Source organism: Hevea brasiliensis, chromosome 4, assembly GCF_030052815.1.
Source record: "Hevea brasiliensis isolate MT/VB/25A 57/8 chromosome 4, ASM3005281v1, whole genome shotgun sequence".
Lineage (NCBI taxonomy): Eukaryota > Viridiplantae > Streptophyta > Magnoliopsida > Malpighiales > Euphorbiaceae > Hevea > Hevea brasiliensis.
This window is the reverse complement of record NC_079496.1, coordinates 37,162,330-37,306,508: the sequence shown is the minus strand read 5'-3', so window position 1 is coordinate 37,306,508 and position 144,179 is coordinate 37,162,330. Positions and strand designations below refer to the sequence as shown.

The 144,179-nt window shown below is 34.7% G+C and overlaps 1 protein-coding gene across 2 annotated transcripts; it reads right to left on the bottom strand.

The window, feature by feature from the left end:
• Window positions 1–41,043: 41,043 nt before the first annotated feature.
• LOC110654310 (protein RGF1 INDUCIBLE TRANSCRIPTION FACTOR 1) lies at window positions 41,044–44,623 on the bottom strand. Of its 2 annotated transcripts, none has more exons than XM_021810244.2 (4): window positions 44,175–44,623; window positions 42,439–42,513; window positions 42,199–42,339; window positions 41,044–41,709 (listed from the first exon to the last, which is right to left on the bottom strand). In XM_021810244.2, exons 1-4 carry the CDS (start codon window positions 44,460–44,462, stop codon window positions 41,377–41,379), a joined length of 837 nt encoding a protein of 278 aa, XP_021665936.2. In that variant the 5' UTR covers window positions 44,463–44,623; the 3' UTR covers window positions 41,044–41,376. The 2 variants fall into 2 exon arrangements, with proteins under 2 accessions (XP_021665936.2, XP_058000747.1); XM_058144764.1 differs by having other exon boundaries at window positions 44,150–44,421.
• Between the last annotated feature and the right edge of the window lie 99,556 nt (window positions 44,624–144,179).

The window sequence follows — 144,179 nt, the reverse complement described above, 5'->3', positions numbered from 1 at the left end:
TATGTGTTAATATTTCAATTGATTTAATTTACAAAATTGTGATTATGTCAATGTGTAAATTATTATTTTCTTTAAGTTGTGCACCACTGAGTCTTTGGCTCAGTGATAGCTTGTTTATGTTGTCACAGGTAAAGAGACAGATAAAGCAGCAGAGTAGGCTGTTTGTGACTTAGAGTGGTCAGCTTTTTGGAGTCATTACCGGGTATATAAATTGTACCCTTGTAGATTTTCGCCTAATGTATATGTATCTATGTATATGTACATAACAGACTTAAGCAGTTGTATAAAGATTTTGGAATTTTATTTTTGATTAGTGTAAATATTTGTGATGTAAACCTGTTATTTCATATTAATGAAATGCTTAAGTTTCTTTTTGAATATTTTTTTAAATAATAAATTGCTTGAAATTGTGTTCATTGAGAATGGATTGTGAGTTGTAAATGGAGTTGTGGTTTAAATATCTATTAGGAGTGTTTTTACTAGGTTTTTGAAGAACTGTTGTGACACTCCTTACCCGTCTACAGTATGGCTGAGCAAGATATGTCACACAGTGTACCGGAACACAATATTTTATCTCAATTATTTTTATCCTTTCTTAATTTATTTCTTTTTGGTTATGAAATGCAATTTGTGAAATTTGTCTCATTTAAATCATTTATTGAAATTATAAATTCATTTGAGTTCCGAAAATTTTATAGAAAATCTGGCAGAGTACAGATTAAAAATAGAGAAAATAGTTCTTCAGAACCAGTGAAAAACACTTCCAATACATTTCCCAACATTCTCAAACTCCATTATATCAACACAATCTCAATATTTCTCAACTATTTTTTCAAAATTCTTCTATTTGTCATTCATTTATTTCACATGATAATCATGTACAAATCATAAACAAATACTCAATTTTTATTTATAAACACAAATTATAAATATTTGCATTAATACCAAAATATATTACATGAGTTTCAACTATACATAAGAAAAAAAAAAAAGTTTAATTACAAAATACAAACAGTACAAAATACCAAAATGGGACCTAGTGTCCTACCAATGCACTGTAGTCTGTGAGGTGACACGGACACTATGTAGATCTGTATACAAGTCTCACCCAGTCTGTGGTCTACTGGGCTCTCTATCAGTCTCTCCAGAACCTACACGTGGCAAAAAGCAACACGCTAAGCAATACGGCTTAGTGGTGCCAATAATAAAATAAAAAGAACTAAAAAGAAAATAAATATGCAGTATATATGCTTATTTCTCATACAGACAATTTATTTGTAATATTATTCATATGGCGTTGTTTATATTAATTATTTACTTAAATTTATCCATTTCCATTTTGCTTGCCCAAGTAACCTGTACTGGATGACTGGACTAGATAAATGGGTAAACTGGCACTGGGTACCAAGTACCTCGGGCCGTCACACCATCGGTCATAATGTGTCTCCAGGTGTGCAACAGAACAGCTAATAAGCTGTAATAAACATTGGGTACAAAGCCAAGTATCACACTGATATCAGAATGGCTAAAAGCCATAAAATCACAGAATGGCATAATGCCATGTGCAATACTGCTAACTGAACCCTATTGGCATGCCAACCTATCCAAACCAATCTTACTAGGTGTACTAGGGCACATTACAAAGTTATTAATTGAATTTTCATGTTTTACATGTAAGGTTACTATTCATTTTAGTATTTAGGTCAAATTATTGACTTTCCAATGCATAATAGTTACATAAGTCATAATCACATAAATTTACCACATTTTGGTTCCCAAAAGTGTTGGCATTAGTTGCCAATCCATACTTCTAACCAATAGAGAATAAATCAAAATTTCAGTTTTTGGGTGCTAGAGTTCACTGTTCCATTAAGCCATTCTACAGTAAGAATTTGGCCAAGTGTTCTTAATCAAAGTTGTTCTTTATTGTGTCTAGTTACATTTAACTTTTTGAATCACCCCATTTGGAGTTTTCTAACTCAAGTTATGGCTATTTCACCATAACTAGTCTGATCGCCTTTACCCAGAATTTCTGGGCAATTTTTGGTTTTGCCAAAATTTGGTAGTTCAAATTTGGCTAGCAACTTCATTTAGTTAAGTCCAGAATTTGAGTTTGTATTCTACATGAAAGTTGTTCTAAATTGTCTCAGCTTTCCATTGATATAAATTTCATGTAACACCCTCACTGTAGCAATTATGTACATTCTACTGTTCCGGAGACCGTTGTCGGTCCGGACAGCTAGAATGTCTGGAAAAATATTTAGGCTAGAGTGAGGAGTCATAAATAACTCAAATATTAATAATAAAAATTTAGAAAAAATTTTAGAAATAAAATACAACCAAGTTAAATGAGCCGGTGCCCTAGCGATGGGTAACCCAGTGGAAAGTTGCGGTTCTCGCAACTAGGAGCCCTAGACCCGGGAGAAAATTCATAAAATAATTTTTGAGACTCCAGAGAAGAGTCATTGAGGTTTCTATGGCATTAAAATGCCAAGGAAATGCTTAGAAAAATTTTTCAATCGGTACAGACAATTTTAGCCCGTTAAGCCAAACGGAGAGCATTTTGGTCATTTCGCCTTCAGAGGTGATTTTTGGCCATCCTGTCTAGTTAAGTAAATAATTATTATGACACAAAATGTGAATAAATATTGCTAAAAATTAAATTAAAATTGAGTAGAAAAGAAAAGAAAAAGAAAATGGAATTAAATTAGATTTATGACATAGGATGACATCATTAAAAAGCTTCCCACCAATTAGAAATTGACAAGCCAATTAAAATGAGATAAATACAACTAAATGAAGAAAAAAACAAACACAATTTCTACAATTCTCTTCCCATTTCAGCCGTAACCCATTTTCCCTTTCACCCAAACCACCATTAAAGCTCCCTTAAGCTTCATTTCCCACTTCAATTCACCTCAAAACCTTATCCTCCCTTCACTAAAAATTATACTCGCACCAAGGAGAAGTGTTTGGCAGCCAAGAAAGAGTAAGAAAGTAAAGAAAAATTAAAGTCTTAGTTGGCTTGGATTTGAGCTACAAGAGGTTAGTGTTTATTTATGCATATTTCTCTCTTTATTCCATGTTAGGGACTTAAAATGAGTATGAAATTGTAAGTCAAATGAAATAAAACTTATGTGTATGTACACCATGGAATTTGGCAGCTCTAAGTAAGGGATAATGTTGATGTTTTTGATGGATTTAAAATGGCTTAGAAATGGTGTTGATGTGTAGACATAAATTTGAAATGGATTAGTATGCCTAATTGACATGTGTTGCGTGAACCTTGAATTTGAGCTAGGGTTTTGGACACAAAAACTTGGATCTTTTTCATGTGTTGGTGAATGAAAGTTTAAATGGTCAATTAGTGACCATTTGGCTGTGTATGATGAAGAATTGAAGTGAGTTGTAGCTTGGGATTTGAGTTTGGCTAGGCTGCCCTTGGTGACCTGCAGGGCTGGGCATGAGTCCAGCAGGTTTGGGCAGCAATAACTTGAATTGTAGAGGTTCAATTGATGCAAGGACAATTGGGAATAAAACTAGACACATAATGGCACAACTTTGGTGAAGAAATCATGCCCAGAAAACCAAACCAAGTAGACCAAAAGTTTGCCCTAATCCGGGTGACTTACATTCTGCCTGGGCAAAATGACCAAATGAACAGTAATTATTCATTTGGTCATAACTCAGTGTAGAAAGGTCCAATTGATCTGAAATTTTACCAGAAGATAGTGAGACATAGCTCTAAAACTTTAATGAAGAACACAAATCCAAATTCTGATCATAACCTAGTCAAATTGCCAACCAAACTTAGGTCACCAAATCTGGCAGAACCAAATTGCCCAGAAAATCTGGGTACAGGTCACTCCGGCCAGTTATGGTAAAATGACCATAACTTGAGCTACAAAACTCCAAATGGAGTGATTTAAAAAAGGAAATTCAACTAGACAAAATAAGGAACAACTTTCATGTTGAACATTTTTCCAAATTTCCACTGCAAAGATGACTAATGAAACAGTAAACCTAGGGCATGAAATCTGAAAATTTTGAATAACATAAGATAAGCTTTGAAATGGTATTGGAAATCAATACCAACAAAAATAAAATGCAAAATGTGGTATCTTGGTGAACTTAGGTTCAATAAATTTATTATGTATTAAAAAGTCAACAATTTGAGTGAATAGTAATGTGAATAGTAATACAAAGACACAAAGTATAATAACTAAATTGGTAGAGGAAATTAAGGTATGAAATTTGGAATCCATGAAACATTCATGGATTACTTGGAATAGAAATAGTAATTTACCTAAATGACTTAATAAACATTTAAGTTATGTGAGTATATGATTAAGATTTGTATTCCCCTTACTAGTAGGTCTAATAAAACATAAGTAATACCACTTGAATATGAAATGAAATTAAACTAGATGGATTGTTGAGTATAAATAGGATGAGGTTTATATTAGGATTTATGTTTCCATTACAAATAAGATAATAACACCTTGTATGAGTTATGAATTCATATAAATATTGTAATGAATAAATGAATCACATGAAAATATGAATGGAACATTAGTTTTCTTTATACGGGAAAGGAAGAACGTTATGAGTACAATGGTATATGAACACCATTGTTATGAATTATGATCAATATGAATGATGTAAGGAATGTATGAGTATTATGATGAATGTATAAATTATGAAATTTATCATGAAATAATAAACTCATAAAACACAATATATTAATATTTAATGATATTATGTGCCCTTGTATTGCCTAGACATGTGTGTCAGATTGGATAGTTTGGCATGCCAATAGGGTATTGTTTTAGCAGTACTGCGAAAGACTTTATGCCTGTATTCATGGCTTTGTGCCCGTATTCATGGCTTTATGCCCGCATTCATGGCATTATGCCCGCATTCATGGCATTATGCCAACATTCATGGCTTTTATGCCCGATTATGTGTTATCATGGCTTTTTAGCCATACTGACTACATACGTGGTTGACGTTCTGCGTCCCATGGTATGACGGCCCGAGGCACCGCGGTGTCCAGTGCCAACGACCCGTTATCCAGTTTAGTCAGTCTATCATAGGTTACTTGGGCAGTGAAATTTATTGAAATAAGTTAAGAATATTAGTAATAAAAAAAATATTATAAATTAAATAAATAAGTAAGATGACCTAAAATAAATTAAAATAGTTATTTATTAGAAAGAATCGAAATGAACTGGACCGATATCAAAATTTACTTATTATGAAATAATCTGGGACAACTTAAAAAGTATTGAGAAAATGCTAAAAGATTAGCAAAGAAAATTATAACATAAATAAATATTGCAAATGTGACTTATATAATAATATAAGCATAAATTTATTATTTTCAGATCATTTTTCTTTGTACATTATTACTGTACATTGGCGAAATAAACACTTTCAAAGAAGACTAAATTAGGATAAAACATATTAAATTTTAGAAACCGCATGTGAAGTATAAATAAATCTTAATTATTTGAATTATGTTTTATTTCTATCTTTATTTGTATATTATTTCCTTGTTATATTATTGCACCACTAAGCAGCAATGCTTAGCGCGATGGAATTGTTTCCTCGCGCAGGTACTGAAGTTAAAGCCCAGCGAATACTAAACAGAGATTTTAGAGTTCTGATCTGCAGAGCGTTCAAGATTGTCACCTCCTCAGCAATGCATGTAGATAGGGCTCACATTAAGCATATCATGTATTTTGTGTATGTTATTTATTTCTTATATTGTAATATAAATTAGCAAATTGTAATTAATTTGTATATCATGTAAATTAAGGATTTATTTAATTATTGCAAATGATGTAAATTAATGCAAATTTGAGAATTTTGCTATAAGAATGGAGCATGAATGAATTTGTACAAATGAGTATAGATTTGAATTACATAATAATTTTTCAAATGATGATATGAGTATGGAAATGATTATGAAATTAAAATGTATAGATGAGATTTGAAATATGAGAAAACTATGAGAATGATTGATGAAATAATTATGATTAGCATGGATGAGAATTTTTTATTTTAAAATATTGTTGAATTTCAAACAGGTGAATATTGAAATACGCCAAACGATAATAAAATAGGGGAAACTCCACTGGTTTCTCCGTCGAAAAATAATTAATATTAAATTAAACGAGTTCAAAATTATTAAAAAAATAAAGTAAGATAAGTTAGGGTGCTTCGGCACCGATTGTAGCACACCTTGCTCGGTTACACTGTAGTCGGGTGAGGGGTGTTACATTTCAGGTCAATTGGACCTTTCTACACTGAGTTATGACCAAATGAATGAACACTGTTTATTTGGTCATTTTGCCCAGGCAGAATTGGTGCTACCTAGATTTTGTCAATTTTTTAGAGCATCCTAAGTTTTTTTTCTGGATAGGCTTCCTCCATCTAAGTTGTTCCATTATGTGTCTAATTTCATGTCCAATTTTCCTTGCACCAATTGAACCTACACAACTCAAATTATTGCTGCCCAAACTTGCTAGACTCATATCCAGACCTGCAGGGCACATTGGACAGCATACCTAACCTCAAATTCCCTTGGCCACCATTCACTCAATTTCCTACTCAAACATGACCAAATGGTCACTAATTGACCATTACAACTTCTTTTCATCAATACATAAACAAAATCCCAATTTTGGTGCCCAAACCCTAACTCCAACAACTACAATTCTTCATATGCATACAATCCATGAATTAAAACACCAAAATCATGTTCAATGGCAGCCATACACAACTATTATACAATCAATTTAACAAAACCCTAAGGTACCCTAAGACTGCCAAAATTTCATGGGGCAAGTTCATACATCTTTAATTCATTTTTCATCAAATTTTCAACTTAACTCAACTTAGATTCATGCTTAGAAAAGAGTGGAAGCAAGAAAATTGGCACTAACCTTGACTTAGTCACTTTCCAAGACTTCAAAACTTCACTTCTTCCTTTCTTTTTGCTGTCCAAAGCTTGCTCTAAGTATGAGGATGAGTTTTTGTGAAGGGAACCTAGGGTTTTGGGGTGGTTTTGTGGGTTAACCAAAGCTTGGTGGAGCTTTGGTGGTGGAAGGGAGAGGGAGCTGGTTCTGCTAGGAGAAGAAGGAAAGAAAACTGATTTGTTTTTCTTTAATTTCTGCCCATTTACTCATTTTAAATTGTTTAAAGACATGTGTCACAATGTGATTGGGTGGTAGTATAATAATGACATCATAATGATGTCAAAATTCCAAATTTCCTTCATTTTCTTTCCTTTTCTTTTCTACTCATTTTCAATTAAATTTTTAGTAATATTTATTCACATTTTATGTCATAATAATTATTTACTCAATTGGACAAGTCGGCCAAAAATCATCTCTCAAGACAAAATGACCAAAATGCCCTCCATTTGGCTTATCGAGCCAAAATCGTCTGTACCGATCTAAAAATTTTTCTAAACATTTTCTTGGCATTCTAATGCTATCAAAACCTCAATGACTCTTCTCTGGAGTCCCAAAAATTTTTTCATGAATTTTTCCCTGGGTTTAGGGCTTTTAGCTGTGAAGACAGCAACTTCCCTTCAGGTTACCCATCGATAGGGCACTGGCTCATTTAACTTGGTTGTATTATATTTCTAAATTTTTTTCTAAATTTTTCTTATTAATATTTGAGTTATCTATGACTCCTCACTCTAGTCTAAATATTTTTCCAGACGTTCTATGTAACACCCCTCACCCGACTACAGGGTAGCTGAGCAAGGCGTGCTACATTCGGTGCCGGAGCACCCTATTTTATCTTACTTTATTATTTTAATAATTTGATCTCGTTATATTTTAATATCAATTATTTTTTCAAAGAGAAACCAGTGGAGTTTCCCCTATTTTATCATCAGTTGACGTATTTCACTATTCAACTACTTCAAATTTTCAATAATATTTTACAATAAAAATATCATTCATGCTCATCATATTCATCTCAAATTCAATTATTGTAATTCACATACTCATTTGTTGTAACAGCTCTATTTGCATAGCCTGGTATATTTCACTGTTTCGGTGACCGGAGTCGGTCTGGACAATTAAGGGGATTAGAACCATACTTAAGACAACTAGATAAACCATAAACACAAATAATTTGTAATGTCCAATTAGTTAACTATAAACAAGAAAAATAGAACATAAGAAGTTAAACGAGCCGAGAGTCACAGCGATGGGTGACCTTCTCGGAAACGATTGCGAAGTCATTTTAAACTCAAATTTCAAACCATAAAATGTGACGCCGTTGTCCTTAGGACCCTCATAAATATAGTGGAAAAGAGAAAATCACGAAAAAGAACTATTAAGCCAATCAAATAATTAGGTTAGGGAGCCAGAAGAAATATGGAATTAATTGCAAACCGAGATGAACCGGCGAGGGGCAATTTGGTCAATTGACCCCGAGAGCTGACTCCTGACCTAACTGTCAAATAAAATCGAAGAAAAGAAAACTCCGGGATCGAGAATTAAATTAAAGAACTAATAAAAAAAATTGAAAATAGAAAAGTCAAAAAGGTGATGACATCATGCATAACCTCATGCATGATGCCATAAAGAATATAATTAATTTATTTATTTATTTACATTTTTGGTCTTCCATAAGACTTAAAAATTCATAAAAAAGGAAATAAAATCATTTCTTCTTCTTCAAAAAACGTCCTCATCTCTCTCTCACTTTTCTCTCCCAAGGTTCCTCCATTAACAAGCTTTTAAAGCTTGAAAAACTTAGTTCTTCCCCACAAATTTCAACCCTAAACCCTAAAAAGCTTCTAAGTTACCCTAGAAAAGAAGATTAAAGAAGAATAGGAGGGAAGAAAGTGGAAGAATTGAAGCTTTGGGAATACTTCCTTAAAGGTTAGTCATGAATCCTCTCAATTCTCCTTATATTCATGAATTTGCACTTGAAATGAACTAGTATTGATGAAAATAAAATAAAAACAACATATCTAAGAATATAATGAAATTCAACCAGCTTAGAGGTAACTTGAAATTGATGGATTTTGATACAATTAAAAGGGTAGGCAAGCTTGATTGAAGGTGTAGTTCAGGTTTATATAATTTAATTGCATGAAATGAGCTTAACATGGAAATTAGGATTTTGGACATTAGGGTTTAGAGACCAAAAATGTGAAGAAGTTCTAAATGATGTCTTTGACATAGTTTAATGAAAGAAATGGCCATTTGTGACCTAATAAAGTGTGTTAAAAGTGTTTGAATCAAAGCCAAATTCGGATTGGGTATGCACCATGACCAAAAGTCAATTTTGAGGGACCAAAAATGGAAATTTACAAGTCCAATGGATATGGGACCAATTGGGGATGAAAATACGCACTAAATGACACAATTCTCATTTAGGAAGCATGCCCAACATGTGACTAAAACCTAGTGAACAAATTGACTAAAGTTGAAAAATTGCAGGCTGCCCTGCACAAACTGACTAAATGAATAGTATTTGTTCATTTGGTCATAACTCGAGCTAGGTAGGTCAAAATGACCTGAAATTTTACCAGTGGTTAAATGGAATATAGACCTAAAACATTAATGAAGAACACCAATCCAAATTATGCCATTAACCCAATCAAATTACTGAGCAAAGTTGGTGACCTGAACCTGCAAAACTGCAGATTACCATATGAACAGTAAAGTTTCAATGGCTATAACTCTCTCTAGAAAACTCTGATTTAGGTGATTCCTGAACCGATGGAAACCTAAGGCATAGTAGAACATTTCATATGAAGAAACTTAGACCAAATTATGGACCTAACTTGATCAAATTTCTGAACGAAGTTGGAATCAATAATCTGCCAAAACAAAATTTTGCAGCATGAATAGTAAACGTAATTTGTATATAACTTGAGCTAAAAAAACTCCAATTGGAGTGATTCAAAAAGGATGATAAACTTAAGACAATAAGGAACATTTTCTATGAAGGAAGTTTTGCCAAATTTCAACAGTAAAATGACCAATGGAACAGTGCAACCTAGACACCAAAAACTGAAAATTGACAATTTTGCCTAAAAGACTTAAGTGTTGAGAAAATGAACAAAACTAACAAGTTTGGTGACCAAAATGTGGTATGTGGGTGAAGTTGGAATTCCCATACCTATTAAGCCTTAGAAAGTCAACAATTTGACTTGAATAGTGTAGTGAATAGTAACCCGAAACACAAAAATTTCAAGAACATCGAGTTTAGCACATTAAAGCTAGGAAAAAGTGAAGTTAAATTTATTTTTGGATTTTTGCTAAGTTATGGTACTGAAACACTGTGAAACTATGTGTTTCAGCTGAAAAAGACTTGGAAGCTCTGAGAGACTGAGTCAAGGCTTAGAGGCGACTCACGTCAGGTCTGTGCACAATAATTCTTGTTTAAATATTTTATTCTTGAAATTTTGACTTCTGTGTTAATTATGTATTGTGTTACCATTTTCTGATCGCAAATATGACTTTGGGAATTGATTAAATTTCTCATAAAATATTTGATTAAATTGTTTTGAATTGATTTTGTGTTCACACTGTGACACCCCTTACCCGACTACAGTGTAGCCGAGCAAGTTATGCCACTCAGTGTGCCGGAGCACTCTATTTTATCTTAATTCATTTTTATCGTAGTTTTGAATATAACTTGTGAATTATAATTCATTTATTGAAATTGTAATTTATTTGAGGTTTCGAAAATTTTAAAGAAAATCCGGCGGAGTACCGGCTAAAAATGGAGAAAACAGTTCTTCGGAACCTGTGAAAAACACTTCCAATATTCATATATTCGTATTCAATTACTCTCAAACTCCAATAATCATCATCTCAACATTTGTCAACCATTCATTTCTCAATTTCAATTCTCAATCATTCATCTCGTTTGATATTCATGTAACAATCACAGATCAATATTCACTTTTCCATTTACAAACACAAATTTGCATTATTTACATGAAAATCAAAATACATTACATAAGTTTCATTACATATGAGAAAATCAAAATTTATTACAGAATGCCAAAATGACACCTAGTGTCCTACCAATGCACTGCAGGTGGTGAGGTGACACGGACACTATGCAGAGCTGCAGGATGGACTTACCCAATCTGTGGTCTACCGGGCCCTCTGTCCAAATCTTTCGCACTCTACGCTGCAAAGCGACGCGCTAAGCATAAAGCTTAGTGGTGCCAATAATACAAGAAAATATAATATATGCAAATAAAAATAATAATTTCCTTGCTATTGTGTTCATAAGAATTGACTAATTACTAACTTATTGTTTAGTTGAGGGCTAATCATGTTTTATGATATTAACTTCTTCATGCATTTCGTTAATTATTTTCTTCATGATCTTGAGCTTCTTTGTATTTTTGTAATCATTCCTGATACTTAATTTTCGTATTTTTTTAAATAATCAGTTCAATCACAGTTATACTTTTCCATGCCCAAGTAACCTATACTGGACGACTGGACTGGATAACGGGTCGTTGGCACCGACACCGCGCGTTTCGCCGTCATACCATGGGACGCAGAACGTCAACCACGTATGCAGTCAGTATGGCTAAAAAGCCATGATATCACATAATCGGCATAAAAGCCATGAATACGAGCATAAAAGCCATGGATACGGGCATAAAGCCATGAATACAGGCATAAAGCCTTTCCTTTCGCAGTACTGCTAAAACAATACCCTATTGGCATGCCAAACTATCCAAACCAATCACATTAGGCCTACTAGGGCATTTTGCATTTTTAAGTTTCACAATTTTTGAATTTCAAGTTTTCATGTCACTATTCATTTCATTAGTCAACTAAAATATTGACTTTTGCATAAACAATAGGTACATTGGTTTTAATACTCCCAACATACCACATTTTGTATTCAAAACTTGTTAGTTTTGGTCACTTTCTCAAAGATTAGGTCATTTTGGCAAAATTGCCAATTTTTGGTTTTGGTGTCACAATTCACCTCATTGGTCAACAAAAATGTTGACTTTTGGATAGAAAATAGGTGTATTGGTTTTAACACCCCAAACATACCACATTTTGTATTTCAAACTTGTTGGTATTGGTTGCCAATACCATTTTTAAGCTTAATGCTAATTGAGCAAAATTTCCGGTTTTCATGCTTCATCTTTACTGTTCCATTTGTTATTTTTACAGTAGGAATTTGAGGAAATGGTAAACATGAAAGTTGTTCCTTATTTTGTCTAGTTGAATTTCCTTTTTTGAATCACTCCATTTGGAGTTTTGTAGCTCAAGTTATGGCCAAAATAAGTTTACTGTTCAAGTGCACTGTTCATGCTGAGATTTTGGGTCTGGCAGATTTTTGGTCCAACTTTGGTCAGTAATTTGATCAAGTTAAGTTCATAATTTGGTCTAACTTTCTTCATATGAAATGTTCTACTATGCCTTAGGTTTCCATCGGTTCAAGAATCGCCTAAATCTGAGTTTTCTAGAGAGAGTTATAGCCATCCAAATATTACTGCTCAAATCAAAATCTGCAGAGTTGCAGGTTTGAACAGTGACTGTGACTGCCATTTGGGTTAGGTTCTGGTCATAATTTGGGGTAGGTTTCTTCATGAAAGTTGTTTTTCTATGTCTTAACTTGTTTCTGTAAAAATTTCAGGTCAATTGACCAAATCTACAGTGAGTTATGGCCAAATGAACAGTTACTATTCATTTGGTCATTCTGCAGGGGCTGTTTGCAGGGTATCCGGATTGGGGCCAAGTTTTGGTCCTCTTGCTTTGGTCTTTTGGGCATGGTTTCTTTAGCAAAAATGTGCCATTATAAGCCTAGTTTCATGTCCAATTGGCCAAACACCAATTGAACCTACAAAGCAAAAGTTATGGCAGTCCAATTGGACTGAAATCTCAGCCACCATGCTGCTGTCTTTAGGCAGCCTACCATTCCCCTTTCCCATGCCATTTTTCAGTCCAATTTATGGTCAACATACCTCAAATGGTCACTAATTGACCCTTCTAATGTTCACTTACCACTTCATAAGCCAAAACCAAATTTCACTCTCCAAAACCCTAGTTCCCATTATGAGTTTTCACCACAAACCTTAATTAACTACTAGTTCATTATCCTTATATTCACATACTTTAAACCTAATCTTTAGTTCACTTTAAGTCCATCAAAAACACTCAATCCTACTCCTTCCTTAAGGCAGTCGAAATCCATGGGCTACATACACTTAGCTTTTATTCATTTGGTTCACAAATTCATACTTATTTTTAAGTCATTAACATAGAATAATAGAGATATAAGTGGAATTAGGCACTAACCTTTTTGAAACCAACCTTGAGCTTGTTATTCTTCAAGATTTCCCCTAGAATCATAATAATCATAATCAATTATAACTTCACTTTCCTAAATTAAATATCCAATAAAAATTCAACAGCATTTCCCCTTAAATTGGACTAAACTCCTATCATAAATCTTAAATCCACAACCACCCATTAATACCCAATCTGGTAGCTTGTGCATTCAAATTTATATATAATGATCTAACCGTTAGATAAATCCCAAATTTTAACCATATATTCTAGACATCCCTATACAATATCAGTAAAAATTTTAGCATCAAATAATCTCTATATCATGAGATATCAAAACATTCATTCAACCCTTCAAAATCTGAATTGTTGCAGAAATCAGTCTTACTCAGACAGCTCATGCAAAACAATTTATATCTCATAAACCACAAGTCTAAAATTCACCAAATTTTAACCCAGCAGCCTCAACATCCCAAATATCATTTGTACCAAATTTCATAATTTTATAAGCATCCTAACTATTTATTTTTCTCAAATTTCAGTAGCCAAAATTCAGAATTCAACCTATAGACAGCCTGTGTTCAACAATATATTTCTCCAAATCCAACCGTTGAACAATCACCAAATTTTAACCATAACTTCCACACATATATACCTCAAACATATCCAAAAATCAGCCATAGATGTTGAGCCAAACTCACCTGGACGGAAGAGAAACATGCTGCCCTGCTGAACCCCTTTTTCTGCTACTGTTCATCTCCTCTCCTTCTTCCTTTCTTTCTTTCTTTTCATTTTCTCTCTCTTTCTCTCTTATTCCAGCCCGTATGAAGAAGGAAACTGCTGGTTTCCTTTGTTTTTTATCTCATTTTAAGTCATTTTTATCTCTTTTTATTGGTTTGTCAAATGGTGATTGGAGGGGGGCTTTTAAATGACTTCACTATATGTCATAATTAAGCATTTTCCTTCATTTTCTTTTCTTCTTTTCTCTACTCATTTTCAATTCAATTTTTAGCAATATTTATTCATATTTTAGATCATTATAATTATTTACTTAACTGGACAAGTCGGCCAAAAATCACCTCTGAAGGCGAAATGACCAAAATGCCCTCCGTTTGGCTTAACGGGTCAAAATTGTCTGTACTGATTGAAAAAATTTTCTAATTATCTTCTTGGCATTCTAATGCCATAGGAACCTCAATGACCCTTCTCTGGAGTCCCAAAAATTATTTTATGAAATTTTTCCCGGGTCTAGGGCTCCTAGTTGCGAGAACCGCAACTTACCTCCGGTTACCCATCGCTTGGGTACCCGCTCATTTGACTTGGTTGTATTTTATTTCTAAAATTTTTCCAAAATTTTTCTTATTAATATTTGAGTTAATTATGGTTCTTTACCTTAGTTTAAATATTTTTCCGGACGTTCTAGCTGTCCGGACCGACACTGGTCACCGGAACAGTAGACTGTGCAGAATTGCTACAGTGAGGGTGTTACACACACTTAGCATGACAGTGCCTTATTATTCCTCCTCCATTTATGGGGTGAGTCGATTATTTTCCTCCCTCTCTGGTTTACCTGTTGAGGTTGTAGATTGGATGAGTACTCATTAGCTAGCTAGCTACCTCCCTCATTGATTTAGATTAGTGGGGTTGTAGATTGCTTTGTCGTGGTGTACAACACGGCATTGATCGGAAATTTTGTGTCATGGCTTAAGTTGTGTATGATTTAGCAACACTGTGTTTATTGAACTATTTGACCAAATTGTGTTATTATGAATTTTAGTAACCTGTGAAATGTGATTGAGAAATATTTAAATTGTGATTTGATAATAAATGATTTATGTATTATATTTTAAATTTTTATTGTGCACCACTGAGTATTTTTATACTCAACAATAGCTTATTTTGCTGTCGCAGATAAGAGCAAAGAGAAAGCAGCAGAGTGAGCTGCGGGATTGACAAGAACTCTTGATCATTTTTGTACGAGTATTGTTTTATACCCTTGTAATTATTTTGATGTAAATACTGTAATATCATAAGTATCAATGTAAAGTGAGCAGTTGTATAATAAATTGTAATAATATTATTTTTGGATTTTGTATCTGTAAAGTTAAATTGTGTATACAATATTGATGGAATGATATGAAATAGTTTGTTTTGAAAATTTTGAGATGTATTGACTTGAGAATATTTGGAGGTTGGGAGTTAGGAAAAATTCATTGGAAGTGCTTTTTACAGGTTTTGAAGAACGGTTTTCTCCAAATATAAACAGAACTCTGTCAAAATTTTTATAAAATTTGCGGTAAAAATTTAAATGAACAAAATTTTTACTAGTTTATAAACTTTGAATAAATGATTTTAATTCCTACCAAAATGCTCACCACTTCCAAAATGCAAGAAAATAGTTTGAAAATCCCTTGTAGTGTACTTAATGAATTATCAGTAGGTGAAGTTTGGTAGTTCATTAGGTATTCTACGAGATCATGTTATGCCTTACAGAGGGGTAAGGTGTGATATGTTTTAGTGGTATCAGAGCATGGTCTTGCAATGAATTTTGACTATTTATGTGAACATTTCTTTGATAAGTACAACTGCTCAAGTGTCTTTAATTGATACATATGACATATTTACATTGTGAATATGCACTAACGAAGGTCAAACTCCTTGTGTTTGATCTCAGAAAGTAGAAATTTTGGGAAAACAGAATGGAAGAAGGAGATCATTCTGTGGAACAGTCTGTTGAGGCTGAGGTTCAAGGGGAAGCTCCAGTACTCCAGAACGTGAGTGGGTCAGCTACTTCAGCTCCTACTCTAGCACCGTAGTTCCCTGCTCAGTTTGTACAGCAGATGGCTGCGTTTTTTTAGCAAATGGCGGGAAATGTGCCACCCCAAGTTCAGATGCAAGTACCTGTAGCACAACCACAACCCTCAACTCGACAATATGAAAAATTGATGAAATTTGGGGCCACCGAGTTCAAGGGCACTGTGGATCCACTGGAGGCAGAACAGTGGTTGGAAAGTATGGAACGAGTTTTCAGAAAGCTGCAGTGTACCGAAGAATTAAAATTTGATTATTCAGTATCTCTTCTGCAAGGGTGGAAGACCATCCCCCACAGCCTAGTTGAGCCACATGTGCTGACATGGACAGACTTCCTAAGGGAATTCAGGAAGAAATGGGTTCTTGATGCGTATGTAGATATGAAATTGTAAGAATTCTTGAGTTTGAAACAGGGGGATAGAACTATAGCAGAGTATGAGAGAGACTTCTCAAGGCTAAGCCACTATGCTGGAAGTTTAGTCTCCACCCCTAGAGACAGATGTAAGAGGTTTGAGTCCGGATTAAGGCCAAATTTGAGGATGCAAGTTGTGGGTTTCCGCCATCATCAGAATTTCTCTGAGTTGATCTCACAGGCCCTGGAATTAGAAAAGATAGAATTAGAAGGGGCAGTGAAGAAGGGTACATAAGAGAAAGAGAAGATTGAAAATACTACTGGACAAGCACCTGATAGTGGTTCTGGGAAGAGGAAACAGTTTGGTGGATCCAACTCTCACAGATCTGGCAGAGGCAGATTCTCTGGCCAAAGACCACCCCGGTCTGGTCAGCAGACCCAGCAAGCACCCCGAGGAGCTCTATCAGTACGAAAGTGTGAAACTTGTGGTAGAACACACAGTGGGGTGTGTTTCAAGGCCACTGGTGCATGTTTTAACTGTGGAGGGAGCAGACATTTCGCTAAGGATTGTACTAGTTCGCACCGGTCTGGACCTTTTGCTACATCTGAGGGATTAGCCCAAGTCTCTGCACCTAGAGGATTACAGCCAGCTGCTAGAGGTAGAGGTAGAGGTAGAGGTAGGGGTCCTGGTAATTCTCCTGGAAGTCAAAGCACTGTTAACCAGCCAGTATCCAGTGGCGCACCAGTCAGAGTGTATACCATGCATCAGAGGGAGGAAGCTGAAACATCAGACGTAGTAGCTGGTATTTTCTTCATCCTTAACCAAGATGTACATGTGTTATTTGATCCTGGCTCCACACATTCGTATGTTAGTACTAGTGTGATGTGTTCTACTGCTATTCAGTGTGTACCAATGGATTATGATGTGCTAGTAACTAGTCCACTAGGCCAGAAGGTCAGGGTCAATAAATTATATAGGGATTGTCCTTTGGTGATCTAAGGACACACCTTTCTGTCTGATTTAATTGAAATGCCCTTCAGAGATTATGACATTATCTTGGGCATGGATTGGTTAGCCAGGCATCATGCGATGATTGACTATAGACTGAAGACAGTCACTTTTGGTCTTCCTCAGTATGGTGATGTAGTAATACATGGGGAGAGGCAGCTATTGCCTTCAAACATCATTTCAGCTGCACTGGCCAGAAAAATGATTAGGAAAGGGTGTGAGGCGTACTTGGCACATGTGATAGACACCCAAGTGGATAGTCTAGCTCTGAAGGACATCCCCACTGTATGTGACTTTCCGGATGTGTTTCCTGATGAATTGCCAGGATTACCTCCAGAAAGAGAAGTGCAGTTTGAAATTGATGTTATGCCTAGTGTGGACCCAATCTCCATAGCGCCATACAGAATGGCACCAGTAGAACTAAAAGAATTGAAAGTGCAGTTGCAAGAATTGCTTGACAAGGGCTTTATCCACCCTAGTGTGTTATCTTGGGGAGCACCAGTGTTGTTTGTAAAGAAGAAAGATGGCACTCTCCACTTGTGTATTGATTATCGGTAGTTGAATAAGGTGACAATAAAGAATAGATACCCATTGCCCCGTATTGATGACTTGTTTGATCAGTTAAGGGGTGCAACTGTGTTCTCCAAGATTGACCTGAGATTAGGTTATTATCAGCTGAAAGTACAAGAGCAGAGTATTGCTAAAACTGCCTTTAGAACCCGCTATGGCCATTATGAGTTTTTGGTTATGCCATTCGGGTTAACTAATGCTCCGGCTGCTTTTATGGATCTGATGAACACTATCTTCAGACTATACCTCGACCAGTTTGTTGTGGTATTTATATATGATATATTGGTCTATTCGAGGAATGCAGAAGAGCATGATAGACATCTGCGGATTATACTGCAGACTTTGAGAGAGAAACAACTATATGTCAAATTGTCGAAGTGTGAATTTTGGTTGAAGGAAATATCTTTCTTGGGGCATGTACTATCAGAAGAGGGCATCAAGGTAGATCCAAGTAAGATAGAAGCTGTCCCTAATTGGAGGCCACCCAGAAATGTCACAGAGGTTCGCAGTTTTCTGAGTTTAGTTGGATACTACCGTCGATTTGTGAAGGGATTTTCCATGTTGGCATCTCCATTGACTAAGCTACTCCGAAAAGATGTAAAATTTCAGTGGACGGATAAATGCTAACAGAGTTTTGATGAATTGAAAAGATGTTTGACTGAAGCTCCAGTCCTGACTTTACTTACACCGGGTAAAGAATACACTGTTTACAGCGATGCTTCTCACAATGGGTTAGGCTGTGTATTGATGCAATATCGAAATGTCATTACCTATGCATCATGCCAGCTAAAACCGCATAAGAGGAATTATCTGACACATGACTTGGAGATTGCAGCTATTGTGTTTGCTCTTAAGATCTGGAGACATTATTTGTGTGGAGAGAAGTGCTACATCTACACAAATCATAAGAGTTTGAAGTATTTGGGCACCCAGAAAGAGTTGAATTTGAGACAGAGGAGATGGTTAGAGTTGATAAAAGACTATGATTTTCTGATAGACTATCAGCCAGGGAAAGCTAATGTTGTGGCTGACGCCCTAAGTCACAAAACTATGGCAAGTCTACGGGTTACTCCTTTGTCTTTGGTACATGAGTTAAGATCATTACATGCCAGCTTAGAGATTAATGATGATGGCCAGACAGCAGTTGCATGGCATGTACAGCCAGTGTTGATTGATAAGATCAGAATGGCTGCTCAGAATGATCAAAAGTATCAGAGACTGTTGGAAAAAGTCCAGCAGGGCAAGAAACCAGAATTCTTAATAAGAGATGATGGTCTATTGCTACACCAGGGCAGAATGTGTGTTCCTAATGATGTTGATTTGAGGCAGATCATTTTTAAGGAAGCACATGAGTCTCCTTTTACCATGCATCCTGGTGGTACAAAAATGTATAGAGGGCTAAAGGAGCATTACTGGTGGATGGGTTTAAAAAGGGATGTGGCAAAGTTTGTATCCAAATGCCTAACTTGTCAGCAAGTAAAGGCAGAGCATCAAGTATCCACTGGGTTGTTACATCCACTACCAATGCCAGAATGGAAATGGGAAAGAATAACAATGGATTTTGTGATGGGACTTCCGAGGACACAGAAGAGTCACGATGCAGTTTGGGTTATTGTTGACAGACTGACTAAATCTGCTCATTTTCTGCCAGTTCGAATGGATTACAGTTTAGAAAGATTGGCCAAGTTGTACATTGATAAGATTGTGAGACTGCATGGAGTGCCAGTATCCATCGTATCAGACAGAGATCCTAGGTTCACTTCTAGATTCTGGGGTAGTCTTTAGAGAGCCCTAGGAACTAGATTGAACTTCAGTACTGCATTCCACCCACAGACAGATGGCCAGTCTGAGAGGTTAATTCAGATCTTGGAGGACATGCTACGGGCTTGTGTGATTGAGTTTGAGGGCAGTTGGGATACACACTTGCCTTTGATTGAGTTTGCTTACAACAACAGCTACCAATCAAGCATTGGGATGCCTCCATATGAAGCTTTATATGGTAGAAAATGTAGAAACCCATTGTGTTGGGATGACGTGGGTGAAAGAAAGATGATTGGACCCGAAATTGTGCAGCAAACTGAGGAAAAGATCAGAGTGATCAGAGATCGACTTAAGACTGCATCAGACCATCAGAAGTCCTACATTGATCTGAAGAGAAGGGATATTGAGTATGCAGTGGGTGAGAAAGTTTTTCTCAAAATTTCTCCTTAGAAGAGAATTATGAGATTCGGCAAAAAGGGGAAACTGAGTCCTCGTTTCATTGGACCATATGAGGTTCTGGAAAGAGTGGGTCCTTTGGCATATCGGTTGGCATTACCTCCAGAGTTGGAGAAGATACATAATGTCTTTCATGTGTCTATGTTGAGGAGGTATCGATCAGACCCATCTCATGTGCTACCAGTGGAAGAAATTGAAGTAAATCCAGACCTCACCTATGAAGAAGAACCCATAGAGATTCTGGCTTATGAGGTGAAGCAGCTACGGAATAAACAGATACCATTGGTAACAGTGCTGTGGAACCATCATTTGGGCCAGGAGGCTACTTGAGAACAAGAGGAGGACATGAGGAGACAACACCCACAGCTGTTCAGAGATTGATACCAGGTAAAATTTCAAGATGAAATTTATTTTAAGGGGGGGAGAATTGTAACACCCCTATTTGCATAGCCTGGTATATTTTACTGTTCCGGTGACCGGAGTCGATCCGAACAATTAAGGGGATTATAACCATACTTAAGACAACTAAATAAATCATAAACACAAATAATTAGTAATATCTAATTAGTTAAGTATAAATAAGAAAAACAGAACATAAGAAGTTAAACGAGCCGAGAGTCACAGCGATGGGTGACCTTCTCGGGAACGACTGCGAAGTCATTTTAAACTCAAATTTCGAACCGTAAAATGTGACGCCGCTGTCCTTAGGATTCTTATAAACATAGTGGAAAAGAGAAAATCATGAAAAGAACTGTTAAGCCAGTCAAATAATTAGGTCAGGGAGCCGAAAGAAATATGGAATTAATTGCAAACTGGGATGAACCGATGAGGGGCAATTTGGTCAATTGACCCTAAGAGCTGACTCCTAACCTAACTGTCAAATGAAATTGGAGAAAAGAAAACTTTAGGATTGAGAATTAAATTAAAGAACTAATAAAAAAAATGGAAAATGAAAAAGTCAAAAAGGTGATGACATCATGCATGATGCCATAAAGAATATAATTAATTAATTTATTTATTTACATTTTTGGTCTTCCATAAGACATAAAAATTCATAAAAAAAGAAATAAAATCATTTCTTCTTCTTCAAAAAAGTCCTCATCTCTCTCTCACTTTTCTCTCCCAAGGTTCCTCCATTAACAAGCTTTTAAAGCTTGAAAAACTTAGTTCTTCCCCACAAATTTCAACCCTAAACCCTAAAAAGCTTCTAAGTTACCCTAGAAAAGAAGATTAAAGAAGAATAGGAGGAAAGAAAGTGGAAGAATTGAAGCTTTGGGAATGCTTCCTTAAAGGTTAGTCAAGAATCATCTCAATTCTCCTTATATTCATGAATTTGCACTTGAAATGAACTAGTATTGATGAAAATAAAATAAAAACAACATATTTAGGAATATAATAAAATTCATTCAGCTTAGAGGTAGCTTGAAATTGATGGATTTTGATACAATTAAAAGGGTAGGCAAGCTTGATTGAAGGTGTAGTTGAGGTTTATATAGTTTAATTGCATGAAATGAGCTTAACATGGAAATTAGGGTTTTGGACATTAGGGTTTAGAGACCAAAAATGTGAAGAAGTGCTAAATGATGTCTTTGACATAGTTTAAGGAAAGAAATGTCCATTTGTGACCTAATTAAATGTGTTAGAAGTGTTTGAATCAAAGCCAAATTCAGATTGGGTATGCACCATGACCAAAAGTCAACTTTGAGGGACCAAAAATGGAATTTTACAAGTCCAATGGATATGGGACCAATTGGGGATGAAAATAGGCACTAAATGACACAATTTTCATTTAGCAAGCATGCCCAAAAAGTGACTAAAACCTAATGAACAAATTGACTAAAGTTGAAAAATTGCAGGCTGACCTGCATAAACTGACCAAATGAATAGTGTTTGTTCATTTGGTCATAACTTGAGCTAGGCAGGTCAAAATGACCTGAAATATTACCAGTGGTTAGATGGAATACAGACCTAAAACTTTCATGAAGAACATCAACCCAAATTATGCCATTAACCTAATCAAATTACTGAGCAAAGTTGGTGATCTGAACCTGTAGAACTGCAGATTACCATATGAACAGTAAAGTTTCAATGGCTATAACTCTCTCTCGAAAACTCCGACTTAGGTGATTTCTGAACCGATGGAAACCTAAGGCATAGTAGAACATTTCATATGAAGAAAATTAGACCAATTTATGGACCTAACTTGATCAAATTGCTAAACAAAACTGGAATTAATAATCTGCCAAAACAAAATTCTGCAGCATGAACAGTAAACATAATTTGTATATAACTTGAGCTACAAAACTCCAATTGGAGTGATTCAAAAGGAGAATAAACTTAGGACAATAAGTAACATTTTCTATGAAGGAAGTTTTGCCAAATTCCAACAGTAAAATGGCCAATGGAACAGTGCAACCTAGACACCAAAAACTGAAAATTGACAATTTTGCTTAAAAGACTAACAAGTTTGGTGACCAAAATGTGGTATGTGGGTGAAGTTGGAATTCCCATACCTATTAAGCCTTAAAAAGTCAACAATTTGACTTGAATAGTGTAGTGAATAGTAACCCGAAACACAAAGATTTCAAGAACGTCGAGTTTAGCACATTAGAGCTAGGAAAAAGTGAAGTTAAATTTATTTTTGGATTTATGCTAAGTTATGGTACTGAAACACTGTGAAACTGTGTGTTGTAGCTGAAAAAGACTTGGAAGATCTGAGAGACTAAGTCAAGGCCTAGAGGCGACTCACATCAGGTCTGTGCACAATAATTCTTGTTTAAATATTTTATTTTTAAAAATTTGACTTCTGTGTTAATTATGTATTGTGTTGCCATTTTCTGATCGCAAATATGACTTTGGGAATTGATTGGATTTCTCACAAATTATTTGATTAAATTGTTTCGAATTGATTTTGTGTTCACACTTAGCATGACAGTGCCTTATTATTCCTCCTCCATTTATGGGGTGAGATCGATTATTTTCCTCCCTCTCTGGTTTACCTGTTGAGGTTGTAGATCGGATGAGTACTCATTAGCTAGCTAGCTACCTCCCTCATTGATTTAGATTAGTGGGGTTGTAGATTGCTTTGTCGTGGTGTACAACACGGCATTGATCGAAAATTTTGTGTCATGGCTTAAGTTGTGTATGATTTAGCAACACTGTGTTTATTGAACTATTTGACCAAATTGTGTTATTATGAATTTTAGTAACCTGTGAAATGTGACTGAGAAATATTTAAATTGTGATTTGATAATGAATGATTTATATATTATATTTTAAATTTTTATTATGCACCACTGAGTATTTTTATACTCAGCGATAGCTTATTTTGCTGTCACAAATAAGAGCAAAGAGAAAGCAGCAGAGTGAGCTGCGGGATTGACAAGAACTCTTGATCATTTTTGTACGGGTATTGTTTTATACCCTTGTAATTATTTTGATGTAAATACTGTAATTACATAAGTATCAATGTAAAGTGAGCAGTTGTATAATAAATTATAATAATATTATTTTTGGATTTTATCTCTGTAAAGTTAAATTGTGCATACAATATTGATGGAATGATATGAAATAGTTTATTTTGAAAATTTTGAGATGTATTGACTTGATAATAGTTGGAGGTTGGGAGTTAGGAAAAATTCATTGGAAGTTCTTTTTACAGGTTTTGAAGAATGGTTTTCTCCAAATATAAACGGAACTCTGTCAAAATTTTTATAAAATTTGCGATAAAAATTTAAATGGACAAAATTTTTACTAGTTTATAAGCTTTGAATAAATGATTTTAATTCCTACCAAAATGCTCACCACTTCCAAAATGCAAGAAAATAGTTTTAAAATCCCTTGTAGTGTACTTAATGAATTATCGGTAGGTGAAGTTCGGTAGTTCATTAGGTATTCTACGAGATCATGTTATGCCTTACAGAGGGGTAAGGTGTGACATTTGTACAAATCTATTCATACTCAATTCATATGTAAACATTCTCAAATTACATAAGCAAAATTTTCAAATTTCCTTAATTTACATAATTTATAAAATAATTACATAATTTCATAATTTACATGATCTACAAATTAATTACAGTTCCATAATCTATATTTCAACATATAATTCATAGTTTACATTACAAATAATAACTAATTATAATGTACAAAATACATAATATGATCTATATAGACCCTATCTACATACATTGTTGAGGAGGTGACAACCTTGTACACTTCTAACACTTCCGCAGATCTGGACTCTAAATTCTCCAGTCTAATGTCCATTGGGTTTTTACCTTCAGTACCTGTGCGAGGAAACAAATCCATCGCGCTAAGCATTGTTGCTTATTGGTGCAATAATATGAAAAGAAATAATGTATACAAATAAAAATAATTGGAGCATATTTTCTATACATAAAAATTTTACTGGGTTCATATGAAATTTGCCATACAGTATATTTTTCGTCATTTATGTTGCTCTCTAGAATCTCTTTTATCATAAGTTTACAATAATCATTTATATAATGTACAAATAAATTTAAATATTTAGTTTATGTTTATTTTATTATGGAGGATGCATTTCTAATAATTACTTACGTTATGCTTATTTTGCTAGTCTTTCATTTACTCTCTTAATATTTTCTATGTGTTATGGATCATTTCGTAATAATTAAATTCTTAATACTAGTTTAATACTTTTTGAATTTTTCTCACTGATTTATTTAGTTTCTAATATTTTTAACTTATTTCAATAATTTTTTTTTTCTGCTTAGGTAACCTATGACAGGCTGACTAAACTGGATAACGGGTCGTTGACACTGGACATTGCGGTGCCTCGGGCCGTCATACCATGGGACGCAGAACAGCCATGATAACACATAATCGAGCATAAAAACCATGAATGTTGGCTAAAAGCCATGAATGCGGGCATATAGCCATGAATACAGGCATAAAGTCTTTCGCAATACTGCTAAACAATACCCTATTGGCATGCCAATCTATCGAATCTGACACACATGTCTAGGCAATACAAGGGCACATAATATCATTAAATATTAATATATTGTGTTTTATGACTTTATTATTTTATGACAAATTTCATAATTTATACATTCATCAAAATATTCATACATTCCTTACATTATTCATATTGATCACAATTCACATTCAAAACATCTTTCCTTTCTCTCTTGATGGGAACCTAAATCCCAAATGACATTTTTATAACATTTATTCATTCAACAATCTATTCATGTAAAGTACATTACATACTTCAAGTTGTATTGCTAATATATTATGAACTCCATTGGTGTTGGGAGTATAAGTCTCAACAATCCATCTAGGTTAATTTCATTTCATATTCAAGTGGTATCATTCATGTTTTATTAGACCTACTAGTAATCGGAATATAAATCTTAATTATATATTCACATAACTTAAATGTTCATTAAGTCATTTAGGTAAATTACTATTTCTATTCCAAGTAATCCATGAACATTTCATGGATTCTAAATTTCATACCTTAATTTCCTCTACCAATTTAGTTCTTACACTTTGTGTCTTTGTATTACTATTCACATTACTATTCACTCAAATTGTTGACTTTTTAATACATAATAAATTTATTGAACCTAAGTTCTCCAAGATACCACATTTTGCATTTTATTTTTGTTGGTATTGATTTCCAATACCATTTCAAAGCTTATATTATGTTATTCAAAATTTTCAGATTTCATACCCTAAGTTTACTGTTCCATTGGTCATTTGTACAGTAGGAATTTGATAAAATTGTCTTCATGAAAGTTGTTTCTTATTGTTTCTAGTTACATTTATGTTTTTGAATCACTCCATTTGGAGTTTTGTAACTCAAGTTATGGTCATTTTACCATAACTGGCCGGATTAGACAGAATCCAGAATTCTGCACAAAACTTATTCTAGCAGATTTGGTGACCTAAGTTTGGTTGGCAATTTGAATTGGTTAGGTTCAGAATTTGAGTTTGTGTTCTTCATAAAAGTTGTATGGCTATATCTCAACTTTCTACTGGTAAAATTTGAGATCCATTGAACTTTTCTACACTAAGTTAGGACCATTTGAACAAATACTGTTCATTTGGTCATTTTCCAGAGATAGCATGTTGGTCACCAGGACTAGGGTAATTTTTAAGTCAACTTTGTTTGGTTTTCTGGGTAGGGTTTGTTCACCAAAGTTGTGCCATTATGTGTCTAGTTTCATGTCCAATTAGCCTTGCACCAATTGAACCTATACAACTCTATTTATGGCTGCCCAAACCTGCTAGACTCACAACCAGTCCTACAGGTCACCAAGGGCAGCATGCCTAAGTTCAACTCCAACATCCTTATTCACTTCAATTCCTCCTCACACACATTCAAATGGTCACTAATTGACCATTATAATGTTAACATACCATTACATGAGCAAACTCTAATGTTGTTCAAGTGTCCACATTTTCAAGGTTCATTCATGCATCACACTTGCATTTCACTTACTTTTACATGTTCAAGCACTCATCTCATGCTATGGGCAGCTCATAAACACTTTGTTTCAAGTAATTTCATCAAACCCTAACTACCCCTAAGCTGCCAAAATTATAGGGATGAACACACATAAGTTTTATTTTGTTTTTCTTACATTTTCTACTTATTTCATGCCAATAAACATGAATTAAATCAAAGGGGTAGGAGATTAGACACTAACCTCTATTGCTCACTCTTCCAAGTCTCCAAAACTTCTTTCTTCCTTATTCTTTTTGTTGGCTAGAGGTTTTTGAAGTTACAAAATCAGTTTTTAGTGAAACAAAGTTGTGGTTTCAAGGTGAGATGAGGTGGGATTTAAAGCTTGCTTTAAACTTCCATGGAGGTTGGGTTTTGGGAAGTGGGTGACGCCTGGTTTGGGTGAGGAAGAGCATATGGCTTTTGTTTATTTTTACCTCCTTTTATCTCATTTTAATTGGTTTTTAATAGCTTGTTCAAATGTGATTGGTCAGAGCACTTTTAATGACATCATGATGATGTCATAATTGACATTTTATCTCATTTTTCTTTCCTTTCTTCTCTACTCATTTTCAGATTAATTTTTAGTAATATTTATTCATATTTTAGATCATAATAATTATTTACTTAACTGTACAAGTCCGCCAAAAATCATCTCTGAAGACGAAATGACCAAAATGCCCTCTGTTTGGCTTAACATACTAAAATTGTCTGTACCGATTGAAAAAATTTTCTAAATCTTTTCTTGGCATTCTAATGCCATAGAAACCTCAATGACTCTTCTCTGGAATCCCAAAAATTATTTCATGAATTTTCCCCCGGGTCTGGGGTCGATAACTGTCTTTACCGATACTTTCCTGTACGGTCACCCATCACTAGGGCACCATCTCATTTAACTTGGTTGTATTTTATTTCTAAAATTTTTCCTAAATTTTCCTTATTAATATTTGAGTTATTTATGATTCTTCTCTCTAGTCTAAATATTTTTCTAGATGTTTTAGCTATCCGAACCGACACCGGTCACCAGAATAGTAGAATGTACAGAATTGCTACAGTGAGGGTGTTACATTCTAGTTGTCCGGACCGACACCGGTCACCTGAACAGTATAATGTACGGAATTGCTACAGTGAGAGTGTTACAACTCTTCCCCTCTAATTTAAATTTTGTTCTCGAAATTTACCTGATGTGAACAGTTAAGGGAACTGTTGCCTCATCGTCTCTTCACTTTCCCAAGTTGCCTCATCGGTGTTGTGGTGCCTCCAAAGCACTTTCACCAGTGGAATCTGCTTATTCCTCAACTCTTTTACTTCCCAAGCTAGGATCCGTATGGGTTCTTCTTCATATGTCAAGTCCGGTTGTACTTCAACTTTTTCCATGGAAATGACATGTGAAGGATCTAAGCGGTATCTTCTCAGCATGGATACATGAAACACATTGTGAATCTTATCCAGCTCTGGTGGTAAAGCTAGCCTATAGGCCACTGGTCTCACACATTCAATGATTTCATATGGGCCAATGAACCTAGGGCTTAACTTACCTTTTCTTCCAAACCTTAGTACCTTCTTCCATGGTGACACCTTAAGGAACACTTTGTCGCCAACTGCATATTCTATTCCTTTTCTCTTCAGGTCGGCATAGGATTTCTGTCTATCAGAGGCAACCTTCAAATTAGCTTTGATTAACTTTACTTTCTCCTCAGTCTGTTTCACTAGGTCTAGCCCTACCAATTTATCTTTGCCCAATTCAGTCCAACACACTGGGGTTCTACATTTTCTCCCATACAATGCTTCATACGGGGCCATTTGGATGCTAGCTTGGTAGCTATTGTTGTATGCAAATTCTGCCAGTGGGAGATATCTAACCCAACTTCCCTCAAACTCGATGACACAACTCCTCAGCATATCCTCAAGGACCTACCATATATTTCATATTATTATTATCATTTCAGTTCAATATTTGTATTAATTCAATTGGTTTTAATGTTTACCTGAATTACACTTTCTAATTGCCCATCCGTCTCAGGATGGAAAGCTGTGCTAAAGTGGAGTTATGTACCCAAGGAAAGTGGAATTCCATACAGTCTAACTATCTCACTGATATACAATTCTGCTAACTTCTCCAGTGAGTAGTCAGTCCTAACTAGCAGAAAGTGTGCTGACTTCGTCAATCTATCCACTATCACCCATACTGCGTCATGCTTCTTTTGGGTGAGAGGTAAACCACTTACAAAATCCATGGTGACCCGATCCCATTTCTATTTAGGTATGCGTATAGGCTGTAGCAAACCCGATGAAACTTGATGTTCTACTTTGACTTGCTAACATGTCAAGCATTTAGTCACATAGTTAGCTATGTCATTCTTCATACTAGGCCACCAATAATAAACTTCAGGTCATGATACATTTTTGTACTTCCTGGGTGCATAGCATAAATACTGGTGTGTGCCTCTTTTAGAATATTGGCTTTCAATTCCCCATCATCTGGTACACACACTCTTCCTTTATAGTACAGACACCCATATTCTTTCACCTCATAATCAGTTGCCTTCCCTTCTAAAATTTTGCTCATAGTAGCCATTAACTTCTCATCTACCTTCTGCCCATCTAAAATCTGCTGTAGCAGGTTTGGCCTCACTTGTAACTCAACCAAAATAGCTCCATCTCAAGCCAAGGATAGACGGGCATTCAATGATCTCAAAGTTGTGATGGATTTTCTGCTCAAAGCATCAGCAACTACATTTGCCTTCCCAGGATGGTAGTCAATCACACAATCATAGTCCTTCAGGAACTCAATCCATCGCCTCTATTTAAGGTTGAGCTCCTTCTGGGTTGGCAAATATTTTAGACTTTTATGGTCTGTGTAAATGTAGCACTTTTCACCATACAAGTAGTGCCCCCATATCTTTAGTGTGAAGATAATTGCTGCAAGTTCTAAATCATGGGTAGGGTAGTGCTGTTCATGTGGCCTTAGCTGCCTGGAAGCATAGGCGACCACCTTCCCCTCTTGCATCAATACACACCTTAACCCATTATGCGAGGCATCACTGTAGACCATAAAGTCTTTTCCCGACACTAGCTGTGTTAACACTGGTGCCTCTGTGAACATAGCCTTCAACTTCTCAAAACTGGCCTGACACTTGTCATTCCAGTCAAATCTGACATTCTTGTGTAACAACTTGGTCATTGGAGCAGCTATTAAAGAAAATCCCTTCATAAATCTTCTATAATACCCAGCTAGCCCCAAGAAACTTCTGACCTCAGTTGTATTTCTGGGAGGCTTTCATTCCATCACTGCTTCTATTTTCTTGGGATCCACTCTAATCTTATCAACTGACACTATGTGTCCAAGGAATGTAATCTCATTCAACCAGAAGTCACACTTGGACAACTTAGCATATAGCTTCTTTTCTTTCAGGGTTTGCAGAACAATCCTCAAATGTTCATCATGTTCTTCCCTGGTCTTGGAATACACCAAAATATCATCAATAAAGACCACAATGAACCGATCTAGGTATGGATGGAAGATACGGTTCATAAGTTCCATGAATGTTGCTGGTGCATTTGTTAGACCAAAGGGCATCACCAGGAACTCATAATGCCCATACCGGGTCCTGAATGCAATCTTTGGCACATTTGCATCCTTCACCCTCAACTGATGATACCTTGATCTGAGATCAATTTTAGAAAATACCCTGCTCCCTTTAACTGATCAAATAGATCATCAATTCTAGGCAACGGATATTTGTTCTTCATAGTCACTTTATTCAACTGCCGATAATCAATGCATAACCTCAAAGTTCCATCCTTTTTTCTTTAGAAACAGCACTAGAGCTCCCCATGGTGACACACTGGGGTGTATGAACCCCTTATCTAGTAACTCCTGCAACTAGATTTTCAGCTCCTTTAACTCAGTAAGTGCCATCCTATAAGGAGCAATAGAGATTGGTGTTGTACCCAGTAGTACTTCAATAGCAAATTCGACTTCCCTTTCTGATGGTAAACTAGGCAATTCTTCAGGGAACACATCTGGGAAGTCTCTTATTGTGGGTATGTCACACAGATCTAGCTTAGCCTGTAGTATCCACCACATGTTCTAGGTAGGCTTCACACCCTTTTCTCATCAGTTTTCTTGCAACTGTGGCTGAGATGACATTGGACAAAAAATCTATCCTTTCCCCCATAACTGTAATGTCATTACCTTTAGAAGTTTTTAGGGAAATCCTCTTCAATTTACAATCAACCATTGCCTAATGACGTGACAACTAGTCCATTCCCAAAATCACGTCAAACTCATGGAAAGGCAATTCAATCAGGTCTGCCAAGAATTCATACCCCTTAATCCTTAACGGGCAACCTTTGTACACCTTGTTCACCACCACACTGTGGCCCAATGGATTAGTGATCAGAATATCTTGGTCACTGTAACACCCCTTACCCGACTACAGTGTAGCCGAGCAAGGTGTGCTACATTCGATGCCGGAGCACCCTAACTTATCTTACTTTATTTCTTTAAAAATTTTGTTCTCGTTATATTTAATATCGATTATTTTTTGACGGAGAAACTAACGGAGTTTTCCCTACTTTATTATTGTTTGACGTGTTTTACTATTCACCTATTTGAAAATTTCAATAATATTTTACAATAAAAATCTCATTAATTATTCTCATTATTCACATCTCATTCATATATCTCAATTTCATATTCATTTCCATGCATTTCCATTCATGCACAATTTATATATATAAGTTCTCAAGTTTCATTAATTTACATGATTTACAGACTAATTACATAAATTCATAATTTACATGATCTACAAATTAATTACAGTTCCATAATCTATATTTTAACATACAATTCATAGTTTAAATTACAAATAATAACTAATTATAATGTACAAAATACATAATATGATCTATATGGGCCCTATCTACATGCATTGCTAAGGAGGTGACAACCTTGAACACTCTGCAGATCAGAACTCCAAAATCTCTGTTTGGTATTTGCTGGGCTTTAACTTTAGTACCTGTGCGAGGAAACAAATCCATCACGCTAAGCATTGCTGCTTAGTGGTGCAATAATATAACAAGGAAATAATATAACAAGTAAAAATAATTGGAGCATATTTTCTATACTCAAGAATTTTACTGGGTTCATATGAAATTTTCCATACAATACATTTTTTTTGTCATTTATGTAGTACATTTTTTTTGTCATTTATGTTGCTCTCTAGAATCACTTCTTTCATAAGTTTACAATAATCATTTATATAATGTACAAATAAATTTAAAATTTATACTTAAACTTATATTCTTATGAAAATCACATTTGTAATGTTATTTAAGTTATAATTCTTCTACTAGTCTTTTTGTCACTTCATTGATACTTTCTAAGTTGTTTAAAATTTTTAGAACTAGTTTAATTTACTTCAAATCATTCTAAGAAACAAATTTTTGGAGCTAATCTAATTTATTTTAGAACTTTTTCTCATTTATTTAGTTTCTAGCATTTTTAATTGCTAATATTCATAACTTATTTTAATAAATTAGACTGCCCAAGTAACCTACGACAGGCTGACTAAACTGGATAACGGGTCGTTAGCACTGGACATCGCTGTGCCTCGGGCCATCATACCATGTGACACAGAACGTCAACCACGTATGCAGTCAATATGGCTAAAAAGCCATGATAACACATAATCGGGCATAAAAGCCATGAATGTTGGCATAAAGCCATGAATGCGGGCATAAAGCCATGAATACAGGCATAAAGCCTTTCGCAGTACTGCTAAAACAATACCCTATTGGCATGCCAAACTATCCAATCTGACACACATGTCTAGGCAATACAAGGGCACATAATATCATTAAATATTAATATATTGTGTTTTATGACTTCATTATTTCATAATAATTTTCAATTATAATGTATACATTCATTTAATCATATATATGATTACAATTTACATCAATTATCCTTTTATATCATTATGCTCAAAGTACTTTTCCTTTCTATAATAATGAGAACTAATGTCTCATTCATACATTAATATGGTTTATTTATTCATTCATTATGTTATTCATATTGATCACAATTTTAAACAATGGTTCACATGTACCATTGTATTCAAAACATTTTTCCTTTCTCTCTTGAGTGGAACTTAAATCCCAAATGGCACTTTTATCTCATTTATACATTCAACAATCCATTCATGTAAAGAACATTTCATACTTTAAGTTGTTTTGCTAATATATTATGAATTCCACTGGTGTTGGGAGTACAAATCTCAATTACCTATTCCAAGTAATCCATGAACGTTTCATGGATTCCAAATTTCATGCCTTAATTTTCTCTACTAATTTAGTTCTTACACTTTATGCCTTTGTATTACTATTCACCTTACTATTCACTCAAATTGTTGACTTTTTTATACATAATAAATTTATTGAATCTAAATTCACCAAGATACCACATTTTGCATTCTAAAGTTGTTGGTATTAGTTGCCAATACCATTTCAAAGCTTATCTTATGTTATTCAAAATTTTCAGATTTCATACCCTAGGTTTACTGTTTCATTGGTCATTTGTACAGTAGGAATTTGACAAAATTGTCTACATGAAAGTTGTTTCTTATTTTTCTAGTTACATATCTTTTTTTGAATCACTCCATTTGGAGTTTTGTAGCTCAAGTTATGGTTTTACCATAACTGGCCGGATTGAGCAATTTGGTTATGTCAGATTTGGTAACCTAAATTTGGTTGGCAATTTGACTAGACTATGGTCAGAATTTGGATTGGTGTTCTTCATGAAAGTTGTAGGGCTATGTCTCAGATTTCTTTTGGTAAAATTTTAGATTAATTGAACTTTTTTACACTGAGTTATGACTATTTGAACAAACGCTGTTCATTTAGTCATTTTCTAGGGACAGCATGTTAGTCACCCAGATTAGGGTAATTTTTAGGTCAATTAGGTTTGGGTTTCTGGGTAGGGTTTCTTCACCAAAGTTGTGCCATTATGTGTCTAGTTTCATGTCCAATTGGCCTTGCACCAATTGAACCTATACAACTCCATTTATGGCTACCCAAACCTGCTGGATTTACAACCAGTCCTGCAAGTCACCAAGGGCAGCATGCCTAAACTCAACTCCATTATCCTTACTCACTTCAATTCCTCCTCACACACATTCAAATGGTCACTAATTAACTATTACAAGGTTAATATACCATTTCATAAGCAAAACTCCAATTTTTTCACAAACCCTAATTCCCAAGTGTCCATTTCATGCTTTTCATGTCATCTAACACATCCAATACACATAGTTCAACATCTAACTCAAGTTATCTCATCACAAACCACTTCTAAACAATTCAAGTCATACAAATCAACAAATCTCATCCTTCTCCCATGGCTACAAATTTTCATACATACTTCAATATAATTGTTTTGTTCACTTTTACAACAAATTCACATTTAATTTGTCTTCCTAACAAGGATTAAAAAGATAGGGAAGTGAGTATAGGCACTAACCTTGTTGGAGCTACTCCCAAGCTTGCCGAAACTTTTCTTTTTCCTCTTCAAATTGCTGTCCAATGCTTGCTCTTGTAGTAGGGACAATTTTTCATGAAGAGAAGCTAGGGTTTAGAGGTGATTTGGTGGGTTAGCTCAAGCTTGATCAAGCTTCCATGGAGTTTTCTTTCCTCTCTCTCTCTCTCTCTCTCTCTCTATGTTTTTTGACTATCCAAAGGTTGAAGATGCAGATTGTTTGTCAATTTTTGTCTAATTTATCTCCTTTTAATTGGCTTATTGAGTTTTGATTGGTGGAGACCTAACTAATGACATCATGTGATGTCATATTTTCTATTTTCTTTCATTTTCTTTTCTTTTCCTTTCTACTCATTTTCACTTTAATTTTTAGCAATATTTATTCATATTTTAGATCAAAATAATTATTTACTTGACTGGACAAATCGGCCAAAAATCATCTCTGAAGACGAAATGACCAAAATGCCCTCCGCTTAGCTTATCGAGTCAAAATCATCTGTACCGATCTAAAAATTTTTCTAAACCTTTTCTTGGCATTCTAATGCCATAGAAATCTCAATGACTCTTCTTTGGAGTCCCAATAATTATTTCATGAATTTTCTCCTGAGTCTGGATCGGTAACTGTCTTTACCGATACTTCCCTGTACGACCACCCATTGCTAGGGCACCGGCTCATTTAACTTAGTTGTATTTTATTTCTAAAATTTTTGCTACATTTTTCTTGTTAATATTTGAGTTAATTATAGTTCCTCACTTTAGTTTAAATATTTTTCCAGACATTCTAGCTATCCGGACCGACACCGGCCACCGAAACAGTAGAATGTACGGAATGGTTACAATGAGGGTGTTACAGTCAATCTCCCCTACTAGTATCCTCCTTTCTATGAGTAGGTTGATACAGATATATGAATGAGTGGATCCTGGATCCACCAATGCATGCACAAATGTGTTGTAGAGGGAGAATGTACCCCTGATAACATCCGGGGCATCTTGCTCCTCCTGAGCTCTCATGGCATAAGCTTTGGCAGGTGCTATAGCCTCTAGCCTCTCGGTTGGCTCAGATGCAGGTCTCTGTGATGGACCAGCTACCTCAGATTTACCGGGCCTTCTACTCCTTTAAGGTGCAGGGGCAGGCCTATCTACTTGTGCTAGAACAGCTGTAGCAGTTCTGTATGGACAGTTCCTTAACTAATGCTCTGTAGACCCGCACCTTAAGCAGGCACGCATCACTCTCCAACACTCCTTCTTATGCCACTTCAGGCAGTGTGGACAAGCAGAAGATGTTGGGGCTGGTCCCCTGAACACCATCCTTGGAGAGCTGCCCACTGATGGTGTGGACTGGCCTCTCCTAGGTGTGAACTATGGCCTAGGCCCCTGGGACTGACCCTGACCTTAAGGCTAACCTAAACTCTGAGCAGGTGGGCCTCTGAACTTCTTCCCAGGTGCAGGAGATGAACTAGACTGACCTGGGCCCCTCTTCTGTTGTCTCTCTCTCCTGATCTGCTCACTTATTCTGACTTTCTCAACTTTTACTGCAGCTTCGACTAACTTGGTGAAGTCTATGATTCCCAAGGCAGTGATCATTATCTTGATGTTGTCATTCAGCCTCTCTTCAAATATTCTACACTTTTCGGCCTCATTAGGGATTATTTCCCTTCCATAGCAGCTCAATCTGACAAATTCTCTTTCATACTCTGCCACTGTCAGCTGTCTCTGCCTCAGGTTAATGAATTCTCTTCTTCTCTCTTCCAGATATACACTACCTACATACTTCTTTCTGAATTCAACCAGGAAGAACTCCTAGGTTATTTGTTCTGGCTACACTTCACTGGACACTGTATCCTACCATTGATATGCATCATCTTGCAGTAGAGATACAGCAACTTCTAGGTTTTGCTCTGGGGTGCAGTGGAGTTGTTTTAAAACTCTTCTTGTTCTGTCCAACCAGTTCTCAGCTGCAACAGAATCATCTTCTCTCTTACCAAGAAAATCCACTGCTCCAAATTTCCTGAGTTTCTCCAAATGAGATTTTTGCTATGGAGGTGGTGGTGGTGGTAACCCTGCCATTTGTTTGAAAAATTCAACCATTTGCTGAAACATGGCCTGTGGAGGCTGTGCAGGCTCTGCTGGTGATAGTGGAGCAGGTTCTCTGCTACCCTCAGTCTCAACTGCTGTAGGTGGAGCATGACTCTTCACTTCCTTCTCAACTATCCTCTGAGACATGGGGTCCATATCCTAATCAAAATAAGAAAAATAAACAGATCTGCATTAGTGTCACCTCGACTCTTACAAATGCAATGCATAGTATGAACTCGATTTAGACCCAAAAACGCCTAAACCGTGCTCCGATGCCACTAAATGTGATACTCCTTATCCGTCTACTGTATAACCAAGCAAGATATGCCACATAGTGTACCGGAACACAATATTTTATCTCAATTATTTTTATCCTTTCTTAATTTATTTCTTTTTGGTTATGAAGTGCAATTGGTGAAATTTGTCTCATTTAAATCATTTATTGAAATTATAAATTCATTTGAGTTTCAAAAATTTTATAGAAAATCCGGCAGTGTACCGGTTAAAAATAGAGAAAACAGTTCTTTGGAACCTGTGAAAAACACTTCCAATACATTTTCCATCATTCTCAAACTCCATTATATCAACATAATCTCAATATTTCTCAACTATTTTTCAAAAATTCTTCTATTTGTCATTCATTCATTTCACATGCTAATCATATACAAATCATAAATAAATACTCAATTTTCATTTATAAACACAAATTACAAATATTTACATTAATACCAAAATATATTACATGAGTTTCAACTATACATGAGAAAATAAAAGTTTAATTACAAAATACAAATAGTACAAAATACCAAAATGGGACCTAGTGTCCTACCAATGTACTGTAGTCTGTGAGGTGACACAGACACTATGTAGATCTGTATACAAGTCTCACCTAGTCTGTGGTCTACTGGGCTCTCTGTCAGTCTCTCTAGAACCTACGCGCAATAAAAAGTAACGCGCTAAGCAATACAGCTTATTGGTGCTAATAATAAAATAAAAAGAACTAAAAAGAAAATAAATATGCAGTGTATATGCTTATTTCTCATACAGACAATTTATTTGTAATATTATTCATATGGCGTTGTTTATATTAGTTATTTACTTAAATTTATCCATTTCCATTTTGGTTGCCCAAGTAACCTATACTGGATAACTGGACTGGATAAACGGGTAAACTGGCACTGGGTACCAAGTACCTCGGGCCGTCACACCATCCGTCACAATGTGTCTCCTGGTGTGCAACAGAACAGCTAATAAGCTGTAATAAATATTGGACATATGGCCAAGTATCACACTGATATCAAAAAGGCTAAAAGCCATAAAATCACAGAATGGCATAATGCCATGTGCAGTACTGCTAACTGAAATCTATTGGCATGCCAACCTATCCAAACCAATCTTACTAGGTGTACTAGGGCACATTACAAAGTTATTTATTGAATTTTCATGTTTTACATGTAAGGTTACTATTCATTTTAGTATTTAGGTCAAATTATTGACTTTCCAATGCATAATAGTTACATAAGTCCTAATCACATAAATTTACTACATTTTGGTTCCCAAAAGTGTTGGCATTAGTTGCCAATCCATACTTCTAACCAATGGAGAATAAATCAAAATTTCAGTTTTTGGGTGCTAGAGTTCACTGTTCCATTAAGCCATTCTACAGTGAGAATTTGGCCAAGTGTTCTTAATCAAAGTTGTTCTTTATTGTGTCTAGTTACATTTCACTTTTTGAATCACCCCATTTGGAGTTTTCTAGCTCAAGTTATGGCTATTTCATCATAACTGGTCTGATTGCCTTTACCCAAAATTTTTGGGCAATTTTTGGTTCTGCCAGATTTGGTAGTTCAACTTTAGCTAGCAATTTCATTAAGTCCAGAATTTGAGTTTGTGTTCTACATGAAAGTTGTTCTAAATTGTCTCAGCTTTCCATTGATATAAATTTCAGGTCAATTGGACCTTTCTACACTGAGTTATGACCAAATGAATGAACACTGTTCATTTGGTCATTTTGCCCAGGCAGAATTGGTGCTACCCGGATTTGGTCAATTTTTTAGGGCGTCCTAAGTTTGTTTCTGGATAGGTTTCCTTTATCAAAGTTGTGCCATTATGTGTCTAATTTCATGTCCAATTTGCCTTGCACCAATTGAACCTACACAACTCAAATTATAGCTGCCCAAACTTGCTAGACTCACATCCAGACCTGCACGGCACATTGGACAGCATACCTAACCTCAAATTCCCTTGGCCACCATTCACTCAATTTCCTACTCAAACATGACCAAATGGTCACTAATTGACCATTACAACTTCTTTTCATCAATACGTAAACAAAATCCCAATTTTGGTGCCCAAACCCTAACTCCAACAACTATAATTCTTCATATACATACAATCCATGAATTAAAACACCAAAATCATGTTCAATGGCAACCATACACAACTATTATACAATCAAATTGATAAAACCCTAAGGTACCCTAAGGCTTCCGAAATTTCATGGGGCAAGTTCATACATCTTTAATTCTTTTTTCATCAAATTTTCAACTTAACTCAACTTATATTGATGCTTAGAAAAGAGTGGAAGCAAGAAAATTGGCACTAACCTTGACTTAGTCACTTTTCAAGACTTCAAAACTTCACTTTCTTCCTTTCTTTTTGCTGTCCAAAGCTTGCTCTAGGTGTGAGGATGAGTTTTTATAAAGGAAAGCTAGGGTTTTGGAGTGGTTTGGTGGGTTAACCAAAGCTTGGTGGAGCTTTGGTGATGGAAGGGAGAGGGAGTTGGTTCGGCTGGGAGAAGAAGGAAAGAAAACTAATTTGTTTTTCTTTAATTTTTTGCCCATTTACTCATTTTAAATGGTTTAAAGACATGTGTCACAATGTGATTGGGTGGGAGTATAATAATGACATCATAATGATGTCAAAATTCCAAATTTTCTTCATTTTCTTTCCTTTTCTTTTCTACTCATTTTCAATTAAATTTTTAGCAATATTTATTCATATTTTATGTCATAATAATTATTTACTCAACTGGACAAGTCGGTCAAAAATCATCTCTGAAGACAAAATGACTAAAATACCCTCCGTTTGGCTTAATGAGCCAAAATTGTCTGTACCGATCTAAAAATTTTTCTAAACATTTTCTTGGCATTCTAATGCTATCGAAATCTCAATGACTCTTCTTTGGAGTTCCAAAAATTATTTCATGAATTTTCCTTGGGTTTAGGGCTTCTAACTATGAAGATAGCATCTTCCCTTCGGGTTACCCATCGATAGGGCACCAGCTCATTTAACTTTGTTGTATTATATTTCTAAATTTTTTTCAAAATTTTTCTTATTAATATTTGAGTTATTTATAACTCCTCACTCTAGTCTAAATATTTTTCCAAACGTTCTAGCTGTCTGAACCGACACCGATCACCTGAACAGTAGAATGTACATATTTGCTACAGTGAGGGTGTTACAACTATTTTCTCAAATTATAGACGGCACACTGTCAAAATTTTTATAAAATTTTTAAAATTCCGAATTAATAAAAAATTTGGCTCGTGACATACACCTTAATTAAAGGCTTTTAATAAGTATTCAAAATTACCTTATAATTTAAAATGAATAGAAATTGGTTTAAAATCCCTTGTAGTATATTTAATGGGTTATCGGTAGGCGAAGTTTGGTAATTCATTACGTATACTACGGGATCATGTTATGCCTTACAGAGTGATAAGGTGTGACATCAAACTTTCAAGGGGTGTTTTAAATATTGGAATTGGCCAAGGGCATTCCTTTGTTCATTACAACTAACCAAATCTTTAAAAATGCATCACCAGTCTCTTCAAAGGCAATTTTAAGGGTTTCAGGACTCGACGCCTTCTTCACATATCTTTGATCAGCCTAAGATTTAAACCCAAGGAACAATATGACCAAGGGATGTCCAATATATAGAAATTGGCATGGAATCCCATCTCCTTATATGGAATCGACCAAGGGACTCCTTAATGCCTTGCCGATCACTCTAGGTTGCATCCTACTGTCCATGGCTCTGAGCTTTAAAAAACTAGACTCCTGTTTCTATAAACCCTTATCTTATGGCAAGCTATGGTCTAAAAGCATCCTTTAAGATGGAAATGAAACAAGAGCCTATTTCCTACTCTAGGATTCAGCTAAGGATACTCCAGGATATTGCACTCAGCTTATCAGGATTCATATGTTCTATTGTAGTCAGTTTCGAATCTTGCTGCAATCCTTTTATTAAATTGCATTCCATAATATTCTTTGGTTAATTTTAAGCCAAGTTTAAACAGTAACTGAAAATTTATATATATATATACACCAAACTGAAGAAAATGAATTACCGATTCGATTAATCTCTTTTTTGAATACATTTTATCAATTATTAGTTAGCGGATCAATTTTTTGAGTTTTGTTTGCACACCCCTAAAAAATTCCTTCACCCAATAGCAAATACTGAAGTCAAATATATTCAACATGACAATAGACTAATAGGTACATTGTTATTCATTTGCAAGAGTCCCATAAAAAATATTGTATTTTGAATCGAGTAAAATAATTCATCTAAAGCAAATAAAGTTAAACATTTGAAAAAAATTTGAATAATATAAGAGAAAGATTTGCATGGTCTCTATGCGTAGACAAAGAAAAGAGAAGTTAAAAGAATACATCGTTATCTCCCTAAATCAGTACATAACATACCACACAAAAGAAAAAGCAAATAATAACACGTGTGCAAGTTCCATTACATCATACAAAACTAGTGGAGTCAAGAGCTTACCTTTCAAGTAGTCTCTCTATACAACCACTTAAGGTCGGAAATGGAAATGCCAAATGAAAATTAGGATCATAACAAAAAGAAACCGCGACTGATGCTAATGGTGCCGATAATACAAATTAAACTTTTGATACATGTATTATTATATAATATTAATAAGTTAACTCGAGATTTTCTTTCTTAATGCGAATTTGTCTGAACATTAATCAAGAGAGAGGAGACCTATGAGGAGCACCCTTTCTTTTGCTGCTTAATGAAAGCACAAACTGTGGGAGGAAGCCACTTCCTTTCTTCTTCCTTTTTGCGACCTCAGATTCCTTGGAAATTCTAGAATTGCCCATGGTGTCATTGGAGCATGATGAGCCTTTGAATTGCACGTCTTCTAGAATGGAGCAACTCGGGGTAATGTGGCTATCATCATCATTGATCTCAGAGCTATCCATTCTCAATCCTTCTAATTGTGAAAATGCAAACTCGGATTCATCAATTCTGTATAGAATGGCATAGAGATCCTCCTCTTGTGCCACCAAGTGATCAACCTGTGTTTCCAAATGGAAAAATCAATATTGGTTATCATGTTTATTACAATTAATCAAATAATATATGTCAAGTTTGAGAGCTTAATACTGGCAAGATGTCAAGAAATTTTAGACCTTTCACTTGGAAGATAGCTAAAATCAACACAAAAACCAAGCTGTATGACAAAGAAAAATAATGCAATTTTTCCCTCTTTTTTTTTTTTTTTTTTTTTTTGATTGGGTTCCAACTATAATTTGAACATGCAAGTACTCCGAGCCATAGCTCAAGGGTAAGAATGCAATAATTCAAACAAACAGGGACATACAATTAGAAAGAGAGACAAAGAGCTGTTAACATCACATTAAACTAGGAATTTTATATGACAATGCAAATGAATAAAGAAAGTGCTCATGGAGAAAGTTTTTCCTAGAATTGCAACAAAAAATGACATTTACAGGTCAAGGACCAAAACTCATTAAAACAACCACTCAAAAGAAGTTGAAATGGACCTTGCATGAGAGAGAACAGAAGTGGAATGGCTCTTGGAGAATCCTGTCACAAGTGAAGCATACGTTGGCAGATCCCTTACAAGGCCTTGACTGTGGCCTCTGATTCAAGAATATCACTTTAGCACTGTTTATAGTATAGGGCTGCCAAACAAACAACAACCACATGATAATCTAATGCAATAAAAAGATTAGATAAATTATCGTAACAATGCTTATTCAGTTGCTTAATTATCTCAATACCTGAATATAAGAACAATCAACAAGCTTCTCAAGATCTCCCAGTCTAACAACATCATGATAAACGTATCTTCTCACCTGTCACATTAGATCAGAAAGCTCAATAGATCCATCCAAAGCTTCTGAACAAGAAATATTTAGCCAGTAATAGCAATCGGTTACGCCTATTGAATAGAATTTACCGTATCAAGTAAATTACATACAAAACAAAGCAAATTCCTGGCAAGAGTACATGTGAATTACAACTTGAATGGGATAGATGACTACAATTACTTCAAGAAAGTGAAGTTAAAATTTAACCCTACCAGGTTGAGATTTAGGTGAAAGTTAAGCAACCAATCTCTCATCAAAGGGGAAAAAAACAATAAATGAACTGGGCAGAGAATAAATTATGAAATTGAAGTTTCTTTCTTTTTTCTTTTTTCTTTTTTTTTCTCTTTTTTGAAATAATGAAATATAAAATGAATAACGAAGAAAATATGGTCAAACTTTCACTTTCATTGAAAGCAACAGGTGAGGAACCTTTGCTGGGAACTGGATAGAAAAGAAATCTTCCATATATGGGTAACAAACCAAATCCAAAAGGTGGGAATCAGGGGAGACATGACAATCCTTTTATAGAATATCATATACGTTTAAAATAAATTATATGATAAAAAGAAAATTTTATATAAAAGAGATACACATGAGAGTCTTGAATTCAAAATTCTTATGGGAAGAAGCATATAAAGGAAAAAGAAACTCCCAAAAAAAAAATTTGAACCTTTTGTTTAGATTAAAAGAAGAAACATTTACATATCCTCTCAATGTATATAAGATATGGGGAAAAAAAGAAAAAGGAGCAAGAAAAAGGAAATTATGAGAACCTAGAACAAAGAATTTCATAAATTGTTGAAAGAATTCAGTCTTTTTCAAGAAACAAGAATGGGGTGGAAGGAACTCAACAGAAGTATTCTAATTTCCCATTCAAAATTATCAGCATATGGGCTTCAGAGATTTTTCTCCAAAGAGGATTATAAATGATTTGGATTAAGATCACGCAGAAGCAGAAGCAAATCAACAGTAATTATGACAGGAACTGTTAGGGGTATGGGAACTGTTGAAAATGGGCAAATTTAAGGGAAAAACCGTTGCCAATTATATTAAAGAAAAGAAAAACCATTTGTGGAGTACTTTAGAAAGAAATTCTGCATCAAAACCAAGGAACTGTAGAGATTTCCACAGCAAATTCTTAGTAGATACAATAAAATTCACTATTACCCCCAAAAAAAGGGACGAAAGAAAATCCATAAAGCCACCAGAGAAGTAAAGACTGCACATTACTTGGAATGATTTTCAAAGACCTACCAAGGAATTAAGAGAGACAAGCAATAAAAGGTAGTATCAAAAGAAAACCCAAAGAAAAATAGCTGAAAGAAAACGACTTGTACTGTTCAAAACTCGACATGAATCACATAGGTGCAATTGATTGTGTGAGGAAAGAAGAAGAAAAAGGAAGCCACCAACAAACAAAAATTGAAGGGGAAAAGATTAGACGAAAGAAAGAAAATACATTGGGCTGTAAAATTCAAAGAAATTAAAAATACCCATCAAGAATTAAGGATAAGAAGCTGCAAAAAGGCATAGAAGAGAAGAAACAACCTTAAGAAAGTCCAAGAAAAAAGGGAAAGAAAAGATCAAAACGCATAGAAAACTTATTCAATTTGAAGTTTACATGCATTTGTAAGTGGGTTGTAAACCTGAAGGAGAGGATGAGAACGATGAGTAGGGAGGCAGTGAGGGCAGATACTAAGGCAACAGAGCAAACAAAAGATGTTCTTCTCATTCTTTCTGCGATTCTCATGGACCCCACAATCACCAAAGAATGTCTCCGCCATCAATCCCTCTAGCCATGCAGGCTTAATGGTATTACTACTCATGATCAACGCATCACCACCAGCAGCACTACCGCCACCACCATCACTACCTCCACCACCTCCATTTCTATCACCTCTTGATGATGTGTTGTGCCTATTCTCTCTGGCCATTTCTAATAGGTCTCTTGTCTTTCTTGGAACTTGTAATTGTATGTATGAGAGTATTGGTGAAAAACTAAAGAGCCTAGATTAAGAGAGAGAGAGAAAGATGCTTCAAATGCTTGAAGGAAAAAGAAAATCCCTACACACATAAAAGCTTTTTGCTTGTAATATATGCCAACGTGTATGTATACCTCTATTTAATTCAGGTTGTTCAAGAATTGTTGTCGTCTTTTAGAATGAGAGGGAATCTGTCCTTTTCAGAGGAAATGAAGCAAAACCCAAAAAATGATTTAACAAGAAAATAACAGAGAGAGAGAGATTGTAATTTGTCTCAAAGCCCAAATAAATTGTAATTTACCCCGTTTATTGGTATGATTAGCAAAGCCTTGGAATTTACTCTTAAAATGATTTATATATAGGCACATAATCTTATTGAAATTGTGATGAGAAGGGCTACATAAAAGGGATTTGGTTTACCAAAAGCATTTTAGAGAAAAATGGTATTAGAATTTTTATTTTTTATGTTATGGGATAAATACTTAATTTAAGATAGAATGATAAATAATAAATTCTTGGGTTAATTTATCTCAACGATTATAAGTTGTCTCGATTATGTATATTTAATTTTTTTCAATTCAAACTTCAACTTAATTTTCCAATTGATCAATAATTACTTGTAAAGATTTAATGTCATCATTATTATAATCTCCTTTTAAATTCATTTTGATACTTATGATGCATCAAATATTGATAAATTTATTAGTGATTAAAAGAAAGAGTGAGTGAATGAAGCACTCCACATAATTAAATAACTAGAATTTTAACGTATTTTCTTTTCTGGAAACTAAAAATTCAGTTTAATTGATTTTTTTATTAATTTTTAAATTTAAAAATTAAATAGGTAAAAAAATTTAATACTTTTTAATTTAATTAAAAAAATTATTTTAAAATAAATATAAATTATGCCAAAAAATTTTATCTATTTGAAATCTAAAATTTTACAAGAATTCAATTCAATTGATTTTTTTTTTAGCCAATTCTCATGAAATTCATTTTTTTTTTGAAAAAAATATTTTATTGTCAAAAAAATAAAAAAATATATAATTTTGTGTGATTTTCAGTTAATTTTTTTTTACAAATGATTTTTCCATATGAAATTAATAGATATGATGGTATGAAAATTGAAATAAATTATTTTCTTATAAACAATTTTTTTAAAACAAAGCTGTTATGAGTGTCAAAAAGAATTTTAAAAAGTGTTAATTTAAAAAAGTGTTGATGATAGTAATAAGATTGAATTCTCATGTTTTGCTGTGAATAAATAAAATATGAAATTAAACCTTCTATAAAGCTAAATAAAATTTAAATTAATTATTGTAATTGAAAAAAAAGTAAAATTAAAAATAAAACAAAAAGATTTGAATTTTTTTAATTAGACTTTAATTTTAAAATTTATAAATTTTGAATTCTATAATAATAAAATAATTCTAACACTTTGTTACAATTCTAGTCTCAAATTTGCTGGAGAATTCAACGTACTGTCAATATGGTAATGGCATATTTGACCTCTTTTATGAAAATTAGTTTATAAATATTATATTTTTATAAGTTAATTAAAATTTATAAATATATAAAATTTTAAGTAATTAAATATTTAATTAAAATATTTATAAATAATTAATAAATAGTTTTGTATATATAGATGCTGAATAATGTATAACTATTAATTTAATTTATATAATTTTTATTAAATGAAAAAAGTATAATTAAATAATTATTTGTAATTATTAAGATAAAATTAAAAAAAAGAAAAAGCAAGTTACGCGATTTCATTAGAGATGGGACGTCTGAGTTATATATATAATTAAATTTAAAAGAGAGAGAGAGAGAGAGAGAGAGAGAGAGGTATACGATCAATGATGGAGATTGGTGTAAATGGCGGGAAGGCAGCCCACCAATCAGTACCATGCTTTCAGCTTGAGTGGCCCGATAGACTTTTTCCCAACATAGACGCCCAGTCACAGCCCCCTTTCATCTTTAGTCTAAGCCTCCCATAATTTTCTCTTCTGTAGAAAAAAAAAATATATATATATATATAATGGTTTTTTATTTTTTTTATTAAGACTTAATTTATAATTTTAATTAAATAATTTTAAATTTAAACCTAAAAATTTATATAAACCTAATATCTAACAGAACTAAATGGTAAAACATATGCAAATAGTTAATTTCAATTAATTTAAAATTAAAATTTAATTGTTGTTGTATTTTTTTTAATTAAAGATATGAATTCATTGATTAGCCAAAAAAGATGATAGAGAATAAACATAATTAACCTGCATCATGGGATTGCACAGAAACAATAAGTCATAAAATGTTTTCTGTGCAAGACAATGAGCAGTCTCATTGCATGATCTTCTAACAAAAACAAAAGAGATTTGCTCTAAGGATTAGCAGTTACAGAAGCATCATTAATAATCCCTTGGATCTCCAAGTTTGTTGCAGCTCCATTGAGTTCTTGAATAACCATTAGAGCATCCCCTTCAACTATAATCTTCCAAAAGCCCTCACTCTAACGGAGAAGAAGAGCTTCCCTCACCATTTGAGAATTTTTGAATTAGTTTGCTCCTTAAACACTCGACATTTCTAGCTCCTTGTGAGTCTCTAGTGAATGAGCAGAAGCATGAAAAACACAAGTTTATACTATTGAATTCAAAAATTTTCACCTATGGTCACATGCATCATGCAAGATTTATTTTTACCTATTTGATTTCAATGATAAACAATATATTAAAACACTTTTAATATGTTTTTGGATCTGTATTTGCTATTTAAGATTTTAAAATTAATCAGATTAATTTTAAAACCCTAGATTAAATCAAGAACAAATACACTAACCTCTTAATGCACTGCAGTGTATTTGTGCCTTTCATATGCGTCTTCAGGACACCAGATGTTGTCCCTCTAGCTTGTCCACACCAAGAACACCTATGGCAGCCCTTGAACAGCTTCTAAAACTTTTTCTATTATTTAGAAAATCAAGTTCTGCCTTTTAAGATATTAAAGATGTAAACAGGACAGTAGAAACAATTTCTAGTATTTTTAATTCAATAGATTGTTTGTTAATCTCTTGGAAAGATGAGAGAAGAAGATGAAGAAGAGAGAAACCTTCTTGGGTGGTGGCACCAAAGAAAGAGGCTGCTGGTTGTGTTATTTTCTTTTTATAACAACACTTATATGGCTATGTCAACACATTAAACCCTTGCCACATGTCACCCTCTGATTGGTTCTAGGTTTAATTGACTCAATCACATTGTGCCAAGTGTCAAACCTATATTTAATCTTAATTTTAATAATCTTACATGATTAAAAGACATTTGGCAAGCTCATGTGTAATGCCATGTGTCACCATCTCATGGTGCCACATGTCACCCTGTGAAATGACAAAAATGCCCCTGTGTCTTAATTTTGAGTTCTCAACCCAAAATAATTATTTCTCTTCTTCTAATCAATTTATATCAAATATAAATTAATTAATTAATCTCTATTAATTAATTTCTTATTAATTAAATTCATATTTAAACACTTTAAATATAAATTTAACTTATACTGTACATCCAATAACCTAGAATTGGTTTCAAGTCATGCTAGAGACTTTGCAATCTAATTGCAAACCAAACCTATTTAATTAATCAATTAAAATCTTTAATTAATTAATTAAATCATATTTAATTAGGTGATAACTTATGTATGTGTGTGACTTACTAGGCTCATCACTAATTGGCAATGAGATATGATATCAACTCTTAATATCATCAGAATTCTTTCTTACCATAAATGATTTCTCTAAATCATTTCATGCACCTCATAGATCATGGCTAATACTTAGCATAGCTTGCCATGGTCACCCAATTAGTAAAAAGATTTACCTTAAATGAACCTATAATCATATGTTACCATGCACTAGAATCTCTCTGTTACAAAATCCCAACTCAAGATGGAGTCATGGTTCATGTCAAACTCTATTTGCTATGAATATTATGTTCTCTTTTAATTCCAGTTCTTGATTAAAAAGATTTTCTCATCAGAAACTCTTTTCTGAATAAATCTATCTGTCCTAGCCAGAAACTTGAAACATCAAGAACAATTAAATGAACATAGGATTTTATCTCTATTTACTTAGAGGAGCAAATTCTATCTTGATCAACACCTACCTCCATATATAACTAGTAGAAGCCAACACATGCCCATATACCCATACACAGTACAAGTATGAAAGCAGTATCAAACTCAAACTACCTATATACAAGATAACTGTGCTATCTCAGGTCTAAAGATTATATGCACTGATATGATTTATGACAAAACATTGACAAGAGTAAACTCTATGTGCTTGTCATAAGTGTTGCTGGTTCGGCCTACTTATCATGTATAAGTGCCTATCATGTTTGTTATATGGCATAAGACTCACCATTCCATCTTATTTATATCTCATATAAATAACTTAGGAACAAACATAAATACAATCTTTCTAGATAAGTCATGTCCTTATTATGAAGTATCCTCGATTGTGAACCTATTTATGATACTTTGTACTAGAAATACTGTCACTCATATTCTTAACAACTTAAGAATAGAATTTCTAACAAAATATCAATGGACATTTTCTATTACACATAAATATATTATGTAAAAGGAAAAGTAGAAATGCGCTTTATTAATAAAAATATGTACAAGATACATACTAAATGATATACTTTAGGGCATACTACTAACAATTTCCCACTAGCACTAGAGCCATTCATTACAATATCTTAGACCCATCTTCTCAATATGTCGGTCTAGTTGAGTCTGTGACATAGGCATAGTGAATGGATCAGTTGAATTTTCAGCTGATGCTATTTTCTGTATGGCTACATCGCCTCGTCCAACTATTTCTCTGATAATGTGGTAGTGCCTTTCTATGTGTTTGGATTTTTGGTGAGACCTTGGTTCCTTAGCCTGTATGACTGCTCCATTGTTATCATAGTGTAGTGGAACTGCTGACTCAATGGAATGAACTACTGTAAGTTCTGTCACGAACTTCTTTATCCAAACAGCTTCCTTTGCAGCATCTGCAATATACTCAGCCTCGGTAGTGGAATCTGCAGTCGTGCTCTGTTTGGAACTCTTCCAACTGACTGCACCTCCATTACAAATGAACACATATCCAGAGGTAGACTTTCTATCATCAATATCTGATTGGAAATTAGAATCAGTATAACCATCTAATTGCAAGTCTCCACCTCCATAGATCAAGAATAAATCCTTAGTTCTTCTCAAATACTTAAAGATATTCTTGACAGCTATCCAGTGTTCCAAACCTGGATTGGATTGATACTTGCTAATAGCATATGTGATATCCGGCCTAATACACAACATTGCATACATTAAACTTTCAATAGCCGAAGCATATGGAATCCTGGCCATCTTATCTCATTCTTCAGGTGTCTTTGAAGACATTTCTTTAGAAAGATGGATACCATGTCTCACTGATAACAATCTTATCTTGGAATCAAGCATGTTAAACCTCTTTAACACCTTTTCCAAGTATAGACTTTGGGATAAACTAATTATTCTTTTCGCTCTATCTCTATAGATGCGAATCCCAATAATATAGGTTGCCTCCCCTAAGTCTTTCATGGAGAATGTATTTGACAACCATACCTTTACAGTTGTCAACATACCTGTGTCATTACCCATCAACAGTATGTCATCCACATATAAGACAAGGAAAGTGATAGCACTGTCACTAACCTTCTTATATACACATGGCTCATCCTCATTTTTGATAAAACCAAAGGATTTAATGGCTTTATCAAAATGGATGTTTCAACTCCTTGAAGCTTGCTTCAACTCATAAATGGATCGCTTTAGCTTGCATACCTTGGAACCATCTTGGGATTCAAAACCCCTAAGTTGTTCCATTAAAATATTTTCTTCAATGTATCCATTGAGAAAAGCTGTTTTGACATCCATCTGCCAAATCTCATAATCATAGTATGCGGCTATTGCTAATAGAATCCTAATTGATTTAAGCATGGCAATAGGCAAGAAAGTCTCCTCATAGTCGATTTCTTACCTTTGGCGAAACCCTTTCACTACTAGCCTTGCCTTATAGGTCTCTACCTTTCCATCAGAACCAATTTTCTTCTTGAAAATCCATTTGTTCCCTATAGGTACAATACCTTCAGGTGGGTTAACAAGATCCCAAACTTGATTCTTATATATGGAATCAATTTCGAATTTCATAGCATCAATCCATTTTGAAGAGTCTATATCTGATATAGCTTTTTCATAGGTAAGTGGATCATCTCCATGATCTACTTCTTCATGAGTAGACAACTCTTGTTCTTCTTCATGAAGGAAACCATATCTCACTGGTGGGTGAGATACCCTGGTTGTTCTATGAGGAATAGCTATAGATGTTTCATCAATGGGTGTAGGTTGACTTGATGGATCTATATCCATCTGATCTGTTGGTTGGTAAGAATTCTCCAATTCCAACTCTATTTGCCTTCCTTTGCCTCCTTCTTGAACAAACTATTGTTCAAGAAATGTGGCATCTCTACTTATCACAACCTTTTGTGAATTAGGCAAATAAAAATAATATCCAAAACTATCTTTTGAATATCCAACAAATCGACCTTTTTCTGAACTGGTTTCAATTTATCAGTGTTCAGCTTTTTAACATAAGCTGGACAACCCCAAATCTTAACATGCTTAAGACTTGGTTTTCTTCCATGCCATATCTCATAAGGTGTGGAAGAAACTGATTTTGATGGAATCCTATTCAGAATATACAAAGCTGATTCTAATGCAAATCCTCAAAAGGAGATTGGCATATCAGTATAGCTCATCATACTACGTAACATATCCAATAGGGTACGATTTCTCCTTTCAGATACACCATTCAGCTGTGGCGTTCCTAGAGGAGTCAGCTGGGAAATAATGTCATGCTCTCTCAAGTATTCATCAAATTCAGTACTCAAATATTCACCTCCACGATCTGATCGAAGAGCTTTAATACTCTTTCCTGTTTGATTTTCTACTTCAGATTTAAATTCTTTGAACTTTTCAAAGGATTCATGTTTATATTTCATCAAATACAAATACCCAAACCTTGATTTATCATCAGTAAAGGTAATAAAATAATGAAAACTGCCTCTTGCCATTTCCTTAAATGGACCACATACATCACTATGTATTAGCTCTAAAATATTTTCAGCCCTTAGCCCTTGTCCAATAAAGGGTGATCTAGTTATTTTGCCTTGAAGGCAAGATTCACAAGTTGGAGTAGGCTCAGAGCCTAATGAGGATAAAATCCCTATTTTCTCTAGTTTTGCAATCCTATCTTCTACAGCATGACATAACCTTAAGTGCCAAATATGTTTTGAACTTGAGTTAGTTTTCACCATGGCATTGCATTCATTTAGATCACTTGCATTCATTTTGTGTTTGTCATTATTATCCAAATAATAAAGACCATCATTCATATAACCCGAACCAAAATATTTATTTTCAAAATAAATATTGCAAACATCATCTGTGAATTGAAATTCATAGCCATTTCTAGTCAAACTAGATATAGAAATGATATTCTTAAAAGCATCAGGTACATATAAAATATTATCCAAACACAAAACATGTCCAAACATGTAAAAAGATTTAGATCCTATGGCTAAAGTTTCAACAGTTGAGCCATTGCTAATCCAGAGTCTAACATCTCGAGAATGCAAGCTGCTACTATTTGCTAGTTCCTGCATATCATTAGAAATGTGAGAACTGGCACCAGTATCTAAAATCCAAGCTATAGATGAACTATGAGCATCATCAGAATCTAAATAACAAGATATGGACACACCTTCTGAAGGTGTATCCTTCTTGTCCTTCAGAGAAGCAAGATACTTAGGGCAGTTCCTTTTCCAGTGCCCATCCTTCTGGCAGTGGAAACACTTTCCTTTACCTCCATCAGCTTTAGTCTTCCCTTTCTGTTTAGCTATTTTCTTAGAAGGACTAGGAATCTGAGGTTTATTTTTCTTATTGCCCTTCTTCTTATTGGACTTTCCAACAGAAGAAGATGCAATCAAAGCAACCTCTTTTCCTTTATTACCCGGCATATTCTTTTGGGCAATAACTAGCATGTTGAGTAAACCAGCTAAGGTGCATTCCAGTTTAGTTATATGGAAATTTGTCACAAAATTTCTAAAAGACTCAGGAAGGGACTGAAGGATCAAATCCATCTGGAGTTGGAAATCCATATTGAAATCAAGATGTTCCAACTGCTCAATCAGCCAAATTATCTTATGGACATGATCCCCAACATTTTGTCCCTCAGACATCCTCATGCGGAACAACTGCTTAGATATCTTATACCTAGCGTTCCTACTGTGCTCACCATACAACTCTTGTAGGTGAAGGAGGATCTCACTTGCACTCTGCATGTTCTCATGCTGCTTCTGTAACTCATTACTCATGGAAGCAAGTATGTAACACTTAGCTCTCATATCATGCTCCTTCCACTTGTCCAAAGTTTCATGTTCCTCTGGAGTGGCCTCTGGAGGTAAGGGAGCAGGAACATTTGAATCTAGAACATATCCTATATGTTCAAGGTTCAGGACAAGTTTCAAATTTCTTAGCCAATCAGAGAGATTAGGTCCTATCAACCTATTGTGATAAAGTATGCTTGCAAGGATATTAGATGGTGGTGGTTGTTCTGTGCTCATTATTATCAGAAAATTAACTACAGAAAATAACCAGATTAATTAGTAAATGTATCAAGTAATTAACCAAAATGATTATGGTCTTTTAATCAAATTGGTCCTCCCACTAACTTAGCGAATCCTACACTTCTAAAGTAGAAAACAAAAATCCTAGTTGGATGGATTTCTAGTGGGTGATTGAATTCTTATAATTCTATTGATCATCCTCAGGTACATCCATTATTGGAATTACAATAAACTATAAGTGAGCAACTCCTTGCCCATCACATCTCAAGTGAGGTTCAATCCTTTACCTAGCCCCTAATGCTCAAAATCTCAGGTACATCCATTATTGACTTATCTTGCATTAGTTAAGTTGATCCCATTGAGCCAGTAATTATACAAATAATTTTAATGTACTCAGGTACATCCAATATTAGCCACCAAACCATTTACATATTTACAACATCTCATGCTTAACAATTATTTTTAAGAAAATCTCTTAAATTAATTGCATCTCATGCAAGTATTTAAAATTTCTTAAAATAATTGCCTCAATGGAGGGCCTATGTTATAATTACTTTAATTATAGCATTTCCAACTTGATCATTTGTTTGGAAGATTTTATGGTCATCCTAATTACTATTAAGGTCTCACTTTGCACATTGTCCATTTAGCATGCATATATCATATAATTACATATATTCCCATACATCTCATGCATTCATGGATAAGCAGTAAATATGGTATGATCATCATGGACTTTCTAAGGGATTCAATTCTGAGCCACCAAGAATTGAATCAGGGCATTCCTAGGTGCATTTCATTCATTCATTTTACAAGAGTTGCTGAAGGAGTACATAATTAACACTTGATCTTGAATTCCTTCCACTGGTCCCACCAATGCTCTTGACCTCCTTGAACTTCTTGCAATCCAATATTACATAGTAATCCTTGGCATACCAAGGCGAATTTACAAGAACTTAAATAAATGAAATTACAACTCAAAAATTATTACAAACTTAATAATACATGCCCAAAATAAATTAAAATAAATTAATTAATTTACAATCTCAAAGAAACATAAAAGAAATAAATCCAATCACATTGGTCTTTTATAGTCTATGATCATCCATCATGTATATCACTATTTAACAATTAAATAAAACATACATACTTAAATTAAATTGAATATCTCATATTTAACTTAAAAATCCAGATTTGAATATGATTCAAATAAATTTAAAAATTCAGATTTAAATCTCATTTAAACAAATTTAAAAATTCAGATTTGAATCACATTCAAATAACCTTAAAAATTCAGATTTGAATCACATTCAAACAATTTTTAAAAAATTAGATTTGAATCACATTCAAACAATTTTTAAAAATTCATATCTGAATGTTATTCAAAAAACTTTAAAAATTCAGATTTGAATATGATTCAAGCAACTTTAAAAATTCATATTTGAATCACATTCAAATAACTTTTAAAATTCAGATTTGAATCACATTCAAACAATTTTTAAAATTTTGATTTGAATCAAAATTTAATTGTGTGATTAAAACTACTAATTAAACACTTTAATTAGTCATAGGATAGGCCTTAGATCATATAACAATTGCAGAATAAAAAGCCAAACCTTGCGCCACCCATGAAGCCACAAACCTTGTGCACCATGTTGGTGTTCTTCAAGCATGCCGCCACACATCCATTGCAACCAGCAATGGTTAAATCATCTCATGATTAAAACACACAATTAAATCATATAATCAAAAATCTAAATGGCAAATATAGTGGCTCTGATACCACTTGAAGGAGCAGAAGCTTGAAAAACACAAGTTTATACCATTGAATTAAAAAATTTTCACCTAGAGTCACATGCATCATGCAAGATTTATTTTTATCTATTTGATTTCAATGATAAACAACATATTAAAACAATTTTAATATGTTTTTGGATCTGTATTTTCCATTTAAGATTTTAAAATTAATCATATTAATTTTAGAACCCTAGATTAAATCAAGAACAAATACACCAACTTCTTGATGGACTGCAGTGTATTTGTGCCTTTCAGATGCGTCTTCAGGACACCAGATGTTGTCCCTCTAGCTTGTCCACACCAAGAACACCTATGGCAGCCCTTGAACAGCTTCTAAAGCTTTTTCTATTATTTAGAAAATCAAGTTCTGCCTTTTAAGAGATTAAAGATGTAAACAGAACACTAGAAACAATTTCTAGTATTTTTAATTCAAGAGATTGTTTGTTAATCTCTTGGAAAAATGAGAGAAGAAGATGAAGAAGAGAGAAACTTTCTTAGGTGGCGGCACCAAAGAAAGAGGCTACTGGTTGTGTATTTTCTTTTCATAATAACACTTATATAGCTAGGTCAACACATTAAACCCTTGCCATATGTCACCCTCTGATTGGTTCTAGGTTTAATTGACCCAATCACATTGTGCTAAGTGTCAAACCTATATTTAATCTTAATTTTAATCATCTTACATGATTAAAAGACATTTGGCAAACTTATGTGTAATGCCATGTGTCACCATCTCATGGTGCCACATGTCACCCTGTGAAATGACTAAAATGCCCCCGTGTCTTAATTTTGAGTTCTCAACCCAAAATAATTATTTCTCTTCTTCTAATCAACTTATATCAAATATAAATTAATTAATTAATCTCTATTAATTAATTTCTTATTAATTAAATTCATATTTAAACACTTTAAATATAAATTTAACTTATATTGTACATCCAATAACCTAGAATTGGTTTCAAGTCATGCTAGGGATTTTGCAATCTAATTGCAAACCAAACCTATTTAATTAATTAATTAAACTAATTAATTAATTAATTAAATCATATGTAATTAGGTGATAACTTGTGTATGTGTGTGACTTACTAGGCTCATCACTAATTGGCAATGAGATATGATATTAACTCTTAATATCATCAGAACTCTTTCTTACCATAAATGATTTTTCTAAATCATTCTATGCACCTCATAGACCATGGTTAACACCTAGCATAGCATGCCATGGTCACCCAATTAGCAATAAAGTTTACCTTAAATGAACCTATAGTCATATGTTACCATGCACTAGAATTTCTCTGTTATAAAATCCCAACTCAAGCTGGGGTCATAGTTTATGTCAAACTCCATTTGCTATGAATATTATGTTCTTTTTTAATTCCAGTTCTTGATTAAAAAGATTTTCTCATTAGAAACTCTTTTTTGAATAAATCTATCTGTCCTGGCCAGGAACTTGAAACATCAAGAATAATTAAATGAACATAGGATTTTATCTCTATTTACTTAGAGGAACAGATTCCATCTTGATCAACACCTACCTCCATATATAACTAGTAGGAGCCAACACATGCCCATATACCCATACACAGTACAAGTATGAAAGTAGTATCAAACTCAAACTACCTATATATAAGATAACTGTGCTATCTCAGGTCTAAAGATTATATGCACTGATATGATTTATGACAAAACATTGACAAGAGTAAACTCTATGTGCTTGTCATAAGTGTCACTGGTTCAGCCTACTTATCATGTATAAGTGCCTATCATATTTGTTATATGGCATAAGACTCACCATTTCATCTTATTTATATCTCATATAAATAACTTGGGAATAAACATGAATACAATCTTTCTGGATAAGTTATGTCCTTATTATGAAGTATCCTCGATTGTGAACTTATTTATGATACTTTGTGCTAGAAATACTGTCACTCATATTCTTAACAACTTAAGAATAGAATTTCTAACAAAATATCAATGGACCTTTTCTATTACACATAAATATATTATGTAAACGGAAAAGTGGAAATGCCTTTTATTAATAAAAACATGTACAAGATACATACTAAATGATATGCTCTAGGGCATACTACTAAAATCTAGCTAAGGCCACTGTAGCACCCATCCTTCTACTACTATTGACTGCTCATCTATATTGTCTTTGACAAAACTAGCAAGAGGAGTAGTCCAAACCTATTCTGTAATATTTTGTGAGGGAGGAGGTCTCACCATCTCACCATGAATAGATATAAAGTCCTCAAAAGCATTTGAAGTTGCTACGAGAGTTTCTTGGAAAGACTGTAACGCCCTCACTTTAAGCAGTTCTGTACATTCAACTGTTCCAACAACTGATATCTATTCCGACAGCTAGAATGTATGGAACCATACTTAAACTAGAGTGAGGAGTTATAGTTAAATGAAATAAAGATCAATTAAGAGTAAAGAAAAATAAAAGAAGCGAAGTGCAAATCGGTTAAATAAGCACAAGTCTTGGTGATGGGTGACCTCACTAGGAAATGACAGTGAGTTCGGTGCAACCCTAAATGCATACAGAACCCTGTAAGACCCTTAATGAAGACTCGGTTGAGGGAATTTCTATGAATTAATAAGCCAAGAAAATGAAAAGAAATAAAAACAAAGCAAAGAAAGATAAGGAGTTATCGAGTATTATGAAAAAGACAGACATAAACTCAGTAAGGGTAAAACTTGGTCAATTAAATTTAAAGGTCCCATATTGACAAAAATGAGAGTTATTACTTTAATGAAACTAGATTAATTTAATTAATTGAGATTATGAAAATAAAAAATAATTATTGAAAAGTCAAATTATAATGATTATAAACTTCAAAATATTTACAAAATTGTCATTCTCTATAATTACACAATTGCCATTATCTATTTAAATAATATATATTATCAATAATTGAAGACAAATTCAGATTCTTCTTCTTCTTTAGGCCGGCAGCCTTGCTCTCCCTCTTCTCTCTCAATTTCTTCCATTGATACACCTACCCAAAGCTTGAAAACCCTAAGTTTAACCAAAATTTCTTTAGAAAATCCCTAGCTAACCCTAAACTAAAGCCTAAATTGAAGAAAGCTCCTAAGAAACCATAAGAATTTTGAAGTTTGAGCAGGAGGAAATTTTAGCCAAGAGGGTTCCATAAGGGGGAGTAAAGATTTGGTTGGGTTGAAGGTTGATTTAGGCAAGAGAGAGCTTGAAGACAAGGTTAGTGCTAACAATACCTATCAATTTTGAAGTTTTATGAATTGTTGTTAGGGTTTGCTATAATTAGGAATTTTCTTATTTATGCCCTAATTGATGCAATTGAATGTTTATTATAATTATTGGATGTGTTAATTATTTGAGTATGTTGAGAAGACATCAAATTGGTTGATGGAAAGTGAAGTTATGTAGTGAACTTGATTCTGGACAGCTTGAGTCCAATATGGTTAATTGGCCATAAGTTGAGCTACATAGCTCCAATTGGTGTGAAACTAATTGAAGATAAAACCTAAGACATAATGCTAAAAATTTCATGAAGAAAGCTTGCTTAGAAAATGACCATAAGTTACCCTAATTAAGAATTGAATCTGGAATTGAAATTCTGGACTTGGGCAAAATGACCATGTGAACAGTAATTAGTAAATTAGTCATAACTCACTCTAGGAAACTCCAATGTCGGTGATTCTTGAACCTATGAAATTTTAAGGCATAGGAGAACATTTCATATGGGAACATAAAGTCAAATTATGAACCTAACTTAACTAAATTGCTAGACAAATTTGTTCTAGAAAACCTATCATGGTTCTGGACTGAACCTGAAATCCTGAACATTTAGGTATCCTACCAGTTTTGGCAAAAATATCATAACTCAGGCTACGAAAATGCAAATATAGTAATTCCAAAGCCAAAATGCTCATAAGACATAGAACTAAAGCTTTTCTCTTTAAACTAGAACCCAATTCTTAGAGCAAAGTAGGGAAATTGTTAGGATAAGTCAGGAATGCAAAATCTGTAATTCCTGCATCTGAAGCATTTTGCCTTATGACCTCTGAATGGTTATCAAGCCATAACTTTCTCTACAAAACTCCAATTAAAGTGATTCAAAAAGATTTGGTAACCTAAGACAAAGGACTAAAATTTTGTTTTAGGGACCTAAAGCCAAGTGTCACACCTTACTCCTCTGTAAGGCATAATATTATCCCGTAGAATACCTAATGAACTACAGAACTCCACCTACCGATAGCTCATTAAGTATCCTATAAGGGATTTTAAAATCATTTTCTTACATTTTGGAAGTGGTGAGCATTTTAGTAGGAATTAAAAACATTTAATTAAAGTTTCAAAACTAGTAAAAATTTTTGTCCATTTTTATTTGTCCGCAAATTTTGAAAAAATTTCGGTAGAGTGCCGTTTGTATTTTGAGAAAATAGTTCTTCAAAAACCTGTAAAAACACTTCCAATAATTGTTTCCACAACTCCCAACCACCAAAATGACTCAAGTCAACACAATTCAATTTAAGTCCATAATTCAACCAAAGTTTGTCATCTCAAAATGCTTCATAAATTCATTCACATTGCGTATAGTACTTAATTTATAAATACAGATCTTAATTTACAAAAAGAAAATCCAAAATAACATTATTACAATTTACTATACAACTGCTCAATTTTCCATTAATACATATGACATTATAATATTTACATTAAATAACTACAAGGGTATAAACAAATACCCGTACCAAAAAGGTCAATGTAGTCCTCTATCTCAATAGCAGCTCACTCTACTGCTTTCTCCTTGCCCTTATCTACGATAGCAAAATAAGCTATCACTGAGTATAAAAATACTCAGTGGTGCACAATAAAAATTCGAAATGCAGTACATAAAATATTCATTGATAAATCACAATTTAAATATTTCACAAATTATCAAAACTCATTATAGCACAATTTTGGTCAAACAATTTAATAAACATAGTGTTGCCAATTCATACACAACTTAAGCCATGACACAAAATTTCTTATCAATGCTACATTGTACACCACGACAAAGCAATCTACAACCCCACTAATCGAAATCAATGAGGGAGGTGGCTAGCTAGCTAATGAGTATTCATCCAATCTACAAACTCAACTGGTAAACCAGAGAGGGAGGAAAATAATCGATCTCAATCCCATAAATGGAGGAGGAATAATAAGGTACTGTCATGCTAAGTGTGAATCAAAAATCAATTTCAAACACTTTATTCAAATAATTCATGAGAAATCCGATAAATTTCCAAAGCCATAGTTTCATTCACAAAGTGGCAACATAATTCATGATTAACACCAAATTTTCATAAATCATACCCAATCAAATCAGTAATAAGAAAATGATGAAATAAGATTTATTGTGCACAAACCTGACGTGAGTCGTATCTAGGCCTTGACTCAGTCCCTTAGACCTTCCGGTTCTTTTTCAGCTGAAACACGAAATTTATAGTGTCTTAGTATCTTTGCCTCACAATAATTCCAATAATTAATTCATATATGTTCAATTCTAGCCCCAATATGCTTAAACTTACATTCTTGAAAATTTTCATGTTGAGGTTACTATTCATGGTACTATTTAAGTCAAAATATTGACTTTCTTATACTTAATAGGTATGGGAAATCCAATTATACCCACATACCACATTTTGGTTACCTAACTTGTTGGTTTTGGTCATTTTCTCCAATCTTAAGTCTTTTAGGCACAAATTTCAAATTTTTAGTTTTAGTGTCCTATTTTGCACTGTTCCATTGGTTATGTTGCTATTAGAATTTGGCTAAGTTTTCTTAATAGAAGTTATTCCTTATTGTCTTAAATTTATTTCCATTTTTGAATCACTCCATTTGGAGTTTTGTAGCTCAAGTTATAGCCATTTAAACATGGTTGGCCGAATTGGTTTCCCAGATTTTCTGGGCACCAAACCTGGTTCTGGCAGTTTTAGGTCACTAATTTTGGGTGGCTAAATGACTTGGTTAAGAGCATAATTTGGATTTGTTTTCTTCATGAAAGTTGTAGGGATATGTCTCAGCTTTCTATTGATAAAATTTCAGGTCATTTGGACCTGCCTAGCCCAAGTTATGGCTAAATGAACAAATACTGTTTATTTGGTTATTTTTGTACAAGGCAGAACACCCAATTCTGGATTTGGCCAATTTGTTCACTATGCTATGGTCACTTTCTGGGCATCATCCCTAAATGAAAAATGTGCCATTTTGTGTCTAGTTTCATTCCCAATTGGCCTCACACCAATTGGGTTGGTAAATTTTCAGTTTTGATCCCTGAAAAGGACCTTGGTCATGCTACCTGTAGAATGACCATATCCAATCCGAATTTCAATTTGGTTCTAACACTTCCTACATATCACAATTGGTCATACATGACAATTTTTCAACTTAGGTAAGGTCAAACACATCATTTGACCAATTCTCAAAATTTTATCTCCCAAACCCTAGGTCCAAAATTCTAAATGCATATTTAGTATTTATACACTCATCCACACTTAACTACTTCATAATTTGCATCAAAATCATTCATTCTCAAACCTAAACCCTAGCTGGTCGAAATTCACAATTGGTCCTCCAAAGATGTTTTCTTTTGATTTTTAAGTTGAGTTCTAGGTTAGTTAAGCTACAACACAACTAATTAACTAAATTTTTTAAGTTAGATTGCTTACCTCCACTTTGATTTGAATTCTCCAATTTCTTCAATTCTCTTCTTTTTTTCCTTTTCTTTGCTTCTTCAATCTTCTTTTCAATGCTCAAACACAAGGTTTAACTAAGGAGTTTACACTTTCTATGGCTGAATTTATGGTTTCTTCAAGCTCAAAATGAGCTTTAATGGAGGTGAAGTGAGGGAGAGAGAGCCGGCTGGTTTGGGGAGGAAGATGGAATTGTTTTTTTTTTTTTTAATGTCATTTTAGTGTTTTCTTTTATGTATTTGAATTGGTCAAAAATTGTAGGAATTTAAAAATAATTTTGACATCATGATGATGTCATCCAAGTGATGTAAACAACCTTTTTCTTTTTCTCTTTTTTTTTCATTTATTTTTCTTTAGTTCTTTAATTTAATTCTTGATATCAAAATTTTCTTTTCTTCAATTTTATTGGATAGTTAGGTCAGGAGTCAGCTTTAGGGGTCAATTGACCAAATTGCCCCTCGCCGGTTCGATCCGGTTTGCAAATAATTCAATATTTCTTCTGGATTTTTGACCTAATTATTTGACCTGCTTAACCATTTTTTTTTTGTGATTTTCTCTTTTCCACTGTGTTCACAATAGTCCTAAGGACCGTGGCGTCACATTTTACAGTTCGAAATTTGAGTTTAAATCGACCTCGCAGTCCTTCCCGAGAAGGTCACCCATCGTTGTGACTCTCGGCTCATTTAACTTCTTGTGTTCTATTTTTCTTATTTATACTTAACTATTTAACAATTATTAATTATTTGTTTTCAGGGCTTATCTAGTTGTCTTAGATCTGGTTCTAATCCCCTTAATTATCTGGATCAACACCGGTCGCCGGAACAGTGAAATATACCAGGCTATACAAATAGGGGTGTTACAATTCTCCCCCCCTTAAATTAAATTTCGTCTCGAAATTTTACTTGGCATCAATCTCTGAACAGCTGTGGGTGTTGTTTCCTCATGCCCTCCTTTCGTTCCCAAGTAGCCTCCTAGCCTGAATGATGGTTTCACAGCACTTTCACTAACGGTATCTGCTTATTTCGTAGCTGCTTTACCTCATAAGCCAGAATCTCTATGGGTTCTTCCTCATATGTGAGGTCTGGATTCACTTCAATTTCTTCCACTGATAGTACATGAGATGGGTCTGATTGATACCTCCTCAACATAGACACATGGAAGACATTATGTATCTTCTCTAACTCTGGAGTTAGTGCCAAACTATATGCCAAAGGACCCACTCTCTCCAGAACCTCATAAGGTCCAATAAAACGAGGACTCAATTTCCCCTTTCTGCCGAATCTCATGATTTTCTTCCAAGGGGATACCTTGAGGAATACTTTGTCACCCACTGCATACTCAATATCCCTTCTCTTCAGATCAATATAGGACTTCTGACGGTCTGATGCAGTCTTGAGTCGATCTTTGATCAACCTAATCTTCTCTTCAGTTTGCTGAACAATTTCAGGCTCAATCATCTTCCTTTCATCTACATCATCCCAACATAGGGGAGTTCTGTGTTATACACTACAACAAAGCAATTTTAACCTTACCAACCATTATTAATGAGGGAAGGGCTAGCTAGCTAATGAGTACTCATATAGTCTTACACCACTAACCGTTATTAATGGGAGACATAAGCAATTTTAATTGCCAAACCCCAAATAGCCGTTATTACTAGGGAATTCCGAACTGGACTATCATGCTAACTGTAATTTAAAAACAATTTCGTAAAATTTCCATTCAACCTGTAACACCGCTCACCCGACTACAGTGTAGCCGAGCAAAGTGTGCTACATTCGGTGCCGGAGCACCCTATCTTATCTTACTTTATTCCTTTCATATTTTGATCTCGATATATTTTAATATTAATAAATTTTTCGACGGAGAAACCAGCGGAGTTTCTCCTATTTTATTACTAGTTGACGTATTTTACTATTTATCTGTTTGAAAGTTTCAATAATATTTTACAAATAAAATCTCATCAATTATTTTCATAACCATCTCATAATTCACATCTCATTCATATATCTCAATTTCATATTCATTTCCATGCATTATCTATATATTTCAAATCTGTCTTCAAATCCATACAATCTCATTCATGCTCAAATCACATAAGTAAAATTTTCAAATTTCTTTAATTTACATAATTTCATAATTTACATGATATATAAATTAATTACATATGAAAGAGCTAATTTATTAAATTACATTACATTTCTATTAATTACCTGCTCATAATCTACATTATAATACAATATCTAGCATTTCATACTAAATACAAAATATGATCTATATGGGCCCTATCTACATGCATTGCTGAGGAGGTGACAACCTTGAATACTCCAGCCACTTCTGCAGATCTGGACTCCAAAAATCTTAGTCAAAGTACCTACGCGAGGAAACAAATCCATCGCGCTAAGCATTGCTGCTTAGTGATGCAATAATAGAACAAGAAAATAAAATATACAAATAAAAAAAGAACAAAGCATAATTTGAATATTTAAGAATCAATTTAATTTAATACAATGTGTCTAATATTAATTATCTTTTGTTTTCATTTGTTTCGCTTTGAAAGCGTTTAATTCCGAAATTCACAGGGATAATGTACAACATACAGAATTAATAAAAATACTCAGTTTATATTTATATGGCAATAGAAGATACATTAAAAATATTTAGTTAAGTTATACCTATTTTTGCAACTCTTTTATTATTTTACTTAACAATTTTTATGTGGTTTGGATCATTTCATAATTGTAACTAATTCTTTTGAAGTCTTATTAACTCATTTATTTGATTTCTAATATTTTTAATTACTAATAGTCTTAATTTACTTTAATAAATTACACTGCCCAAGTAACCTACGACAGGCTGACTAAACTGGATAACGGGTCGTTGGCTCTGGACACCGCGGTGCCTCTGGCCGTCATACCATGGGACGCAGAACGTCAACCACGTATGCAGTCAGTATGGCTAAAAAGCCATGATATCACATAATCGGGCATAAAAAGCCATGAATACGGGCATAAGAGCCATGAATACGGGCATAGAGCTATGAATATAGGCATAAAGCCTTTTTGCAGTACTGCTAAAACAATACCCTATTGGCATGCCAAACTATCCAATCTGACACACATGTCTAGGCAATACAAGGGCACATAATATCATTAAATATTAATATATTGTATTTTATGACTTCATTATTTCATGATAAATTTCAATTATAATTCATACATTCATTTGATCATTTATATGATCACAATTCACATCAATTATCCTTTTATACCATTGTACTCAAAATACTTCTCCTCTCTACAATAATGAGAACTAATGTCTCATTCATACATTAATATGGTTCATTTATTCATTCATTATGTTATTCATATTAATCACAATTCTAAACAATGGTTCACATTTACCATTGTATTCAAAACATTTTCCTTTTTCTCATTTATACATTCAAGAATCTACTTATGTAATTACAAATTTTATATTTCAAGTTGAATTATTAATATTTTATGAATTCCATTTGTGATGGGCATATAAGCCCTAACTATCTATTTACATCAATTAGGTGACTTATTTTTCATGTTTCAAGTAATCCATAAACATTTCATGGATTTCAAATTTATGGCCTTAATTCCTTTTTAACAATTTTGACTAGGATGCATAGTCTACATTTTTCATACAATTCTAAGCATTTAAGCTTAGAATTGGTTCTAGGTTTTCATCTTAATTTACTAATTATTTTGATTACTATTCACCTTACTAGTCAACCAAAATGTTGACTTTTTCATACTTAGTGGATATATTAATTCTAATTACACCAAGATCCCACATTTTGAGTTTTACATTTGCTAGTATTAATTGCCAATTGCAATTTAAAGTCCCCTAGATGAATTTCTAATTTCAAATTTTGAATTTCAAGTTTTGGTGTCACTATTCACCTCATTGGTCAACAAAAATGTTGACTTTTGGATAGAAAATAGGTACATTGGTTTTAGCACCCCCAATGTACCACATTTTACATTTAAAACTTGTTGGAATTAACCACCAAATCCATTTCCAAACCTAAAACCAAAAGAGCAGAATTTTCAGTTTTTGTGACCCAACTTTACTGTTCCATTGGGTCCTGTTTCAGTGGGAATTTGAGGAAATGGTAAACATGAAAGTTGTTCCTTATTTTGTCTAGTTGAATTTATTTTTTTGAATTACTCCATTTGGAGTTTTTTAGCTCTAGATATGGTCCAAAAACTACAGCTGGCCGGATTTCAATTCTGCAGAATTTACCAAATCTACAGTACCATGAACAGTGACTGCCACTGCCATTTGGGTTAGGTTCTGGTCATAATTTAGGATAGGTTTCTTCATGAAAGTTGTTTGTCTATGTCTTCTTGTAGCTGTAAAAATTTCAGGTCAATTGACCATATCTACAGTGAGTTATGGCTAAATGAACAGTTACTATTCATTTGGTCATTTCTGCAGGTGCTGTTGCAGGGTATCCGGATTGGGGCCAACTTGTGGTCCGCTTGCTTTGGTCTTTTGGGCATGGTTTCTTCAGAAAAATTGTGCCATTATAAGTCTAGTTTCATGTCCAATTGGCCAAACACCAATTGGACCTACACAGCCAAAGTTATGGCTGTCTAAGTGGACTGGAATCACAGCCACCCTTGCTGCTGTCCCTAGGCAGTCTACCATTCCACTTTGCCATGTATTAGCTCACTTCAAATTATGATTAACTTGCCTCAAATGGTCACTAATTGACCATTAGAATGTCTTTTAATCATTTCATAAGCCAAGTCAAATTTTCACTCTCAAAACCCTAATTTTCCCTTTCAATTCACCCATACACCTAGTTAAGCACTTTCATTCATTCTATATGTGTATATACACCTTAAACATAATCTCTAATTCATTTTAAGTCCATTAAAACCAGCAAAAACACTCCATCATTGTTCCTTCCTTAGGGCTTCCGAAATTCATGGTGGACATACACATATATTTGGTTCATTTAATTCACAAATTCTTACCTATTTCAAGTCTCTAACATGGAAATAAAGAGTTTAAGGTTTATATGTGCACTAACCTCTTGTAGGGCAGATTTTTCCAAGCTCAAACTTCACTTTCTTTCCTTTTCTAGGCTGCCAAACACTTTCCCAAGATGAGTGGACAAGTTTTAATGAAGAGAAGAAGGGATTTTATGGTGGGGAGTGAAGGGAATCAAGCTTGAAACAAGAGCTTTAATGGAGGGAGAGGAAGATGGGTTTTGGCTGGTTGTAAGGAAGAAGATGGCTGGGTTTTGGCTGGTTGTAAGGAAGAAGATGGCTGCTGTATTTTTTTTATTTCTTTGGTCATATTTATCTCTTTTATTGGTTAATTAATTGGTTGTTTAGTTATAATTGGTGGAAGCTTTTAAATTACATCATAATGATGTTATATTTGACATTTTATTGATTTTCTTTTCTTTTCATCTCTACTCATTTTCAATTTAATTTTTAGTAATGGTTATTCATATTTTATGTCATAATAATTATTTACTTAACTGGACAAGTCGGCCAAAAATCACCTCTGAAGGCGAAATGACCAAAATGCCCTCCGTTTGGCTTAACGGGTCAAAATTGTCTGTACCGATTGAAAAATTTGTCTAAATATTTTCTTGGCATTCTAATGCCATAGGAACCTCAATGAACCTTCTCTGGAGTCCCAAAAATTATTTTATAATTTTTTCCCCGGGTCTAGGGCTCCTAGTTGCGAGAATCGCAACTTCCCACTGGTTACCCATCGCTTGGGCACCGGCTCGTTTAACTTGGTTGTATTTTATTTCTAAATTTTTTCCTAAATTTTTGTTATTAATATTTGAGTTAATTATGGTTCTTGACTTTAGTTTAAATATTTTTCCGGACGTTCTAGCTGTCCGGACCGACACCGGTCACCGGAACAGTAGAATGTACGGAGTTGCTACCGAGAGGGTGTTACACAACCAATTGCATTTCAATTCACATAACATAGATCATTTAATAAAATATCCCTTATCGGGTTGGCAACACATAATTCATAACAATTCAAGAAAAAATCTCAATTGCAACCAAATCATTTATAATTACAATTCATTCAACTCATTTCCAAATTTAAAATTAATTGAATAAAAATAGTTGAATACAAACCTCTAATGAGTCGCCTCTCTGCCTTGACTCACTTTTTCCTTATCCTTTCCAGTCTCTTTTTCTACTGAAACACACAATTTAAAGTGTTTCAATATTTATCCAAATTATTTCTAACAATAATTCTAACAATTGCATTTTTCATTTAAAATTTACTTATATAATCCCATAAATTGAATTCTTTGTGTTTTTAGTTATGGTGGTTACTATTCATTAACTAATTTGGTAAAATGTTGACTTTCTCATATTTAATAGGTATGCTAATTCTAATTACCCCCACATACCATATTTTGGGTCCTAAATTTGTTGGCATTGGTTGCCAATCTCAATTCAAAGCTCATTGGAAGAAATTCCAAAAATTCAGATTTTGTCTCCTAAGTTTACTGTTTCATTGGACCTATCTACAGTGAAACTTTGGCCAACTTTTCTTAATCAAAGTTGTTCCTTAATGTCTTAGCTTTAATTCCCTATTTGAATCACACCATTTGGAGTTTTTTAGCTCAAGTTATGCCATTTATACTAAGACTGGCCGGATTGGTCAAAATCTAGCAATTCTGGGCAAATTTAGGTCTGGCAGATTTGGTAACCCAAGTTTGGTTGGCAATTTGACTGGGTTATGGTCAAAATTTGGATTTGTGTTCTTTATGAAAGTTGTTTTACTATGTCTAAGCTTTCTATTGGTATAAAAATCAGGTCATTTGGACCTTTCTACAGTAAGTTATGACCATTTGAACAAGTACTGTTCATATGGTTAATTTTGTTCAGTGGGAGGGTACCTAATTCGGATTTAACCAAATTTTACACCAACTTGTGGTCAGTTTTAGGGCAAGTTTTCTACATGTAAATTGTTGCTTTGGGTCTTAATTTTAATCTCCAATTGGCCTCACACCAATTGGAGCAACAGAATTTCAGTTATGACCATTTGAGTGGACCAAGGTCAAGCTATCCAGAATTGGACATTACTACATTCACACTTCAATTCATTCGATGCATTCAATCACACTCCTAAACACACCAATTGTCCAATTTAAGCATCAATTATGTCAATTGGGCATCAATTCACCAAAATCCCAAAATTTTTCTTAGTTTCCCAATTACCAAGAACCCTAATTTCTAATTGTCACAATTCACTCAATTTAAGCATACTAATCACATATCCTTAGTCCTTTAGGTATGAATACAAGTCTAATTAGATTGAAACACTTCAATTCCCCTCAAATCCATGGCTAGCTGAAATATCTTCCCCTCCCAATCATGCATTTTTTTTTCAAGTTTCTCAATATAAATTCATCCATTTCCACTTTAATTTACTCAATTATTCAAAAAGAAAGTTTGGATTTACTTACCTCTTTCTTGAATTTCCAAAGCTCCAAATTCTTCAATTTTTTCTCTTCCTTCTTGTTCCCATATAGTTTATCCAGGTTAAGGATGGATTGTGGTATTAGAATTTAGGGAAATTATGAGAGGGAGTTAAGAAAATTCAAGCTTTTAACCCTTATCAATGGAGGAAGAAATATGAGAGAGAGAGGTGAGAGAGAAGTGGATGGCACCCCAAAGAAGAAGATGGAAATTTTAATTTTTTTTTCTTTATTTGTCCCTTTATGTAGTAATTATCCCACAATTTCAAAAATATAATTTATAAGTTTTTATTACACCATGCTTATCTAATGGTGATGTCATAATTCACCTTTTTCTATTCTTTTCTTCCATTAACCTCTCTACTTTTAATCCATTTTCATAATTTTAATTTCCTACATTTTATTGGACATTTAGGCCAAAAGTCACCTCTAAGAGTGAATTGACCAAATTGCCCCTTACCGGTTTGATCCGTTTTTCCAATAGCATTAAATTGTTTAAGGAACTCTGGTTCAATTATTTGAGCTAGTTCTCGATTCTTTTCTATAGTTTTCATAATACCATTAGCTTCGCAATAATTCTTAGGCCTAGGGTACCATAAGGTCTCATTCGAAAATAGGGCGACGACTGACCTCGCAGTCATTTCCCAGTTCGGTCACCCATCGCTGTGACCTTGGCTCATTTAACCCATTATGCATTGTTTTCTTGATTTTCATATCATCTCTATGTAATGGCTATTTATTTTTGTTCATGACTTTTCTAGGTGATTTACATATAATTTTACACATCCCGACTGTCCGAGCGGGCACTGTTCACCAGAACAGTGAAATGTACAGAACTATTGAACATAGGGGTGTTATATTTCTCCCCCCCTTAAAATAAAATTTGTCTCGAAATTTTTACCTGATCTCAGTCTTTGAACAGCTTTGGGTGCTTCCTCCTCATGTCCTCCTCGCACTCCCAAGTAGCTTCCTGGCCTGAATGATGGTTCCACAGCACCTTAACCAGTGGTATCTGCTTATTCCTTAGCTGCTTCACCTCATATGCCATAATCTCTATGGGTTCTTCCTCATAAGTGAGGTCTGGAATCACCTCAATCTCTTCTACTAGGAGCACATGAGAGAGGTCTGATCCATACCTCCTCAACATAGATACATGGAAGACATTATGTATCTTTTCCAACTCTAGAGGTAGTGCCAATCTATACACCAAAGGACCCACTCTTTCTAGAACCTCATACGGTCTGATGAAGCGAGGACTCAGTTTCCCCTTTCTGCCAAATCTCATAATCCTCTTCTAAGAGGAAACCTTGAGGAATACCTTTTCACCCACTGTATACTCAATATCTCTCCTTTTCAGATCAATATAGGACTTCTGGTGATCTGATGCAGTCTTGAGTCTCTCTCTGATAAGCTTAATCTTCTCCTCTGTCTACTAAGCAATCTCTGGGCCAATTAACTTCCTTTCATCCACTTCATCCCAACATAGAGGAGTTCTGCACTTTCAGCCATACAAAGCTTCATAAGGAGGCATTCCTATGCTTGATTGATAGCTATTATTGTAAGCGAACTCAATCAGAGGCAAGTGTATATCCCAATCACTTTCAAACTCAATTACACAAGCCCGTAGCATATCCTCCAATATCTGAATCACCTTCTCAGACTGGCCATCTGTCTATGGATGGAATGTCGCACTGAAGTTCAATCTAGTTCTGAGAGCTCTTTGCAAACTACCCTAGAATCTAGAAGTGAACCATGGATCTCTGTCTGACACAATCGATACTGGCACTCCATGAAGTCTCACCATCTCATCAAGATACAGTTTAGCCAATCGGTCCAGGCTATAGTCCATCCTTACTGGCAGAAAATGTGCAGACTTGGTTAATCTGTCTACAATGAATCATCCTGCATCATGATTCTTCTGTGTTCTCGATAGTCCCATCACAAAGTCCATTGTGATTCTTTCCCATTTCCACTCGGGAACTAGCAGTGGATGTAGCAAACTAGCTGGCACTTGATGCTCAGCCTTTACTTGTTGACAAGTTAGGCATTTGGCTATATACTCTGCTATATCCTTCTTCATCCCATTCCACCAATAATGTTCTTTCACCATTCTGTACATTTTAGTGCCACCAGGGTACATAGCAAAAGGAGAATCATGTGCTTCCTTCATAATGACTTGCTTCAATTCCACGTCATTAGGAATGTACATTCGACCCTGGTATAATAGTAACCCATCATCATTCACTGTAAAGCTTGGTTTCTTGCCAACCCGAGTTTGTTCTATCAATTTTTGGTACTTTTCATCATTTTGTGCAGCCATTTTTATCTGATCAATCAGCACCGGTTTTACTTGCCAAGTAGCTATCATCTGTCCCTCATCATCTATCTCCAAACTAGCATACAGTGCTTTCAACTCATGTACCATAAACAAAGAGGAAATTCTTAAGCTAGCCATAGTTTTGCGACTTAAGGCATCTAGTACTACATTTGCTTTTCCTGGCTGATAATCTATCAAGAAGTCATAATCTTTAATCAATTCTAGCCATCTCCTCTGTCTCCAATTCAAATCTTTTTGTGTGCCTAGATATTTCAAGCTCTTGTGATCTGTGTAGATATAACACTTTTCCCCATATAGATAATGTCTCTAGATCTTTAGAGCAAATACAATAGCTACTAGCTCTAAGTTATGTGTAGGGTAGTTTTTCTCATGTGGCTTCAGTTGACGTGATGCATAAGCAATGACATTTTGGTCTTGCATCAGTACACAGCCTAACCCATTGTGAAAAGCATCACTATAAACAATGTATTCTTTACCCGGAGTAGATAAAGTCAGGACTAGAGTTTCGGTCAAACATCTCTTTAACTCATCAAAACCCTGCTGGCATTTATCAGTCCACTGAAATTTTACATCTTTTCGAAGTAGCTTGGTCAGTGCAGATGCTAACATAGAAAATCCCTTCATAAAATGGTGATAGTAACCAGCTAAACCTAGAAAACTGTGAACTTTTATAACATTCTTGGGCAGCTTCTAATTAAGGATAGCTTCAACCTTGCTGGGATCTACCTTTATAGCTTCAGCTGATACAATGTGCCCAAAGAAAGAAATTTCTTCCAGCCAAAATTCACACTTCGATAACTTGGCATACAGTTGTTTCTCTCTTAAAGTCTGTAGCATAATCCATAGATGTCTATCATGCTCCTCTGCACTCTTCGAATACACTAATATTTCATCAATAAACACTACAACAAATTGATCTAAGTATGGTCTGAAGATAGTGTTCATCAGGTCCATAAAAGTTGCTAGAGCATTAGTCAACCCGAATGGCATAACCAGAAACTCATAGTGACCATATCGAGTTCTAAAAGCAGTTTTTGGAATACTCTGCTCTTGCACCCTCAACTGATAATACCATGATCTCAAGTCAATTTTGGAAAACACAGTTGCACCCTTCAACTAATCAAACAAATAATCTATATGGGGCAACGGATATCTGTTCTTTATTGTTACCTTATTCAACTGCCTGTAGTCGATACACAAATAGAGAGTACCATCTTTCTTCTTAACAAACAACACTAGTGCTCCCCAAGGTAACACACTAGAGCGGATGAAGCCCTTATCAAGCAATTCTTGCAACTGCATCTTCAACTCCTTCAACTCTGCTTGTGCCATTCTATAAGGTGTAATGGAGATTGGGTTCACACCAGGCATAACCTCTATTTCAAGCTTCACTTCTCTTTCTGGAGGTAATCCTGGCAATTCTTTAGAAAACACATTCAGAAAGTCACATACTGTAGGGATGTCCCTCAATGCTGGACTCCCTACTTGGGTGTCTATCACATGGGCCACGTAAGCTTCATACCCTTTTCGGATCATTTTTCTGGCAAGTGTAGTAGAAATAAGGTTTGATGGCAATAACTGCCTCTCCCCATGTATTACCACATCACCATACTGAGGGAGACCAAAGTTGACTGTCTTTAGTCTATAGTCAATCATAGCATGATGTCTGGCTAACCAATCCATTGCCAAAATGATGTCATAATCTCTGAAGGGCATTTCAATCAAGTCGGATAGAAAATTATATCCTTGGATCACCAAAGGACAATCCTTATACATTCTGTTGACCCTAACCTCCTATCCCAAAGGACTAGTTATTAGTACCTCAAAATCCATTTTCACATAGGAAACAACAGTCAAACAAGCAATGTTGGCACTAACATATGAATGTGTAGACCCAGGTCAAATAAGACATATACATCTTGGTTAAAGATTGAGAAAGTACCAGCAATGATGTTAGAAGTTTCAGCCTCTTCTCATTGCTACATGATGTATACCTTAGCTGGTGCACCACTCCGTTCAGGCTGATTGACTGTGGTCTGACTGCCAAAAGTACTACCTCAGCCTCTACCTCAGCCTCTGCTAATTGTCTGTGAACCTCTAGAGGCAGAACTCTGAATTAAGCCTTCAACTGTAGTAGGTGGTGTAGCTATGTGAGCACTCACACAGTCTCTGGCAAAATGGCCAGCTCCACCATAATTATAATAGGCTCCAATAGCCTTATACATATCCCTTCGTGTACTTTTCCATATGTTTCACAAGTACGGACTAGAGCTGTTCCTTTGGATGTCTACTGGCTAGGTTGGGGTGGTCTCCATCTTGAAGATCTACCTCTACCAGACTTACATGAGCTAGATCCTCCAAAGTGCTTTCTCTTTCCTGACCCACTATCAAGAGCTTGATCAGTAATTTTTCCAGTTTTCTCTTTCTCTTCTGAACCCTTCTTAACTGTCCCTTCCACTTCAATTCTTTCCAGTTTTAGGGCTTGTGAAATCAATTCAGAAAAGTTTTCATGTCTGAATCCCACTACTTGCATCCTCAAACTGGGTTTCAAACCACTTACATCAATCTCTACTGGTGGTAAGCAAGTTCCCTGCATAATGACTTAGTTTTGAGAAGTCTCTCTCATACTCTGTTACTATTCTATTCCCTTGTTTCAAGCTCAAAAACTCTTGCAATTTTATGTCAACATATGTGTCAGGGACCCATTTCTGTCTAAATTCCCTCAGAAAATCCAACCAAGTTAGAACAGGGGGCTCTACTAAACTATGGGGTATAGTCTTCCACCACTCACAAGCATCCCTTTGCAACAGAGAGACCGAGTATTTAAACTTAAGTTCTTCTGTACAATGTAACTTCTTGAATACCCTTTCCATTCATTCAATCCACTGCTTGGCCTCTAGTGGATCCACAGTACTCTTGAATTCAGTAGTCCCAAATTTCATTAATTTATCATATTGCCTGGCTGGAGGCTGTGGTTGCACTATTGGTGCTTGGGTTGGGGCTTGGTTTGGCATGTTCCCAGCCATTTGTTGAAACAGGGCAGCCATCTACTGAGCGAGCTGAGTAGGAAACTGCAGCATGGGTGAAGCTAGTGTAGCCGACCCACTAACATCTTAGAGACCTGGGGCTTCCCCCAGTGCCTCAGCCTTAACAGACTGCTCTACTGAGCGATCACCTTCTTCCATTTCAGTTTAAAAAGATTATTTTTAGTAGTATGCCCTAGAACATATCATTTAGTATGTATCTTGTACATATTTTTATTAATAAAAGGTATTTCCACTTTTCCGTTTACAAAATATATTTATGTGTAATAGAAAAAGTCCATTGATATTTTGTTAGAAATATTATTCTTCAGTTGTTAAGAATATGAGTGACAATATTTCTAGCACAAAATATCATAAATAGGTTCACAATCGAGGATACTTCATAATAAGAACATGACTTATCCAGAAAGATTGTATTCATATTGGTTCCCAAATTATTTATATGAGATATAAATAAGATGGAATGGTGAGTCTCATGCCATATAACAAACATGATAGGCACTTATAAATGATAAGTAGGCCGAACCAGTGACACTTATGACAAGCACATGGAATTTACTCTTGTCAATGTTTTGTCATAAATCATATCAGTGCATATAATCTTTAGACCTGAGATAGCACAGTTATCTTGTATATAGGTAGTTTGAGTTTGATACTGCTTTCATACTTGTACTGTGTATGGATATATGGGCATGTGTTGGCTCCTACTAGTTATATATGGAGGTAGGTGTTGATCAAGATGGAATCTGTTCCTCTAAGTAAATAGAGATAAAATCCTATGTTCATTTAATTGTTGTTGATGTTTTAAGTTCCTGGCTAGGACAGATAGATTTATTCAGAAAAGAGTTTCTGATGAGAAAATCTTTTTAATAAAAAACTGGAATTAAAAGAGAACATAATATTCATAGCAAATGGAGTTTGACATAAACCATGATTCCAGCTTGGGGTGGGATTTTGTAACAGAGAGATTCTAGTGCATGGTAACATATGATTATAGGTTCATTTAAGGTAAACCTTATTACTAATTAGGTGGCCATGGCATGCTATGCTAGGTGTTAACCATGGTCTATGAGGTTCCTAAAATAATATAGAGAAATCATTTATGGTAAGAAAGAGTTCTGATGATATTAAGAGTTGATATCATGTCTCATTGCCAATTAGTGATGAGCCTAGTAAGTCACACACATACACAAGTTATCACCTATTTAAATATGATTTAATTAATTAATTAAAGAGTTTAATTGATTAATTAAATAGGTTTGGTTTGCAATTAAATTGCAAAGTCCCTAGCATGACTTGAAACCAAATCTAGATTATTGGATGTATAGTATAAGTTAAATTTATATTTAAAGTGTTTAAATATGAATTTAATTAATGAGAAATTAATTAATAGAGATTAATTAATTAATTTATATTTGATATAAATTAGAAGAAGAAAAATAATTATTTTGGGTTAAGAACTCAAAATTAAGACACAGGGGCATTTTGGTCATTACACAGTGTAACACGTGGCACCATGAGATGGTGACACATGGGATTACACATAAGCTTGCCAAATGTTTTTTAATCATGTAAGATGACTAAAATCAAGATTAAATATAGGTTTGACACTTGGCACAATGTGATTGGGTCAGTTAAACCTAGAGCTAATCAAAGGGTGACATGTGGCAAGGGTTTAATGTGTTAACCTAGCTATATAAGTGTTGTTATGAAAAAGAAAAACAACCAACAGCCACTCCTCTCCTTTGTCATTCCATTTTGAGGCTCTCCATCTATTTTTCTTCATCTCTCATCAATTCAAAGAGATTAGCCATCAATCTCTTGAATTAAGAATACTAGAAATTGTTTCTAGTGTCCTGTTTACATCTCTAATCTTTTAAAAGGAAGAACTTGAATTTCTAATTAATAGAAAAAGCTTTAGAAGCTGTTCAAGGGTTGCCATAGGTGTTCTTGGTGTGGACAAACTAGAGGGACAACATCTGGTGTCCTGAAGATAAATCTCAAAGGCGCAGACACGCTGCAGTGCATCAAGAGGTTAGTGTAATCGTTCTTGATTTAATCTAGGGTTCTAAAATTAATCTGATTAATTTTAAAATCTTAAATGGCAAATACAGATCCAAAAACATATTAAAAGAGTTTTAATATGTTGTTTATCATTGAAATCAAATAGATAAAAATAAATCTTGCATGATGCATGTGACCCTAGGTGAAAATTTTTGAATTCAATGGTATAAACTTGTGTTTTTCACTCTTCCGTTCTTTCAATTATCTACTCCCTGATAACAAACATAAGGAGGATTATCTCCATTAGTTCATATTTATGATGTAAATGCATCATATGTATCAATAAACGACATTGAGCAGTTGTACTAATCAAAGAAAATATTCAAGTGCATAGTTCAAAACTTATTCAAAACATGGCTCTGATACCACTAAAACATGTCACATCTTACCTTTTTGTAAGGCATAATATGATTCCGTAGTATACCTAATGAATTACAGAACTTCGCCTACCGATAACCCATTAATTATACTACAAGGGATTTTAAAATAATTTTCATTCATTTTGAAAATGCTGGGTAATATTGAATAATTATTCAAACCATTAATTGAAGTTTAGGTCATAAATTAAATTTTTTATTAAATTAGGATTTTCGAAAATTTTACAGAAATTTATGCAGAGTACCGGCTAAAAATGGAGAAAACAGTTCTTCAAAACCTGAAAAGAAAACACTTCCAATGTACTTTTCTCAACCATAACTCCATAAATGCTCATTTCAATAGAAACTCAATGTATTTTCAATATCCATCAATTTTATTTAATGTATTCACTACACATACAAAAGTCTTAATTTTACAGAAAAAAAAACAAAAACAATATCATTACAAACTTAACTGTACAACTGCTCGACTAGTTCAATAGATACATATGAATAAAAATATTTACATCAAACTAAGTTACAAGGGTATAAATAATATACCCATACAAGATCCTCAAAATGTGCTTCCCTGTCACTATAACAGCTCACTCTATTGCTTTATTCTTTCTCCTATCTGCGACAGCAAATAAAAGCTATCGCTGAGTAATTATACTCAGTGGTACACAACTAAGAAAATTCAAACTCATTACAAAGCATAGTATCTCAAAGCATAACAAATCAAATTTTTCATAACCAATAAAATGTTTTCAAAATCTCAAGTTAATCTGAATCATTTATTTATTTCAAACTATATTTCACAAATCACAAAGTAAAGGTGTTGCCAAGAACACACAGTTTAAACCATGACACAAAATTTCACGATCAATACCGTGTTGTACACCACGATAAAGCAATCTCAACCTCACTAACCGTTATTAATGAGGGAAGGGCTAGCTAGCTAATGAGTACTCATATAGTCTTACACCACTAACCGTTATTAATGGGAGACATAAGCAATTTTAATTGGCAAACCCCAAATAGCCGTTACTATTGGGGAGTTCCGAACGGGACTGTCATGCTAACTGTGGTTTAAAAACAATTTCATAAAATTTCCATTCAACCAATTGCATTTCAATTCACATGACACAGATCATTTAATAAAATATCCCTTATCATATGATTCATAAAAATTCAAGAAAAAATCACAATTGCAACCAAATCATTTATAATTACAATTCATTCAACTCATTTCCAAATTTAAAATTATTTAAATAAAATTAGTTGTATACAAACCTCTAATGAGTCACCTCTCTACCTTGACTCACTTTTTCCTTATCATTCCTAGTCTCTTTTTCTACTGAAACACACAATTTAAAGTGTTTCAATATTTATCCAAATTATTTCTAACAATAATTCTAACAATTGCATTTTGCATTTAAAATTTACTTATATAATCCCATAAATTGAATTCTTTGTGTTCTTAGTTATGGTGGTTACTATTCACTTGACTAATTTAGTAAAATATTGACTTTTTTATACTTAATAGGTATGCTAGTTCTAATTACCCCCACATACCACATTTTGGGTCCTAAATTTGTTGGCATTGGCTGCCAATCTCAATTCAAAGCTCATTAGAAGAAATTCCAAAAATTTAGATTTTGTCTCCTAAGTTTACTATTCCATTGAACCTATCTACAGTGAAAATTTGGCCAGCTTTTCTTCATCAAAGTTGTTCCTTAATGTCTTAGCTTTAATTCCCTTTTTGAATCACTCTATTTGGAGTTTTTAGCTCAAGTTATGCAATTTTTACTAAGGCTGGCCGGATTAGTCAAAACCTAGCAATTCTAGGCAAATTTAGGTCTGGCAGATTTGGTGACCTAAGTTTGGTTGGTAATTTAACTAGGTTATGGTTAGAATTTGGGTTTGTGTTCTCCATGAAAGTTGTTCTACTATGTCTAAGTTTCCACTGGTATAAAAATTAGGTCATTTGGACCTTTCTACACCAAGGTATGACCATTTGAACAAGTACTGTTCATATGGTCAATTTTTTTCAGTGGCAGGGTACCTAATCCGGATTTAACCAAATTTTACACTAACTTGTGGTCGGTTTTAGAGCAAGGTTTCAACATGAAAATTGTTTCTTTGGGTCTTAATTTTCATCTCCAATTGGCCTCACACTAATTGAAGCAACAAAATTTCAGTTATGGCCATTTGAGTGGACCAAGGTCAAGCTGTCTAGAATTGGACATTACCACATTCACACTTCAATTCATTCCATGCATTCAATCACACTGCTAAACACACCAATTGACCAATTTAAGCATCAATTATGTCAATTTGGCATCAATTCACCAAAATCCCCTAGAAAGAAGTACGTCAGTAATGTGTATCTAGAAGAAAAAAGAAGGGAATTCATCAGTTTGAGGCAGAGGCAGTTGTCAGTGGCAGAATATGAGAGAGAATTTGTCAAACTGAGCCAATATGGAAGGGAGATAGTACCCACAGAGGCTGAGAGGTGTAGAAGATTTGAAGAAGGGTTAAATGATAATATCAAGCTACTCATTACTACATTGAGGATAACAGATTTTGCTCAGTTAGTTGAAGCTGCACTGAAAGTGGAGAGGGTCAGAGTAAGTGAACCGAGCAGAAGAGAGGTCCGGGTCAGACTAGTTCTTCCTTTGCACCTGGTAAAAAGTTCAAAGGTCCTCAATCTCAGGGCCAAAGTCAGACACAAGGTCAGGGTCAGTCTTAGAGGCCCAGATCCCAGTTCACACCTAGGAGAGGTTAGTCCGCACCATAAGTGGGCAGCTCTCTAGGGACTGTGTATAAGGGACCAGCCCCAGCAGTCTCTTCAGCCTATCCACACTGCCATAACTGGCACAGAAGCGAGTGTTGGCGAGTAACTGGGGGATGTTTCTAGTGTGGGTCTATAAAGCATCAGATAAGAGATTGCCCAAGGAGAACTGTAACAGCTATTCCAACATTAGCAGACTGACCTGCCCCTATAGTTCAAAGGGGTAGAAGGCTGAATAAATCGAAGGCAGCTGAAACTTCACAGAGGCCTGCATTAGAGTCAGCTGAGGGACAAAAAGCAAGGGCACTAGCAAGGGCATATTCCATGAGGGCTCAGGAGGAGCAGGATGCTCCAGATGTCATCAGGGGTATGTTCTCTCTCTATCACATACCTGTACATGCATTGGTGGATCCAGGATTTACTCACTCATATATTTGCATTAAGTTACCCATGGAAAGGGGAATTCAAGTAGAGGAAAGTGACCAAGATATTCTAGTCACTAACCCACTAGGCCACAGTGTGGTGATAAATAGAGTGTGCAAAGGTTGCCCATTGAGGATTCAGGGGTATGAGTTCTCGACAGACCTAATTCAATTACCCTTCCATGACTTTGATGTTATCATTGGAATGGATTGGTTATCACATCATCAAGCAATAGTTGATTGTAAATTGAAGAGAATTACTTTAAAAACTCCTAAGAATGAAGAGATCATAGTTGTGGGGGAAAAGATAGATTTTCTATCTAATGTCATCTCAGCCACTGCTGCAAGGAGACTGATCAGAAAGGGTTGTGAAGCCTACCTGGCGCTTGTTGTTGATACTAAAAAGGCTGGATCTAGTCTCCATGACATTCCCACTGTATGTGACTTCCTTGATGTCTTCCCTGAAGAATTATCTAGTTTGCCACTAGAAAGGGAAGTAGAATTCGTTATCGAGGTAATGCCGGGTACAACACCAATCTCCATTGCTCCTTATAGGATGGCACCAACTAAATTAAAGGAGCTGAAAAATCCAGTTGCAGGAGTTACTGGATAAGGGGTTTATACGCCCTAGTGTGTCACCATGGGGAGCTTCGGTGCTGTTTGTGAAGAAGAAAGACGGAACATTGAGGTTGTGTATAGACTACTGATAGTTAAACAAAGTAACTGTGAAGAACAAGTACCCATTACCAAGAATTGATGATCTGTTTGATCAATTGAAGGGAGCAGGCATATTTTCTAAAATTGATCTCAGATCAGGGTATCATCAACTGAGGATAAAGGATACACATGTGCCTAAGGCTATGTTCAGGACCTGATATGGGCACTATAAATTTCTGGTGATGCCGTTTGGGTTGACAAATGCATCAGTAGCTTTCATGGACCTTATGAATCGTATCTTCCATCCATACTTATATCAGTTTGTGGTGGTCTTTATTGATGATGTTCTAGTGTATTCCAAGAACAAAGAAGAATATCATGAGCATTTGAGGATTGTTCTGCAGACCCTGAGAGAGAAGAAGCTATATGCTAAGTTGTCCAAGTGTGACTTTTGGTTGAATGAAATTTCTTTCCTTGGACACATAGTATCAACTGATGGGATTAGAGTGGATCCCAAGAAGATTGAAGCAATAATGGAGTGGAAGCCTCCCAAAAATACAATTGAAGTTAGAAGTTTCTTGGGACTAGCTGGGTATTACAGAAGGTTTGTGAAGGGGTTTTCTTTGATAGCTGCTCCACTGACCAAGTTGCTACATAAGCATGTAAAATTCGACTAGAATGAAAGTGTTAATCCAGTTTTGAGAAGTTGAAGGCTATGTTGACAGAGGCACCAGTGGTAACACAGCTAGTATCTGGGAAAGACTTTGCGATCTACAGTGATGCTTCCCATAATGGGCTAGGGTGTGTTCTGATGCAAGAAGGAAAAGTGGTCACCTATGCTTCTAGACAGCTAAGGCCACATGAAAAGAAATACTCCACCCATGATCTTGAACTAGCAGCGATTATATTTGCACTGAAGATATGGAGGCACTACTTATATAGTGAAAAGTGATACATATACACTGACCACAAAAAGTCTGAAGTACTTGCTAACCCAGAAGGAGCTCAACCTTAGACAGAGGCGATGAATTGAGTTCCTGAAAGACTATGATTGTGTAATTGATTACCATCCTGGGAAGATAAATGCAGTTTTTGATGCCTTGATCAGAAAGTCCATTGCAACATTGAGATCATTAAATGCCTGCTTATCCTTAGCTCATGATGGAGCTATTTTGGCTGAGTTGCAAGTAAAGCCAAACCTGCTATAGCAAATACAAGAGGGGCAGAAGATAGATGAGAAGCTAATGACTATTATGGGCACAATCACAGAAGAGAAGGAGACAGAATATGAGGTGAAAATAGATGAGTGTTTATACTACAAAGGAAGAATGTGTGTACCGGTTGATAGGGAATTGAAGACAAGCATTCTGAAAGAGGCACACCACAATGTTTATGTTATGAACCTAGGAAGTACTAAAATGTACCATGATCTAAAGCCTCACTACTGGTGGCCTGGTATGAAGAAAGATATAGCTGATTATGTGACTAGATGCCTGACATGTCAGCAAGTCAAGGCAGAACACCAAGTTCCATTAGGTTTGTTATAGCCTATAAGCATACCTAAATGGAAATGGGATCGGGTCACCATGGATTTTGTTAGTGGTCTACCACTCACCCAGAAGAAACATGATGCAGTATGGGTAATAGTAGATAAATGGACTAAATCAGCACATTTTCTACCAGTTAGAACTAACTACTCACTAGAGAAGCTAGCAGAATTGTATATCAGTAAGATAGTTAGATTGCATGGAATCCCACTTTCCATCATATCTGATAGAGACCCAAGGTTCACATCCAGATTTTGGAAGAAGTTGCAAGAAGCCTTGGGCACACAACTCCATTTTAGCACGATTTTTCATCCTTAAATGGATGGACAGTCAGAACAAGTGATTCAGGTAAATTTTAAAACTCATTGAATTATTAGAAATAATAAAATGAAATGATAGTAATAACATGAAATATGTAATAGGCCCTTGAGGATATGCTAAGGCGTTGTGTCATTGAGTTTGAGGGAAGTTGGGACAGATACCTCCCACTGGCAGAATTTGCTTAGAACAATAGCTACTAGAGTAGCATTCAGATAGCTCCTTATGAAGCACTGTATGGGAGGATGTAACACCCTCATATTGGACAGTCTCATACATTCTACTGTTTCAGTGACTAGTGTTAGTTCGGACAATCAGGATGTTCAGAACCATATTTAAGTTATCTAGAAAAGCCATGAAAAAAAATTAGTAGCAATTATATGAAGATGAAATGGAAATAAGGAAAATAAAGCATGTTAAATGAGCCGAGGCCACAGCGATGGGTGATCGAACTGGGAAGTGACTGTGAAGTCAATCGCTGCCCTATTTTGGAGTGGGACCCTATGGCACCTCAGGCCTAAGGAAAATTACGAAGCTAATAGTAATGTGAAAATCATAGAAAATAAGAGAGAACCAGTTCAAATAATTGAACCAGAGTTTCGGAAGCAATTTAATGTTATTAGAAAAAATGATTAGACTGCTAAAGGGAAAAATGGTCAATTCACCCTTAGAGATGACCTTTGGTCTAAATGTCCATTAAAATGTAGGAAATTAAAATTATGAAAGATTGATTATAAGTGAAGAGGTGTGTGAAAGAAAAAAAAAAGAAAAGGAAAATTTTAAATTCAAAAAGATTTATGATATCATCCATGAGGTATGCATGATGTCATAAAAGCTATAATTTAAAATTAGGAAATTAAGGGATAAGTGTTACATAAAAGTAACCAATTAAAAAGAAAAAGACAAAATAAATTCATTTCATCTTCTTCATGGGTGTCATCCACCTTTCTCTTTCCTCTCTCTCTCATATTTCTTCCTCCATTGTTAAAGCCTTAAAAGCTTGAATTTTTTAGTTCCCTTCCATGATTTCCCTAAACCCTAACACAAAACCTTGATATTTAGTCTTGCTTCATACCTTGGGAACAAAAGGGAAGAAGAAAATTGAAGAATTGGAGATTTGGGAAATCAATAAAGAGGTAAGTAAACCCTAATTTTTCTTTATGAATAATTGAGTGAATTAATGTTTAAATTGATGAATTTATATTGAGAATCTTGAAAAAAATGCATGATTGGGAAGGGAAGAAATTTCGGCCAGCGTTGGATTTGAGGGAAATTGAAGTGGTTCAATCTAATTAAACTTGTATTCATGCTTAAATTAGTAAGTAGATGTGCTTGGTAAATGTGAATTTCATGAATTATGGAAATTAGACAATTAGGGTTCTTGGTGATTAGGAAAATGGGGAAAATTGGGAACTTTGGTAAATTGATGACCAATTGACAATGTTGATGCTTAAATTGGTCAATTGGTGTGCTTATAAGTACATGTGAATGCATGGAATTGAAATAGGATTGAATGTGGTAATGCCTAAATCTGGATAGCTTGACCCTTGTCCATTTAAATGGTTATAAGTAGAATTTTGTTACTCCAATTGGTGTGAGGCTAATTGGAGATGAAAATTAAGACCCAAAGCAACAATTTTTATCCAGAAACCTTGCCCTGAAACTGTCCACAAGTTGGTGTAAAATTAGGTTGATCGGATTAGGTACCCTGCCACTGGACAGAATTGACCAAATGAATAGTACATGTTTAAATAGCATAACTTGAGCTACAAAACTCCAAATGGAGTGATTCAAAAGCGGAATTAAAGTTACGACATTAAGGAACAACTTTGATGAAGAAAGTTTAGCCAAATTTTTACTATAGATTTGTCCAATGGAACAGTAAACATAGGTAACCAAAACTGAAAATTTAAAAATTCTTTTGGGAAGCCTTGAATTGCAATTGGCAATCAATGCCAATAAAATTGTGACCCAAAATGTGGTATGACCATGAGTTTAGAAATGGTATACCTATTAAATATGAAAAAGTCAATATTTTACATAATTAGTCAAATGAATAGTAACTACCCTAGCCATAAACACAAAGATGAGTAAAATTAAATATGCAAAGTTTAATTATTGGATCAATTATTAGAAATGGTTTGGATGGATATTGAAACACTTTAAAATTATGTGTTTCAGTTGGAAACAAACCATCCGAGGAAGAAGGAAAACAAAATTGGATTAGATCAAGACAACCAAAGAGGTTTGTGCACAACTAGTCTTTAATTTATAAATGTTTTGCATATTTTGAATGATTAAATGATTTTATTGCTACATGATTTATGTTTATCAAGTTATGATTTATTTTAACAATTATTGAAAATTGTTATGATACAAATGAATGTGATTTGCATGGAAAATATTAATTACTGAGATTGGCATGGAAATGATTTGTATTGTAATTATATGCTCACAAAAAAAAGAGCAATGAATTTTTTTTGTGCTATTTGATATCTCATTACTAATACTTGACATGGTTATTACCCGTCCCTCATTTATTGAGGAGACACTGGTGTTAGCTTTGTTTTGAATACCATGGTACGTGCACATTGATGATTTGATCTTCCTCATATAAGAGGTTAGATCTAAGTTGAAGATGGCCGTTTCAGAATTTAATTTTTTATGGTGTTAAGGATGAAATGTGCACGATTCGATCTCCCCTACCATAGGGAGTGAGAATAACTTCAAAGATGGCCCTTGCGGTTTAGTCTTGCATTAAGTTAGTGAGAATAAGAATGGATTTGAAAGTGAGCAATTGTGCTTCCAAAATAATATTTGATGCATAAATGATTTAAAAGAGACTATTTATTTTCATTGGTTTATATTTTTATGCCTTTCCCTATTTCATGAAATTTACTATCTGTTCCATAATTTAATGAGAACATTTCAAATATTCATTTACAATTTGGTAAATTTTAATTATTGATCACTGTAACGCCCTCACTTTAGGTAGTCTGTACATTCTATTGTTCCAATGACTAATATCTGTTCGGACAGCTAGGATGTCTGGAACTACAATCAAACTAGAGTTAGGAGGCATAAATTGACCGAATAAAGACAAAAAAAAATTAAGAAAAAATAAAAGAAATAAATTGCAAATGAGTTAAACGAGCCAGGGTCACAGCGATGGGTGACCGTACAGGGAAGCGACTGTGAAGACAGTTGCTGAACCCAGACCCATGAGGAACCCTAGGGAAATAATTTTTGAGATTCCGGTGAAGAGTTATTGAGGGTTTAATGATAATAAGTTGCTAAGAAAACACAAGGAAAATCAACACAATCGGTATAAACAATTCTAGCTTATTAAGCTAAATGGAGGGTGTTTTGGTCATTTTAACCCCAGAGTTAAAATTTGACCTAAATGTCAATTAAAATAAAATAGATTAAAAATACCAAAAATAAATTTAAATGATAAATTTTGTAAAAGAAAATAAGAAAATAAGAAAAGAAAAGAAAAGAAAAGAAATAAAAATTATTACTTTATATTTATGATGTCATATGACATCATTAAAAATATTGTGGACCAATAGGAATTAAACAAACAAATTAAAGGGATAAGAAGGGATTTAAAAGAGATAAAAATTAAAAGGAAAGCACTTTCTTCTTCTTCTCCCATTCTTGGTCGGCTGTTATAGATAACACTTCCATAATTTTTTTTTTTTATTTTCTAAGCTTGATTCTCCCCTTTTCTTCCTATAAAACCCTAAAATCCCTTCGCAAAAATTAACCCCCACACCAAGAGGAAGCTTTTGATTATCATAAAGTGAAGAAATTCCAAGGTTTATACAAGCCAAGAAAGAGATCAAAGAGGTTAGTGCACTAAACTATAATCTTTTTCTTTCCTAAGCTTGAAAAACATGCTTAATTAAGTTGAAATAGCATGAAAACAAAAGAAAACTTGGATTATATTGAAGACTTAATTTTCAGCAGCCATGAGGGTTTTGTGAAATTGATGACTTTAATGGTTTTAAATTGGTTAGTGAGGACATGTAATGAGATTGTATATGTTGGAAATTAAAGTGAATGGGAATTTCATGTGTTGTGAAAATTTGAGTTAGGGTTTTGAATTAATTTTGGTACCTTAGTGTCATGGCTTGAGATTGATCTTGTTGAGACTGTTTTTTGATCATTTGAAGTGCTATGAATGACAAATTGTAGTTTGGGAGTAAGGAGGGATGAATATTGGGAGTGCTTCTCTTATGCAGGAATTCAGACCTATGAGTCCAGTATACTGTTTTAGTTATAACCGAAGTTGTGTGGCTCTAATCGGTATAAGGCTAATTGAAGGTGAAACTAGACTTAAAATATCCCATTTTTCATGAAGAAACCTTGCCGAAATTGTCACACCCTACCCCTCTGTAAGGCATAACATGATCCCGTAGTATACCTAATGAATTACCAACTTCGTCTACTGATAACCCATTAAATACACTACAAGGGATTTTAAAAACTTTTCTTACTTCTTTTACAGTGGTGAGCACTATTTACAGGTGTTAAAAACCTTTTTGAACTGAAGTGATAGAACTAACACATTTGAATTATTTGGAATTTCTGTAAAAATTTTGGCAGAGTGCCATCTGTATTTTGGATAAAACAGTTCTTCAGAAAACCTGTAAAAAGCACTTCAATATTTTTCCAAATCTCAACTCCAACATGTTCTCAACACAACATTTTTCTCAACTCAAATTCACAGTAATTTTTCAAGGACTGAGATAAAAGAAATATAATACAATTTTTACAAGTCAAAATATCTCATAATTATTTTACAACTCCAAGGTACAATTTGAATTTACAACTGCTCAAAACCAAAAATAATATGTACATACAGTGGTCGTACAATACAGTACAAAATGCAAAATGTTGGTATACTCATTATACCCGGTAGTCTCTCGCTGGAGGTACTAGCAGCCTAGTCTGCTGCCCTTTTTGTCTGTCTACCTGCGATAGCAATAAAAAGCTATCGCTGAGACGATGTCTCAGTGGTGCACAACATTAACCAAATAAAATTTAAATCACAATTCATAAATCATATAAATAGTGGATACTTAAAACCATAGTTAATTTCAAGACAGTAATTGTCAATAAGAATTTAAACTCCATTTCTCAATATCATAATAAATTTCAATAAGTCAGATCATGGATAAATTCAAAAGACAGCATATGTCAATAAGAGTTTAAATTCATTTCACAATCTCACAATATATATCAATAAATCACACACAGCTTAATCATGTTCCAAAGTTCAATTCGTCCCAAAAGCCGATGGCTAATGAGGTATTCAATTCGTCCCAAAAGTCAATGACTAATGAGGAATAACATAGCTAGCTAGCAAAAATATGAGTACTCATCCAATTCGTCCTCAACAGGCACACACCTCAACACTTCAACCAGAGAGGGAATTCAATTCGTCCCACTAGACAAGCTAGCGAGGAATACAATCAATATACATGATAGCTGTGGTTTCAAACCATTTCCAATGCTTTTCAATCAATAAGTATCCATCAATATCATTCAAACAATTTCTCACAATTTCAAACCATTTACAGTGCTTTTCAAGCGATAAATATTCATTCAAACACATTTCCACAATTTAAAACAATAATGTACAAATAATCATAATTCATTTCAATTGAAAAATTCAAAATAAATAGTTGTTGTGCACAAACCTCTGATAACTGTCTCTTGGTCTGGACTCAATGTTTCCTTCCCTTTTCCTGAGTCTTTGGTAACTGAGAAACACAATTTGAAGTGTTTCAGTACTAAATTAAACTGTCTCTATCGATAATGTTTGACAAATAATTCACTGAAAGCTATTATTTGCTTAATCACCTAATATACCGACCCTCGATGCGTTCTAGGTAAATTAGGCTTTAACGTTACTAATATGTCACATTCGATCGTATTTTAGGGTTGGTACATGTTACCAATTTCATTTCCTTGTTTAGTGCATTTTATTGCAAATTGCTGGATTCCGGGATACTAGTTTGACCTAGCCGGACGACCTAGTTCCCTCAGTTTTCGGGTTTTGGTCAAAACTACAAACTTGTAGATCTATGTCTTATGGAACGCGGGACAAAATTTCAGGTCAATCCGAGTTATGTAGACCAAGTTATGGTCATTTTACTATTGCTGGTCAAATGGCATCAAATTAGGTCATTTTAGGTCAAATTTGGTCAACTTTGGTTCGGCTAGTTTTTAGACCCGAACTTGTGCAATCTGTTTGACTTGCTTATGGTCATTTCTGGGCTTTGGTATAAGACTTGTAGGTATGGGTCTTAACTATTCATGGTTAAAATTTCAGGTCAATTGGACCTGTTTTGAGGGAGTTATGGCCTAAACACTAACTGCTGCCCAAATGGTCAGTTTTTAGGCCTCATTTGCACTCAATCCGAATTGGTCATTTTTCATGCTACCTCGCAAGCAGAATTTTGGTATGCTTTCTCAATGAAAGTTGGCACATTTTGTGCCTAGTTTCACCTCCAATTGGTCTCATACCAATTGGAGTTACACATTTAAAGTTATGGGCTAAAATGTAGGCTGTCCTTAATTACATTGTTTATACATGTATCAATTACACATTTACCTTGCTACAATTCCACCTCTCAACCCCATTCTGTTTTGGTACATTACCAAAACCATATACCACTTCACTTTAAAGTCACTTTGGGAAGATTACAAACATCCTTAACACACCAAATAAAACTCAAATTCATAAAGTCCAATTACAACCATAAATACACATAAACACTACTCATCATTTCATACAATTTCCACCACTAATTTATATACATATCCATCAATCCTCAATGTCATAATTTTGCCAATATCTTCATGAATTCATACATTCATCAAAGAGTCCCAAGGCTGCCGAATTGTTCCACAATGCCAAAGTGTCCTACAATTCATCAATTTCCATTCCAAGTGCACAATCACCATATACATACATGGAATTAACTTACTAGGACATTAATCACCCTATTCAACATAATTTCCCATCAAATAAATGTAAGAATAAATCATCAAATATACATTTCCATGGCTATCCAAACTGGATATATCAATAACTCCTCAAACTTGAAAATTTTCTTCACAAATCAAACACCCATAACATGTATACAAACTTTATCAAAGAAATATTCAAAAATACAAACTTACCTTTGGTTGGGACTTGTTAAACCTTGACTAAACTTCTTGATTTTAGTATCAAACTCTTCCTTGTGATGTGGGGATAAAACTTAATGAAGAAAGGTGTGGGAAAAGGAGGCTTGATCATGGGATGGTTAAGGTTTGAAGGTGGGCGTCCATGGGAGTTTTTTTTGGAGAATTTGGTTCGGCCATTGTGATTCTCTAGCTTGAAGATGAAGTGTTTAGTGGAGAAATCTATCCATTAAACACATATTATAATCCTAAGTGGTCCACTTACACAACATAAAATATATTTTATGTTTAACTTTCATTTATCTCACATTAAATCCATAATTTTTGTTATTTACTTTAGGTACCCTCAATTTAATTTTTCATTTTATTTTCTAAGTGTAATATTATTTATTTTTAATGGACATTTAGGTCAAAAGACAATTCAGGATGTCAAATGACCATAATGCCCTCTCAAGTTACATTCCCGATTTTTGATAACACCGGTTTTGTCTGCTTTTTCGATTTCTCACTTTTCTTTGTACTAATTAATTAATTTTTCTTTGATATTTCTAATGATATTTATACTTCAATAGGGTCTCTTTAAGTCCTAAAATATTTTCCGTGGTTCCCATGATCGAGGCGACCAACGGTCCAAGCCGTGACTTCCCGGTGCGGTCACCCATCGCTAGGGTTCTCGGCTCGCTTAACTTGGTTACATTTCTTTGCTATTATTTTTCCTTTGTTTTTCTTGTATTTTCTTTTCTTGTATTTCATTATTTTATGTCTCCTCACTCATAACGAAGTGTAGTTCTAGGCATCCTAGTTGTCCGGACAACACTGGTCACCGGAACAGTAGAATGCACTACCGAACATAGGGGTGTTACAATTCTGCCCCCCTTAAAATAAATTTCGTCTCGAAATTTTATCTGGCATTAGTCTCTGAACAGCTGTGGGTGCTGTCTCCTCATATCCTCTTCACGTTCCCAAGTAGCTTCCTGGCCTGAATGATGGTTCCACAGCATTTTAACTAGGTATATCTGTTTGTTCCTCAGCTGCTTCACCTCATATGCCATAATTTTTATAGGTTCTTCCTCATATGAGAGGTCTGGATTTATCTCAATCTCTTCAACTGATAGTACATGAGATGGGTCAGATCTGTACCTCCTTAACATGGACACATGGAAGACACTGTGTATCCTTGCTAGCTCTGGAGGTAATGCCAACCGATATGCCAAAGGACCCACCCACTCTTTCCAGAACCTCATATGGTCCGATGAAACGAGGATTCAGTTTCCCCTTTCTGCCAAATCTCATGATCCTCTTCTAAGGAGAAACTTTGAGGAATACCTTATCACCCACTGCATATTCAATATCTCTTCTTTTCAAATCAACATAGGACTTCTGACGGTCTGATGCAGCCTTGAGTCTATCTCTAATCAATCTGATCTTTTCCTCTGTCTGCTGAACAATTTCTGGTCCAATCATCTTCCTCTCACCTACTTCATCCCAACATAAGGGAGTTCTACACTTTCTGCCATACAAAGCTTCATATGGAGGCATCCCAATGCTTGATTGGTAGCTGTTATTATAAGCAAACTCAATCAAAGGCAAGTGTGTATCCCAACTACCTTCAAATTCAATCACACAAGCCCGTAGCATATCCTCCAATATCTGAATAACCCTCTCGCATCGCCATCCGTCTGCGGGTGGAATCTTTGTCTTTGAAGTTCAATCTAGTTCCTAGGGCTCTCAAGACTACCCTAATCTAGAAGTGAACCTAGGATCACCGCTGATACAATTGATACCGCACTCCATGCAATTTTACAATCTCATATATGTACAATCCGCCAATCTTTCCGTGCTATAGTCCATCCGAATCGCAAAAGTGAGCGGACTTAGTCAATCATCAACTATAACCCATACCGCATCATGACTACTCTGTGTCCTTGGAAGTCCTGTAACAAAATCCATAGTTATTCGCTCCCATTTCCACTGCATCGACAAAGGATGTAACAAACCAGCCGGAACTTGATGTTCTGCCTTTACTTGCTGACAAGTTAGGCATTTGGAAACAAACTCAGCTATATCTCTCTTTATGCCCATCCACCAGTAATGCTCTTTCAGCCCTCTGTACATTTTAGTTCAACCAGGGTGCATAGCAAATGGAGACTCATGTGCTTCCTTCATAATGATCTGTCTCAATTCAGCATCATTAGGAATGCACATTCTGCCCTGATGTAGCAATAAACCATCATCTCTCACAGAGAATTCAGGTTTCTTACCCTGCTGGACTTCTTTCAGTAGCTTCTGATATTTTTCATCACTCTAAGCAGCCATTCTGATCTGAGCAATCAACACTGGCTGTACATGCCATGCAACTACTGTCTGTCCCTCGTCATCAATCTCTAAACTGGCATGTTGTGCTTTCAATTCACATACCATGGACAAAGGAGAAACTCTGAGACTTGCCATAGTCTTGCGACTTAAGGCGTCAGCCACCACATTTGCTTTCCCTGGCTGATAGTCTATTAAGCAATCATAATCTTTGATGAGTTCTAACCATCTCCTCTGGCTCAAATTTAATTTCTTCTGGGTGCCTAAGTACTTCAAGCTCTTGTGATCCGTGTAAATGTAGCATTTCTCCCCATACAAATAGTGTCTCCAGATCTTCAGAGCAAAAACAATAGCTGCTAGCTCCAGATCATGTGTTGGGTAGTTCCTCTCATGCGGTTTCAGCTGGCGTGATACATAAGCAATGACATTCCGATCTTGCATCAGTACACAGCCTAACCCATTGTGAGAAGCATCACTATAAACTGTGTATTCTTTACCCGGAGTAGGTAAAGTGAGAACTGGAGCTTCAGTCAAACACCTCTTCAACTCATCAAAACTCTGCTGACATTTATCTGTCCACTGAAATTTCACATCTTTCCGAAGCAGCTTGGTCAGTGGAGAAGATAACATAGAAAATCCTTTCACAAACCGACGGTAATATCCAGCTAAACCCAGAAAACTGCGAATTTCTGTGATGTTCCTGGGCGGCTTCCAATTAAGGATAGCTTCTACCTTGCTGGAATCTACCTTGATCCCTTCAGCTGACACAACATGTCCCAAAAAGGAGATTTCTTTCAGCCAAAATTCACATTTCGACAATTTGGCGTATAGCTGTTTCTCCCTTAAGGTCTGCAGTACAATCCGCAGATGTCTGTCATGTTCCTCTGCATTCCTTGAATATATCAAAATGTCATCAATAAACACCACCACAAATTGATCGAGATATGGTCTGAAGATAGTGTTCATCAGATCCATAAAAGCAGCTGGAGCATTTGTTAACCCGAATGGCATTACTAGAAACTCATAGTGGCCATACCGAGTTCTGAAAGCAGTTTTTGGAATACTTTGCTCTTGTACCTTCAACTGATAATAACCAGATAGCAAATCAATTTTGGAGAATACAGCTGCACCCTTCAACTGGTCGAACAGATCATCAATGCGAGGCAATGGATATCTGTTCTTTATTGTCACCTTATTCAACTGTCGGTAGTCAATGCATAAGCGGAGAGTACCATCCTTCTTCTTAACAAACAACACTGGTGCTCCCCAAGGTGACACACTAGGGCGGATGAAGCCCTTTTCAAGTAATTCTTGCAATTGTATCTTCAACTCCTTCAATTCTACTGGTGCCATTCTGTATGGCGTTATGGAGATTGGATCCACACCAGGCATAACATTAATTTCAAACTGCACTTCTCTTTCCGGAGGTAATCCTGGCAATTCATCAGGAAACACATATGGAAAGTCATGTACTGTAGGGATGTCCTTCAATGCTGGACTCCCCACTTGGGTGTCTACCACATGTGCCAAGTAGGCTTCACACCCTTTTCTGATCATCTTTCTGGCTAGTGCAGCCGAAATGATGCTTGATGGCAATAACTGCCTTTCCCCATGTATTACCACATCAGCATCGAGGAAGGCCAAAAGTGACTGCTTTCACCTACAAATCAATCATGGCATGATGCCTAGCTAACCAATCCATGCCCAAGATGATATCATAATCTCTGAAGGGCATTTCAATGAAATCAGACAGGAAAGTGTGTCCTTGGATCACCAAAGGACAATCTCTATACATTCTATTAAACCTGACTTCCTGTCCTAACGGACTTGTTACTAGCACCTCAAAGTCCATTTTTGTACATGGAACAGCAATGCAATCAATGATGCTAGCACTCACATAAGAATGGGTAGAACCCGGATCAAATAACACAAACACATCTTGATTAAAAGTTGAGAAGGTACCAGCCACAACATCAGATGTCTCGGCCTCTTCCCTCTGTCTCATTGCATACATTCTGATTGGAGCACTGTCTTGCTCTGATTGTTTCACTGTGCCTTGGCTGCCTGCTGGGCTACCTCTGCCCCTGCCTCTACCTCTGCTGGGTGGTTGTGAACTTCTAGTGACAGGGCTCTGAATTGACCCTTCTGCAGTAGTAGGAGGTGGTCCAACTCTGCGACTACTGGTGCAGTCCTTGGCAAAGTGTCCTGTGCCTCCACAGTTATAACAGGCTCCAATAGCCTTGTAGCAGATCCCACCATGATTTCTTCCACAAGTTTCACATTGGCGGGGAGGGTAGGAACCTCTGGTACTCTGCTGACCAGATAGGGGAGGCTTCTGTCCTGAATATCTTCCTCTACCAGATTTCTGGCCACCTCTGCTGTGTCCCCCATAGTTCTTCCTCTTTCCAGTAGGACCATTGGAGCTCTATTCTACATATTTTCCCTCTTTCTCTATCTTCTCTGATTTCTTTCTCTCAGGAGCAGCTTCAGACTCAATTCTTTCTAACTCTAGAGCTTGAGAAATAAGTTCAGAGAAGTTAGTGTGTTTGAAGCCGACTACTTGTAATCTGATACTGGGCTTCAAGCCAGTTTCAAACCTCTTGCATCTCTCCCTGCTGGTAGAAAGTAAACTCACTGCATAATGGCTCAGGCGGAAAAATTCTCTTTCATACTCAGCCACTGATCTGTTCCCCTGATTCAGACTTAGGAATTCTTGTAACTTATGGTCTACATAAGCATCAGGGACATATTTCTGTCTGAATTCCCTGAGAAAGTCATTCCATGTTAGCACTGCAGGTTCTACCAGACTGTGGGGAATGGTTTTCCACCAGTCATAAGCATCCCCTTGTAACAAAGATACAAAGTATTCGAATCTGAGCTCCTCTGTGCAATGCAGTTTCTTGAATACCCTATCCATCCTTTCTAACCATTGTTCAGCTTCTAGAGGATCTACTATCCCCTTAAACTCTGTAGCCCCATACTTCGTCAATTTGTCATACTGCCTAGTAGGAGATTGTGGTTGTACCACTGGTGTCTGTATTGGGACTTGAGTAAGCACATTACCAGCCATTTGTTGGAACATTGCAGCCATCTGCTAAGCGAACTGAGCAGGAAACTGCATCGCAGGTGGTCTTCTTGAACCACTGACATTATGTAGGCCTGGGGCATCCCCTTGTACCTCAGCCTCAATAGATTGATCGACTGAACGATCACCCTCTTCCATAGTCAATGCAAGGATTTTAGATCTCCGAAACAAATAACACAAGGAGATTTCCTCCCGTTAGTGCATATTTATAATGTAATGTACTGTATGTATCAAACAATGATATTGAGCAGTTGTACTATGAAGAAAGAATATTCAAATAACATGTGAAAACAAAATTTAAAAACTAGCTCTGATACCACTAAAACATGTCACACCCTACCCTTCTGTAAGGCATAACATGATCCCGTAGTATACCTAATGAATTACCAACTCCGCTTCATCGATAACCCATTAAATACAATACAATTGATTTTATAAATTTTCTTACTTCTTTTACAATGGTGAGCACTATTTAAAGATGTTAAAAACCTTTTGAATGTATGATAGAACTAACACATTTGAATTATTTGGAATTTCTGTAAAAATTTTGGCAGAGTGCCATCTGTATTTTGGATAAAACAGTTCTTCAGAAAACCTGTAAAAAGCACTTCAATATTTTTCCAAATCTCAACTCCAACATGTTCTCAACACAACATTTTTCTCAACTCAAATTCACAGTAATTTTTCAAGGACTGAGATAAAAGAAATATAATACAATTTTTACAAGTCAAAATATCTCATAATTATTTTACAACTCCAAGGTACAATTTGAATTTACAACTGCTCAAAACCAAAAATAATATGTACATACAGTGGTCGTACAATACAGTACAAAATGCAAAATGTTGGTATACTCATTATACCCGGTAGTCTCTCGCTGGAGGTACTAGCAGCCTAGTCTGCTGCCCTGTCTGTCTGTCTACCTGCGACATCAATAAAAAGCTATCGCTGAGACGATGTCTCAGTGGTGCACAACATTAACCAAATAAAATTTAAATCACAATTCATAAATCATATAAATAGTGGATACTTAAAACCATAGTTAATTTCAAGACAGTAATTGTCAATAAGAATTTAAACTCCATTTCTCAATATCACAATAAATTTCAATAAGTCAGATCATGGATAAATTCAAAAGACAGTATATGTCAATAAGAGTTTAGATTCATTTCACAATCTCACAATATATATCAATAAATCACACACAGCTTAATCATGTTCCAAAGTTCAATTCGTCCCAAAAGCCGATGGCTAATGAGGTATTCAATTCGTCCCAAAAGTCAATGACTAATGAGGAATAACATAGCTAGCTAGCAAAAATATGAGTACTCATCCAATTCGTCCTCAACAGGCACACACCTCAACACTTCAACCAGAGAGGGAATTCAATTCTTCCCACTAGACAAGCTAGCGAGGAATACAATCAATATACATGATAGCTGTGGTTTCAAACCATTTCCAATGCTTTTCAATCAATAAGTATCCATCAATATCATTCAAACAATTTCTCACAATTTCAAACCATTTACAGTGCTTTTCAAGCGATAAATATTCATTCAAACACATTTCCACAATTTAAAACAATAATGTACAAATAGTCATAATTCATTTCAATTGAAAAATTCAAAAGAAATAGTTGTTGTGCACAAACCTCTGATAACTGTCTCTTGGTCCGACTCGTGTTTCCTTCCTTTTCTCGAAGTCTTTGGTAACTGAGAACACAATTTGAAGTGTTTCAGTACTAAATTAAACTGTCTCTATTGATAATGTTTGACAAATAATTCACTGAAAGCTATTATTTGCTTAATCACCTAATATACCGACCCTCGATGCGTTCTAGGTAAATTAGGCTTTAACGTTACTAATATGTCACATTCGATCGTATTTTAGGGTTGGTACATGTTACCAATTTCATTTCCTTGTTTAGTGCATTTTATTGCAAATTGCTGGATTCCGGGATACTAGTTTGACCTAGCCAGACGACCTAGTTCCCTCGGTTTTCGGGTTTCGGTCAAAACTACAAACTTGTAGATCTATGTCTTATGGAACGCGGGACAAAATTTCAAGTCAATCCTAGTTATGTAGACCAAGTTATGGTCATTTTACTATTGCTGGTCAAATGGCATCAAATTAGGTCATTTTAGGTCAAATTTGGTCAACTTTGGTTCGGCCAGTTTTTAGACCCGAACTTGTGCAATCTGTTTGACTTGCTTATGGTCATTTCTGGGCTTTGGTATAAGACTTGTAGGTATGGGTCTTAACTATTCATGGTTAAAATTTCAGGTCAATTGGACCTGTTTTGAGGGAGTTATGGCCTAAACACTAACTGCTGCCCAAATGGTCAGTTTTTAGGCCTCATTTGCACTCAATCCGAATTGGTCATTTTTCATGCTACCTCGCAAGCAGAATTTTGGTATGCTTTCTCAATGAAAGTTGGCACATTTTGTGCCTAGTTTCACCTCCAATTGGTCTCATACCAATTGGAGTTACACATTTAAAGTTATGGGCTAAAATGTAGGCTGTCCTTAATTACATTGTTTATACATGTATCAATTACACATTTACCTTGCTACAATTCCACCTCTCAACCCCATTCTGTTTTGGTACATTACCAAAACCATATAGCACTTCACTTTAAAGTCACTTTGGGCAGATTACAAACATCCTTAACACACCAAATAAAACTCTAATTCATAAAGTCCAATTACAACCATAAATACACATAAACACTACTCATCATTTCATACAATTTCCACCACTAATTTATATACATATCCATCAATCCTCAATGTCATAATTTTGCCAATATCTTCATGAATTCATACATTCATCAAAGAGTCCCAAGGCTGCCGAATTGTTCCATAATGCCAAAGTGTCCTACAATTCATCAATTTCCATTCCAAGTGCACAATCACCATATACATACATGGAATTAACTTACTAGGACATTAATCACCCTATTCAACATAATTTCCCATCAAATAAATGTAAGAATAAATCATCAAATATACATTTCCATGGCTGTCCAAACTGGATATATCAATAACTCCTCAAACTTGAAAATTTTCTTCACAAATCAAACACCCATAACATGTATACAAACTTTATCAAAGAAATATTCAAAAATACAAACTTACCTTTGGTTGGGACTTGTTAAACCTTGACTAAACTTCTTGATTTTAGTATCAAACTCTTCCTTGTGATGTGGGGATAAAACTTAATGAAGAAAGGTGTGGGAAAAAGAGGCTTGATCATGGGATGGTTAAGGTTTGAAGGTGGGCGGCCATGGGAGTTTTTTTTGGAGAATTTGGTTCGGCCATGGTGATTCTCTAGCTTGAAGATGAAGTGTTTAGTGGAGAAATCTGTCCACTAAACACATATTATAATCCTAAGTGGTCCACTTACACAACATAAAATATATTTTATGTTTAACTTTCATTTATCTCACATTAAACCCATAATTTTTTCTATTTACTTTAGGTACCCTCAATTTAATTTTTCATTATATTTTCTAAGTGTAATATTATTTATTTTTAATGGACATTTAGGTCAAAAGACAATTCGGGATGTCAAATGACCATAATGCCCCTGTTCGGGTTGCATTCCCGATTTTTCGGTAACACCGGGTTTTGTCTGTTTTTCGATTTCTCACTTTTCTTTGTACTAATTAATTAAATTTTCTTTGATATTTCTAATGATATTTATACTTCAATAGGGGTCTCTTTAAGTCCTAAAAATATTTTCCAGGGTTCCCCGCAGTCCAAGGCCAGTCAACGGTCCACGCCGTGACTTCCCGGTGCGGTCACCCATCGCTAGGGTTCTCGGCTCGCTTAACTTGGTTACATTTCTTTGCTATTATTTTTCCTTTGTTTTTCTTGTATTTTCTTTTCTTGTATTTCATTATTTTATGTCTCCTCACTCATAACGAAGTGTAATTCTAGGCATCCTAGCTGTCCAGACAACACTGGTCACCGGAACAGTAGAACGCACTACCGAACATAGGGGTGTTACACAAATTCTGTCCATAAGTTGACCAATTTACTATCCCAATCTAGATATCCAAACACTGAACCCAGAAAAATGACCAAATGAAGTCTGTTCATTTGGCAATAACTCCCTCTATACAGGTCCAAATGACATGAATTTTATACCATTGGATAGCATAGACATAGGAATTCAACTCTCATTAAGAACACCAAGCCCAGAAATGCCTCTAACCAAATGAAATTGCTGGCCCAAATTAGGTCACCAAACTCACCAGAATCCATTTTGCCCAGAATTTTTTGGACATAAGCCTACCCGACCAGATTTGGAAAAATGGCTATAACTTGGTCAATAAAAACCCAAATCCAATGAAACTAGTGGCAAAATTTCCACAAGACATAGATCTACAACATTGATGATTTGACCAAAACCCAAAAACTAAGGAAACTAGGTCAATTTACAAGGTTAATTCAATATATGAATTCTGGAAATTACCTAAGTGATCATTTGACCCCAGAACACTCATTTAGTCATATCTACCACTAGAAAACTCTAATTAGGATGAGCCATACTGATCTAGAACCCTAAGAAACAGGGCTCCAACTTTGGTTCTGATGTGGTCCTCAAATTATGAACATAAGAACCCTAAAATGGAGGTCAAATCTACTGACCTGAACCTGGACCCTGAAGACACAGGGTACCTGAGTCCAGGCCAGTGATTTGGCCATAACTAATTCTACAAACTTTGGAAAGTTGTAATTAAAATTTTTAAGGGACCATAAGACATAGGGTAATAACTTTTATGGAGAACATTAGGCCTAAAAATGAATGTAACTTGTCCAATTAATTAGACCAAACAGACTCCAGAATCTACCTAATTATGGACCCGAAAAGAGACAATAAACTAGTTATAGTTATTTGACCATAAATTGAGTTATAAAACTTCAAATGACATGATTCAAGAAGGAAAATAAAGACAAGACATAGAGGAACAACTTCCATAAAGGAAGTGTGGCCAAATAAGGGCCACATCTTGGCCAATTTGCTAGGTGAATCTAAGATACTAAACCTGGATCTTGAGAAAGGTTCGTAATATGATTTGGCATATGAGATGAAATAAATTACAATACTTGCTAAGCATGAAAATGACATGAATCAATGAAATTATGACTATTAAATAACATTATTTTGCCTAGAGTACACTTAGACTTATTTATATAGCTTAGATCGATTGGTATACCAATTAGGGACTATAGATTGCAGTACTGCCCACAGGGATAATCATTAACAGACAACATATGTCTAAGATGATTATTCTACTCGCTTTATGCCTGCCCAATGGCCATAGTGTCAATTTTCATTATTACTGGCTTATGCCTACCTGCTGGCCTTGTGCCTGATATGACTGTTGTATACTGGGTAGATATGCGGATGTTTAACTAGTATACTCCCGTGTATCCAGTTTTTATAGTCTGTCATAGGTTACTTGGGCACAATTATAAGAAATAAAAGTTTAAATTCAAACAAGTACATGAGAGAACCATTAATATAAAGTATATAAGACCGAATATAAATTACATGAATAAAAAGATCCCGATTAATTTATTTGCTTCCAAAGTTTGATAAACAAGTCAAAAGACTGTAAATTCATATAATTGTATATTACTTTATAAGGTTATACTTAAAATAATTATTTTAAATTGTTTAGTTATTTTTCTTTATTTATTCACCACTGAGCGTTATGCTTAGTGCGTTGGTTTTTCCATCGCGTAGGTACAGGAGACCACCTGCAGCTGCAGCAGTAGTAGGAGAGTATAGATAAAGAGAATCAGATCTGCTACAGGGTCGGTGTCACCTCACTAGTTCATTTTGGGTAGGGCTCATGTGTATTTAAATTTTGCATTTTGGATCACTGTACATAAGTAAATGGTGTAAATTATTTTAAGACATGTAATTAAATTTTTGGATTGTATATAAATTGTAAATATTGTACTTAATTTTATATGAATGTAATGAAGGACTTTATTTATTTGGAATGGTTATGAGTATTATAATGGCATGAAATTGTGACACCGCAGTCCTAAGAAGTAGTGCAAACCTACTTGAAAAGAGAAAATCATAGAAAAGAGTTGATAAGTAGGTCAAATAATTAGGTCAAGGTTCTGGAAGAAATACCGAATTATTTGCAAATCGAATTAGACCGGCAAAGGGTAAATTAGTCAATTCACCCCTAGAGGTGACTCACGACCTAACTATCCAATAAAATTGAAGAAATGAAATTTTGGAATATAGAATTAAATTAATGAACTATGGAAAAACTAAAGAAAAAGAAAAAAGGGAATGGAAATAGAATTATTACATCACCAAATGACATCATGCATGATGTAATAAAAGAATAATTAAGTAAATGGCATTTGACTAAGTTAATTATGGCGTAAAAGAGTTAAAAATTAAAAAGAAAAAAAATGGTCATCTTCCTTACCCATTTTGTCATCCCTCACTTCTTCTCTCTTCTCTCTCTAAACCCCACCATTGAAGCTTAAAACCAAGCTTCCTTAACCCCAAAATTCCCATAAATTGCCACTTTATTTTTTATTAAACTTTACTTTGGCAACTTGAAAAGATGCTTGATCAAGAAAAGAAAGGAGACAAGTGAAGCAATTGAATAATTGAAATTCAAAGAAAGGTTAGTAAGCTAAACTTGAAATTTCTAGTTAATTTGTTGTGTTTATAGTTGAATAAACTTAGAAATTATGGAAAATGGAAACAAAACAAACTTATGGGACTAATTATGAATTTCGGCCAGCTTATATGGAAGTTGAAATTGTTTGAGTTTGATGAAATTAAAATGATATAGAAGTGTAATTAAGTGTGTAGAACATAGTGAGATACTTTAATTGCACTAAGTGAATGAATTACAAAATTAGGGTTCTTGAGTTCTTGAAATGTTAGTAGTATGCCCTAGAGCATATCATTTAGTGTGTATCTTGTACATATTTTTATTAATAAAAGGCATTTCACTTTTCCATTTACATAATATATTTATGTGTAATAGAAAAGGTCTATTGATATTTTGTTAGAAATTCTATTCTTAAGTTGTTAAGAATATGAGTGACAGTATTTTTAGCACAAGGTATCATAAATAGGTTCACAATCGAGGATACTTCATAATAAGGACATGACTTATCCAGAAAGATTATAATCATGTTTGTTCCCAAGTTATTTATATAAGATGTAAATAAGATGGAATGGTGAGTCTCATGCCATATGACAAATATGATAGGCACTTATACATGATAAGTAGGCTGAACTAGTGACATTTATGACAAGCACATGGAGTTTACTCTTGTCAATGTATTGTCATAAATCGTATCAGTGCATATAATCTTTAGACCTGAGATAGCACAGTTATCTTGTATATAGGTGGTTTGAGTTTGATACTGCTTTCATAGTTGTACTGTGTATGGGTATATGGGCATGTGTTGGCTTCTACTAGTTATATATGGAGGTAGGTGCTGATCAAGATGGAATCTGTTCCTCTAAGTAAATAGGGATAAAATCCTAAGTTCATTTAATTGTTCTTGATGTTTCAAGTTTCTGGCCAGGACAGATAGATTTAATCAGAAAAGAGTTTCTGATGAGAAAATCTTTTAATCAAGAACTGGAATTAAAAGAGAACATAATATTCATAGCAAAAGGGGTTTGAAATAAACCATGACTCCAGCTTGAGTTGGGATTTTGTAACAAAGAGATTCTAGTGCATGATAACATATGATTATAGGTTCATTTAAGGTAAACTTTATTACTAATTGGGTGGCCATGGCATGCTATGCTAGGTGTTAACCATGTTCTATGAGGTGCATAAAATGATTTAGAGAAATCATTTATGATAAGAAAGAGTTCTGATGATATTAAGAGTTGATATCATGTTTCATTTCCAATTAGTGATGAGCCTAGTAAGTTACACACATACACAAGTAATCACCAAATTAAATATGAATTAATTAATTAATTAAAGAGTTTAATTGATTAATTAAATAGGTTTGGTTTGCAATTAGATTGCAATGTCCCTAGCATGGTTTGAAACCAAATATAGGTTTTTGGATGTATAGTATAAGTTAAATTTATATTTAAAGTGTTTAAATATGAATTTAATTAATGAGAAATTAATTAATAGAGATTAATTAATTAATTTATATTTGATATAAATTGATTAGAAGAAGAAAAATAATTATTTTGGGTTGAGAACTCAAAATTAATACACAAGGGTATTTTGGTCATTTCACAGGGTAACATGTAGCACCATGAGATGGTGACACATGGCACTACACATAAGCTTGCCATATGCCTTTTAATCATGTAAGATGATCAAAGTTAAGATTAAATATAGGTTTGACACTTGGCACAATATGATTGGGTCAATTAAACCTAGAGCCAATTAGAAGGTGACATGTGGCAAGAGTTTAAGTGGTGACCTAGCTATATAAGTGTAAGGATGAAAGAAAAAAAACATAAGCTGCCATTCATCTCTTTGTGCCACCACCCTTGGCTGCCCTCCCTTCTCTTCTTCTTCATCTCTCATCAATTCAAAGAGATTAACAAACAATCTCTTGAATTAAAAGTACTAGAAATTGTTTCTAGTGTCCTGTTTATATCTGTAATCTCTCAAAAGGAAAAACTTGATTTTCTAATTCATAGAAAAAGCTTTAGAAGCTATTCAACGGCTACCATAGGTGATCTTGGTGTGGACAAGCTAGAGGGACAACATCTGGTGTCCTAAAGACGCATCCCAAAGGTGCCAAATACACTGCAGTGCATCAAAAGTTTAGTGCACTTGTTCTTGATCTAATCTAGGGTTCTAATGGATTAATCTGTTAATTCTAAAATCTTAAATGGCAAATGTAGATCCAAAAATATATTAAAGAGTTTTAATATGCTTTTTATCATTGAAATAAAATAGATAAAAAATAAATCTTGCATGATGCATGTGACCCTAGAAGAAAAATTTTGAATTTCAATGATCTAAACTTATATTTTTCATGCTTCCGCTCCTTCAATTGGTATCAGAGCCACTATATTTTCCATTTAGATTGTTGATTATATGATTTAATTGTGTAATTTGATCAAAATTTCATCAATTCATTACTGGTTGGATTCATTAAGGTGGTGGCATTGTAAGTGCACCATGGGTGCCCATGGCTTTAGGCCATTTAAGTGGTGCACATGAGTCCTTTGGTTCTTTGGATAATCTTTGTGCAAGTGTTGTATGATCTACCCATAATATGTCCAATTAAATTGTTTAATTAGAGTTTTAATCACACTATTAAATTTTGATTCAAATATGAAAATTTTAAATTTGTTTGAATGTGATTCAAAGTTGAATTTTTAAATTTGTTTGAATGTGATTCAAAGCTGAATTTTTAAATTTGTTTGAATGAGATTCAAATCTGATTTTTAAAATTTGTTTAAATCATATTCAAATCTAGATTTTTAAGTTAAATATGAGATATTCAATTTAATTTAAGTATGTATGTTTTATTTAAATTGTTAAATAGTAATATGCATGATGGATGATCATGGACTATAAATGACCAACGCGATCGGATTTATTTCTTTTATATTTCTTTGGGATTGTAATTTAATTAATTTATTTTAATTTATTTTGGGCATATATTACATGAAACTTTGGACAAGTGGAAGGAACATGATATGAGAGCTAAGTGTTACATGCTTTCTTCTATGAGTAATGAGTTACAAAAGCAGCAAGAAAACATGCTGAGTGTGAGTGAGATCCTCCTTCACCTATAAGAGTTGTATGGTGAACATAGCAGGAATGCAAGGTATGAGATATCTACACAGATGTTCCGCATGAGGATGTCTGAGGGACAGAATGTTGGGGATCATGTCCACAAGATGATTCGGCTCATTGAGCAGCTGGAACGTCTTGACTTTAACATGGATTTCCAACTGCAAACGGATTTGATCCTTTAGTCTCTACCTGAGTCTTTTGGAAATTTTGTGACAAATTTTTATATGACTAAACAGGAATACACCTTGGCTAGTTTACTCAATATGTTGGTTATTGCCCAAAAGAATATGCCGGGCAATAAAGGAATAGAGGTAGCTTTGATTGCATCTTCTTCTGCTAGAAAGTCCAATAAGAAGAAGGGCAATAAGAAAAAGAAACCTCAGATTCCTGGTCCTTCCAAGAAAATAGCTAAACAGAAAGGAAAGACTAAAGTCAATGGAGGCAAAGTAAAGTGTTTCCACTGTCAGCAAGATGGGCACTGGAAAAGGAACTGCCCAAAGTATCTTACTTCTTTGAAGGGCAAGAAGGATACGCTTTTGGAAGGTATGTCCATATCTTGTTATTTAGATTCTGATGATACTCATAGTTCATCTGTAGCTTGGGTTTTAGATTCTGGCGCCAGTTCTCACATTTTTTATGATATGCAGGAACTAGCAAATAGTAGCAGCTTGCGTTCTCGAGATGTTAGAGTCTGGATTGGCAATGGCTCAACTGTTGAAGCTTTAGCCATAGGATCTGAATCTTTTTACATGTTTGGACATGTTATTTGTTTGGATAATATTTTATATGTACCTGATGCTTTTAAAAACATCATTTCTATATCTAGTTTGACTACAAATGGCTATGAATTTCAGTTCACAGATGATGTTTGCAATATTTATTTTGGAAATAAATATGTTGGTTCGGGTTATATGAATGATGGTCTTTATTATTTGGATAATAATGACAAACACAAGATGAATTCAAGTGATCTAAATGAATGCAATGCCATGGTGAAAATCAACTTTAGTTCAAAATATATTTGGCACTTAAGGTTATGTCATGTCGCAGAAGACAGGATTGCAAAACTGGAGAAAATGGGGATTCTATCTTCATTGGGCTCTGAGCCTACTCCAACTTGTGAATCTTGCCTTTAGGGCAAAATGACTAGATCACCCTTTTGTAGGACAAGGGCTAAGAGCTAAAAATATTTTGGAGCTAATACATAGTGATGTATGTGGTCCATTTAAGGAAATGGCTAGAGGTGGTTTTCATTACTTTCTTACCTTTACTGATGATAAATCAAGGTTTGGGTATTTGTATTTGATGAAATACAAACATGAATCCTTTGAAAAGTTCAAAGAATTTAAATCTGAAGTAGAAAATCAAACAGGAAAGAGTATTAAAGCTCTTCGATCAGATCGTGGAGGTGAATACTTAAGTACTGAATTTGATGAATACTTGAGAGAGCACAACATTGTTTCCCAGCTGACTCCTCCAGGAACACCATAGTTGAATGGTGTATCTGAAAGAAAAAATCATACCCTATTGGATATGGTACGTAGTATGATGAGCTATACTGATATGCCAATATCTTTTTAGGGATTTGCATTAGAATCAGCTTTATATATTCTGAATAGGATTCCATCAAAATCAGTATCTTCCACACCTTATGAGATATGGCATGGAAGAAAACCATGTCTTAAGCATGTTAAGATTTGGGGTAATCCAGCTTATGTCAAAAAGCTGAACACTGATAAATTGGAAACCAGATCAGCAAAGGGTCGATTTGTTAGATATCTAAAAGATAGTTTTGGATATTACTTTTATTTGCCTACATCACAAAAGATTGTGATAAGTGGAGATGCCACATTTTTTGAACAACAGTTTGTTCAAGAAGGAGGCAAAGGAAGGCAAATAGAGTTGGAATTGGACAATTTTGACCAACCAACAAATCAGATGGATATAGATCCATCTAGTCAACCTACACCTATTGATGATACATCTACAGCTGTTCCTTGTAGAAAAACCAGGGTATCTCACCCACCAGTGAGATATGGTTTCCTTCATGAAGAAGAACAAGAGTTGTCTACTCATGAAGAAGAAAATCATGGAGATGATCCACTTACCTATGAAGAAGCTATATCATATATGGACTCTTTAAAACGGATTGATGCTATGAAATTTGAAATTGATTCCATGTATAAGAATCAAGTTTGGGATCTTGTTGACGCACCTGAAGGTATTGTACCTATAGGGAATAAATGGGTTTTCAAGGAGAAAATTGGTTCTGATGGTAAGATAGAGACCTATAAGGCAAGGCTAGTAGCAAAAGGATTTCACCAAAGGCAAGGAATCGACTATGAGGAGACTTTCTCGCCTGTTGCCATGCTAAAATCAATTAGGATTCTATTAGCAATAGCTGCATACTATGATTATGTGATTTGGTAGATGGATGTCAAAACAGCTTTTCTCAATGGATACATTGAAGAAAACATTTTCATGAAACAACCTAGGAGTTTTTAATCCCAAGATGGTTCCAAAGTATGCAAGCTAAAGCGATCCATTTATGGGTTGAAACAAGCTTCGAGGAGTTGGAACATCCGTTTTGATGAACCCATTAAGTCATTTGGTTTTATAAAAAATGAGGATGAACCATGTGTATATAAGAAGGTTAGTGATAGTGCTGTCACTTTCCTTGTCTTATATGTGGATGACATTTTGTTGATGGGTAATGACACAGGTATGTTGACAACTTTAAAGGTATGGTTGTCAAATACATTCTCCATGAAAGACTTAGGGGAGGCAACCTATATTCTTGGGATTCACATCTATAGAGACAGAGCAAAAAGAATAATTGGTTTATCCCAAAGTCTATACTTGGAAAAGGTGTTAAAGAGGTTTAACATGCTTGATTCCAAGAGAGGATTGTTACTAGTGAGACATGGTATCCATCTTTCTAAAGAGATGTCTCCAAAGATACCTGAAGAAAAAGATAAAATGGCCAGGATTTCATATGCTTTGGCTATTGAAATTTTGATGTATGCAATGTTGTGTACTAGGCCGGATATCGCATATGCTGTTAGTTTGACTAGCAGGTATCAATCCAATCCTTTTGGAACACTAGATAGCTGTCAAGAATATCCTTAAGTACTTAAGAAGAACTAAGGATTTATTTTTCATTTATGGAGGTGGAGACTTACAATTAGATGGTTATACTGATTCTGATTTCCAATTAGATATCGATGATAGAAAGTCTACCTCTGGGTATATGTTTATTTGTAATGGAGGTACAGTCAGTTGGAAGAGTTGACAATTTTGATTTCAATTGTGGATTTTGAATTGAATTGTTGTTGAAGATGTTGGTTTGAAATATTTTGAGGTTGGGGTGTGATTGAAACTTATTTGGAAGTACTTTTCTGCAGGTTTAAATTTTTTGTTTTTCTCAATTACAGCCGGCACTTTGCTGAAATTTTTAGAAAATTTGCAGAAAAATAAAATTTGTCAAAAATTTTACTTAGCCTTTAAACTTCAAATAAAAGTTTTTAATACCTATTAAAAGTGCTCGCCACCTTCAAAAAGAAGTAAAATTATTTTAAAATCCCTTGTAGTGTATTTAGTGGGTTATCGGTAGGCGAAGTTTGGTAATTTATTAAGTATACTACGGGATCATGTGATGCTTTACGGAGGGGTAAGGTGTGACATGTTTTAGTGGTATCAGAGCCTGGTTTTGAAATGAGTTTTAATTATGATTGTGATTATTTCTTTTGATAAGTACAACTGCTCAAGTGTCCTAAATTGATACATATGATATATTTACATCATGAATATGTACTAATAGAGGTCAACCACCTTGTATTTGCTATCAGGAAGCAGAAAATGAGTGAAATTAGAATGGAAGAAGCAAATCATTCCATGGAATAATCTATTGAGGCTGAGGCACAAGGGGAAGTCCCAGTACTCCAGAATGTGAGTGGGTCAACCACTCCAGTTCCTCCTCAAGCATCGCAGTTTCCTACTCAATTTGCACAGTAGATGGCTACCTTATTTTTGCAAATGCCTGGGAACTTGCCAACACCAGCATAAACACAAACCCCTGTAACACAACCACAGCCCCCAATAAAATAATATGAGAAGCTAATAAAATTTGGGGCTATAGAATTCAAAGGAACAGTGGATCCACTAGAAGTAGAACAGTGGATCCACTAGAAGTAGAACAGTGGTTAGAGAGAATGGAAAGGGTTTTCCAAAAGCTACAGTGTGCAGAAGAGCTAAAGTTTGAGTATTCTTTATCACTTCTGCATGGCTATGCCTATGAATGGTGGAAGACCATCCCCCACAGCCTGGTAGAGCCATTAGTCCTCACCTAGGCAGATTTTCTGAGGGAATTCAGGCAGAAATGGGTCCCCGACACTTATGTAGACATGAAGCTGCAAGAATTCCTGAATTTGAAGCAAGGGGACAGGACCATAGCAGAGTATGAGAGAGACTTCTCTCGGTTGAGCCACTATACTGGAAGCTTAGTTTCCACCCCCAGAGATCGGTGTAAGCAGTTTGAGGCCGGGTTAAGGTCTAATCTGAGAATGCAAGTTGTGGGGTTCTGACATCAGAATTTCTCTGCGCTGATCTGATAGGTTTTGGACTTAGAAAGAATTGAAAAGGAAGGATCAGTTAAGAATGGTACATAAGAGAAAGAGAAGACTAAAAAGAAGAGAAAGAATTTTGGGGGATCCAGCTTCTGTAAATCTAGCAGAGGCAGATTTTCTGGCCAGAGACCACCCCGATCTGGTCAGTAGACTCAGCAGACACAGTAGGCACCCCGAGCTGCATTATTGGTCTACCAATGTGAGAACTTTGGCAGAACACATGGTGGGGTATGCTTCAAAGCCACAGGCATATGTTTTAACTGTGGAGGGACCGGACATTTTGTAAAAGATTGTACCAATCCACATCGCTCTGGACCATCTACCACATCAGAGGGATCTGCCCAAGCTTCTATACCGAGGGGTTCATAGCTAGCTAGCAGAGGCAAAGGCAGAGGTAGGGGTAGTACCCCAGGAAGTCAGAGCACAGTAAATCAGCTGGAGTAAGCTCTAGCTAGAGTGTATATAATGAGACAGCGAGAAGAGGTTGAGACTTCAGACATAGTTACTGGTACCTTTTCCACCTTTAATCAAGATGTACTTGTGTTATTTAATCCGGGTTCTACTCACTCTTATGTGAGTGCTAGCATTATTGATTGTCTTGATGTTCCGTGTGTGAAAATGGATTTTGAGGTGCTAGTAACAAGTCCATTAGGATAAGAGGTCCGGGTAAATAGAATGCATAGAGATTGTCCTTTGGTGATCCAGGGACATGCTTTTCTGTCTGATCTGATTATGATGTTATCATGGGCATGGATTGGTTAGCCAGGCATCATGCCATGATTGACTGTAGACTAAAGACAATCACTTTTGGTCTCCCTCAATATGGTGATGTGGTAATACACGGGGATAGGTAACTATTGCCCAAAACATCATTTTGGCTGCACTAGCCAGAAAAATGATCAAAAAGAGGTGTGAAGCATACTTGGCACATGTGGTAGACACCTAAGTGGGGAATCCGACAATAAATGACATCCCCACTATATGTGAGTTTCTGGATGTGTTTCCTGATGAGTTGCCAGGATTACCTTCAGAAAGAGAAGTGCAGTTTGAGATTGATGTTATACCTGGTATGGACCCAATCTCCATAACATCATACAAAATGGCACTAGCAGAATTAAAAGAACTGAAAATACAGTTGCAAGAGTTGCTTGATAAGGGCTTCATTTGCCCTAGTGTGTCACCTTGGGGGGTGCTAGTGTTGTTTGTTAAGAAGAAAGATGACACTCTCCGCTTATGTATTGATTACCGGCAGCTGAATAAGGTGACAATAAAGAATCGATACCTATTTGATCAACTAAAGGGTACAACTATGTTCTCCAAAATTGACTTAAGATCTGGCTATTATCAGCTAAAGGTGCAAGAGCAGAGTATCCCAAAAACTGCTTTCAGAACTCGATATGGCTATTATGAGTTCCTGGTCATGCCATTCGAGTTAACCAATGCTCTAGCTGCATTTATGGATCTGATGAACACTATCTTCAGACCATATCTCAACTAGTTTATAGTGGTATTCATTGATGACATATTGGTCTATTATAAGAGTGCAGAATAGCATGATAGGCATATGAGGATTGTGCTATAGACTTTAAGGAAGAAACAACTATATGCCAAATTATCGAAATGTGAATTTTGGCTAACAGAAATTTCTTTCTTGGGGCACATAGTATCGGTAGAAGGTATCAAAGTAGATCCCAGTAAAATAAAAGCTATCCTTAATTGGAAGCCACCCAGAAATGTCATAGAAATTTACAGTTTTCTAGGTTTAGCTGGATACTACCGCCGATTTGTGAAAGGGTTCTCTATGTTGGCTTCTCCACTGACCAAGATGCTTTGGAAAGATGTGAAATTTCAGTGGACAGATAAATACCAGCAGAATTTTGATGAACTAAAGAGATGTTTGACTGAAGCTCCAGTCTTGACTTTACCTACCCCGGGTAAAGAATACACAGTTTATAGTGATGTTTCTCACAATGGGTTAGGCTATGTACTGATGTAAGATCGAAATGTTATTGCATATGCATCACGCTAGTTGAAACCGCATGAGAGGAATTATATGACGCATGACTTGGAGCTTGCAGCTATTGTATTTGCTATTAAGATCCGGAAACACTACTTGTATGGGGAGAAATGCTACATTTACATAGATCATAAGAGTTTGAAGTATCTAGGCACTCAAAAAGAGTTGAATTTGAGATAGAGGAGATGGTTAGAATTGATTAAAGACTATGATTGTCTGATAGACTATCAGCCAGGAAAAGCTAATGTGGTGGCTGATGCCTTAAGTCGTAAGACAATGGCAAGTCTAAGAATTTCTTCTTTGTCTATGGTACATGACTTGAAAGCACTACATGCCAGTTTGGAGGTTAATGATGAGGGACAGGCAGTAGTTGTATGGCATGTACAGCCAGTATTGACTGATCAGATTAGAATGGCTGCACAAAATGATGAAAAATATCAGAAACTACCGAAAGAAGTTCGGCAGGGCAAGAAACTTGTATTTTCAATGAGAGATGATGGCCTACTACTACACCAGGGTAGAATGTGCGTTCCTAATGATGTTGACTTAAGATAGATCATTATGAGAGAAGCACATGAGTCTCCTTTTGCTATGCACCCTGATGGCACTAAAATGTACAGAGGGCTAAAGGATCATTACTAGTGGATGGGTATGAAAAGGGATGTAGCTGATTTTGTCTTCAAATGCCTAACTTGTCAGCAAGTGAAGGCAGAATATCAAGTCCTAGCTGGTTTACTACATCCATTGCCACTACCTGAGTGGAAATGGGAATGGATAACCATGGATTTTGTAATGGGACTTTCGAGGACACAGAAGAGCCATGATACAGTATGGGTCATAGTTCACAGACTGACTAAGTCTGATCACTTTCTGCCAGTCCAAATGGACTATAGCCTGGATAGATTGGCCAGATTGTACATAAATGAGATTGTACGACTGAATAGAGTGCCAGTATCGATTGTGTCTGATAGAGACCCTAGGTTCACTTCTAGATTCTGGGATAGTCTTCAGAAAGCCCTAGGAACTAGATTGAGCTTCAGCATGACATTTCACCCACAGACAGAGGGCCAGTCTAAAAGGGTAATTTAGTTATTAGAGGACATGCTACGAGCTTGTGTGATTGAGTTTGAGGGTAGTTGGGATGTACACTTGCCTTTGATTGAGTTTGCTTACAACAATAGCTACCAAGCAAGCATTAGGATGCCTCCATATGAAGCTTTGTATGGCAGAAAGTGCAGAACTCCCCTACGTTGGGATGAAGTAGGTGAAAGAAAGATGATTGGGCTAGAAATTGTTTAGCAGATGGAGGAAAAGATTAGATTGATCAGAGATCGACTCAAGGCTGCATCAGACTGTTAGAAGTCCTATATTGATTTAAAGAGAAGGGATATTGAATATGCAGTGGGTGATAAGGTATTCCTCAAGGTTTCCCCTTGGAAGAAAATTATGAGATTTGGCAGAAAGGGGAAACTGAGTCCTCGCCTCATTGGACCATATGAGGTTCTAGAAAGAGTGGGTCCTTTGGCATATCGATTGGCATTAACTCCAGAGTTAGAGAAGATACATAATGTCTTCCATGTGTCCATGTTGAGGAGGTATAGATCAGACCCATCTCAAGTACTACCAGTAGAAGAGATTGAGGTGAATCCAGACCTCACATATGAGGAAGAACCCATTGAGATTCTGGCATGTGAGGTGAAGCAGCTGAGAAACAAGCAGATACCATTGGTAAAAGTGCTGTGGAACCATCATTCAGGCCAAAAAGCTACTTGGGAGCGTGAAGAAGACATGAGAAGATAGCACCCACAACTGCTCATAGACTGATACTAGGTAAAATTTTGAGACAAAATTTATTTTAAGGGGGGGAGAATTGTAACGCCCTTGTACACATAGCCTGGTATATTTCATTGTTCCAGTGACCAGTGTCGGTCCGAATAATTAAGAGAATTAGAACTAAGTTAAAGTCATTTAGAAAAGCTTTGAACAATAATAAATACTAATTACCAGAAGGTCAAGTAGAAATAAGAAAAACAAAGCATAAAAGGTTAAATGAGCCGGGGGTCACAGCGATGGGTAAACTTATCGGCAAGTGACTGCGAGGTCAATTCTAACCCTAATTTCAAATGGGAATTTGTGACACTGCAGTCCTAAGAAGTAGTGCGAACCTACTAGAAAAGAGAAAATCTATAACACCCCTCACCCGACTACAGTGTAGCCAAGCGAAGTGTGCTACATTCGGTGCCGGAGCACCCTATCTTATCTTACTTTATTCCTTTAATAATTTGATGCCGTTATATTTTAATATCAATTATTTTTCTACGGAGAAACCAGCGTAGTTTCTCCTATTTTATTATCAGTTGACGTATTTTACTATTCACCTGCTTGAAATTTTTAATAATATTTTACAATAAAAATATCATTCATGCTCATCATATTCATCTCACATTCAATTCTTGCAATTCACATACTCATTTATACAAATCTATTCATACTCAATTCATATGTAAACATTCTCAAATTAGATAAGCACAATTTTCAAATTTCTTTAATTTACATAATTTACAAAATAATTACATAATTTCATAATTTACATGATCTACAAATTAATTACAGTTCCATAATCTATAATTCCACAAACAATTCATAGTTTACATTACAAATAATAACTAATTATAATGTACAAAATACATAATATGATCTATGTGGGCCCTATCTACATGCATTGCTAAGGAGGTAACAACCTTGAACACTCTGCAGATCAGAACTCCAAAATCTCTGTTTGGTATTCGCTGGGCTTTAACTTCAGTACTTGTGCAAGGAAACAAATCCATCGTACTAAGCATTGCTGCTTAGTGATGCAATAATATAACAAGAAAATAATATACAAATAAAGGTAGAAATAAACCATAATTCGAATAATTTAGATCTATAATTAATTTAGTTTCTAATATTAACTATCCTCTATCCTGCCATGTTCTTCTTTGGAGGTGCTCAGTTCAGAAATTTACATTAATAATGTACCAGATACGAATAATCTAAATTTTAAACTTATACTTATATTCTTATGTAAGTCACATTTGTAATGTCATTTAAGTTATAATTCTTCTACTAGTCTTTTTATCACTTCCTTGATACTTTCTAAGTTGTTTACAATTATTTTGTAATATTTAAAATTTTTAGAACTAGTTTAATTTACTTCAAATCATTCTAAGGAACAAATTTTTAGAGCTAATCTAATTTATTTCAGAACTTCTTCTCATTTATTTACTTTCTAGCATTTTTAATTGCTAATATTCATAACTTATTTTAATAAATTAGACTGCCCAAGTAACCTACGATAGGTTGACTAAACTGGATAACGGGTCGTTTGCACTGGACACCGCAGTGCCTCGGGCTATCATACCATGCGACGCAGAACGTCAACCACGTATACAGTCAGTATGGCCAAAAAGCCATGATAACACATAATCGGGCATAAAAGCCATGAATGTTGGCATAAAGCCATGAATGAGGGCATAAAGCCATGAATACAGGAATAAAGCCTTTCGCAGTACTGCTAAAATAATACCTTATTGGCATGCCAATCTATCCAATCTGACACACGTGTCTAGGTAATACAATGGCAAATAGTACCATTAAGAGTTTATATGTTTCATCATTTCATTATATTTTTATAGCATTCTAATTTTGTTTGCCATTTTATGTCTAATTGGCCTTGCACTGAACTTACACAATCCAAGTTATAGCTGCTCAAACATGCTGGACTCACATCTAGACTTGCAGGGCACCCAAGGCAGCACACCCAACCTCAAATCCCAAGCTACCATTCACTTTAATTCCTCATCAAACACAGCCAAATGGTCACTAATTGAACATTAGGACTTCCATTCACTAACACATGAGCAAAACCCTAATTTCATGCCTCAAACCCTAGTTTTCAAATGTTCATTCATGCACATACATCAATTAAACATACTAATTTATTATCACTCTACATATACTCTTCAAACACCACCTCTAATCCACTTTAATCCATCAAAATAATCAGAACTACTTTCCACCATAAAGCTGCCAAAAATTTTAGTTGGTCCATACATGGAGATTTGATTTTAATTTCATGAATTTCTTACTAATTCCATACACCTAACTTCAAATTTAGAAGGAAAAATGGAGAGATATAGCACTAACCTCTTTGGAGAGAATTTATCCCTTCAATTTCCTTCACTTTCTTTGGTTTTCTTGGCAGCCAAACACCTTCCCAAGTGGTGTAGATAAGTTTCAATGAACGAGGTCTAAGATTTTGTGGAGGGAAATCAATGAAAATTAAGAGAGATGAAGAAATTTTTTTTTTCTCATGGAAGAGAGAGATGAGAGATTTCCATCCAAAATGGGTGCAAGGAAGAAGATGCAGAATTTTGGTTTAATTTAGGGTCTTTTGACTTTTAGTCTTATGCTTGATTAAATATGATTGGTTGATAGGGTTTTAATTGCATCATCCCATGTCACAAATTTGATTTTTATTTCATTTTTGTTTTCTTTTCTTTCTTCCATCTTTTACTTATTTTCAATTAAATTTTTACCAATATTAATTCATATTTTATGTCATAATAATTATTTACTTAATTGGACAAGTCGGTCAAAAATCATCTCTGAAGACGAAATGATAAAAATGCCCTTCGTTTTGCTTAACAGACTAAAATTGTCTGTACCGATTGAAAAATTTTTCTTAAAATTTTCTTGGCATTCTAATGCCATAAAAACCTCAATGACTCTTCTCTGGAGTCTCAAAAATTATTTTATGAATTTTCTCCTGGGTTTAGGGCTTCTAGCTACGAGGACCACAACTTTCCACTGGGTTACCCATCGCTAGGGCACCGGCTCATTTAACTTGGTTGTATTTTATTTCTAAAATTTTTCCTAAATTTTTCTTATTAATATTTGAGTTAATTATGGTTTCTTACTTTAGTTTAAATATTTTTCCAGATGTTCTAGCTGTCCAGACCGACACCAGTCATCGGAACAGTAGAATGTACGAAATTACTATAGTGAGGGTGTTACAAAATCATAGAAAAGAGTTGATAAGTAGGTCAAATAATTAGGTCAGAGTTCTGGAAGAAATACCGAATTATTTAAAAACCGGATTAGACCGACAAGGGGCAAATTGATCAATTCACCCCTAGAGGTGACTCACGACCTAACTGTCCAATAAAATCGAAGAAATAAAAATTCAAAATATAGAATTAAATTAATGAACTATGGAAAAACTAAAGAAAAAGAAAAAAGGGAATGGAAATAGAATTATTACATCATCAAATGGTATCATGCATGATGCAATAAAAGAATAATTAAGTAAATGGCATTTGACTAAGTCAATTATGGCATAAAAGAGTTAAAAATTAAAAAGAAAAAAATGGTCATCTTCCTTACCCATTTTGCCGTCCCTCACTTCCTCTCTCATCTCTCTCTAAACTCCACCATTGAAGCTTAAAACCAAGCTTCCTTAACCCTAAAATTCCCATAAATTCCCACTTTAATTTTTATTAAACCTTACTTTGGCAACTTGAAAAGAAGCTTGATCAAGAAAAGAAAGGAGAAAAGTGAAGCAACTGAAGAATTGAAATTCAAAGAAAGGTTAGCAAGCTAAACTTGAAATTTCTAGTTAATTTGTTATGTTTATAGTTGAATAAACTTAGAAATTGTGGAAAATGGAAACAAAACAAACTTGTGGGAGTATTTGTGAATTTCGGCCAACTTATATGGGAGTTGAAATTGTTTGAGTTTGATGAAATTAAAGTGATATAGAAGTGCAATTAAGTGTGTAGAACATAGTGAGATACTTTAATTGCATTAAGTGAATGAATTACAAAATTAGGGTTCTTGAGTTCTTGAAAATGGGGGAAAAATTAGAGAAAATAGTCAATTGATGCAATTGACCCTAATTGAGGTTAGAAATGGTCAATTGGGACCAACTGAGATGTGTTGGAATGAGTAGAAATGCAATTCAATTCGGATTAGAGAGTGTTCACCTTAGGGCAGTATGACCTAGTCCCTTTCAAGGACCAAAACTGAAATTCCTCACACCCAATTGGTGTGAGGCCAATTGGATATGAAAGTAGACACATAATGACACAATTTTTATGTAGAAACCATGCCCAGAAAATGACATTAAGTTAGTGAACAATTAGGTCAAATTTGGGTAATATGCACTGCTACTGTACCAAAATGACCAAATGAACAGTGTTTATTCATTTGGCAATAACTTAGTGTAGGAAGGTTCAAATGACCTGAATTTTATACCGATGGAAAGCTGAGACATAGCACTACAACTTTTATGAAGAAAACAAACCTAAATTCCGACAATAACCCATCCAAAAAGTGAGCTGCAATTAGCACACTAAAACTGCTAGAACCAAGAAAGTGCCCAGAATTTTGGGTTTGAACTAATCTGGCCAGCCTTAGAAAAATGACCATATCTTGGGCTACAAAACTTCAAATGGAGTGATTCAAAAATGGAATTAAGGATAAGCCAATAAGTAACAACTTTGATGAAGGACACTTAGCCAAACTCTCACAATAACCAGACCAATGGAATAGTGCAAAATAGGGGACCAAAACTGAAAAATTGAAAATTCTCTTAGGAGACTTAGAATTGTAAATGACAACCAAAGGCAACAACTTAGGCACTCAAAATGTGGTATGTAGGTGTAATTGGAATTCACCTATCTATTAAGCATGAGAAAGTCAATAGTTTGACTTGAATAGTACCATAAATAGTTATCCCGAAATCCAAAGTTTAGAGAATACCGTTTTAAGCCTATGTACGGATACAATTAAATAAATATGTAATAAATTGTTAGAATTATTATGAGTTATTATACTGAAACATTGTAATTTGCGTGTTTCAGTTGAAAAAGACTTGGGAAAGGATAAGGAACATTGAGTCAAGGCCTAGAGGTGACTCACATCAGGTTTGTGCACAATAAATCTTATTTAAGTATTTTATCATTGAAATTTTGATTTGGTATGCAATATGAAATTCCTGTGTTGCTTATGAGCTCAAGAAATATTGTGTTGCCATCTTATGAATGAAAAATTGACTTTGGAAATTTAGTGTGATTTGTATGAAATATTTGAATAAATGGTTTTAAATTGATTTTGGAATCACACTTAGCATGACAGTACCATATTATTTCCTCCTCCATTTATAGGGTTGAGATCGATTATTTTTCTCCCTCTCTGGCTTGCCAGTTGAGGTTGAGATCGGATGAGTACTCGTATTGAAGGAGCGGAAGCATGAAAAATACAAGTTTATATCATTGAATTCAAAAAATTTTAACCTAGGGTCACATGTATCATTTAAAATTTATTTTTATCTATTCGATTTCAATGATAAATAACATATTAAAACTCTTTTAATATGTTTTTGGATCTATATTTGCCATTTAAGATTTTAGAATTAATCAGATTAATTTTAGAACCCTAAATTAGATCAAGAACAAGTGTATTAACCTCTTGATGCACTGCAGTGTGTTTGGCACCTTTGGGATATGTCTTTAGGACACCAGTTGTTGTCCCTCTAGCTTGTCCACACTAAGATCACCTATGGTAGCACTTGAACAGCTTCTAAAGCTTTTTCTATGAATTAGAAAATTAAGTTTTGCCTTTTGAGAGTTTAGAGATATAAACATAGCACTAGAAACAATTTCTAGTATTTTTAATTCAAGAGATTGTTTGCTAATCTCTTGGAATTGATGAGAGATGAAGAAGAAGAGAGGATGGCAGCCCCAAAGGTGGCAGTACAAAGGGAGGCAGCAGCTGGTTGTGTTTTGTTCTTTCATTATAACACCCCTATGTTGGGTATTGCGTTCTACTGTTCCGGTAATCAGTGTTGTTCGGACAGCTAGAATGCCTAGAACTACACTTAAACATTGGTGAGGAGACATAAAATAATGAAATACAAGAAAAGAAAATACAAGAAAAATAAAGGAAAAATAATAGCAATGAAATGTAATCAAGTTAAGCGAGCCGAGAACCCTAGCGATGGGTGATCGCACCGGGAAGTTGCGGCATGGACCGTTGACTAGCCCTGGACCATGGGGAACCCTGGAAAATATTTTTAAGACATAATTAAAGACTTATTAAAGTATAAATATCATTATAGATATCAAAGAAAAATTAATTAATAAGTACAAAGAAAAACGAGAAATCGAGAAAACGACAAAATTCGGTGTTACCAAAAAATCGGGAATGCAACCCGAACAGGGGCATCGTGGTCATTTGACACCCCGAGTTGTCTTTTGACCTAAATGTACATTAAAAATAAGTGATATTAAACATTGAAAATGTCATGAAAATAAGAAATGTGGTACATAAAATAAATAGTGAAAGTTTAGTGGCATAATTGCAAATTATGGAACTTAGGATTAATTAACTCATTAATCCAAAGTTAGTGCTCCACTAACAATGAATTATGGGACCTATATAAGCCTTGTGGACAGAATTATTTCTTCATCTTCAACCTCGCAACACCAAGCCAAAGTGAGCCTCCATTGAAACACCATGGCCGAAGCTTCATCACCTTCCATGCACCTCAATTCTAACCACTTTTCATTCTAGTTTCCTTCATTAAACCTTGCATACTCAACTTGGGGAAGCTATTAGGAGCAAGAAAGTTAAGTTTTGGTGAGGTTTGGAAGAATTTCAAAAGTGGTAAGTATGTATTTTTAATTCTTGTTTCATTAAACTTTGAATGGGTGTTGTGGGTAGTTGATTTGTGGAAGAATTTTTGAAGTTTGATAAATTAATGGAGATGTACATTTTGGCAGCCATGGAACTTTCCTATGAATAGTTTGTTCTTGCATGTAAATAGTGGTTTGAAGGTTGATTTAAATGTTTAATTGTATTGAAGTTAAATTCCATGTGAAAAGTTTGATTTGGAAGCTTGAAAAGTGAAAATGGAAAGTGATGGGTATGTGTAAACTTGTGGCAGCCTCATGAAGAAAATTGAAGTGTTTGAGTTCATAAAATATTGTTGAATTATGTTGTCATTGATGGCAGCATGTGTATATGAATAATTGTTTGAATTTGGATATGTGTATAGTGGTTTGAATTTGGACATGTAAATGAGGTATGTCTTGTGGTTAATTGTCATAATTGGACTTGGAAAATTCTGTGTTATAGTGTGTATGTTGAGAGTGGTTACAAGCTGCCAAAATAACCAAAAATGTATTGCTAAATGTGTTAATGTTATGGTACAAACCAGAATTGGCATGTAAGAGTGAACTTGGTAAGCATAGGATGTGTAATTGGTAAAGGATGAACAAATTATAGTAGGGCAGTGTATGCTTTGGCTTAGAACCTTAAGTGTGTGGCTCCAATTGGTATGAGACCAATTGGAGGTGAAACTAGGCACAAAATGTGCCAACTTTCATGAAGGAAGCTTACCAAAGTTCTGCCTAGAAGGTGACTTGAAAAATGACCAAATCCGGATTAGTGCTTTGAAAACCTAAAAATTGACCATTTGGGTAGTAGTTAGTTTTTTGACCATAACTCACTCAAAATAGGTCCAATTGACTTGAAATTTTTACCACGAATAGTTGAGACATATATCTACAATTCTTATGCAGAAACCAAAGCCCAAAAATGGCCAGAACTAAGCCAAATAGCTTGCATAAGTTTAGGTCCAAAAACTGGCCGAACCAAAAGTGACCTAAAATTGACCTAAAGTTACCTTTATGGTGCATTCTGTCCAGCATTGGTAAATTGACCATTACTTGGTCTACACAACTCAGAATGACCTGAAATTTTTCTCCGCGGGCAATAAGACATAGGCCTACAAGTTTGTAGTTTGGACCGAAACCCGAAATGTAACACCCCTAAGTTCGGTAGTGCGTTCTACTATTCCGGTGACAAGTGTTGTCCGGACAGCTAGGATGCCTAGAACTACACTTAGATATCAATGAGGAGACATAAAATAATGAAATACAAGAAAATAAAATATAAAAAAAATAAAGGAAAATAATAGCAATAAAATGTAACCAAGTTAAACGAGCCGAGAACCCTAGCGATAGGTGATCGCACCGGGAAGTCGCGGCGTGGACCGTTGACTAGCCCTGGACCACGGGGAACCCTAGAAAATATTTTTAGGACTTAAATAAATGTCTATTGAAGTATAAATACCATTAGAAATATCAAAGAAAAATTAATTAATTAGTACAAAGAAAAGTGAGAAATCGAGAAAACGACAAAACTCGGTGTTACCGAAAAATCGGGAATGCAACCCGAATAGGGCATTGTGGTCATTTGACACCCTAAGTTATCTTTTGACCTAAATTTTCATTGAAAATAAATGATATTACACTTGGGAAATGTCCAAGAAAAAAATTAGTAAGTCAGTAAAAACAGAAAACAAAAATTAAAGAAATAGGCGGTACAAGGAGTAAATCGGTAGCACCGAAAAAGTCCAAATTTGACCCGAAGAGGGGCATTTTGGTCATTAGACATCTAGAGTTAGCTTTTGACCTGAATGTCCATTAAAAATAAGTGGTATTAAATTTTACAATTTCATGAAAATAAGAAATTAAATATGAAGTGTAAATAAAGGAAATATGGGGGATGTAATTAAAAATGATAAAGTTTAAATATTATATTGAATATTAAAATGATAGTGGGGGTATAAATACCATAAGAGGACAGCAAACACCACTTCAACATTTCATTTCTTCATTCACTCATCCATGGCCGATTCAAGGTTCTTCAAATCCTCCATGGCCGCCCATGATACATGCTCCCATTTCATCACTTTCAAGCCATAATTTCTTGTAAGTCCCTTCATTAAAAGTGGTCCACACACCATAGGCAACATTTTGGGAGCAAGAAAGGAAATATTTGGAGAGGTTTTGAAGAGTTTCCAAAGAGGTAAGTATGTGTTTTTGATTATTGCTTCATTAAAGTTTGTGAGGATGTTATGGGTACTTGAATTGTGGAAAGAATTTTGGAGTTTGATGTTCTAAGGGAGATGTTTATTTTTGGCAGCCATGGAAACTCCTTAAGGGCAGTTTATTCTTGCTTGTAAATGGTTGATTAAAGGGTTGATTATGTGTTTATATGTGTAGGAATAAATTGGGTGATGTATACTAAGTATATGTGAATGTATACTTGAATTTGGAAGCTTGGAATTTTATCCAAAGTGAGCTACAAATCGGCAGCTTGAATGGTGAACCATAAAAATGTTATTTCATGGTTTGGTTTATGGAATATTAATGTTGAATTGTGGTACTTGTTATGGCAGCTTGTGTATGTGTATGAGGGTTTGAGTTTGGACATGTAAATGAGCTTGGTTGTGTAGTTAAATTGTGTGTAAATTGAACTTGGTAAATTCTGGACTATAATGTGCATATTGAGTGTGGTTATAAGCTGACAAAGTGACCAAAAATGTGTTGTGAAATATGTTCATGTTATGGTACAAAACAGAAATGGCATGAATGTGTAACTTGATAAGTGTTAAAAGTGTATTTGGTATGTGATGAAGAGTGTTGCAATAGGGCAGTGTGCATTTTGGCCTAGAACTTTAAGTTTGTGGCTCCAATTGGTATGAGAACAATTGGAGGTGAAACTAGGCACAAAATGTGCCAACTTTCGTGAAGGAAGCTTACCAAAATTCTGCTTGTAAGGTAACTTGAAAAATGACCAAATTCGGATTAGTGCATTTAAGGCCTGAAAATTGACCATTTGGGCAGCAGTTAGTGTTTTGGCCATAACTCACTCAAAACAGGTCCAATTGACCTGAAATTTTTACCATGAATAGTTGAGACATATATCTACAAGTCTTATGAAGACACAAAAGTCCAGAAATGACCATAAGCAAGTCAAATAGCTTGCACAAGTTCGGGTCCAAAAACTAGCCGAACCAAAATTGACCTAAAATGACTTAAATGACCAATTTTGGTACATTCTGACCAGTAATAGTAAAATGACCATAACTTGGTCTAGTAATCTCAGAATGACCTAAAATTTTGCCCCGCGTGCAATAAGACATAGATCTACAAGTTTGTAGTTTTGACCAAAACTCGAAAACTGAGGGAACTAGGTCGTCCGGCTAGGTCAAATTAGTATACCGGGATCCGGCAAATTGCAATAAAACGCAATATACATGGAAATGAATTGGGTAACATGTACCAACCCTAAAAGGCTACAAATGTGACATATTGGTAATATTAAAACCTAATTCACCTAGAATGCATCGAGGGTCGATATCTTAGGTTGACTAAGGAAATAATAGAACTCAATGAATTAATTATTAAGCATTATTGTTAGAGACGGTTTAAATGAGTACTGAAACACTTCAAATTGTGTTTCTCAGTTAGCAAAGACTCAGGGAAGGGAAGGAAACACTGAGTCAGAGCCAAGAGACGGTTATCAGAGGTTTGTGCACAATAGTTATTTCTTTTCAATTTTTCAATTGAAATAAATTATGATTATTTGTATATTATTGTTTTAAATTGTGTTTGTGCACAATAATTTTGATTTCTTATTTTCTACTTAAAAATTTATTTGAATATTATAGTTTTAAATTGTGTCTGTGCACAATACTTTTTATATTCACTGCTTTTACTAGAAAATTTATTTGGAGAAATGAGTTATGAATAATTTTTTATTGTTTTGGCTTTGGGAATCTTATTTGAAATTATTGTGTTGCCTACTTTGCAAATAGAAATTTTGAGATAAATATGATTTGTGGTTTGTATAAAATATTTAAATATTGTGATTTGGAATTGTTTTGATTCACACTTGGCATGACACTGTTACTATGTTCCTCCTCCATTTATGGGGTGAGTGTGATTATATTCCTCCCTCTTTGACTTATCAGTCTGGGGTGAGTGTGATTATTTTCCTCCCTCTCTGGTTTACCATTTAAGGTTGTAGATCGGATGAGTACTTATTAGCTAGCTAGCCACCTCCCTCATTGATTTCGATTAGTAGGGTTGTAGATTACTTTGTCGTGGTGTACAACACGACATTGATTGGAAATTTTGTGTTATGGCCTAAGTTGTGTATGAATTGACAATATTGTGTTTATTAAATTATTTGACCCAAAATTTTTCTATAATGAGCTTTGATACTTTGTGAAATGTAATTGTGCAACATTTAAATTGTGTTATTGATTTGCAAAACGGTATTATTCAGTTATTTGATCAAATTGTGTTATTGATTGGTAAAACTGTATTATTCAATTATTTGATCAAATGGTATTATTGATTGGCAAAACTGTATTACTCAGTTATTTGATCAAATTTGTGTTATATGAACTTTGTAAATTGTGAAATGGAATTGTGAACTATTTGATTTGTGAATTGTCAATAAAAGATTTATATATCGCATTTCAAATTGTTATTGTGCACCACTGAGTAAATTTTACTCAGCGATAGCTTTTCATTGCTGTCGCAGGTAGACAGACTGACAGGGCAGTAGAGTAGGCTGCTAGTGCTTCAGTGAGAGATCATCGGGTATATTGAGTATACCATATTTTGCATTTTGTATTGTAATGTATGTTCACTGTATGTATATAGTGTTCTTGGTTTTGAGCAGTTGTAAATTAAAATTGTACCTTGAAGTTGTAAAAAGAAATTGTGAATTATTTTGGCTTGTAAAATTTGTACTATATTTCTTTTATCTCAGCCTTTGAAATTACTGAAAAATTATTGTGGTTTTGAGTTGAGAAGCACATTGTGTTAATTAAATGTTGGAGTTTGAGATTGAGAAATATATTTGAAGTGCTTTTTTACAGGTTTTTGAAGAACTGCTTTATTCAAAATACAAATGGCACTCTGCCAAAATTTTTACAGAAATTCCTAATAATTCAAATGTGTTAGCTGTTTCACTTCAGTTTAAAAAAAAAAAATTTTAACACCTGTAAATAGTGCTCACCACTATAAAAAGAAGTAAGAAAAGTTTTAAAATCCCTTATAGTGTACTTAATGGGTTATCAGTAGACGAAGTTGGTAATTCATTAGGTATACTACGGGATCATGTTATGCCTTTTGGAGGGGTAGGGTGTGACACGAAAATTGAGGGAACTAGGTCCTCTGGCTTGGTCAAATTAGTATATCCAAATCTGGCAAATTGCAATAAAATGCAACATACTTGGAAATGAATTTGGTGATATGTACCAATACTAAAAGGCTACAAAAGTGATATATTAGTAACATTAAAACCTAATTCACCTAGACTGCATCGAGGGTCAACATCTTAGGTTGATTAAGGAAATAATAGAATTCAATAAGTTAATTATTAAGCTTTATTCTTAGAGATAATTTAAATGAGTACTGAAACACTTCAAATTGTGTGTTTCAGTTAGCAAAGACTCAGGAAAAGGAAAGGAAACACTGAGTCAGAGCCAAGAGACATTTATCAGAGGTTTGTGTACAACAGTTACTTCTTTTGAATTTTTAATTAAAATGAATTGTGACAATTTATCTATTATTGTTTAAATTGTGAAAAATTGTTTGAATGATATTTGATGGATACTTATTGATTGAAAAACATTGTAAATGGTTTGAAACCACAGCTATCATGTATATTGATTGAATTCCTCGCTAGCTTGTCTAGTGGGATGAATTGACTTTGAATTTCCTCTCTGGCTGAAATGTTGAGGTGTGTGCCTGTTGAGGACGAATGGAATGAGTACTCATATTATTGCTTGCCAGCTATGTTATTTCTCACTAGCCATCGGCTTTTGGGATGAATTGGACTTTGGAACATGATTAAGCTGTGTGAGTGATTTATTGATACTTATTGTGATATTGTGAAATGGAGTTTAAATTCTTTATGACACTCACTGTCTTTGAATTTAAATATGGTTTTAAGTATCCACTATTTATATGATTTATGATTTATGTTTTAAAGTTGCATTTTATTAATGTTGTGCACCACTGAGAGATTGGCTCAGCGATAGCTTTTCATTACTGTCGCAGGTAGACAGACTGATAGGGCAGCAGACTAGGCTGCTAGTACTTCATTGAGAGTTCATCGGGTATATTGAGTATACCATATTTTGCATTTTGTACTGTAATGTATGTTCACTGTATGTATTTATTGTTCTTGATTTTGAGCAGATGTAAATTAAAATTGTGCAATGAAGTTGTAAAATAAATTATAAATTATTTTAGCTTGTAAAATTTGTGATATATTTCTTTTATCTCAGCTTTTGAAAACACTGGAAAATTATTATGGATTTGAGTTGACAATTGTTGAGAAACTTATTGTGTTAATTGAATATTGGAGTTTGGGGACTGAATAAAATAATTGAAGTGCCTTTTTACAGGTTTTTGAAGAACTGTTTTATTCAAAATACAGATGGCACTCTGCCAAAATTCTTACAGAAATTATTAATTCTTTAAATGTATTAGCTGTTTCACTTCAGTTCAAAAAATTTTTTTAACACTTGTAAGTAGTGCTCACCACTCCAAAAATAAGTAAGAAAAGGTTTAAAATCCCTTGTAGTGTATTTAATGGGTTATCAGTAGGCGAAGTTTGGTAATTCATTAGGTATACTATGGGAACATGTTATGCCTTACAGAGGGGTAGGGTGTGACATTTATCCTTACACTTATATAGCTAGGTCACCACATAATACCCTTGCCACATGTCACCTTCTGATTGGCTCTAGGTTTAATTGACCCAATCACAATGTGGCAAGTATCAAACCTATATTTAATCTTAATTTTAATCATCTTATATGATTAAAAGACATTTGGCAAGCTTATGTGTAGTGCCATGTGTAACCATCTCATGGTGCCACATGTCACCCTATGAAATGACCAAAATGCCCTTGTGTTTTAATTTTGAGTTCTCAACCCAAAATAATTATTTCTCTTCTTCTAATAAATTTATATCAAATATAAATTAATTAATTAATCTCTATTAATTAATTTCTCATTAATTAAATTCATATTTAAATACTTTAAATATAAATTTAACTTATTCTATACATCCAATAACCTAGATTTGGTTTCAAGCCATGCTAGGGACTTTGCAATCTAATTGCAAACCAAACCTATTTAATTAATCAATTAAACTCTTTAATTAATTAATTAATTCTTATTTAATTTGGTGATTACTTATGTATGTGTGTGACTTACTAGGCTCATCACTAATTGACAATGAGACATGATATCAACTCTTAATATCATCAGAACTCTTTCTTACTATAAATGATTTCTCTAAATCATTTTATGCACCTCATAGACCATGGTTAACACCTAGCATAGCATGCCATGGCCACCCAATCAGTAATAAGGTTTACCTTAAATGAATCTATAATCATATGTTACCATGCACTAGAATCTCTCTGTTACAAAATCCCAACTAAAGCTGGAGTCATGGTTTATGTCAAACCCCATTTGCTATGAATATTATATTCTCTTTTAATTTTAGTTCTTAATTAAAAGATTTTCTCATCAGAAACTCTTTTTTGATTAAATCTATCTGTCCTGGCCAGGAACTTGAAACATCAAGAATAATTAAATGAACACAGTATTTTATCCCTATTTACTTAGAGGAACAGATTTCATCTTGATTAACACTACCTCCATATATAACTAGTAGGAGCTAACACATGCCCATATACCCATACACAGTACAAGTATGAAAGCAGTATCAAACTCAAACCACCTATATACAAGATAATTGTGCTATCTCAGGTCTAAAGATTATATGCACTGATATGATTTATGACAGTACATTGACAAGAGTAAACTCCATGTGCTTGTCATAAATGTCACTGGTTCGGCCTACTTATTGAAGGAACGGAAGCATGAAAAACACAGGTTTATACCATTGAATTCAAAAATTTTTACCTAGGGTCACATGCATCATGCAATATTTATTTTTATCTATTTGATTTCAATGATAAACAACATATTAAAACTCTTTTAATATATTTTTGGATCTGTATTTGCCATTTAAGATTTTAAAATTAATCATATTAATTTTAGAACCCTAGATTAAATCAAGAACGATTACACTAACCTCTTGATGCACTGCAGCGTGTCTGTGCCTTTGAGATTCGTCTTCAGGACACCAGATGTTGTCCCTCTAGCTTGTCCACACCAAGAACACCTATGGCAGCTCTTGAACAACTTCTAAAGTTTTTTCTATTAATTAGAAATTCAAGTTCTGCCTTTTAAGAGATTAAAGATGTAAACAGGATACTAGAAACAATTTCTAGTGTTTTTAATTCAAGAGATTGATGGCTAATCTCTTTGAATTGATGAGAGATGAAGAAGAATAGATTGAGAGCCTCAAAATGGCATGACAAAGGAGGAGTGGCTGCTGGTTGTCTTATTTTTAATTCATAACAACACTTATATAGCTAGGTCAACACATTAAACCCTTGCCACATGTCACCCTCTGATTGGTTCTAGGTTTAAGTGACCCAATCGTATTGTGCCAAGTGTCAAACCTATATTTAATCTTAATATTAATCATCTTACATGATTAAAAGCATATGGCAAGCTTATGTGTAATCCCATGTGTCACCATCTCATGGTGCCACGTGTCACACTGTGAAATGACCAAAATGCCCCTGTGTCTTAATTTTGAGTTCTCAACCCAAAATAATTATTTCTCTTCTTCTAATCAATTTATATCAAATATAAATTAATTAATTAATCTCTATTAATTAATTTCTCATTAATTAAATTCATATTTAAATACTTTAAATATAAATTTAACTTATACTATACATCCAATAATCTAGATTTGGTTTCAAGTCATGCTAGGGACTTTGCAATCTAATTGCAAACCAAACCTATTTAATTAATCAATTAAACTCTTTAATTAATTAATTAAATCATATTTAATTAGGTGATAACTTGTTTATGTGTGTGACTTACTAAGCTCATCACTAATTGGCAATGAGACATGATATCAACTCTTAATATCATCAGAACTCTTTCTTAGCATAAATGATTTCTCTAAATCATTTTATGCAACTCATAGACCATGGTTAACACCTAGCATAGGATGCCATGGCCACCCAATTAGTAATAATGTTTACCTTAAATGAACCTATAATCATATGTTACCATGCACTAGAATCTCTCTGTTACAAAATCCCAACTCAAGCTGGAGTCATGGTTTATGTCAAACTCCATTTGCTATGAATATTATGTTATCTTTTAATTCTAGTTCTTGATTAAAAAGATTTTTCTCATTAGAAACTCTTTTCTGAATAAATCTATTTGTCCTGGCCAGGAGCTTGAAACATCAAGAACAATTAAATGAACATAGAATTTTATCTCTATTTACTTAGAGGAACAGATTCCATCTTAATTAACACTACCTCCATATATAACTAGTAGGAGCCAACACATACCCATATACCCATACACAGTACAAGTATGAAAGCAGTATCAAACTCAAACTACTTATATACAAGATAACTGTGCTATCTTAGGTCTAAATATTATATGCACTGATATGATTTATGACAAAACATTGACAAGAGTAAACTCCATGTGCTTATCATAAGTGTCACTGGTTCAGCCTACTTTTCATGTATAAGTGCCTATCATGTTTGCTATATGGCATGAGACTCACCATTCCATCTTATTTATATCTCATATAAATAACTTGGGAACAAACATGAATACAATTTTTCTGGATAAGTCATGTCCTTATTATGAAGTATCCTCGAATGTGAACGTATTTATGATACTTTGTATTAGAAATACTGTCACTCATATTCTTAAAAGCTTAAGAATAGAATTTCTAACAAAATATCAATGGACCTTTTCTATTACACATAAATATATTATTTAAATGGAAAAGTGGAAATGCATTTTATTAATAAAATATGTACAAGATACATACTAAATGATATGCTCTAGGGCATCTTTTATTGACAATTCACAAATCAAATAGTTCACAATTCCATTTTACAATTTACAAAGTTCATATAACACAAATTTGATCAAAGAACTGAATAATACAGTTTTTCCAATCAATAATACCATTTGATCAAATAATTGAATAATACAGTTTTGCCAATCAATAACACAATTTGATCAAATAACTGAATAATACCGTTTTGCAAATCAATAACATAATTAAAATGCTGCACAATTACATTTCACAAATTATCAAAGCTCATTATAGAAAAATTTTGGATTAAATAATTTAATAAACACAGTGTTGCCAATTCATACACAACTTAAGCCATGACACAAAATTTTCGATCAATGCCGTGTTATACAGCACAACAAAGCAATCTACAACCCCACTAATCGAAATCAATGAGGGAGGTGGCCAGCTAGCTAATGAGTACTCATCCGATCCACAACCTCAACTGGTAAACCAGAGAGGGAGGAAAATAATCACACTCATCCTAGACTGATAAGTCAAAGAGGGAGGAATATAATCACACTCACCCCATAAATGGAAGAGGAACATAGTAACAGTGTCATGCCAAGTGTGAATCAAAACAATTCCAAATCACAATATTTAAATATTTCATACAAACCACAAATCATATTTATCTCAAATTTTCCATTTGCAAAGTAGGCAACACAATAATTCCCAAATAAGATTCTCAAAGCCAAAACAATAAAAAATTATTCATAACTCATTTCTCCAAATAAATTTTCTAGTAAAAGCAGTGAATATAAAAAGTATTGTGCACTGACACAATTTAAAATTATAATGTTTAAATAAATTTTTAAGTAGAAAATAAGAAATCAAAATTATTGTGCACAAACACAATTTAAAACAATAACATATAAATAATCATAATTTATTTCAATTGAAAAATTCAAAAGAAATAACTATTGTGCATTAACCTCTGATATATGCCTCTTGGCTCTGACTCAGTGTTTCCTTCCCCTTCCCTGAGTCTTTGCTAACTGAGAAACACAATTTGAAGTGTTTTAGTACTCATTTAAACTGTCTCTAACGATAATGCTTAATAATTAATTCATTGAGTTCTATTATTTCCTTAGTCAACCTAAGATGTTGACCCTCAATGCACTCTAGGTGAATTAGGTTTTAATGTTACCAATATGTCACATTTGTAGCCTTTTAGGGTTGGTACATGTTACCTAATTCATTTCTATGTATATTGCGCTTTATTGCAATTTGCCGGATTCTGGTATACTAATTTGACCTAGCTGGATTATCTAGTTTCCTTGATTTTCGGGTTTTGATCAAAACTACAAACTTGTAGATCTATGTCTTCTTGCACGCGGGGTAAATTTTCAGGTTATTCTGAGTTTACTAGACCAAGTTATGGTCATTTTACTATTGCTGGTCAGAATGTACCAAAATTGGTCACTTTAAGTCATTTTAGGTCAATTTTGGTTTGGCCAGTTTTTGGACCCGAACTTGTGTAAGCTATTTGACTTGCTTATGGTCATTTCTGGGCTTTGATGTCTTCATAAGACTTGTAGATATAGGTCTCAAATATTTATGGTAAACATTTCAGGTCAATTGGACCTGTTTTGAGTGAGTTATGGCCTAAACACTAACTACTGCCCAAATGGTCAATTTTCAGGCCTTAATTGCACTAATCCGGATTTGGTCATTTTTCAAGTTACCTTCCAAGCAGAATTTTGGTAAGCTTCCTTCATGAAAGTTGGCACATTTTGTGCCTAATTTCACCTCCAATTGGTTTCATACCAATTGGAGCCACACACTTAAAGTTCTAGGCCAAAATGCACACTGCCCTATTGCACATTGTCCATCACTCATCAAGGATACATTTAACACCTACCAAATTGCATATTCATGCCATTTCTGTTTTGTACCATACCCTCAACACATTTCACAACATATTTTTGGTCACTTCGGCAGCTTATAACCACACTCAATGTGCACCTTATAGTACAGAATTTTTCAAGTTCAAATGATAAGCAATTCAATCACCTAACGTAGCTCATTTACATGTCCAACCTCACACCTTCATACATATACACAAGCTATCATAACAAGTACCACAATTCAACATTAATATTCCATAAACCAAACATGAAATAACATTTTTATGGTTCACCATTCAAGCTGTCGATTCATACACTTCTCTCCACTAATTTCTAAGCTTCCAAATTCAAGTACACATTTACATATACTTAGTATACATCACCCAAATTAATTCCTACACACATAAACACTTAATCAACCTCTTTAATCTACCATTTACAAGCAAGAGTAAACTGTCCTTAAGGAGTTTCCATGGCTGCCAAAAGTACATATCTCCCTTTAAACATCAAACCTCAAAAATCTCTCCACAATTCAAGTACCCATAACATCCTTACTAACTTTAATGAAGCAATAATAAAAAACACAAATTTACTACTTTGGAAACTCTTCAAAACCTCTCCAAAACTTGGTCTTCTTATTGCCTATCTACTGCCCAAGGTGTATGGACAACTTTTAATGAAGGAAAGTGCCAAGAAAGGAGCTTGAATCTCACTTGCATGGAGCTTTCAAGTCATGCAGCAATGGAGGTTTTTTGGGATCAATTTCGGCTTAATTTGAGAGCTTAAAGATGAAGTTGAATCTGCTGTCCAAATTGATGAATAAGTGGTCCACTTTGGTGGGTTAGTGGAGCACTAAGGGTTGTTTAATATTAGTTTATTCATAAGTTTCATTTTTCCACATTTAACTCCCCATTTTTGCTATTTACATTAGGCACCACTAATTTAATTTTTCATGACATTTTCCAAGTGTAATATCATATATTTTTAATGGAAATTTAGGTTAAAAGACAACTCGGGGTGTCAAATGACCACAATGCCCCTGTTCGGGTTGCATTCCCGATTTGTCGGTAACACCGAGTTTTGTCCGTTTTTCGATTTCTCACTTTTCTTTGTACTAATTAATTAATTTTTCTTTGATATTTCTAATGGTATTTATACTTCAATAGACATTTATTTAAGTCTTAAAAATATTTTCTAAGATTTCCTGCGGTCCAGGGCTAGTCAACGGTCCACGCCGTGACTTCCCAGTGCGGTCACCCATCTCTAGGGTTCTCAGCTCGTTTAACTTGGTTACATTTCATTGCTATTATTTTTTCTTTATTTTTCTTATATTTTCTTTTCTTGTATTTCATTATCTTATGTCTCCTCATCAATATCTAAGTGTAGTTCTAGTCATCCTAGCTGTCCGGACAATACTGGTCACAAGAACAGTAGAACGCACTACCGAACATAGGGGTGTTACAATTTATATGGTGAAAAATGCTACATATATACAGACCACAAAAGTCTGAAATACTTGCCAACTCAGAAGGAGCTCAATCTTAGATAAAGGTGATGGATTGAGTTCCTGAAGGACTATGATTGTGTGATAGATTACCATTTTGGGAAGACAAATGTAGTTGTGTTAGTAGTATGCCTTAGAGCATATCATTTAGTATGTATCTTGACATGTTTTTATTAATAAAAGGCATTTCCACTTTTCCGTTTACATAATATATTTATGTGTAATAGAAAAGGTCCATTGATATTTTATTAGAAATTCTATTCTTAAGTTGTTAAGAATATGAGTGATAGTATTTCTAGTACAAAGTATCATAAATAGGTTTACAATCTAGGATACTTCATAATAAGGACATGACTTATCCACAAAGATTATATTCATGTTTATTCCCATGTTATTTATATGAGATATAAATAAGATGGAATGGTGAGTCTCATGCCACATAACAAACATGATAGGCACTTATACATGATAAGTAGGCCGAACCAGTGACACTTATGACAAGCACATGGAGTTTACTCTTGCCAATGCATTGTCATAAATCGTATCAATGCATATAATCTTTAGACCTGAGATAGCACAGTTATCTTGTTTATAGGTGGTTTGAGTTTGATACTGCTTTCATACTTGCATTGTGTATGGGTATATGGGCATGTGTTGGTTCCTACTAGTTATATATGCAGGTAGGTGTTGATCAAGATGGAATCTATTCCTCTAAGCAAATAGAGATAAAATCCTATGTTCATTTAATTGTTCTTAAAGTTTCAAGTTCCTGGCCAGAACAGATAGATTTAATCAGAAAAGGGTTTCTAATGAGAAAATCTTTTAAATCAAGAACTGGAATTAAAAGAGAACATAATATTCATAGCAAATGGAGTTTGACATAAACCATGACTCCAGCTTGAGTTGGGATTTTGTAACAAAGAGATTCTAGTGCATGGTAACATATGATTATAGGTTCATTTAAGGTAAACCTTATTACTAATTGGGTGACCATGGCATGCTATGCTAGGTGTTAACCATGGTCTATGAGGTGCATGAAATGATTAAGAGAAATCATTTATGGTAAGAAAGAGTTCTGATGATATTAAGAATTGATATCATGTCTCAATGCCAATTAGTGATGGGCCTGGTAAGTCACACACATACACAAGTTATCACCTAATTAAATATGATTTAATTAATTAATTAAAAAGTTTAATTGATTAATTAAATAGGTTTGGTTTGCAATTAGATTGCGAAGTCCCTAGCATGACTTGAAACCAAATCTAGGTTATTGGATGTATAGTATAAGATAAATTTATATTTAAATTATTTAAATATGAATTTAATTAATGAGAAATTAATTAATAAAGATTAATTAATTTATTTATATTTGATATAAATTGATTAAAAGAAGAGAAATAACACTGTAGACCACAAAGTCCTTTCCCGACACTGGCTATGTTAACACTGGTGCTTCTGTCAACATAACCTTCAACCTCTCAAAACTGGCTTGGCACTTATCATTCCAGCCAAATTTCACATTCTTGTGTAACAACTTGGTCATTAGAGCAGCTATAAGAGAGAACCCCTTCACAAATCTTCTGTAATATCTAGCTAGCCCCAAGAAACTTCTGACCTCAGTTGTATTTCTGGGAGGCTTCCATTCCATCGCTGCTTCTATCTTTTTTGGATCCACTCTAATCCCCTCTGTTGATACTATGTGTCCAAGGAAGGAGATTTCACTCATCCAGAAGTCGCACTTGGACAGCTTAACATATAGCTTCTTTTCTCGCAGGGTTTGCAAAATAATCCTCAAATGTTCATCATGTTCTTCTCTGGTCTTGGAATACACCAAAATATCATCAATAAAGACCACTACAAACCGATCTATATATGGATGGAAGATACGGTTCATAAGGTCCATAAATGTTACTGGTGCATTTGTTAACCCAAACGGCATCACTAGGAATTTATAATGTCCATACCGGATTCTGAATGCAGTTTTTTACACACTACATCCTTTACCCTTAACTGATGATACCCTGATATGAGATCAATTTTTGAAAATACACTGGCTCCCTTTAACTGATTAAACAGATCATCAATTATAGGCAACGGATATTTATTCTTCACAGTTACTTTGTTCAACTGCCAGTAATCAATACAAAATCTCAAGGTTCCATTCTTCTTCCTCACAAATAGCACCGGAGCTCCCCATGGTGACACACTGGGGCATATGAACCCCTTATCAAGCAACTCTTGTAACTGAATTTTCAACTCTCTCAATTCAGTGGGTGCCATCCAATAAGGAGCAATAGAAATTAGTGCTGTACCCGACATTACTTTAATAGCAAATTCGACTTCCCTTTCTAGTGGTAAACCAGGCAATTCTTCAGGAAATACATCTGGGAAGTCTCTTACTGCGGGTATATCACACAGGTTCAGCTTAGCCTACCTAGTATCAACCACGTGTACTAGGTAAGCTTCACAGCCTTTTCTCATCAATCTTCTTACAACTGTGACTGAGATAACATTGGACGGGAAATCTGTCCTTTCACCCATAATAGTAATCTCATTACCCTCAGAAGTTTTTAGAGAAATCCTCTTCAATTTGCAGTCAACTATACCCCTGAATCCTTAACGGGCAACCTTTATACACCTTATTCACTACCACACTATGGCCTAATGGATTTGTGACCAGAATATCTTGATCACTCTCCTCTACTAAAACTCCCCTCTCTACAGGTAATTTGATGTAGATGTATGAATGAGTGGATCCTGGATCCACCAATGCATGCACAGTTGTGTTGTAGAGGGAGAACGTACCCCTAATGAAGTCCAGGGCATCTTGCTCCTCTTAAGCTCTTATGGCATAGGCTCTAGTAGGTACTCTAACCTCTGGCCTCTCAGCTGACTCAGATGCAAGCCTTAGTGATGGGCCAGCTGCCTCAGATTTACAGGGCTTCCTACCCCTTTGAGGTGTAGGGGCAGGCCTATCAGCTTGTGTTGGGGCAACTGTAGTAGTCCTCTTCGAGCAATTTTTGATCTGATTTTCTGTAGATCCACACCGTAAGCATGCACTAGTCACTCGCCAACAGTCCCCCTTGTGCCACTTCTGGCAGTGTGGATAGGCAGAAGATGCTGGGGCTAGTCCCCTGAACACTGTGCCTAGAGAGCTGCCCACTGATGGTGTGGACTGACCTCTCTTAGGTGTGAACTGTGGTCTGGGCCCCTGGGACTGACCCTGACCTTGTGGTTATCCTGAACCCTGAGTAGGAGCACCCTTACTGTTTTTACTGGGAGCAGAAAATGAACTGGACTGACCTGGACCCCTCTTTTGCTGTCTTTCCTTTCTATTTTGCTCATTTATTCGGACTCTTTCTACTTTCAATGCAGCATCTACTAATTTGGCAAAATCCGTGATCTCCAATGCTATTATCATGACTTTGATATTGTCATTGAGCCCTTCTTCAAACCTTCTGCACCTTTCTGCCTCTATAGGGACTATCTCCCTCCTATACCGGCTCAATCTAATGAATTCTCGCTCATACTCTACCACTGATAATTGCCTCTGTCTCAGATTGATAAATTCTCTTCTTCTCTCTTCTAAATATACTTTACTAACATACTTCTTCCTGAACTCTGTTAGGAAGTAATCCCTAGTGATTTGATCCGGTTGCACCTCACTGGTTACTATGTCCCACCACTGGTATGCATCATCTTGAAGTAGGGACACAACACCCTCCAGGTTCTGCTCGGGGGTGCAATGAAGCTATTTCAGCACTCTGATTGTTCTATTCAACCAGTTTTCAGCTGTCATGGGATCATCCTCCTTCTTCCCAAAGAAATCCATAGCCCCATGTTTTCGTAGTTTCTCCAGATGGGATTTCTGTGGTGCTGGTGGAGGTTGTGGCTGTGGTTGTGGTGGTGGAATTGCCCACATCATTTGCTGGTAGAATTCGGTCATTTGCTGAAAATAATGCAAACTGAGGTCGGGCAGGTGCCTGAGCTACTGGTGGAGCAGATTCTCCCCTACCCCCAGATTCAGTCCTTGGTGGAGCACGACTCTCCACCTCTTTATCAATTGCTCTTTGAGCAGCAGGATCCATATCTTGATCAAAATAACAAAACAAATAGATCTGCATCAGTGTCACCTTAACACTTACAAATGCAATGCAATGGTATGCACTCTATCTAGGCCCAGAAACGCCTAAACCGATGCTCTGATACCACTAAATGTGACACCCCTTACCCATCTACTGTGTAGCTAAGCAAGATATGCCACACAGTGTGCTGGACCACCAAATCATATTTTTATTACAATTTACCCTTTTTAATTCATTTATTTATAATTTTGATTAATCTAAATTTTTCGCAAATTTTATAAAAAATTTGATAGAGTGCCGGCTGTAAATTGGAAAAACAGTTCTTATGAATCTGTTAAAAACACTTTTAATATAATCATAATTTCAATCTCAGTCAACCACCAACATCTTTGCACAATTTCTCAAATGACATCAATATTTCAAAAATTCAATTCATTCATATCATACTCAACTCCATAAGAAAAACTCAAATTATTACTGAACATAGTTCATAAATAATTACATTAAAAGCATAATTACATGAATTTAAAATATACATAACAAAAGTTTACAAATAAAAAAGACCAAAAGTAGCCTAATGTCCTACTAATGCACTGTAAATGTGAGGTGACTCTGGACTCCGTGTGCAGATCTGAAAGCTCACCCAGTACGAGGACTCCCCAACTATGTCTCCAGTACTTACACGTGGCAAAAGCAACGCGCTAAGCAATTCTGCTTAGTGGTGACAATATAAAATAAAATAACTAAAATAACATTAATATGCATAATGTATATTTATATTTTAGGTAGACTTAATTTCTGGCATTTATTGCAGTATTATTCGATTAAAATTTTGTAAGATTCATTATCATTGCCCGAGTAACCCATACTAGTCGACTGGATTGGATAAATGGGTAAACTGGCACTGGATACTAAGTACCTCGGACCATCACACCATCGGTCACATTGTGTCTCTTGGTGTGCAACAAAACAGCTAATAAGCTATAATAATCATCAGGGATAAAATTCAAGTATAATAACTTAATCAACATAGCCAAAGGCTATTTTATCACAGAATGGCACGTAAGGCCATAAAATACAAAATGGCATGAAGCCATATACAGCACTGCTAACAGAACCCTATTGGCATGCCACCTATCCAAACCAATCTTGTTAGGTGTACTAGGGCATGTTACACTCTTAAATTGTACAATTCTTGAAATTTAAGTTTAGGTGTTACTATTCATTCCATTAGTCAACAAAAATGTTGACTTTTGCATAGACAATAGGTACATTGATTTTAATACTCCCAAAATACCACATTTTGCATTCTAAAATTATTGGTATTGGTTTCCAATGCCATTTTTAAGCTTAATGTTAATTGTTCAAAATTTCCAGATTTCAAGCCATGTATTTACTATTCCATTAGTCATTTTTGCAGTGGGAATTTGGCAAAGTTGTCAACATAAAAGTTGTTCCTTATTGTGTGTAGTTACATTTTGTTTTTTGAATCACTCTATTTGGAGTTTTGTAACTCAAATTATGGCCTAAATACCATGATTGGCCGGATTGCCAACTTCCCAGGTTTTCTAGACTAACCAAATCTACAGTGTTTTGTATAGTGACTACAGGTCACCTTTTGAATATGTTATGGTCGAAATTTGGGTTAGCTTTCTTCATGAAAGTTGTAGGTCTATGTCTCAGCAATTTTTTGTTAAAATTTTAGGTCAATTGGACCTTTCTACAATGAGTTATGACCAAATGAATAAATACTATTCATTTAGTCATTTTTCCCAGGCAGAATGTAGGTCACCTGGATTAGGGCAATCTTTAGGTCAACTTAGTTTAATTTTCTGGGCATGGTTTCGCCACCAAAGTTGTGCCATCATGTGTCTAGTTTTATGTCCAATTGGCCTAGCACCAATTAAACCTTTACAACTCTAGTTATTGCTGTCCAAACCTGCTGGACTCATACCCAGTCCTGCAGGTCACCAAGGGCAGCCACACTAACTTTAATTCCCACTAAACCAACCACTTCATTTCTTATTCATACATAACCAAATGGTCACTAATTGACCATTAAAACCTACTTTCACCATTACATGATCAAAGTCTCAATTCCATCCCAAACCTTAGCTCAACTATCTCAAAACATGCATTTAACTTGCATTTCATTATTCCACTCAATAGACTATTACTAAGGGCAGCTATACTACCATTTTAGTTCCATGAAATCCTCAAAACCTTACCACATCCAAGGTTGTCGAAAATGTGGGATGGGCATACACATGGTATTTATTAAATTTCTTTGTAAATTTACACTCAATCATACTCCTTCAACATGAATTGAAAGAGAAAAGGCAAGTTAAGTCACTAACCTCTAATGGAGCTAATCCCAAGCTTGTAAAAGTTCCTCCTTTCTACTTTTTTTTGTTATCTTTAGCTTGCCCAAGGTGTAGTGAATTTTTTTTGTGAAGACAAGTATAGCTTTTATGGTGAAAAGCTTGAAATACTAAAGTTTGAAAGAAAAAAAAATTATGGAATGCTTAGGAAGAAATTTTCAGCTGCCATGGAAGGAAGAGGAAGATGAAGTAATTTTTTTGTCTTCCTTATCCCTTGTAAAATGTTTACTCAATTTTGATTGGTGGAAGAATTATAATGACATCATAATGATGTTATAAGTCCAATTTCTCTCATTTTCCATCCTTTTTTTGTCTATTTAATTTCAATTCAATATTTAGCAAAATTTATTCACATTTTGTGTCATAATAATTATTTACATAACTGGACAAGTCAGCCAAAAATTACCTCTAAAGGCAAAATGACCAAAATGCCCTCCATTTTGGCTTAATAGACTAAAATTGTCTGTACCGATTGAAAATTTTTTCTAAGCATTTTCTTGACATTCTAATGCTGTAGGAACCTCAATGACCCTTCTCTGGAGTCCCAAAAATTATTTTATGAATTTTCCCTTAGGTCTAGGGCTCCTAGTTACAAGAACCGCAACTTCCCACTAGGTTACCCTGTTAGTAGTATGCCCTAGAGTATATCATTTAGTATGTATCTTATACATATTTTTATTAATAAAAGGCTTTTCCGCTTTTTCATTTACATAATATATTTATGTGTAATAGAAAAGGTCTATTGATATTTTGTTAAAAATATTATTCTTAAGTTGTTAAGAATATGAGTGACATTATTTCTAGCACAAAGTATCATAAATAGGTTCACAAATCGAGGATACTTCATAATAAGGACATGACTTATCCAGAAAGATTATATTCAAGTTTATTCCCAAGTTATTTATATGAGATATAAATAAGATGGAATGGTGAGTCTCAGGCCATATGACAAATATGATAGGTACTTATAAATGACAAGTAGGCCGAACCAGTGACACTTATGACAAGCACATGGAGTTTACTCTTTTCAATGTTTTGTCATAAATCATATCAGTGCATATAATCTTTAGACCTGAGATAGCGTAGTTATCTTGTATACAGGTAGTTTGAGTTTGATACTGCTTTCATACTTGTACTGTGTATGGGTATATGGGCATGTGTTGGCTCCTACTAGTTATATATGGAGGTAGGTGTTGATCAAGATGGAATATGTTCCTCTAAGTTAATAGAGATAAAATCCTATGTTCATTTAATTGTTCTTGATGTTTCAAGTTCCTAGCCAAGACAGATAGATTTATTCAGAAAAGAGTTTCTGATGAGAAAATCTTTTTAATAAAGAACTGGAATTAAAAGAGAACGTAATATTCATAGCAAAAGGAGTTTGACATAAACCATGACTCCAGCTTGAGTTGGGATTTTGTAACAGAGAGATTCTAGTGCATGGTAACATATGATTATAGGTTCATTTAAGGTAAACCTTATTACTAATTAGGTGTCCATGGCATGCTATGCTAGGTGTTAACCATGGTCTATGAGGTGCATAAAATGATTTAGAGAAATCATTTATGGTAAGAAAGAGTTCTGATGGTATTAAGAGTTGATATCATGTCTCATTGCCAATTAGTGATGAGCCTAGTAAGTCACACACATACACAAGTTATCACCTAATTAAATATGATTTAATTAATTAATTAAAGAGTTTAATTGATTAATTAAATAGGTTTGGTTTGCAATTAGATTGCAAAGTCCCTAGTATGACTTGAAACCAAATCTAGATTATTGGATGTATAGTATAAGTTAAATTTATATTTAAAGTGTTTAAATATGAATTTAGTTAATGAGAAAATAATTAATACAGATTAATTAATTAATTTATATTTGATATAAATTAATTAGAAGAAGAGAAATAATTATTTTAGGTTAAGAACTCAAAATTAAGGCATAGGGGCATTTTGGTCATTTCACAGTGTGACACGTGCCACCATGAGATGGTGACACATGGCATTACACATAAGCTTGGCAAATGTCTTTTAATCATGTAAGATGATTAAAATTAAGATTAAATATATGTTTGACACTTGGCACAACGTGATTGGGTCACTTAAACCTATAGCTAATCAAAGGGTGACATGTGGCAAGGGTTTAATGTGTTAACCTAGCTATATAAGTGTTGTTATGAGAAAAATAAAATACAACCAGCAGCCACACCTCTTTGTCATGCCATTTTGAAGCTCACGCTCTCTTCGTCTTCAACTCTCATCAATTCAAAGAGATTAGCCATCAATCTCTTGAATTAAAAATACTAGAAATTGTTTCTAGTGTCCTGTTTATATCTCTAATATTTTAAAAGGCAGAACTTGATTTTCTAATTAAAAATACTAGAAATTGTTTCTAGTGTCCTATTTATATCTCTAATCTTTTAAAAGACAGAACTTGATTTTCTAATTAATAGAAAAAGCTTTAGAAGCTATTCAAGGGCTGCCATAGGTGTTCTTGGTGTGGACAAGCTAGAGGGACAACATTTGGTGTCCTGAAAATGAATCTCAAAGGCGTAAATACACTACAGTGTATCAAGAGGTTAGTGTGTTTGTTCTTGATTTAATCTAGGGTTCTAAAATTAATCTGATTAATTTTAAAATCTTAAATGGCAAATACAGATCCAAAAACATATTAAAAGAGTTTAATATGTTGTTTATCATTGAAATCAAATAGATAAAAATAAATCTTGCATGATGCATGTGACCCTAGGTGAAAATTTTCGAATTTAATGGTATAAACTTGTGTTTTTTACGCTTCCGTTCCTTCATACCCATCGCTAGGGCACCGGCTCATTTAACTTGTTTGTATTTTATTTGTAAAATTTTTCCTAAATTTTTCTTATTAATATTTAAGTTAATTATGGTTCCTCACTTTAGTTTAAATATTTTTCCGGACATTCTAGCTGTCCGAACCGACACTGGTTACTAGAATAGTAAAATGCACGGAGTTGCTATAGGGAGGGTGTTACATGTGCACCACTGAGACATTGGCTCAGCGATAGCTTTTTCATTGCTGTCGCAGGTAGACAGATGGACAAAGCAGTAGAGTAGGCTGCTTGTGCTACATTTTGAGATTTCACCAAGTATATTGAGTATACCATATTTTGTAGTTTTTGTTGTAATGTATGTGCACTGTATGTATATATTATACTGGTCTTGAGTAGTTGTAAACTAAAATTGTGAATTATTTTGGCCTATAAAAATATTGTGACATTTCTCTATCTCAGCTTTTGGAAACACTGAAAAATTATTATTGAATTAAGTTGACAAATGTTGAGAAATTTATTGTGTTGAACTATTATTGGAGTTTGAGATTGAAGAAATATATTGAAAGTGCTTTTTTACAGGTTTTTGAAGAACTGTTTTATTCAAAATACAAATGGCACTCTGCCAAAATTTTTATAAAAGTTACTGATACTCAGATTTGTTATTTGGTTTCACATCAATAAAAAAAAAATTTTAACACCTGTCAAAAGTGCTCACCACTGTAAAAAGAAATAAGAAAAGGTTTAAAATCCCTTGTAGTGTATTTAATGGGTTATCAGTAGGCGAAGTTGGTAATTCATTACGTATTCTATGGGATCATGCCAT

What these genes read in the sequence shown, in the direction of transcription:
- LOC110654310 (XM_021810244.2), bottom strand. Translation starts at nt 44,462, where the DNA reads ATGGCCAGAGAGAATAGGCACAACACATCATCAAGAGGTGATAGAAAT. An exon ending in TTGATTGTTCTTATATTCAG is followed by an intron (nt 42,340 to 42,438) that starts GTATTGAGATAA and finishes TTTGTTTGGCAG; the next exon opens with CCCTATACTATAAACAGTGC. An exon ending in TCTGTTCTCTCTCATGCAAG is followed by an intron (nt 41,710 to 42,198) that starts GTCCATTTCAAC and finishes TTGGAAACACAG; the next exon opens with GTTGATCACTTGGTGGCACA.